Source organism: Phyllostomus discolor, chromosome 13 (genome assembly GCF_004126475.2).
Source record: "Phyllostomus discolor isolate MPI-MPIP mPhyDis1 chromosome 13, mPhyDis1.pri.v3, whole genome shotgun sequence".
Lineage (NCBI taxonomy): Eukaryota > Metazoa > Chordata > Mammalia > Chiroptera > Phyllostomidae > Phyllostomus > Phyllostomus discolor.
Window position 1 is genome coordinate 47,574,119 of NC_040915.2, and position 141,585 is coordinate 47,715,703.

Consider the following 141,585-nt stretch of genomic DNA (forward strand, 5'->3'; position numbering starts at 1 on the left):
GTTGGAACATTTAGTTGCCTTGCTGCCCACACCCTTTGATGTGGCTGGGATGGAAAAAAGGAAAATAAAATCGTTCATCTTCCAGCCTCTGGATCAACAGGCCATACAGTTTAAGGCCTACAGCCAGCTAGCCTCAGATGGCTGTGTGCGGAGTGCTGGTGCCCTCCCTGTTAGCGGGGTAGCCTTTGGCAAATCCATTCAACTTCTTTGAACCTCCGTTTCCTCCTCCGGAGAGTGCGGCCAACAAAGCACTCACCTCATGGAGCCGTCGGGAGAATGCCATGCGATCGTGCGTGTTAAACTCTTAGAAATGACAGTTCTGAATGTCATGTCGTAGAGCATCCCTCCTCCCCAGCAGGCATTTGTGTGGCTGGCAGGTGCCCAGCCCGAGAGCAGCAGGGAGAAGGAAGAGGGCTGCACATTGGCTAACGGGATGCTGAAAAGTCGGCAGCTGGTCCAGCCAGTAGGGGGTGGGAGGCTTCAGCCTCTATTTCTATGCTCTTCGTACACCCCATCAGACGAGTGATGGGAGATAACCAATTTTTGACCTGGAATGCTTCCCATCCTAAACACAAGGCCTTCGTGTTGCTATTCCCCAAAGTCATACTTCATGTTGCTCCATGTAAGTATGTGTTTATTACAGAAAAAGTTTCCAAGTTTACCTTTTTTTAACTATAGGACTTCTCAAAGCCTTTAATATGCGAATGTAGGGGTTATCACATACAGTGTGCCCCAAACATATTTGGCTAACAGCCCTTTTTTTCCCCAATAGTAATAATAATATCAATAACAGTAACTATTTATTGAGTACCTACCATGCATTAGACCTTGTGCCAAATGTTTTGCATTGTGTAATAGTCAGCTATTATTGCGATGATGTTGCATAACAAATAGGCCCAAATCTTAATGGCTCACATCAGTCATATTCTTTCTCATGCGTCGGCCTGTGATCAGCTGGTGTGCCTCTGCTTCAGGCTGCGGACTGCGTGCAGTGCTGCTCTGTGTGTCTGTAACTTTGGAGCCCAAGTTCAAGCTTCATCAACTGCCCAAGTCACGCTCTTCTCGTGGTTCAGGGCAGGACTACAAAAGAGCAAGCCAAAATGGTACACGCACATTGGAAGCCTCTGGTCAGATAAAGCGCATCTGCTCACATCCATTGGCCAGAGTAGGCCACAGGGGCAAGTCTTAAATCCACAGGATAAGGGAGTACACCCTTGACATAGTAAACCATGCCAAGGGTGGAGGGAAAAAATCTAAACGAGTGACATAATTCACAACTATTGTCCATATGCACTACGTCATTTAATCCCCATGATAGCTGTAGGTGATATCATTTGACAGGTTAAAAAAAAAAAGACAAAATCTAAAGTTCAGAGGTTAGGCAACGTCTTGGAGGTCACGCAGCTAGGTGTCAGACACAGGACTTGAACTATCCGAATCCTTTTAGGGTAGTTACACAAATCTCATTTGACCTTCATGTCCCTTAAGTTCACATTTCTTTTAGTTCTGCTGAGACTTTGTGCGAATTTATTTCCCACGCACTGAAGTGTTTTATGATGCTCTAACCCAGAGGCTCACCTGTAAGCCCACAGCATTTATGTAAATCCTTATGTCATTAATATTACATGAGCCCTGCTCCTAATTTACTGTGAAAAGCAAGGCTGTCATCTTGAAAGCCGTGTCTCCCAGAAGCAGGAATCGCACTCGGTGATGAAACAAGGAAACGTGAATTTATGGGCGTAGCGGATCCCGTGGGGAGTTCGCCGATATGCTCTCAGCACACACCCTCCCACGCATGCTGGGGGCTTCCCAGCATGAGCGTGTGCAGCCCCCGCCCCCCCTCCACCTCTGCACCTGACAGCTTCCCCTGGCCTTGGCTCACGGGGTAGACCAGCAGTCCGGGCAGTGAGGCCCCCTGTACTAGCCCTCAGATAATGGCAAACTGGAGTTGGGGGGTGGGTACTCCAGCTTCTCACCGCCCCCCCCCCCCACCGTGCAACACCTCAGAGGCCTGGTCTGTGTCTGTGTCTTGGAGGTCCCCGCAGGGCGGAGCTTCTGTTCCCCACAGCGGGCACCCCGCTCACTAACACAGCCTCTCCGGGCTGCTTTCCCTTCCCCTTTCTCTGCACCCTGATGGTGCTTCTGGGGCTCAGCTCCAGAAGCAAAGCAAAAGCAACTGAAAATCACCGGCGCTCAGATCCTTGTCTCAGGGTCAGCCTGGAGGAACTCCCCCTGAGAGATGAGCAGTATTAACAAAAACAGAGCTGGCAGCCCTGGCTGGCGTAGCTCAGTGGATTGAGCGCGGGCTGCGAACCAAAGTGTCGCAGGTTCGATTCCCAGTCAGGGCACATGCCTGGGTTGCAGGCCATGACCCCCAGCAACTGCACATTGATCTCTCTCTCTCTCTGTTTCTATCTATCTCCTCCCTTCCCTCTCTAAAAATAAATAAATAAAATCTTTAAAAAAACAACTATGTTACCTCATAACATTAAAAAAAAAAAGAGCTGGCATCCTCTACTTATTTGATAATGGCTGGCTTTTTTTTTTATTCGCTCATTCCAAAATGCTTTTTTTTTTTTTAACCCTTTTCAGAGGGGAAGTCACATAGCTTGTACGTGATACGAGCTATGGACACTCTCAAGAGACAAATGCGCACTCACACGAAATGCACCTGGCAGGGCGCTCTGGGCTCCCTGGTGGCTTGTTTCCCAACGTGGAGACCCAGAGAGAGGAAGCCGTGGGTCCCGCGGCGAGACAGCCCCCAGCTCTCACTCTGCGGAAAACCGAACCACTGCGGAGCTCACTGCTGGCTGAGCTGCCTCGGGGAACATCCTCCTTCACCGCTTTGCACACTGGACGGAGGAGGCCAACCCCGGGCAAGAACCCGCGGTCGGAAATGCCTCATCCTGCCACGACGCGGAGGGCGCTGGCCGGTGTTTGGGTTGCTTATCTGCTGGCCCCGCGTTCACCTCTTCCCGGTTCCCCGCCGCCTTCGCCTGCCACAGCGGCGTCACTGCTGACTTCAAAGCCTTCCCCACCCTTGGCAGTGATGTGCGTGGGTGTGTGGGTGGTGGGAGGAGGGAGCGGCAAGCCCAGACTCCAGCCTCTGGCCTCCTGGCGAAGGATGGCCATGGCAAATGCCAGAATTGCTCCCACGCGCGTTGGTCTCAGCTAGAAGGAGACCAATACTTCAGGGGAAGTTCAACGCACACCCCCACCCGCCCCCAAAGCCGGGCCTCCTTTCTTTCGGGGGTGTATCTCCGTGGTCCGCTTTCATTATCTGGGCTTGGCCATGGGATAGCAGCGTGGGGGGAGGGGGCGGGAATGGCCTTTGCAATCCGCCAGCCAGGCTGGAATTGGAACGCAGGGACCACTGGAGGATGACTTCATTTCCTTGGTCCTCACTTGGCTCACTGGTAACGTCGGAAATGTGTATCTTTCTTGCGGGATGATTTAAGGATCAAACGGGAAAACTAGAATCAAGTGCTGATCAGAACGGAGCACATAGTAGGAGCTCCATAACTGCCCACCGCTGTTGCCGTTACTGTTAGGCCTACTACGTCCCCCGAAGGTCCGTCCGGGTCTCCCTCTCTAAGCTTCATTCCGCTTCTATGGTTTTGTCTCCTTTCCTTGCGAACGGGAGTCGGCCGTTCATCTGGCTGCCTCCCCTCCCCCAAACCCTCCCCCATTGGAATATTCTCCGGGGGTTTCCCCAGAGCTGCCCAACCACCTGGAACTATCCTAGTGGCCCCTAGCAGGCAACAAGATCCTCCTGTATGAAAAAAGACAGGCCCAGCAAAAAAAAAAAAAAAAAAAAAAGCAGTGCGAGCATTTTAGATATGCCCTCTTGGTCCACCCCAAACAATATCCCCTCTATTGAGCCTGCGTCGGGAATATCTCGCTTGCCTATCCTAGCCCAGGAAGTTGTTTCCAGGGCTGAGGGGCTGCTTTCTTCCCGTTTATTTCTGGGGAAACGTGTACGGCTCCACTGGGTGGGCCTGCAAAGCCCACCACTGACCTGGAGAATAAAAAGGTTTGACTAAAGCAAGTTGCCTGTGGCTCTGTGCCTCAGTTTCCTCGTTCGGAAATAGGGCACGACCTACTATTACTAATTATGAGAACTACGAATACGGCTGTTACTACTGTGAGTAACAATGTTAGGAATAACCACACCTCACGGTTACAGAGGGTTTAGTAGGTTCCAGGCACTGTGCTGAGGGGGGCTTCGTTCATACCTCCAAAAACTCAATCACATGTAAGTCACCTCTGTCATCCCCATTTCACAGATGGAGAAACGGAGGCTCAGGCAGGTTGCATAAACCTCACCAAGGTAATAGAGCAGGAGGAGATGGAGCCAGGATTTGAACCCAGGGCAATGGAACTGAAAGCCTTCATCACCCTCAACAAACCACCACCCAGAGGCTGTTTCCATAGTGATCAAGGATCCAATCAGAAGAACCCATAGAGTGACACCGGGCAGGATGAGGTTTGTCTTTTCTTTCTCTTATTTTTATTATAAAATCAGATTACCCTAGTTACCGTCAGCCCCCGCAGCCCAAACAGGCGGTCACCCGGACTCGGCGTGCGTGATCGCCAGCCTTGCCCCAAGACCAATCATACGACATCTGTGCCTTCCCGTGATCTCCCTGTCCCTCGAGGCTGTGGGCAAGCTCGCTTCCATGTAAAAATCAGACAAGCCAAATAGGTTTTAGAGCAGCTGCCCCCATTATCTCGAGGCTAGGGAAGGCGGATTGCAGCCCTCTTGGGGTCTGGCCTGGTTTGGGGGTCCCTCTGTGAGAGATCCCGGGGCTGAGTGACTGGTGACTTAATTCTCTTAGCCCCAGTGGAGGGCGGGAATGGGCTGCCCACAGCCTTCGCTCCGGAGCTGAGATGTCCCCAGGGTCCTCCGGGAAGCTGCAAGCTGACCTCTGGAAGAGCTGGAGCTCAGCACCTCGAATGCCCAGCTGGAGAGGGCTCCCCAGGGCCCCTGCTGGGCAGACCCAGTGCCCCGTGCTCCTGGGTTGGTCGGTAAAGTCTCTGCCCTCGGCCTGCGCACGTTGAGGCTGTGAGCCTGATTCCTTCATCTTTCTCTCCCACGAGTTAGACCTGGCACCCGGGCGGCTCTACAGCCAGCAGACCTCCCTGCAGGCGCTTCTGTTCTCAGCCATCAAATCTCAACCCGATTGTCTCCTCCCCTGAGAAGCCCTCCCTGACCACCTGACCTAGAGTAGGCTCCGCCCAGGTATGCTGAAGGACGTCACCCAGCTTATTGCCTTTTCACTATGAGGCACTGCCGTCTTTGTTGGTTGTTGGATGACTTGTTGCTGGCGTCTTCTCCCTGGGATACAAGCCCAGTGAGAGGCAGATGCCTTGTCTGTCCGCATCTCCTATTCGTTCACTTCTGTGTTTCCAGAATCCAGCACGACGCTTGACCTTGACGTATAAACAAGGATTGCTGAATGAAGGAATTCAACAAATGAGTTAATGATTGGATGAGCGATGGATGGATGAGTACCTGTTTCCATTCAGCTGTTTGACGGGAGGGAGGGCTGGTGAGGGCAAAGCAAAATAGACCAGCCAGCAGCCCCGGGAGCTGCGCAGCGCCCCACCCAGCCCTTTCCTCTGCCTCTGCTGGGCAGTCAGCTCCCAGTCTGAGCTCCTGGAAAAAAAAAGAGAAACATTGTTTCACTTGGCTTTGATCTCTTCCTGGGGCAGAGCAGGGCGGGGGCTTCAGACTTCCTGGGTTTAAATCCCCCTTGCTCCCGTGTGATTTTTGACAATTTCCCCGTGCTCTCTGAAGCCCAGCTTCCTCATCAGTAAACGAGGAACGTCATAGAACTTTCCTCAGAGGACCCACGTGAGGATTAAATGAGACAGCTGTGTGGAGTCCAGGCCAAGCTCAGTCATTACGAGAATAATTATCATTGTCACTAAATGTGTTCCCGTTTTAAATGTATTGTTACTAAGTGTTTTAATATCTGTAACTATTGTACAAATGTTTTAAAGGTATTATGAAATGTTTCACATGTATTATTACTAATAGATATTTTACTACTTTAAAGATATCACTAAGAAATGTTTTAATGCTTACAATGGGTGATTTTTTCAGTGTTTTCGTTTTACATGTGTTATTTTTTAATATTTGCTGAACTAGTAATTTTTTTAAAAATGAAGGCGTCGGTCTGGGCCTGTCTTTGTCTCCCCTCACCCCCCTTCTCCTCTGGGAACGGGGCCCGCGGACTCTGAAACTTGGGCTGCTATCGCTCCGTCTCCCCGTCTCCGTCTCTGCTCTCACACCCTTATTCTCGGACACATGCTCCTCTCCTTGAGGAGGGGCTGTGACGAGCATTCATTCCCAGGACGGGGCAGCATGCACGTCAGCTTCGCAGCCACGCATACAGAGGGGTTCAAACCCTGACCCTGCCACTATCTCTGTGAGCTTTTCTTTTATTATTTGCAAAAAAGGGACCCCAGCAACCCCCTACCCCCGCCACACAGGTTCATTACGAGTGTTAAACGTGAGTCTGTGGAGGAGAGGGCTCAGTCAAGGATGCACATATTGGTTGAGCACCTACTGTGTGCCAGTTCCAGCGCTAGGGGCTCTATTGACCAGAGAAAGGGTTCTGCCCCGATGAGGCCGCTGTGCAGCTGTCATCTCTTTCTTGGGAATACCCCACCTTTCCTGGGGGCCAAGATTCTCAAGTCCTTGCCTGACACATAGGCTTTCTGCGTCCTCTGGGGTTCTTTCTCCTCCATCCAGCTGCATCCAGCTCACAGCGGCAGACATTTACAGGATGTGAGAGACCGAGAATGCAGGGTGGGAGAAAGTAAAAAGACCCCCCCACCCCGGGGACAGTGGGCGGCCCAGAGCAGGGTGCACGCTGTTGCACGTGCCGCGCTGTGCTGCCCGGGTCCCTCCTCAGGGTGGAGAGATGTGCTCCCTCACCTTCTGGGAATAAGGCCTTTGATGGCTCTTAGCTGACAGCCCTTCTGAAAATTGCCCTTGGCTGAGGAAGCCCTTCCTCCAAGGCCGCACCCCTCCTTGGCGCAGCCCACACCGAACAACTGGTCCATGCGGGCCTCCTTCTCCCAGCTCAGGACAACTCAGGGGGCTGCTGAGTTCCAGCATCCCGGAGGGGCTAGCTTCGGCCCGGTTGCAGCTTCCCTCCCAGCTGAGTAAGGAACAGGTTCCTCCCCCTGCCCAGTACTGTTTCCGTCCCCTTCTTCCCGCAGCTGTGGGTCCCAAGGGCCAATTAAAGGCCCTGTACCCTGATCTCCATCTCAGAGTCAGCCCCGCAGTGAACTCACCCTGCAGCCCTGTGGAACCCTCAGAGCCAAGCACGTGCGTGTAGGCAAACTCAGTATTTGCAGAGCAATTGGTGTGTGTGTGTGTGTGTGTGTGTTTTACAATTGCTGTGATCGCAAGCAACAGAAACTCAGTTCCAAGTGGCTTCAGCGACACGGGAGAAATGTAACTCAAGATCTAAAAAGCCAGAGCATTTGATGCCATCGGAACTTTGTCTCTCTTTTTTTCTCAGCTCCGGTCTCTTCCCTGTGAGCTCTGCGCCCATGGCAGCCTCGTGGCTTGCATCCACCCACCTGCAGGACCTGCAGAAAGGGAGAGCCTCTCTTTCCCAACGGTCTCAGCGGAAGTTCCAAGGCCGAGTCTCATTGGTCTGGTTTAAAGTCACGTGACCATCCCTAAACGAATCACTGCGAATTTCGCTAGGAAACGGAATTCTCTGATTGACAGCGTTGGGACGCTGGGAGCCAGAGAGAAGTACAGCCAACTCGACTTTCAGCCACAGCGGGAGCAGAGCACAGGTGGATCTCAAAGGGAAACTGAGGCAGCCTTGCCTGAAAGAGAGGAAATGAATGTGGGAGGGCAGACACCACAAGAGAACCACTACAAAGAGCTGGTGCACAGAAAGTCCAGCTCACAACACTGGTCACTCCACTGCTCCTGCTTGTCGCCCACACCTCCCAGCACGTAAGGCTTTCCGGGAGCCTGCAGTCCGCCCTGAAGGTACAAAGATGATGCCGTCAGCCGAGAAACGTCAGAGGCCTTCTGCCCATCCACTGACAGGAAACTTTCAGTGAGCACAAACCTTACAAAGCGCCTGCCAAACTACTATGACCCTCGCAAGCCTAGTGCTAATGTCACAGCCTCCCTCCCTGGATCCCTCCCGGAAGTGATTTTGTAATCACCCTTTTCAGGGTCCACCTCCATCCCCAACTGCATGGGCTCCATCGGGGGCCCTTCTCAGGCCGTGCTTTATCCAGTTTTTTTTTGTTCTTAAACATCTCCTCTACTGACCTGTGGGGATATACACAGTGGAGCTTGCCAGAGGAATATTCTCCAGACAATAGAAACTAAATGTGGATTTATTTATTCAGGCTCAGTTCTCCAACTGGTGGGCGGGCATTTGGCCAAGATGTGTGAAAAGCTGCTAAAGGAAGTGTTACAATGGTTTGTGAGGATTCTAGAACTCCTCTGCTTGACGGAGCTGGGCACGATCTTTGCCTGTGCAATCCGTGGTAACAGTCGCTTAGGTTTGCAAAAACTGTTGGGTGCATGCCCTTTATCCTTCCTTACTATTAGTACTACCCATAGTTATTATGTCTCATGTGTTGAGTCCATGCTATGTAGCTACCCCAGAGGTAAGCCTCTTACTGTATCATCATTTTAATTATGTACGACACTGAAAGGTAGCTATCCCTTAGTTCACTGTTGAGTAAGGTGAGACTCTCTCAGAGAGGTTAAGCAACTTGCCCAAGGCTGCACAGGGAGGTGGGAGTGAAGCCAGGGCTCAAACCCGTGTGTGTATTGGGCTTGATAGTAAACATTAAATTAGTGTTATGCTTGCCTCCTTATAAGGAGACAAGCAAAGCAGACTTACTCATCCCCACTTCACCGATGAGACCTTGAGGTACAGACAGGGAATCTGAAACTCACAAGAGGTCACCGCCATGTCCAAAAGGACACCCAGATGGGCTAAGCTCCTGGAAGAGAACGTTCTCGTGGATTCAGGGAAAGCGAGCGAGGTTCCGGGAGCGGCGGGCTGGAAGAACACTCCGTCCCCCAGAGACGCCTGCTCTCAGACACGTGTGTGAACTAAGCACTTGGCCCCAAGCGGATGCTGCATGGACGTGAGCTGAAGCTGAAGCGGCGGATGCCAGCCAGCGCGGAGGGCTCCTGGCAGACGGGAGACGCCACGCGGTGAGTGCGAGGGAGCGAGGCAGAGCCCCGGGTCCCGCTGAAACCAGCGCCCACCAGGAGAAGCTCTCCGCAGCCCCCAGCCCCTTCTGCAGCTGGATTTGGAGCTCTCTCTCTCCCCCCACACCGGCTGTCTGGCCCTTCCCCCGCCTCCCTCAGCCGCGAGCTCCACCACGGTGGAACCTTATCAAGTGTTTCCTGACCCAGAAGTGAGTACCTAACATTGCCTGTACTCACCCCGCCCGCCCCCCCCTGCCCCATGCACCTTGGCTACAATATCTCCTCCTCATAAATCACGCAGCCGTATTAACTGTCTCTCAATCAATCTCTTCCAGGTGTGGACTCAGACAGTGTCTCAAGACAAGTGTCTCTCCCCTCGAGGCTTAGGCGCTAAGAGCCCCCTCGTCTGGGAACAGTTTAAACCCAGATCGCTTCTCTCCCTTCTCGGGGTCTCTCGCGTCGGGCCCGAGACCCCCAGGGTCCAGACTGCGGAGAGCTCCAGGAAAGCCGGGAGAGGGTCCAGCGGACTCGGGAGGCGTGGGCCGGTGGTGCTCATCGGGGCCCTGAGGCTTGGGGAGTCCGGGCCGTTTGCCTCTTCTCCCAGCAAAACCTGCAGGAAGGTTTGCAACCCCAAAGCCCGGGCTTAGAGGGGAAAGCCTTGGGTCTTTTAAACCCAACTGTGCCTATTAGTTAGGGTTCAAGTGATCATTCCACTTCGTCTGCCCCGTTTGGGGTGCACCGGTGGGTGTGGCCGAGATATCGCTGTGTGTTCAAAACGTTCCCTTTCAATCATCCGTTTCCCAGAATCCCCTGAGGAGGCTGAGGACGCGGGAGCAGGTCCTGGCCCCTGGGAGGGGGTTGGTAGGTCCGCTGCTGCCACGTTCTGCCGGGAGACTCCGCGCACGCCACCTGTACCTGCCCGAGGCTCAGTGGGTTTAGGATGAAGGGAACCGGGAGCACTGAGGCGCCACCTGGAAGGGAGCAGCCAAGGATGCTGCCCAAACTCGCACGAGACTGTTGAAAGGAAGAGCGTGAGGTCGCTGCGTTTGGGGGGTTTGCTGCTGTGGCGTGGCCTAGCCCACCCTGACTGGTACGATTAGAACCAAAAAAGTTATCGGCTTATGAGATGCGGCTGCAACCCACTTTCGTGCCGCCTTCCACAGCCCGGCTTTACCCCGAAAGGCCACCGCGGCTGCGGTCGGCAGCACGCACGTCCGGCGGCAAGGCGCCACCCGCCGCTGGGAATACACTTAGTGTGTTGCAAACCAGGCCATCCGCCTGCCCTGCAGTTAGACTTTAAATTCCATCGGAGAAGCATCAAGCAATGGTTAAGCACGTGGGCTCTGGAGTCAGGCGGGCTTCGGTTAGGTTGAGGTTTAATTACCTACGAACAAGTGACTTTCACTTTCTCATCTGTAAATAGGGATCAGGCGTGTGCCCGATCGTGTCGCCTGCTCCTGTCGTGACGGTGGCCCCCAGCTCAGGACGGACTGATTGACTCCGTCCGCACTGGAAAGAGTGTCAGCAGATGGCCCTCAGAAACTGCCTCATCAGCAGAAAGCCCCGCCTCCGAGGCCACGCCCTTTCCTGGGACCGCCCCCATCCAGGGACAGGCCTCTGGGAGGGCGTAAAGGCTTCAGCCTCGTGACCCGGCTTGGGACCACACCGAATCCCCATCCCAGCTTCAGACTCTAAGACGGTCTCCCGTCGTCCCTGCCTCTCGGTTTGCACGTCCTTCTGTCATCCCGTCCCCATGAAAGTGGGGAGCACCTGTGCCTCGCTTCTAACAATTGAATGTGGCAAAGCTGACCGATGGCCACTTCTGGGATCGCATCCTGTAAGATCGTAATGTCTGTCTTGATAACAGGCTCTCTCTCCCTTGATGCCTCGGATGAAGCAAATGGCTGTGTTAGGGAGGCCCACCGGGCCCAGAACCACAAAGGTGGCCTCTTGCCAACAGCCAACAAGACACTGAGGCCATCAGTCCTACCACCTGCAAGAAACGGAATTCTGCCAACAGCCCCGTGGGCTTAGAGATAGGTCCTTCCCCGACTGGGCCTTGGGGTGAGACCCAGCCATGTTCAGCAGCTCGATCGCAGCCTGAGACCCTGAATCAGAGGACAGGGGATGGACTCCTGACCTGAAGAAAAGGTGACATTCTAAATCTGTGCTACTTCACGCAGCTGAGTTTGTAATTAATACAAGGCTTTGTGTGGGGTCAGCTAAAACTTTTCTTCCTTAAGGCTGCACCATAGCCCAGCTTCTTTCTCTGCCCAGCTTGCTTCCTTCTCGTCCCTTCCACCACTGTTGGCTCCGAGAGCACCCCACGTCAGGGTTTGCTGCTCAGAGAACCCACCTGTGAGTTGCTTGTTCCTTGTCTAATACCTGTCTGTTCCCTTTTCCATTTTGCTGAGAAAATCCTGAATCGCCTTCAAAGGGACCCCATGCTTCCAGACAGGCAGGCCCCAGCCCCTGGGCAGAGTCCTGGTTAGACTAAAGCTTAATATGAAGATCCCATTCTCCTTGCTGGTGATCCTTTTAGGAAAAAGTCCCTGAACCAAGTCTGCACAGTGGCCTTTGAGGAGGTGTGTATCGAGGGCTTCTAGGAAAAAGACACAGGAGAACAGCCCCTCCTGTGTCCCGGACACCGTTAGATCTTATTGGAGGAACTGCAACTGCTGAAGTCATGTGACACCCATGCAAAGAGCCAATCAGATGGCTCAAGACAGTAGAGCAAGAAGGTGGAAGGAGGCTGTGTCCTTGACTAGACGGCCTTCATGGCATTAATTAGCCAGCCCTGGTGCTGCTCTGCCTTTAAATGACAATGGGACCTAGTTTTCTTTAGGGCAGCCTTATGCATTCCAACCACGTTGATTTAAGCGGTTACTTCATAGGATGGTTTGGCCAATGAATGAAACGATGCTCTGCAGGCCATGAAGATGTGCCACCCAGACCCCCGACTGTGGGGGAGGAAGGGACAAGGGCACCAGCTGCTGCCCTTGAAACCCATCACCAGCTTGGCCCCGGGCCACACCCCCCTCGGGCTGCTTCTGACCGGGCACCAAGCACGGCAGGGACACTAAGGCAGGTGGGTTCCTGGGAGGTGCCGGATTCCACAGATGGATGACCTTGGCTCAGGGACACCCGTGGGCCTTGCCAAACTATCCTTAAATCCACACTTGCGGTCCGTGACTCTTCCTCCTCAAACTTCCTTCCTTCCCCCTCTCCTTCACGGGGCGCACACCGGCCGGCATCGTGATCGGACGGCTCCTCCGACTCCCTCCCCATTTGCCCTCCCAGACGGTTGCCCTCAGGAGACCACCTGAAGGTCCTGTCGCATTTTGGTGTCTACTTCTCCGAGGATCCGAGTGCAGCTGAGCTGAGCTGAGCTCAGAGTCAACACTCAGTCCGTGGGGAGTGTAGCGGTGACTGTGGTGCCCACTCACATCGACTTCCAGGGTCCAGCACAGTGCCCGGCACAAAGGGGCACTTGGTGAATGTTTTCTGAACGAATGATTGGATGAGTGGATAGATGGAAGGATGGATGGATGGACAGACAGACAGATGGGCAGGTGGGTGGATGAATGAATGACATTTTCCTTCTCAGTGCCTGATATCTTTACATCTAGGGCTGATGTTTCTCAAACCCTGGCCTGTAGGCCTAAGATAATGTACACGATCGTGTTGGGACTTTTTCTTTCCCCTTCGTCCATGGCAACAAGGAACCTGAGACTTCTGTGGCTTCTCCCATAAACGGGGTGAGGATGTGCATTTCCTGAGTGCTCCCGCCATCCCCTGAGACCGTCCCATAGAACCACAAGCATGAGCGCCAGGCCGGGGTAGGCGGGGTTCCTGTGTAGACCCGTGAGGCAGAAGGTCCTGCCTTTTGCTCTGCCAGTGACATGCTCTGGGACCTGGTCTCAGCCTCTGCCCCTCTGTGAGCCTTCATTTTCTCCTCTGTCCAGGGTGGGAATTGCATGAGGTGGCCTCTCAGCCTCCCACCCTCCCTGTCATGCTCTGTCATTCAGGATATGTTCCGGTGCAAGTAACAGACAAAACATAACAACACTAAAATATATGTTACAATGTCAATAAGAAATCCAAAGGTAAAAATTTCCAGAGCTGCTGCAGCTCCTTAGCAATTTCATCAAAGGTGCAGACTTTTGAAAAAACTTTCTCTTCACCATATTTAGCATGTTGGCTTCCAGTTGCATCCTTGTTGTCTCATGATGACATGATGGCTGCCAGAGCACCTTATATCACACTTTACTCCAGTGCCCAAATCAGAAAGGAAACGGCCAACAAAAAGGCATTTCCTTTTTAAAAGAAGGAAAAACTTTTCTTAAAAACCCCCCCAACAGATGTCCTCCATGATTCTTTAGCCAGAGCTGAATCACATGTTTCCTTCTTGCTGCAAGAGAATCTAGGAAAGCAAAAACTTGACCTAAAAAAGGCATGGGATTGCCATGGGCCTAACGCTGCCTTGATCAGAGAAAAAGGGAAGGAACTGACACTGTCTGCCCAAGAGGCCTCCAAGTTGGGTATCCAGTCCCCTGGACCCCAGTCTACTCAGAGGGACGTGGCGGTCATGCACGAAACAATTTGAGGCTACCAGTGGGCGCTGATATCAGGCAGCAGGGGGAGAACAGAGCACCTGAGTGCTGAGTGGGTGTGGCTATTCGGCTGTGGTGGGGGATGTGGCACTGCCCCTTTACTGCAGGGGTGAAGTCAGGGGTGTCCGGTGGAAAGGAAAAAGCAAGGAGAGAAAAGGAATTCTGGCCCCTTGCTCTCCCTGGCTCCGTTACGAGTCCTCTCCTCTGCCCCCACCTTCGCACTTACTTGTACTCAAATCCCCCATACTCCGCGCTGCAGCCAGAGTGAGCTGGCCACAGGGCTCCCTTGCGAGAAACCCTGCCTTGTGTGTTTCACGTTCTGAAGAGTAAAGACTAAGTTCCTTATCCCCGGTCTCCGGGGCCCCCTGTGGCCTGGGCCCTGCCCATCCCTCTGGCCTCCTCCACGCCCTGCCCCCACATCTCCTTCCTGTGCTCCCGCTACACGGACTCTTGCTGTTCCGAGAATTGGTGAAACCCAGCCCCACCTCAGGACCTTTGCACATACTCTTTCCTCTGCCTGAAGAACAGTTGCCCTATCATCTTTCCTAACTAACGCCTACTTATCTTTCAAATTGCAACTTAAAGAACACCTCCTCAGAGCAGCCTTCGCTACATCCCCAGGCTGTGACATAAATCAGCCTGGTTTAGAGATGCTTGAGCTAAGTCTGACTCCCCCACTTCCTGGAGCACATGGACTTGACTTCCAGCTCCAAGAGGAGCAAGTGCAAGGCCCAGGTTTCTCACCGACAGCATAACAGAGTGAGTAAAGGCAGAGGTTTGGGAGCTAAGCTAGCACGTGGGTTTAAATCTCCGCTATTGGACGTGCCAGCTGTGTGACCATGAGCAAGTTTCTTAACCTCTCTGTGCCTCAACTTCTTCCTGTGTTTATAAGGATAAAATCTACGTCATAAAATTGTTTTAAAGATTAAATGAGCTAATGTGTCTTCAAAGCTTAGCACAGTGCCTGCCTACAATGTATTTGATAAGCATTTAATATACTAGTAATGATGATGATGATAATATGCCTTGTTATTATTGTTACATTCCCATTTCCAGTATATATAGCCAATGCCAGCACATAGTAGGGGCACATAAATGAACATTTGTCTCACTGTAGGCAGAGGTAGCTATGTGCCTTTTCATTTCTTTATCTTCACCACTTGGGGCAGGACCTGGCGCTTAGTAGGTGTGCAGTAAAGGGGCAGCGGTTGAGTGCCCAGAGGTGGGAACGACTCCTTTGGGAGTCGTACCCACCCGACCCCCAACTCCCAGCCTTGCTGCTGCTTCAGGCCTGTCCCAGCCCCCTTCTCCAATCCAGGTGGCGGTCCTCAGCGCCCTGTGGTCGAATGGCCTTCCCAGCCCCCTCTGTCCTCCCCCGCTCTGCCCCAAGACACAGAACAGCTTCGACCCCTGACAGGAGCCTTCTTGGAAGACAGAGAGCGACGTCTGGCAATTGGCGCTGCCTGGACAAGACACTCCTTAATAAAATGAGCAGCTGTCAGCCTCTGCTCCAGCCAGATGTCCAGCGCTCGGACACAGGGGAGGCTTGGGGCCGCCACAAAGCTGGCAGGGGGTGGGGCGGTCGCTGCCTGCCGATAGTAAACACATAAGTAAGCCCAGGCTTCCGCTAGAAAGCCCCGGCGTACCTGTAGTGTCGGCCTCCTCGGATCTTGACACCGCTCAGTGGCTGTACCCTGGCTTTCTCCCCCGTTTTTCCATTGCTTCCTATGAAGTGTCACCCAATCAAGACCACGATCCCCTTGCCTATGAAAACTAGCCTTACAGAGAAGGCCACGGAAGCCCCACCCCCATTTCGGTCCCCTCAACGCCCCCGAGGGAGTCACCATTGACAACATTTGGGGGTGTGTCTTTCTCAGCCCCATTTTATGTTCAACATTCCCCACACATCACACAATAGGTTGTCTTGTTTTGCGTGTGAATATGCTATTGGTTCAAGACTTTTCTGGAGAGGTCGATTTGTTTGTTTGTTTGTTTTCTGAGTGGCTCCACCTTGAACGCACGCTTCCTGCAACTGGCTTCTTTCATTCAACAGCATGTCTGGGAACCTTGCCATCCAGGCGGGTCCAGATCGACCTCGTTCTTTTTCACTGCTGTCTAGTACTCCCAACGGGAACTAGAACCTGGTTCTTTCAACTCAGGCTGCACAGGAACCCGCCCCGGGGGTGGGAGGCAGACCTCTATAAAACACGGATGTCCGGGCCCCTCTGCAGACATGCTGAGGGGAAACTCTGAGAGCCGGGCCTGCGTGTGTGAAGGTTACAAATCCCAGTGATGTTACGCTTGGCGGCCAGGCCCCTATTAACCAGCCTCCTGTGAACGCATATTTAAGCTGTTTCCGCATCTCAGCCCTCCAAAGAAACCAAGCCTGCTGGGCTCTCCACCTTGGATGCTCTTCCTTGCACACCTGTGCCAGCGTGTCTCCACGGCAGGGTCTCTCCCCCTCGACACTGCTGACACTGGGGGCTGGACGAGTGCTTGCTGTGGGGGGTGTCCCGTGCACTGTATGGTGTTGAGTGGCATCCCACACACTCACACATCGCGACCATCCAAAATGCCTCCCGATGTTGTTGAGTTTCCCCGGGGAGCCCAATCGCCTGTGCTCCAGGGTAGGGACTCAGAAGGAAAGGGGGTGGATTCTGGGGGATGTTCTGGGGGGAGTGGGCAGCACCCCAAAGTGCCTGCCCTGATTCACAATCTCTAGTTCGCTAGCACGACGCCACCGACGGACAGTCTGTCCCTCGGTCTGGACTTAGAATCTGGGCACCTTCACCTTCACACCGACTGCTGCAGCCCCGGAGCCCAGAAGCACTGCCGTGCTCCGGGGTGCGGTTCCAGGGTCCGGAGTGTGGGCCCAGGGGCCCGGGGCGCAGGGCACTATCAAATAATGAGGGGGATCCGATTCCTTTCTTTCTTTCTTTCTTTCTTTTCTTTCTTTCTTTCTTTCTTTCTTTCTTTCTTTCTTTCTTTCTTTCTTCTTTCCTTTCCTTCCTTCCTTCCTTCTTCCTTCTTTCTTTCTTTCTTTTTTTTTTCTCTTTCTCTTTCTTCTTTCTTTTTTTCTTTCTCTCTCTTCTTTCTTCTTTCTTTCTTTTCTTCCTTCCTTGTTTTTTTCTTCTTTCTTCCCTCCTTCCTTCCTTCCTCCTTCCTCCCTTTCTCTCTTCTTTCTTTCTTTCTTTCTTTTCTTTCTTTCTTTTTCTTTCTCTTCTTTCCCTCCTCTCCTTCTTCCTTTCCTTTCCCTTCCTTCCTTCCTCCCTCCCTCCCTCCTTTCCTTCCTCCCTCCCTTCCTTCTAACACTGCTAGGGAGGAGATGATATTTCCCTCAGCCTCCCCCCGACCCTCACCACTCCCAGAATCTACTCTCAGTCTGTTTAAGGTCTCAATCTCGTGTCCCAGTTGCTCCCTGAGCTGTGTAAGTGGTGAGAATAGTGGGCAAGACGGAGGCAGACAGGTCCGCTTTGCTGAGAGGCAGAGAGAGACTTCCCGGGGTCTGGGTGCACGTATGCTTGTGTGTGTGTGTGTGTGTGTGTGTGTGTGTGTGTGTGTCTGAAAGAAACTTCAATTCCCGGGCTGGGAAGGAAGAGGAGGGGGAGAAGCCGCAGGCCCAGCCAGTCCTGTCTCTTTAAGCCAGATAAGCCGCCTGCCCATCCATCTCTTTGACACTATCGCCCTGTTGTCTAAAGTACTTACAGTTCCCTCCTCGAGAGAAGAGGGGGGAGGGGAGGGAGGGAGGCATTTAGGATGGGGCACCCTGGCTGGCTCGCCTCCCAGAGGAGCAGAGACACGGTTTGTGGAGTGAGGAGGTGACCCCCACCCGGGGCCTGGCCTGTTTTTAGTTCAGCTCTGAGTGCCAGAGAGATGGCCCCACCCAGCTCCCTACCTGGGGCCCCCAGCCCCGGGAGAACCACTTGAAACCAAGCCTTGTCATTCTCAGTGGCTGGGGGAGAGGTGTGAACCCGGGAAAGAGAGAGTGGGCAAAAGGGAAAGCCCTCCTGCAGCCGCTCAGCTGACCTCAGCTCTGCCCCGGGGCCCTTTAAAACCCCACACGCTCCCGCTGTGCTGCGTGCGGGACAGGTGCTGTAGTTCTGGAGGTCGCGAAAGCAGACCCAGAGAAGTCAGGCAACTCCCCAGGGGTCACACAGCTCCTCAGAGATCTCACGGGGGTTTTGAACCTGTATCTCTCCCGGTTCGAAAGCTGACTTCCAGCCCCGGTAACCAGGGTGTTTTGTGCCCTCCTCTGGTAGGGGAAGTCATGCCAGGGAAGGATTGGCTGAGCGGATGTTCGGCCATTTATTCTGTATTCGTTCAACACGTCCTTTCAGAGCCTGGCCTCTGTGCCAGCACCTGCTCCGGGCGCCAGTGATAAGGGCCTGGCTCAGGGCCTTCCTGCTTCCTGTAAACTAGCCCCCAGATGAACCAGGCCCGCAGAGACCTTGGAAACCAGACTGGATCCTTTCGGCCCCTGGGCCTCTTGGTGGTGGCCAGTGGTGACGTATGGGTTTGGTAGCACATCGAGGAAACCCATGGACAAGTGGACCCTGTAAGATGTGCTGGGGGTGCAATCTCCTCCAAAACATCACTAAATTAAAAAAAAAAATTACATAACACAGTATCTTTCCAAGAACCTCAGGGAAAATTCCCTCCTGGGTTTAAAACATCCCCACTTGTTTGTCTTTGGCGAATACTTTGGGCCCTTGTAACCCCAACTATAATGCTCTCCTTGTTTTGGCAGGGAGGACGCTCGCGGCAAGCACATTTCTGCTCGCTGCACAGGATGGTCCAGTTCGAAGGCGGAGGAGCCAAACATCCTAAAGCCCGTCCTTATGCCGCTGGGGTCGGTGGGGCGGGGGATTCCGACGGGGCCTGGAGGGGTCGACTGCTCTCCACGCCGCGGTGCCCAGAGCGGGGAGCACAACGCCCGGCAGGCTCTTCTCTGACACATCCAGGGTGGGGGCGGGCTTTCGGCGGGCGGGGGGGGGGGGGGGCTTCAGCCTCGTCCACATGGGCTCTCCTGGGGGCTTCCCTCACAGCGCGGCGGCTGATTTCAAGAGTGAGTGTCCGGTGCAAGGGAGAGTTAGTTACACGGAACTGGTATGACCTTGAGAGGTTTTCTGACGGAGAGGTCACACCACCTGTCCCCCAACCCGGGCCTGACCTGTTTTTAGCTGAGCCCTTAGTTCTGGGAACGTTAACCACACACACCCCCAATTGCACACACGCACACGCACACACACATTCTACTTGCCACAAGGGAGCCCCTAGGTCCAGCCCATGGTCAAGGGCGAGGATCAGACTCCGCCTCTTGATGGGAGAGGCAGCACGGTTCTGGACACAATACAGGACAACATCATCGCCACGGCCACTTGGAGAAAAGCAAGCTGCCACATAAGACCCACGGAATTCACTGACACGGCCTCGTCACTCTCGGCTTTGTTGTGCTGTCAATGGCATGTGGCTTGCACGTGCTTTGCCCGCCTGAGATTCTTTCTGGAACGCGACAGGAGGTGGACGACATCCGTGACCGATGCCGCGTCTGCTGAGTGTGTGTTGCCTGCCTGGTGCTGCGCACAGAGGTCCTTCCTCACGCCTTCCCCAGGCGAAGTCACAAATATCCCCTCTTAGCAGTGTGTCACAGGCCGGGGAACGCAGCGCAGGAGGTTGAAGACATTTACCAGACTTGGCACAGTGAAGGAAGAGTCAGAGGTGGGGTTCCCTTAGGCCAACTGACTAGGATCAGCCACCCATCAAGGCCCCCACCCCCGTTCTCCTCCTCGGAGCCTCACCTCCGCGCGGAACCCTGGCCTGGAGGCTTGTAAAGGAAGGCGATCCCAGATGTGACCCTCTCCTCCCCAAATATCTCCTCTGACCATGAGGGCATTCACAGCCCTCTCCGTGTCTATCAAAGTCAACATTCTCTCCCACGCTTAGGTCAGCCGGCCGGCCGGAATCGGGGAATTTGGCAGAAAAGTTTCGGAGCACCCACTTCTGCCAGGTCCGCGCTAGCACTCAGGAATCTGGACACAAGACGCAGAAGGTACATGGGCCTGAGATCTGCGTGAGGGCAGGGACTAGGCCGTGCTGGCCTTGTGGTTGGGCGCCCTCGAAGTGCCCAGCCCCGTGAATGGGGAAAGCGACAGGGTTTGTTATTGTGCAATGACACCTAGGGCCAGTGGGGACCCTGTGAGACTCCGCTTGCTCACCTGTAACACGGGGGTAGGCACGCTTCCCGCACACCCTCACGGGAATCTTGTCACTGGGTAGGTCCCCCTGTTTGCATTGACTCCAAAAGTTCAAAGTCAAGTGTTGGGGCCCTACCGCAGGGTAACATGGAAAGTGCTTAGCATGCCATCAGCCCTCAGGAAACAGGGTGACAAAAGCACGCTGGGTCTGGAACTCAAGTTCAACTGAAGTGTTGATAGCAAGGGGAGAAAAAGGAGAGAAAAAGCCACTGGTCTTCCCCCTTCCTTCTTTGCAGAAGGTAGCTTTGATGCCATGGGGTGGCCGTGTGAGGAGCTGGTGCCGCTGGTGTCTCCAGAACAAATGGAAATCTCCTAAAATCTTTTGTTTTGTTTTTTGGTAAACCCTTGACCTCCAAAACAAGGTTTCTGGCTAGACAGCTGAGTGTGGCGGCTCCAACCACATACAGGTAATGACCCTCAGAGGTGGCAGCTCCATCGGCGCACCCGGGAGAGTACAACGAGAACTTAGCCCAGTGGCCAGGTGAGGCGTCCTCCCTCTCGGCCCAATGAGTGCCACTCTGTTTCTGTTTTTGATGTAGGACGTGGCTGGTGAGTCGGGGAGAGAGGAGATTTGCATTATTTGCTCTTGGAAATAGCAAGAATAGTTGGCCCTCAAGACAAACCCCAGCCCTGGCCTAAAAGCTAAGTCCAGATATGTTATATATTTATTCAAGGCAGCAATTGGCCAGGAAACGACTATAAAACACACATTTTGAATAAAAGGGAGATTTATGGTGCATTTGCGAATCTGAGTCATATCTCTCTGGCTCCCCAGGCCGGGATCCCTGTAATCACTAACATACCCCCAGCTTGTACACTCGGTGGGCACGGAATTGCTTCCTTCTGGGCCCGTCCCCGTTAAAGATGTGATGGGGATTGCGCTACTTTATCTGACAGTCGGCAAATGAATTGCCGATTCATTCCGAGCGTAGACGGGGGCTGGTTTTTGCCTTGGGAAGAAAAAAAAAGTGGGGTCCTTTCATATGTATCTTTGATCAGTCGAGACTTGACAAATTATTTTCCCAGGAATTTCTCTATCCTTAATGCCATGGGGAAAAAATGGATTTACTCTAAAAGAATAGCTTTTATGTTTCAGAAATTAGAGCAATGTAAAAGTTTTCTTGGGTCTCTCTCTCTCTCTCTCTCTCTCTCTCTCTCTCTCTCTTCTCCCTCCCTCCCCCTTCTCCTTTCTTTCCCTTCAATTGTATTTTTTCCAGGAAAGGAGGCAGGTAGCTGAGAGAGTTGGGAAAGGCTGGACCTCTGTTTTAGGGACAAACTTCGACCTGAAGAATAGACGAATTGTGTTCTGGCGGGATTTAGCTACACACCACAGCTACCCACACCCATGGTTCCAGAGGTGTCCAACCTTTTGGCGTCTCTGGGTCACGCTGGAAGAAGAAGAGAGTTGTCTTAGGCCACACGTCAAATACAAACACTAACAAAAACTGATGAGCAAGAGAAGGTTTTAGGTACATGTACGATTTTTGTGTTGGGTCACATTCATAGCCAGCCTGGGCCGCAGGTGGCCTGCAGGCCGAGGGTGGGACACCCCTGGGACCTTCTGGAGGTCTGGGTCATGAGATCTCCAAGTGCTTCCCATGTCAAGGTTTCGATCAGCTGTGGGGCAGCCCCCAGGGAAAGGTGCCCTGGAAGTATCGATGGTCCGGGGCTGCCGTGGGCAGCGGGCAGGCTGTGTCCTGCTCAGCTCCATTCAGATAAACCATCCGCATAAGCGACGTGCTCTGGGGGTCGTGCCGCACGCAACCCACGCACCCGCGGCAGCTTTGAAAGGGAACTGGCAGAGGTGAAGGAAAGCTCAAGAGCCATGATTATAATAAAGGGACAATCTTGGGGATCTTGGTGGAAGGCACTAAAAAAAAAAGTTTGGTGACAGACTAGGCTCATGTGCACTAGCGGTTTCACTCTGGTTATTTTCGCGAGATTCTCTCTCTGGGGAGAAAGACCAGATACGGAGAGAGAGAGAAACAGAGACAGAGATTACAAACCTTTCTCAGGTCAAGCGCCCCTGCCCTGTAGTCTAAAGGGGAACAGCTCTGGGGTTCACAGTTTCACTCTCTCAGTTTAGGTTTTTCTCAAAGCACACCCTAACGCATATGGGTTTGGCTGCCGCGTCTCACCTGGGCAAGCAGGTGAGACGTGAGATGAGGAAGGGGAGAAACAACACTGTGGGTAGTAATCATAACGATAAATGCTAATTCGTCTCTTTCTCAGCCAGCAGCCCCCAAGCCCATCTTCTGTACCAGACAACGTGCTGGGGCTCGTTACCCTCATGGTCTCCCAGAACCCTGCTAGAGCGACTCCCCGGGGTGAGTACTCGCAGTGTCCTCATTCCATAGATGATTCGTGGAAGGTTAGAGAGGTTCAGTGGCTTGCCCACGGTCACAGAAGCGGTCAGTGGCACAGTGACCTGTATAAGCCGGGCCAGTGAGAGGACAAGGTCAGATCCTTACAACTGCCTGGCTCTGTGTGTGTGTGTGTGTGTGTGTGTGTGTGCGCGCGTGTGCATGTGCGTGTGTGATGCATTTGTTAACGGGGGAATAATAGTTTACCCCAGGACAGCAGCCTAACCCCACAGGCGGTGCAGGAGCGGAAGCAGCCGGCCCAGGGAGTGGGGACAGAGAGCAGCCTCAGGCATCCCCGGGCTGGGAGGTGGGACACCCAGCCATCAGCACTCGGCCGACTCGTCCTGGCACGCAGCTCTGTCGCTGACCGGGCCGATGCCACTCCTGGGCAGAGCACTGGCCCTTGACCCTCAAAGTAGAACAGGGTGCGCCCCCTTCCTCGGATGCTTGGTTGGACCAATGACCAAACAATGAACTGGATGTTATCCTAGTAATTAATCCTATTCTGAACCACCAAGATAATCCATCTTCACCATCACCCATACACAAAGGAGAAAGGCCCCATAAAACAAAGAAAACTTAAACATCACAGTCCCGGCCCTGACTGGTGTGGCTCAGTGGGTTGGGTGTCATCCCGCAGGCCAAAAGGTGGTCCGGTCGATTTCCGGTCAGGGCACACGCTGGGGTTGCAGGCCGGGTCCCTGGTTACAGGTTTGCTGGAGGCAACTGGTCAGTGTCTCTCTCCCTTTCTCCCTCCCTTCCCCTCTCTCTAAAAATAAATAAATAAATCTTTAAAAGCAAAAAGCCTCACAGTCCCACCACTGGTATTTGTAGTACATCCTGGTTTTCCCCCTGAGAATGCAGGTGCGTTTAGTAAAACTGAGGGACTGCATGTAACCACCTTCTTTACTTACAATGTATGTTAAATACGGTCTTTAAGTCATCTTCATGTGTTTTCCGAGGGCCCTGGGCTACGCCATCGTGTGAGTGTGCACCGCTCTTTAACCAACCCCACGTTATGGGATGAGAAGGCTGTCTCCGGTTTTTTACATTAAGAAAACTTCACAATGGACTTCACAGAAAAGAAATACTTGTGGGCATTCCTGATTACTTGAGTCCGTCTCGCACCAGCTGTGCCACGCTGGGGGTGCTCCCAGCGTCTCTGGGCCCAGGAGTACTGCTGATCTGAAACTCAAAGTGCTGGCGATCCTCCTGCCCGTAACTGTGAGTCCCACCCCACCCAAGTGCTCAGTCGGACCAGGGGGCGGGAAGGTGCCGTGACACTCTCCTCCCGAGTACCAAGCAGCCGACCCACTCGCAAATCCAGTCTGCGCTCTGCCACTGGGGGGACCGACACCATCAGTAGGTCTTCAGCAAGTACAGGTGTCTACCATACAAGTAGGACCTTAACACGTGCTTATGGAATAAATGAGCGATGCAGACTAGGTGAACACTACACATTCCTGAACCAGTACCCCATTTTCCCATCACCATTTCTGCCTCAGGACCTTTGCACAAGCTGTTCCCTCCGCCTAAAATGCTGTTACAATTTTTCACCTGGCTAATTCCTACGCATCATTTAGAGCTCAGCTCAAAAGTCCCCTCCTGCAAAGCAGGTCAGGACCCTCCTCTTATCCGATTACAGCATCGTGAGCTCACTCTGTCTTTGTGGTTCTTCCTGCACGTGTGGCCCCTGGATTATTCAATGACCTAAGAGCTGCTTTCTCTCGCTGAGCCATACGGGCCAGGAGGATACCACCTCTACCCCTCGTTCACCCCCGTGTCCCCAGTACTTAGGACGTGTCTGGTCCACAGCAAGCATCCACGGAACAGGCTACAGAAATAGAGCAATTTGTGTTCTGCCCCTGGGACACCCACACAATGGCAAAACTACGGGGACATTTGAGCACCACATCCTTACACCTTTATCTCCATTGTCTGGAGCCCAAAGAGGTCGCCCCGCCTGTGTTACGGAATGATGAGCGTGTCCCCCTGCTGATTTTTTGAAACTCGCCGAGAACGTTGTTTTGAATGATTTTCCAAGGGGGACAACTGTTTTGAGGGCTGGGGTGGGGGGGGGACGTTAATTCGGAATTCTTGTCCTGTTCTTATGAAAGAGTGAGACTGGTGGCCTTGTGTCGTTGGTAAGGGCATTTGGAAGGCGATCTTTTCAAGTCGCTTTTGTATCTGTGTGTGTGTGTGTGTGTGTGTGTGTGTGTGTATGCTCGCGCCCATCAAAATAAATACCTCTTAGAGGACCGTCAGAACTTGGTGGGTGAGACTGTACTAATTCATTCTCTGTGGGGACGAAAATGCCGTTGACCAAGGTTCTCCACCGCACATGAAAAAGGCGGAATTGTCCTGTCTTTATAACGAATCCACATTTCCTGGGAATTCTCCCCCTAGGAAACGTGCGGAAGGATCTGATTAAATGAAGAATTTGTCATCGACATGATGCCCGTTATTCCTGTTTCAATGGGATGTGACACTGCGGCCAACTGAGATGAAAAACATTCTGTGGGACTAATTTACTTACCAGTTTGCTGCTCTGCACAGCCTGCATATGTCATATAGGACCAATTCACAAACCTAAAATGTGTGTCTTAAATAAATTTTGTGACGGTCCGTCACGTTGCGTGCATTGGGACCTCCAAGATACTCAGCACCGGCAATGAATTCAAAGAGAGAGATCCTTCAGAAAACCAAGTAGTGGTGGGTGTGACCTACAGCACGGCGATACCATTTATTGATCAGTTGGAATTCCTGATGGTTTTTCTTTTCCAATGCTGACACAAATTCAATGAAAACGAATACCCCCATTCCAGGGATAGAAACCAGTGGATACATGGATTCAGTTCCATCACACTCAAGTTCAAGACCCTAAATACCTTGAAATGAGCGAGAGAGGGCAGGTGGGGTGACAACGTCACCTGGAAGACAGCAACTCCTTACTTCCTCTACCTGAGTTCGTTGCTATGCAGTCGGTAGAAAGAACAGGGGGAAAAAATGGGTGTTCAAGTCCCTTGTATTTTGAAGCACATAGTATTTATTAGGCATTACTTGGCACACAAAAATACGAAATGAGTACTTAATTCTCACCCTCCCCCGTAGCAACATAAAAAGACAAAATCGCCTGAAGCACACGCACATACAAACAAACTCACACACTCTCACGTACTGGGACATACTCGGCCTCTCATATTACCCTGTTCTTTTTATTAGGGTCAGTTAAAAAAAATTTTTTTTAATCAAGAAAGCAAAGCACATTCGAAAGGAGGAAAAAAAAAAAGAACGCAAACTTGGTTTTGAGTATCAATAAAATTAAAAGCTCTTGGCCAGCTCCCATGCTGGATTTCATGTTATTACTTAATTAGAACTCCTATTTATAAATAAATAGTACCAGTAAAATATTACATCTGAAGAACCCTGCAATAACGTTTTACTTACACACTTTCTTTTTTTTTTTTAATACCGTTTTCTGCTTTCCATAACCACAGTTTGGCGTCGGCATCTGGCGTGATCTCTGTGGCGAGAACTGGTCGGTGGGCACGTCTTGCCTCTTCGCGAGGAATTGTGGGTTTTGCTTTTGCATCCAGTTGGGTCGCCGAGAGGTTTGGAGGCTGGGGCTGGCTTTGTTTTTTCTTTTTTTTTTTTATCAGGACGAATATTTATTTTGGCTCTCTCGCCACTCTTGTCAGCACGGGGCTTGCCCCTTTTTTATCACAGTTCTGCCCGCATGTAAACCAGGGCTCCTTAAGTTTTTCAAAGCCAGCTTTCTGGCCCAGGAAGCTGGAAGCCACGCTTGGGCGACAGATGGCTTGGAAAGCCCCGGCGCTGGGAAGACGGGAGAACAGAGTAAGAGATGGCGCCGCGTGGAGTCCAAGGTCATCCTGCCTCCCCCAGAAATCAAACCGGGCTCCGTGACGATGGGGAAGGTAGGACACAATCAGAGAAGAGCTGGGCACGTAGGGGACCTTTTCAGAACAGTACACGGCGGAGGTAGGTCACTTCTTCGTCAAGGGGAAGGCGGCAAATTTAGATTTTAGGGGGTGGTTCACGGGAGGGGTCCCCACAAGTACAGACTTGGAAACGTACTTGCCGCGGACCTCCCCCAAAATAAGGGACTGGGTCCCGTTAAGAAAGTTGAAAGAAAAAAAATATATTATTATTTATTATATAACAATGTCAACATTAACACCAAGGCAGGAAAAGGACTCCAACTCCACGTTAGGGTGCGATGCTCGATGAGGCAAGACTTTCTGGGGACCAAATGAAGAAATCAGGGAGGACCCCTGGCGGCGGCATGGACACGGCCCAGGGTCAAGTGTGTGGTGGCTGCGGCGGGGGCGGGCCTCATCCTGTTTCGTGTTTGGTTTTGAAGTTTTGAGATGAAACAACAAAGTCACACTTTTTGAACTGTGGTTTCGGGGATACTGATTAGATCAGTGTCTGGGGGGGTCTCGAGTGCAGGCGTGAACATGGGGTACAATGGAGAGTCTTGTCCGTGGGGTTTCTCTGCTGCTGCCTCTCTCCTCTCTCCCGCACGCTCTCCCTCTCTCTCTCCCTCTCTCCTTCTCTCTCTCTAGCAAACATCTGTGAGGACGCGGGCCGCCCTTAGCTATTCTCGCTCCACTCCGGCACCATGCCGACCCCGTGCACAGAGTGGTACTGGTGTGGGGACAGGGTCCTCGGCACACCGTGGGAGTAGAGGAACTCCGACGGCTGCAGGCTGCCGGGGGACTGCAGGCCAGTCTGAGGCCCACACTGCCTGACCACAGGCTGGTGGGCCACGGAGGTCTGGTGCTGGAACATGCCCTCTCCGAGCTGCGGGGAGCCGTGGTTGGCGATGCCGGCCAGCCGGGGGACCAGGGGCCCCGAGGTGAAGTGGGCGGAGAAGTGCTGGTAGGGCAGCCTGTCCATGGGTTGCACGGTGGTCACCGTGCAGCTGCTGTAGGAGGGCATGCTGGGCCACGTGTTGCAGCTGATGTCCTCCAGGCTGGGCACCGGCTCGCTGGGCGGCGCGGAGCTGGCGTACATGCAGGCCTGCCGCTGGGCCGACTCTGTCCGGTAGGAGGCGCTCAGGCCCTGCTGCTGGGGGTAGCTGGGGCGGTAGAACGGGTCCTCTTCGCTGGGCGAGGTGTCCATGTAGGGCTTCTTGTAGGGGTGGTCTGCGGTGGAGCACTCTTCATCTGCTGAGACAGGGGGAGAGAGGGCCGTGAGGCCAGGGCCGGCCGCCTGGCCCTACAGGCAGGGACACCGGAAGTCACGTGTCCTAGGACTGGCAGCCCAGGCTCCATTCTGCTGCAAAGGGGGGGACTGCCATGGTGAGGACCTTGGCCATGGAGTTCTAAGCAAACACTCTGACCTTTCTGGGCTCGGTCTCTTGGTTGCAAAACGGAAAGGGTCCTAACAGCATTTTGCTACCCGGGGAACGTTGAGACCGAAACGAGAGAACATGGATTCATCCAGAGCTTGGCACAATGGAACACTCAAGACATAAGAGTTATCATTATTTAAATTATCCCCCTTCAGCCCTGGCTGGCGTAGCTCAGTGGGTTGAGCGCAGGCTGGGAACCAAAGTGTCCAGGTTCGATTCCCAGCCAGGGTACATTCCTGGGTTGCAGGCCATAACCCCCAGCAACTGCACATTGATGTTTCTTTCTCTCTCTCTCTCTCTCCCCTTCCCTCTCTAAAAATAAATAAATAAAATTTTAAAATAAATAAATAAATTATCCCCCTTCCCCCCAGCCTAAATTTGCATACATTCCACAAAGGCAGGGCACTTCCAGAGCCTGATTCATCCCTAGTAACAAAAATATAATAATAAACCAACAATAGCAGTAAAAACAACGCACAGTGTTTTAAGCACTCCCCGTGAGGTGACACGGTTAATCTTCACAACCCCTATGAGATGAGTCCTATCATTATCCCCATTCTACTGCCGAGGACAGAAGGGAGACCAGAGAGGTTAACAAGCTTGCCCCAGCCTTACAGAGCGGAGTAGTAACAGTGGGTTTAGGCAGGATCGGGATCCAAAGTCTCTGCTCTCCGATACCACGCAACACGGAGAGGGCGTGCCGTGCCTGTCTGTGCAAAGGGCGGAAGGAGGGATGGGCAAACGCACGGGAGCTCGAATGAATGCGTGTCCACACCCTGTCCTGATGCCTCGCGCCAGCAAGCGCCTGGTGCGGATCTGCTGAGTCAGCACAAACGGCCGAGACCCCATGTGGCGGCTGAGCCAGCCCCTTGGGTGCTCTGGGGCAGGCATTCCCTAGCGTGGGGCAGCGGATGCGGTCCGACCCCTCTGTGCTCACCGACCACTTTGGGAACTCACAAGAGGGCTGGGCTCTCTGCTAGAAAAATGCATTGTCATGCAAAGTTCAGGGGGTGGTGCATGCACACCACTTCCGGGGGCTCGAGGACCCCCTCCTATCCAGACTCCGGGTTCAGACGTCTGGACCTGTCTGGGGCGGAACCTGGCTTTTCCACCTCCTTCTGCGCGTGTCAGCACCTGCCCCGAGAGAAACTCGGACGTTCCCTGTGTCCGAGTCAGAGTCGGTCATCCTTACTCCACGGGGGGCTGAGGATGCAGTGAGCTGGAGCATGAAAGTCTCCTGACAGGGTGTTTCCAAGGGCGGCTCCTGAGCCAGGGTGACCCCATCAATCGGCCCCGTGGCAGGTCCCGTCTGTAAAGACGCACCTCCAGGTGTTTCCCTCGGGGAAACCGTACTTGGGGCTTCCTACCGAGGTGCAAACCTCAACTCGAGATTCATTCTGAGCTGCGGCTCTACCCCGAAACCGTAGATTTTTCTTTCCTCATCTTCCAATTGCTTTCTAATCAACAGATGTTAAGAACTGCATCTGTGGTTAGGGGGCGTGAAGAAAAACGAAATGCCGGGACATCCCTGCCACTCCTGGTGGGGTGGGGGCATGAGGGAGGAACACAGGACTCGGCGATGAGGGGACACAGGAGCTGTCACTGAGGGGGCAGCTACTGAGGGACCTTCCTCTCCTCTCCCAGCCACTCCTCCAGGTGCCTGCTCTCACTCCTGTCTCACAGGCAGAAAGGGAGCCTCCGGAAGTGACTGACCCGAGGTCCCGCACTGGGAAGGACACAGGCTGGAGTCAAAGCCAGGTCGGACCGGCTCTCCCTACCGCACCTTGCCGCTTGCTCTCTGGATCTCTACTAGCCCAACGCCACTCGCCCCGTCATTCCACAGGCGTTCCTGTGGCCCTACCAAGGGCTCAGGTCCTGTGCCAGGTGCTGCAGACAGACCGGTAACAGGTAGTGACGGTCCTGCTCTTGGCACACATCCGTGGCCCCTCTGCACTCTTCCCTGGGCACTGAGGGCGGGAGGCTGACCTCTGTGACCAGAGGGGGTCCTCACATATAAAGTCCCAGCCAGTCATTCCCCCCGACACTAGATCCTCAGACTTCCGACTGCATTACCAAACAGCTCCCCAGCTGGGGCGAGGGAGCCTGGGCGTGGCTTCCACCCCACATCTCCTCCTGCCTCCTTCTCCCAGCGCCTCCCACAGAGGGTCAAACATCTCCCAGACAAAACACAGCTACGCTGGGGTTGTACCCACGGAGCAGCCAGCAAACTTATTTCAGCCAGACTCTCTCTCTGGGACACATCTGGGGCCCATAGGACGCCCAAAGATTTGTCCAGAAAAAAATGAAGAGGGCAGCCACCCTCCCAGGTGCTCTGTCTACATCACGCCAGATGTGTGGAGACGTCCACATTTTTCACTTTTCAGCTGGGCGTTCTTTTGGCATCTTGAAGACACGGCTACACTCAACTTTTTTTTTTTTTGTCTTGGTCGCTTCCTCCCTTGATTTCTTCCCTCCATTCTTGCTTCCACCCCCAGATCCATAAATCGGAATGTTTCCATTGTCGCTGGATTCAGAACCCTCGGGTTTTCCGTTTAACCAGGGCGTTCCCCTTCGCAATAATAAAAAGTGCAGCTGCTACAGGGTACCCTTGGCAAAGGAGAGAAAAAAAAAAAACAACAAAAAAAAAACCCAAGGCAAAACTAACCGTTCCCAAGTTTCTGATCCCCTTCCAGATTTGTTACAAGTAAAAAAAAAAAAAAAAGGAAGAATAATATGAAAAAGGCTGGAGCTCATTTTGGAAAATCATAAAATTACACATTCCAGGCTTTAATACCCCAAAGGTCTGGTGCAGAGACCTAAGGAAAGTTCGGGGCTGGCTCATCGATGAAAGCGGGTCCGGAGTGCTCTCAAATTCCTCCTGAGCCTCACCACATTGCAAAGACGCTCCAAAGCAAGCATCCAAATTTCAGGTTGTGATAAATGCTTTGGATGTAATCTCGCCTTTATTTTGGTTATGGGTTGCTTTCTGTGTTTTTTGGGGGGAGGGGGAGCCTGGTAACCGATCAACAGCAAAGACCCCTCTTGCCAGCCAAGTCATGTTTCGCTTCTACAGCGAGGGGAGGGGGCTGCCGTCGAGGGTCCAGTCCTGGGCGAGTCAGGCCCCAGCTCGGCTTCGGACAGCCGTGTGAAAAGAGCGGTCCCGAGCCCGACAGTGGATCTCGGAAGAGCAATAAAGCTCTTCCCGGTTCTGACCGCCGATCGCTGCAGAGCCCTGGGGGAAACCCCGGTCCCTTGCATTTTTTCTCTGGATGCTATTGCTTCTGGGGAAAAGTGGCTTTAATGATGAATCCAGAACAGAGGTTTTAGGGCACGGAGTTATGTCTTTGGCTCTCACTGGCTCTGTGACCTTGGATGAACCACTAGGACGACTCCAATCTCAGCTCTTGACTGTACATGATGATAGTACAGAAATTTCATGTAGGAACTGAGATAATCAGAAGTGCGGTCTAGTTTCTGTCCATCTTCCTTGCACGTAAGGCAAGTGTGTAAGTCTTATCTGTCTGAATAATGGGGGGCTACTCTCTTTCACCTCTTTTCTCTCTTAGAAGAGTGGACAGATGGCTTGTGAAGGTCATCCAGTACTGGAAGGTATTTGGGCGGATTCCAGAGCCAGGAAACACACAGCTGCTTTCAACTCACTTTCAAATCACTAATCCCATTGAACAAATATCACCGCCATTCCCACATGGGTCATTTCCCTTGGCAGCTGAGTTCATCTGGGCTGAGACCAGAGCGGTAGAGTGGGGAGCAGCCACTGTTGCTGAGTGACCTTCAGCAACACAGAAGTGGAACTATCATCCAGGCCTCTGACTCACTGCACAGTGCTCTTTAGGCTACAGAGTCTTAGCCTCTCGGCTTTCATGATGCTCACGTTCAAAGAAGATGAAAGGTGGTAACCTTGGACCAGATGGATGGACAGATGGATGGATGGGTAGAAGGAAGGAAGGAAGGAAGGAAGGAAGGGAGGGAGGGAGGGAGGGATGGAGGAATATAGATGAGTGGATGGATGGATGAATGTGGGGTAGATGTAAGGATGGATGGAGGATGGATGGACCGATGGATTGGTGGGTATATGGATAGATAGATGGATACATGGATGAATGGATGGATGGATGAATGGATGGATGAATGGGTGAGTAGATGGAAGGATGGGCAGATGGAAGGATGGATGGATGAATGGATGGGTGGGTGGGTGGGCAGTTGGGTAGATGGAAGGAAGGAAGGATAGATGGACCGATGGACTGGTGGGTAGATGGATGAATGGGTGGATTTTAGTTCTTAGCTTAAAGTAGAAAGGACTGCAATGGTCTTGTAAGAACGTCCTTGATTAGGAATCAAAAGACTCCAGTTCAGATCTCAGCCACTAGCCGAAGCCACTGAATTTATTCACTTGCTTACTGTCTGTCTCCCCCAGTGAGACACAAGTCCCACGAGAGCAGGAAGCTCTGTCATCTTGCTCTCATCCCGAGCACCCGGCACAGTGTGCAGTACGAAGGAAAGGCTTGATCACATATATCTGACGAATGCATCCCTGGTCTGCCCTCGCCAGTCACGTAACGTTGGCAGTTTAACCCAACCCCTTCGTCCTCCGCTCGCCCCTGCAGAACGGGGAAGAAGGGCAGCCCCCTGGCTCAGAGACCTCGGTGAGGCTCCAGGGAGGGAAGCCACGTGAAATTGCTCTAGAAGGCACACAGCGCTGAGAAAATGCACCGTGCAAAGCCCTTTACTGTATGCACTTCCCCTTTCCCTCCCGCCTCTGACCCCCCCGCCCTTCGAATATCCAGTGCCATTAAAGGGCTTGCCTAAAACTTTTATTTGGGTTGCCTTCGGTTTCTAAAGGGGTGGGGGCTTGCCAGGGTGGGATGGGGGAAGGAAGACAGACAAGCGTGCTCCCAGGCCCCGGGGTCCCAGCTGCGGTCGAGTGGCATTGATAAAAGACCTTCCCGGCTCCATCCATCGGGATAGATAGTTTGGAGACAGCTGGGCCCAAACACAGGGAGCCCTCTGGCCTGCCTGGCCCTTTGACATTTCATTCCGGCCTCCTGGGCTCATTGGAAAGGAGACAGACAATGGGGGGAAGTCAGATAGTGAGCGGGGCGGCCAGGGGCCAGGGGAAAGCCACCCATGGAGTTATCACTTAACGGGAATCCCGAACTGGAAGGAAACCTCCGCTGATTCCTTATCACTTTACAATGGGAGGCTGATGATGAATTGCTTTCTCTGTCTCGTGGGTGTCTCGCAGGCAGGCAGGACAGACAGCACTTGGCTGGAATGTTCCCTGCCCTGGGAGCTTTCTTTTGGGGGTGGAGGGAGGTGAGAAGGGCAGAGGTTTCTGGAAGGGTGAAGGGACGGCGGCGGGGTGCCCGTCCCAGGCGCTCCCGGGGCACGGATCACGGGGTGGGTATCGGGCGGGGGCACTCACTAGGTGGGTGACGCTGGGCCGGTTACTCAACCTCCTGGCCTCAGTTTCCGCATCCGTGAAAAAGGGGCAATTCTTCACCTCGTTATCTCTGCCCGTCACCGAGTCCTGATGCCACCCACATCTCCGGCTCTGCTCCCACACCCCGGTCTGAGTGACCATCAGCTCATGCCCCCAGGCTCCCGACAGCCTCTCCCAGAGCTCTGAACATCAACTCTCATCCCCTCCTGTCATAGCCAAGGGACTGCTCCAAGACAAAATCCAAATCCTGTCACTCACGGGTTTAAACCCTCTGAGGCCTGCCTGCCGTGTTAGGATGAAATCTAAAGTCCTTAGGACAGCTCACAAGGGCTGACTTCGCGCTGTACCCCGGCTTCCCCTACCCTGGCCTTCTGTTCACTACCCAAGGTGGGGGGCAGAGTCCCCACCTTCCCAGGGGCTATGCACCTGTGCCTAGATGCCCACTATCTCCCCCTTCCCCTCTCCCACGACAACTCCAAGCTTAAATTCCTTCCCGATCCCCTCCCCGAGTCTGATACCCACTTTCACGTGTATCTCCTTCACGGCATTCGATCACCATTCGCACCAGACAGTCGTATAGTTATAGTGTCTGATCTGCTTGTGACAACGTGAGCTGCGCGAGGGCTGGGCGGTGCCCAGGTAACGTTCACCAAGCACTTATGAGCCAGGCCCTGCTCTGGGCCCTTCACACGGATGCTCTCATGTCATCCCCTAACCAGCCCACAGGGGCAGGACCACCGTTACCCCCAGTTTGCAGAAAAGACAGCTGAGGCTCAGAAAGTCAAAGCAACAACTTGCCTGGGGCCACACAACTGGAGAATGTCTACTATGGGGGTATCTTGCCGTGGACCAGCCATCAACTCCAGCCTCCCCAGCGGCCACCTGGAGTTGACCTCCGGTTCACGCAAAGATCCCACGAAGTTCCCCCTCAAAGTCAATGGCTCCCACAATGGAAAGCGGTTCACCGGCCTCCCGTTCAAAGCCTCCCCACTGCATCCTCCAGGAATGCACGTATAAGATGCTGCTATAAATATTGAACCTAAAAAAGCGCCTTGATTCTTTTTAACTTCTTCCTCCTCTTCTTTTGGTCTGGCATTAATTTAATAGACAGAGCTCCTAATTCAAACCTGGTGAGCTCTTAATCAGCCCGCTTGACCCAGTCTCGAGAGCAAGTCTCCCGTGGAGGACGAAATTTGGAGACTGTAGCTGATAAGCAAAGGGGACAGGACAGAGTGGTGGTTCGGGGCCCAGGAGGAGTCTGCAGACCAGGCGAGGGATCAAATTCCAGCTTCAAGAACTGCCAGCATGTGAGTTTGCCTTTCTGAGCCTCAGTTTCCCCATGGGTAAAGTTGGTTCATCGAAGCACCTTCTTAATAGTGTTCTTGAAAAGGCTGCGGTCTGGAACCCAGGCAGGGCACCCCTACATATAATAGGAAACAGAATTGCCAGGCAGGGACCTGTGCTCCGTGAGACATTCATAATCCCCGCTCGTGCCTGAGGAGGCAGACATGTTTGCAGGCATCTGGTCCCCAGCCCATCCGGCAGCGGGCTTGCTGGGAGTCGGGCCAGGGGGCCTGGTGGGGTGATGCTGCTCAGGCCTTTGAGATCCAGGGAGCTTGGACGGGCTTCAGGTAAGTCTGGAGAACTCAGCCTCCCCCAGGTCAGCTCCCCAGCCCAGGCTTGGACCAAAGACAGGTCTCCCCTCCTTCAAAATGCAAGACGAGTAAATGTCAGACAGTCAAACTGCGAGTTTCCTCGCGTAACCCCAGCTCCAGAGAAAGCCACCAGAGCTCCGTGTCCATTGGTTCTTATTACTGAGTTTGCTTGTGAGGGCCGGACACTGGGCACTGGACTTCCCAAGGTGCGGTGTTGGCTACTGAGGCTTTGAGACACAACGGGCCGCTCTAAAGACCCAGATGCTGGCCTGTCCGAGCGAAGCACTGAGTCCACCCTGTGCCCAGTACAATCATAATTTCACAACATCTTCACGCCAAGCCTGCGGGACAGGTCCAATCATAAGCCCCAGTGCACAGATTTTTTTTTTAAAAAATTGAGGCACAGAGGCCCTGATTGATGTGGCTCAGTGGGTTGGAGCATCATCTCATAAACCTAAGGGTCGCAGGTTCGATTCCCAGTCAGGGTGCATGCAAGAGGCAACCGATTGATGTTTTTCTCTCACAGGAATGTTTCGGTCCCTCTCTCTCTCCTTCCCTTTTCCTCTCTCTAAGATCAACAAGCATGTCCTTGGGTGAGTTTTTTTTAAAAATGAGTAGAGGAGTTAAGTAACTGATTCTTAATCATAAAAATTTGCAAACGGCAAAGACAGGATTCAACCCAATGATCTGATTCTGAAGACCATGAGCATAACCACTAGGCTACATGGTCCCTCCCCCTGTATCTGATTCCCAAGCCTTCACCAGGTGAGCAGAGTTTCTCTTTGCTTCCTTCAGGGACCTGCTTTCTGGAGCAATGTGTGCCACTTACACCATCACAGCTGCCACCAAGCTCTGTGCTTATAGGTATCTGGTGCTCTACAAAACTTAGCGCCATTTACAGAGCAGGAAACTAAGGCACAGAGGGGCTAGGATACCCTGCCTGAGGTCACACAAGAAGCTGGTGGCAGAGGTGAGACTCGAACCAGCGTTTCTGGGCCCCATTACTCTTACCATGCCTGTCTGCAGCTCACACCTCGCCATGGTTCTAGTAAAGCTGAACTCAGCCACACTGCCCATGCCACCTGCGTCAATTCTGGTTCAGGAAACGGGCCACCAGGAATGTCCTCCCTTCATCTAGTCCCTTTGGACTCAAATGACCAAGGAAAAGTCATCCATTTGTTATTTGGCAAAGGAAACTATGAATATCTTAGACACCAGCTTAGTAGATTGGAAAAAAAAAAAGGATGCACAGAAGAGAAAATCAGTTGTGACCCTCCCTCCTTCCCCTCCCCTCCCCTCTCTTCTTGTTTTAATGCTGGAAAGGAAAGAAGAGCTAAGAACCCACCCGGGAGAAACTCTGGCGCGTGAGCTAAAGAGACGCAGCCAATTAGAAGGACACTCTCCACAGCACAGCTCGTGATACAGCCAGCAACGCTGGAAGCGACCTTCCAGTCTGCTAGCGAGAGTGACAGCATGCACTCACTTCATCTTTTTGAGGCAATACTTCCTCTTCATCAGTTAAAAAAAAAAAAAAAAAAAAGAAGAAGCAGCTCCAGGTTCAGATATCTACAACAGACTCTGAAGTTTAAAAAAAAACCCTGCAAGTTGCAAAACACACAGTTTGATGCCTGGCTGGCATAGCTCAGTGGATTGAGCGCAGGCTGGGAACCAAAGTGTCCCAGGTTCAATTCCCAGTCAGGGTACGTGCCTGGGTTGCAGGCCACGGCCCCCAGCAACCGCACATTGATGTTTCTCTCTCTCTCTCTCTCTCTCCCTCCTTTCCCTCTAAAAATAAATAAATAAAATATTTTTTTTAAAAAAGAATATAAAAAAAAAACATAAAAGCAACACTTCTTGTGTGTGTGTGTGTGTGTGAGTGTGTGTCAGTGAAGAAGACAGATCTGGACCTTTCACGTGAGTTTTCCCCACGGAAGGGGCTGGCACTGGGGGAGGAGTGTGTGACTGGTATGGTTTGAATTCTCACCGTCTTTCTGTACTTTTGGATCGTTTACATTTTTTAATGAATAAATGTAGTCCTGTGCCCGTTTTCCCCCCACAAGGAAAGAAAAGAGGTAGAGAAAGAGGCACGTTGGGTGCGGGCTGTCACACTCACCTTTCCTCTTGGTGCAGTGGTAGATCTGGCCGTGCTCCTGGGGCAGCGGGTACGGGTTGGGCGGGGGCAGGAGGTCCTGGGAGGGTCCGGACACACCATTCTCACACTGGTACTGGGACCCCAAGTTGGATGAGGTGGAGAGAGCTCGAGGCTCACTGCTGAAAGGGCTGTGGTTGGAAGCCACTTTTTGTCTCACCGTGCTCCTAGGAACCACCGGATACTCTTTACTGAAAGAGAAAAGGTGGGAAACAACATCAATCGGTGCCCTCCTATAGATCCCCCTCCCCACTGGCTGAGCCACGGGGTCAAAGAATCCACCAGAAAAGTCGCAGAGAAGGAAACAAAGGGGTCTTTGATGAGCAGAGTGATCCGATTATACTCAAGTGCACCATATGCCTTGGATGTACACATTCGGGCACTCACTTTTCGTGCCTTATGCATTAGGCAAGTAGGTGTATCAATAGTCCAATATGTATGGAGAAAGGTAAATGAGTCAAGAATGGCAGCTGACCACTGGGTTAGTCAGGGAGGATCCACACAGGTGGCTGCTGGCGCATTAGAAGTTCCTTTGGAGCTGCTCTAAAAGGAAATTCTGAGATTTTGTTACCACTGACAAAGAATAACAAAGACTCCCAGTTCAAAGGGGTGTTGAGAGAAGCCGTGAGCAAATACATGTGAAAAACCGAATGAGAATGAGCACTCAACAAATGGCAACTGTCATCATTATGTCACTGTTAATATACTTGGTTTCCTTTGCTATCTGCGCATTTTATTTTGTGCATTCCATCGGGTTATTCTAAGCATTAATCCACGGTTGTCACTGGACTTGCAGTGAGCTCCATGGTAGGGAATGGGTTCCGAATCCCTGCCCCGAAGAAACTCGTATCAGTAAATCCCAAACATGGTTGTGATTTTTGCCATGACCCAGAACCAACTTTCTTTAACTTACTGCATTTCCTAAATTAGCTTCTTAAAAGATTTTACTTATTTATTTTTAGAGGAAAGGGAGGGAAAAAGAGAGGGAGAGAAATATCAATGTGTGGTTGTCTCTCACATGGCTCCCACTGGGGACCTGGCCTGCAACCCGGGCATGTGCCCTGACTGGGAATCGAACCAGCGACCCTTTGGTTCACAGCCTGAGCTCAATCCATTGAGCTATACCAGCCAGGGCCTAATTCAGTTTTTATCCAAATAGTTTAGCCTGACTCTGAGCAATAATATCTGTGAAATTATGGGCTTGTGATGCTAATTATAGCTTCTCTAATGCTATTAAAATAAATCCTTATCTATTAAAATCGAAGAGGACACCTGAAATCATCTCCTGTAAAAACAAACACTACACCTCACCCATTTTGAAGGATGCTGCAATGGCCCATTTTATCCTCTCCATAACCACAGGAAGTGGGCATGTTCTTGTCTGCATCTTACAGCTTAGGGAACTGAGGCCCAGAGAGATGAAGCAACTTGCCCATGGTCACAGGGCTGGGCAGAGACACACTGGGAATCTGACCCAACAGCCCCTGCTGACTTCTGGGCAATCACCTAATGACTTCTGTCACTATTTAGAACACAATGTGCTTTCAGGGGAACGGGGGTTTGGGGTGCACGATTTCCACCCCTCAGAGGTGTGACAGCCTTCCCTCTGGGCCACTGCCTCTGTTTGTCACGCGGAGCGTGTCAGAGCAGCCAGGCAGGGGATGCCAAGTGTCTGCCAAGTTTCCGTGAGGCTCCAGACACGCTGAGGACACCCAGGGGTCCCCCAGCCGAGTGTTCCCGTGGCATGCGCCATCTCAGAACCGAAGCTGGGGCCATCCTGAGCAGCCACGCCGCCACTCAGCACCTCCCCCCTGGGGCCGGGAGGCTGCAAGGAATGGAGCTAGCTTCAGAATCCTCGCTCTGCGGCTCCAGCGACGTCATGGAAAATGAAGAAGAATTAGAGTCATAATAAAAGCTGTCAGACCTCGCCGGCAATCCCGTTTGGGTCTGCTGAGTGGAAGCGCTGGGCTGCCTGAGCTCCCACAAAAGGGGGAGGATCTCTTTTCTAGCTTTTATACTCTTAACGGAGACGGCGATTCTGTTTTAATTAAAGAAAACTCCCAAAAATGTTGGCTGCGGGAGTTTACAAGAGAACATATCGATGGGCTCCAAGGAATTCTCCGTGCCAGTGTTGCCAAATTGCACAATCCCTCTCTGGAAAGGGCGAGCCCTGCCTTTGATGACTGGCACTCAGAGAAACGGGAAAGCCGCCTCACCCCCATAACCGCTTGTCCCTCGCGGCTGGCTGCTCTCCAAGGAGCCGGAAACAGCCCCACCGCCAGCCATGCGCATCTCCTCTGGTGCCTGAAATACGACGTCGGCAAGCTCATCTGACAGGTGTCGAAACAGGGTATGAACGGGTGAGGCGGCTTCCCAGTCAGTAGGAGATGAGAGAGGCAGTGAGGAAAGATGCTACAATCCAATGGCATGTGGGTGACTTTCACAAAGCTCTTCAGAGAGCCAAGCGAAAGGGCCGGATTAGGAGCAACAGAGCAATGATCTCTCACGTCCTCGGATGAGCAGATCAACTGCAGAATCCAGAGCATGAAAGAATTAAAGTGGAAGCTGAAAAGCTCTTGTGTGTCTGGAAAGAAAGGCGGCAACAGAGGGCTGGTGTCTTATCACCCTCATCACTACACCACCACCACAACACCATCATCGCTATCATCACCATCACTATCACCACCATCAACAGCAGCGTCATCACTGTCACCATCCTCATCCTCATCTTCCTCTCCATCATCCACATTGTTCTGTAAGTGTCTCCTCACGTCCCAGCCACTGTATTGGTTGGCTTCTACACTTTCTCTCGCTTGATCCTGGCAACAACTCTATTTTAGGGTATGATCGGATGTACTTTAGCAGTGAAGAAATGAAGTCTCAGAGATGTTCAGCAACTGGCCCCAGACCACACAGCTCAGAAGAGGTAACAGTGGAGCTTCCGCCCAGGTCAGCGATATTCCAAAGCTCTTGCCAACTCACCCTTTTTTTTTAAAGATTTTATTTATTTATTTTTAGACAGGGAAGGGAGAGAGAAAGAGAGAGAGAAACATCAATGTGCGGTTGCTGGGAGCCATGGCCTGCAACCCAGGCACGTGCCCTGACTGGGAATCGAACCTGCGATGCCTGGTTCGCAGCCGGAGCTCAATCCACTGAGCTACGCCAGCCAGGGCCTAACTCACCCTTGATAGTAGGAAATTGCTGCCTTCGCACTAACTGCTTGGGCAACACAACTGTCCTGTGATCAAAAGCTTCCTGGTGGTAACAGCGCTGGGCATTGGCTACACCCAGGCAATGTCAAGTTCCACCGGCCAATCTGCTGAGCCTACCGTTTGAAGAACCTTTGGTTTACCATGAAATCCCACTGTTCTCGGCCATGTCAACAGCCGTACGCATGTCCTGCCGACTCGCTCTGCACAGTCTGGGCTCACAGGACACCCACGGGGGGTCCCGAGCACCTCGTTTCGCCCTGGGTGTCGGAGCTCGGGGCCCGCAGACCGGCCTCTCGCGGGCTCTCACATTCTGTTCCACGTGAGCGAGTGCCATGAATGACGCCATTGTCGCCGGGCCTGGGTTGTAAAACGTTACAAGGGAATATTGAAACCCGTGGCCAAGCTGCACCCACAGCATGCCGCCAGCTAACGAACGCCCCTGAGAACCTTTTTCCACTGCAGCGGTCTGAATTGGCCTTTTCACGGCGGCAGGTGGCCGGGCCGCTGGCGCGCTGGGAGACGGTGTTGCTGTTGTGCCCTGCGATGCTTACTCAGTTTCTGGCAGCCTCTCCCAAACAACCAGAGCAGCACAGCGGGGCAAGGCCAGGGACTGTAGCATTCCTGTTCTCCGGGAGCAGATTCCCTCTGGCTAGCACCCCGATCTGCGATTAAAATTCACGAGGGGCCCCACCATCCGGAGGCAGCGTTCGCCGTTTGTTAACCCTCCGATACGCTGGGGGGGCGGGGGTTATTCTGATGTAACGTGTGTGGACACGCAAAGAACCGGGGACGGTGCACCCCAGGTGGGATTTAGCTCAGTGCTAATAATAACCGCCCTCTCCTTCACATCTACAACCGCTTTATTACTCTGTTCGCACCACGCCCGCGAGCTGGGGAAGGGATGCTGAGCTCTGGCCGCTCCTGCAGGCTGGGGAGGGCAGGGGGACACAAGAAGTTACCTGGATTTCCCACCACTGACTCAACCAGGGCCCTGTGTTTGGAGGGGCACCGAGAAATGCACCGAGAAATGCAAAGACAGCTCCCTCTCTGTCCCTGAGCGGCCAAAGCTTAGCTTCAGTTTGAGATTGTGGGGCTCCCTTCTTAAACCTCTAGCTGTCAGGGTGGGCGTTTCAGGCTGGGGCTCTGAAGTCAGGCTGGGTGGCTACGGCTTACTTCAGCCCCCAGGAACCTTGGCCATGTGGGACTGGCTAGATTCGTCCTCTCGCTGAGCCTCAGTGTTCTGTCTATAAAATGGGGATAACGAGAAACAGCACCTCTTGGGGTTGTAAAATAATACGGTACAGAGGCAACTTAGCATATATTTGGGTCACACCGCTCAATAAACACCAGCTTATAGATCACACATTGTTATATTTTGTTTTTAATGTGATTACGTTTTGAAGCAGAAGTTCTTATCTTACAAGGGATGTCCAGTGGTCTATGAACATCCCCCCACCCCCCACACCATCAATTATCACCAATTATCAGATACTTAGAGCTTGTCAGTTTGCTAGGGAGTGGTCCATAATTGCATCAGCTACTCAGAAGGGGTCTTGGATTTAAAAAAAAGTGTGGGGTGATACTATGGAGCTGGCTCTGACGTCACAAGGGAAGTCACGGACCAGCTCTGTGGATGACAATTCATCACATGTCCCTTTGCCTCAGTTTCTCCCCTTGCAGAACGGAGCGATCAGACCCACGTCCCATATCAACAGTTGAGATCCCCCGAAGTAAAAGGTAGATGTGAAGCCACAGATAGAAAGGTCAATGCCAACTACACCTCCGATGGGCTCACGGTGTTGCCAGGCACCTCGCATTGCATCAAGAAGCTCACTATTTTAGTCCCGTCCCATACAACAAACAGCTTTAACAACTTGAACCGTGTTCAGCAGTAATAGTTTTTCTCAGCGATTTGGGGGGGGAAGCTGGAAAGGAGTGGTTGGTTGGAGGCTAAGCCTTGGTCCTTCCGGAAGCCGGAAGGCCAGAGGGGCCAAGTCTAACCGACCTTCATCGAACGGCTTCCTGTACCCAAGGGCAGCGTGGGGAGGCCTGCTCTGCTCTGACAGGAATCACATGCAGAGGTAAGGCAAGGACTTCTCGGTGACCTTCAGGGCAAATGGTGACCTTGGCAACGTCCCCCCAAAGCAACAACCCTGCAGGAATGCTACATGTCCTGTGTGCCGATCCAAAAGTCTGCCTGCCCTCATAGGAAAGAAAAAAGAAGAACACCTAGAAGGGAATGGGTCTCTAAAAAAAAGTTGTCCAATGTGGGTACATTCATGATTGGGATGGGGTGGCTGAGACACAGGCCTGTGAGTGGGGAGGAGCAGGGCTGGGGAAATCTCCTGGGGAGTGGGTTTCCAACTGGACTGCATGCTGTGATGGCCTGGGAACTCTTCTTCTAAACCGTGACTCCTGATCCCACCCCCCATGCCCCCATCCGCATCCAGAGACTCTGATCTTTCCACACTGCCTGGACGTCAGGAGTCCTTAAAGTTCCCCAGGGGGCCTTATGCAACAGAGCACACTGAATGAGTCAAGGTACACTAAGTCCTGAGACAGGCAAAACCAACCTGCCATGAAAGAAAACCAGAACACTGGCCACTGGGGGCGGTGCAGGTGGGGATTCCCCGGGCAGGGCGAGTGTGGGGTAAGGACGTCCCAGGGGATGGAGGCTGGGGTCCTTCCAGGACGTGCATTTGTCGGAAAGGGAACGGTGCCCTTGAAATGTGTCTTTCACTGCATGTCAGTTTTACCTGAGGCATCATAAACAATCAATCCTAGTTCATGACCAGCATGCTGAATGAAGTACGTAAGGGTGGAATGTACTCAGGTCTGCAACTTCGACTGAAATGTATCAGAAAAAAGGTGGACAGATGGACTGGTGGGTGGGTGGATGGATAATGGATGGATGGTGGATGGATGATGGATGGATGGGTGGGTGGATGATGGGTGGATGGGGGGTGGATGATGGGTGGATGGGTGGGTGGGTGGATGGACTGGTGAACGGATGTCTGACAGACCAAACGCATGGCCAGATATTACCTGAAGAACCTAAACAGGGGTTCACGTGTGCTCACTGTGCAGTTCTTCCATGTTTCCTGTAAGTCTTACATGTTTCGTAACAAAACCGTGGTGCACACTCCAGGTGCTACTAATGTTCCACCAGAGTGGAGCACCGAGTAGAGAAAAGGGTCCTTTCACATGAACAGCACGGGGGGCTCTATTTCCAGAAAATAAGGTCACATGTTACCTGGGTGTGTCCTTGCTCATTCGGACAGGGCCCCGGGATTACCCTGGTGTGGCCAGGGGACACCTCCACCCGAGACCTAGTCCAAGGGCAGTGTCTGGCCCCTCCCTTGGGCCACTGATTCTGACCCCTGAGGGCGAGCCCCAGAGACATGCTTTTTAAAATAAGCCCCCCACCTCCCAACCCCAGGCAATTGCGACATCTGCCTGAAGTGTGAGAGACACTGTTCCCACGGGGACGAGTGAGTGATCTGCCCACAGCCGGTGTCCCCGAAGAGCAGGCACATCCGGGCAGGGGGCGGGAAGAAGACAGTGGGGACGAGGGTGGATGAACAGGGAAAGGGGAGGCGGACCACTCTGAGCATCCATCCCCTCGGGACAGCCGTGAGCCCATGGGGCCCCTTGGGACAAGCCTGTTTCACAACGGGGCCAGCTCTGCTTCCCTAACACAAGGCCCCCCTGTTTTGTATAAACCGACGCTTCCCTGGGGGAAGCCATGTGGCTAGCCAAAAATACAGCGGGAAGCGAGGAGGCAGGGCCCTCTCCAGAACCTTGCTGGAATCACTCCTCATCCACTGGGCCCTGTACAGGAGGAAGGGCTGGAGAAGCAGGGAAGGCTCCCTTGGACGAACTGTCATGTTTTAGGGGTCCCATGAAGCCTACGAAGTTGTTGGATATTTTTTTGTACTTGTCTACTGAGGCTGTCATAGAGTGCCTTGCTTGACTTGAATGTTCAGAAGGGGTCTGAGACCCCCGAGGGCGGAGGTGAGTGTAAGCATCACAGAGGCCGGGGAGAACGACCCATTCCAATGCAGGTGAGCAGAGGTGTCCCTGGACCCAGGGTGACCAAGCAGCCTATTCGGTCCAGCTGGGGCATCGTGGGCTGCACGTTCTCCTACCTGAGGCCCCCGTCCCCCCCCATGCACAGGTGCCCACACAAAGACGAAGGAACAGAGGCAACCTCAGCTCTTCCGTGAGGACCCCCGAAGCCACCACCCGCTCCTGAGGGACACGGCCCCACCTGCTAGCCCCGGGAACCTTCCACAAAGACGGCCTGGGGCAGAAAGGCCAGGCATTGCTCACGGCCACGCCGTGTGGGGCAGAGCACGAAGCGCCTGCTGCCTGTTCCTGTTCTGGCCTTTGTTACAAGCGGACCAAGGGCGGAAGGGGGATTCGCTCCACTGGAGGAAGCCAGGCCCGTCGCCAGGCCTCTCTCCGCACCTTGACTGACCGTGTGATCCTGGGCAAGCCAACCTGGCCTCTGGCTTTGCAAGGCCACAGACCCTATCTCACACTTGACATTGGTCCGGCATTGCTCTGGGCAGACACCACGCCGAGGGCTCCCGTGCCTACTGGGACAGTGTCATGACTCTCCTTCCAGCTAGAGCAGGGCTCGCTACACCTCCCCCTTGAATCCGGGCCCATCAAGTGAGTCCCTGGGACCGCTCTATGAGCAGGATGCAGCGGAAGTGACTGCACACGTGAGCAAAGGCCACGCGGCTCCTGCCTGCCTCTTAGGGGCGGCCAGCCAGCCACGAAGGAGCCCAGCTCCCTTAAGTCCACCATGCTGGACGGGCCACGTGCATGCGCTCCAGGTGGCAGCCCAGCTGAGGTCCCGGCTGGAAGCCAGCCTCACCGGTGGGCCATGGGACCGTGCCATCCCGGATGCCCAGCTTTGTCATGCTTCCGGACACCTGGCAGCCCTGCCGACATCTGGCTGCGAGCAAGAGCCTCCCAGGTGAGTCCCTGCCAAGTCCCCAACCCATAAATCATGAATGAAACAGAAATGCGTCCCTGTTATGTCGTGCTTCACCTCCACACGAGCCACACCTGGTCTTCTCACCGTGAGTAGCGTTTACAGGACACTCCCGGAGGCTGGCGGATTGGCGGAAGTCGGCAGTGCTGTGATGGCCTCTGAGCTCTTCCCGCTGCACTGGGGTAGCCTATACTCCCTTGTCCCCTTAGCGGCCATAAATGCATGGCAGGGGTGTGGTCTCTGGAGCTTTGGCTGTCCGGGGGCACAGCTTAGAGCCCAGGCCTTGCCAGCCAGCCCAACGGAAGCTTGGGAGTATTTCCTTAGGTAGCAATAGTGGTCAGAACACATACAGCATCTCATTTCACCCGTGCCACAGCCCTGCGGGTAGGTTCCATCCCTACCCCCAGTTTACAGAGAGGAATCAGAGGCTCAGTGGATTCAGGGAGCCTGGAGCTACTCCGAGTGGTCACCTGGACCCCAAGTCCAAAGCCTGCTTCTCATCTATGGAGCCTGTTCCCTGGCATGTTGATTCACCTTTGCACCCCAGTGTCTGGCATGCAGTAGGAGTTTAATAAATGCATGTTAGCTGAACAACAAATCAACGGAACAAAAACTAACTAAATGAATGAATCCCCAGGCCTCAGTTTACCTTTCTGCAAAAGGGTTTGGAAGGCTAGACCAGACGCGCTCTCCTGTGGTCCCTTCTACTTCTAGAATGCCAGGGTCACCCTGTCACAGTGCCAGTCCAGGTGGCCTTCAGAGAGCTTCAGAATCCCACCCCTACTTCACACGCCAAGGCCACTATCTCCCTGCCCACATCCTCTCTGCTCGAACCCAGAAAACCCTTCTTCCCAACAGATTCAAACCCCCTTCTTCCCACAAAGCCTAGGGCCCCCTCTCCACAATGGCGTCTCTCTGTCCACCCCCACCTCCCCCCCCCGCCCTCCCTGGCATCGGTGACTCTCCGGAAGTTCAGAACCTGTCGGAGCACATCTTAGAGACTGCAGCCAAGCGCACAGGAAGCAGAGCTCTGTGCAAACTCAGGGTCTAGATCATTTCCAACGTGAGTGAAGCCCACACACCGTTCCGATGAGGGTGAGCCATTGGGTGCATTTCCCAAATGTCCGCCAGTTTGCATAGCACCCTGACAAGGTCCGCCACACCTCGACACCAGCTCCGCTGCCATGCAGCTAGTATTTTTCCTGAAATAATCAGCCTTTCAGTTAGTTCCTCTCTCTCCTTCCTTCCTACCCTTCCTCTGAACGTACTCTCATCCTAAGCGATGATGTCTACGAACCCAGTGTATGTGCCTCTCTGTGCGCCCGATACCATCCAGCTACCTCGTCACGGTGGTAGAGGCACTGCCTGTTTGGGATTATCTGGTTCTAGGAGTAGACGTTTTTTTAAGTCACAGATAACTCGCAAAATCACCTTGGTGCCTATTTTCATTCAGCCGTAGAGGCAGGATTTTTCAACAATTTCAGATCCTTTAACATGATTCTGTGCCCTCGATTTTTATCATCAGCGGTTGTAACTAGAAACTCTAAATGAGTGCTGGACGCTCACTGAGACACACCTGTAACTTTCCAACACGGAGAGGCAGGTGAGGAGGAGAGAGTGGGCGAGTGCCCAGAACGCGGGCCAAGCCGATCCAAAAGTGACTCCCGTGGGATGACTTCGCGTGGCACGCGCCGGCCCCTCACTTCCAGTGGCCGGGCTGAGAGGAAACATCACCCCTCCTGCTTTTCTCCCCAGCAGCTGTCACAGGGTGTGAGGCGAACAGGAAACAGGATTAGAAGATTAAACAGGGAGCCTGCCGTTCCAAGCCCAGCTGTTATCGCGCGCGACTCTGGACAGCCACCTTCTCGGGACACCTTGTCACTACCTGCTGCACCTGAGAGTGGGACCACAGCCCAGAATAAATTCAGAACGAGAGTGCAACTGGGAGTACGGGGGGTCTCGCCCCAAATCGGATACATTGTATTGAGCCTGGACTAGGCACCACGCTCTCTCTGGGCAAGTCCTCACATCATCTTGTAAGAACCCGGGAATTGGGAAGCTACGTTATTTATGCCCATTGTACAGACGAGGAATCTGAGGCTCTGTGAGGGTCAAATCACTGGCCTAAGGTCACAGGCAGAGGTAAGGGCTGCACCCCAGGTGTGTCTGACTCCCAGGTTTTCTCTTGGAGCCACCTCGGCTTGGTTTTCTGTCCTCCCACCCCTGGGGCCATCTCCAGGGAACTGGGCACAGGACCCTGCCCACCCCACGGCCCCAACCCGGCCCTGGCTAGCCCTCTTGCTCCTCAGTGCAGCTCCTGACACAGCCACGAAGGACACACGTGGCCTCGGGCTGGGAGGTTTGATCCTGCATGTCCATGACTGAACTCCCTAATTACCGGAGAGTAATCACCAGCTGCCCTCTCCGCCCTCCACTGCAGCGCCTACCCGGGAAAGTCACCTGATCAAACGCCCCCCAAGCTACAACCACGAGGGGGTGGTTAGGACGGCCAATTCTGCGGACGGCGCAGAAACAGCTGCCTAAAGACCTAACCACCGTGTCTAGAACTTTAGGAGAGAGGCCCGGGATCACTGACACCTGAGCTCTTAGGCTCCTTACCTCCCACCTGGGTCTCCTCCCACGTCTACCCGTCTGTCCAATCAGCTTCCGAGGTGCTGGGCCCTGGCCTGACCCCGGGGAGCAGCTACGGGTCCTGGGAGCAGACAAGACTATGTGCGCGGTGTGTGGCCAACGGAAGCTTCTTGGAGGAAAGAAAAGCTACAAGGTGACCCTCGCGATGGGCAGGGAATGGCCCAGTGCAGTGACGAGAGGACAAAGCCTGAGGCAGACCAATCGTATTCACAGGGCCAAAACTGCGGAAAGAATTACGATAAGTTTGGAACCCTGTCGACGCAGGTGGGCGGCACCAAAGAGGGGCAGAACTAGGGGGCGTGGCCCATGACGTGTTGGCGTCTGGGCTTGATATTGAAAGCCACGGGCTCAGAGTGTTCTAGGTGTGGAGTAAGCTTGTCTGATTTGTGGTTTACACAAGTGTCTTTAGCGGCTGCCTGGAGAATGTCCTGGAAGGGAACTGGACCGAAGTCAGGCGGGGATGGTGGTGACTAGAACAGACTGGCTGACCCTGGCTGGTGTGGCTCAGTGGATTGAGCGCCAGCCTGCAAACTGAAAGGTCGCTGGTTTGAGTCCCGGTCTGGGCACAAGCCTGGGTTGCAGGCCAGGTTCCCCACTTAGGGGCATGCAAGAGGCAACACACACTGATGTTTCTCTCTCCCTCTCCCTTCCTCTCTCTCTCTTCCTCTCTCTCTCTCTCTCTCCTCTTTCTCTCTCTCCCCCTGCTTTCCCCTCTCCCTAAAATAAATTTAAAAATATATTTTTTAAAAAGAGAATAGACGGGCTGGAAGGAGAAAGGGAGGTTGAATTCTGAGATACATTAAGAAAGCAGAATCGGCAGGCCCTGGTAACTGATTAAGTCTGAGGGGGTGATTCTCAACACCTTAAATCCATGACCCTGTTTGCTCCTGGCTGTGTGGGAAGGAGGGGAGAAGTGGGGGCTGGGAGAAGCCCTTCATCTGAGAGCTGGAACTGGTGGCTTCATCCAGCCCCCACCTGCGCAACCTGGACCTTCACCTGCGGGAGCGGAGACCCTGTGGATGGCTAAGCTGCCCGAATGGCAGGTAATAGTCCGGACTGGAAGTATGAACACGACAGAAATACGAACTTGGCACTTGAGCCCAGGGCCACGGAGAGTTTGACCCCTCTCCGCTATCTGTCGTCAGCGTTGTCACTGGCCACAGAACGAAATCCAACTCCAATTTCAAAATGCAGACTTAACGCCAAAACTTTTTAAAATAATAATTTAAGAATGTGGCTATTTTAGCCACAAAAACATCTTACTATCCACAGTTACGAAGAAACCCAGTTATGACCGAAGAAATGTATATGAGCGTGGTATATGTGTGTACACCTGAGGATCATGACACTTATTTTTATTAAGATATAGTTCCCATACAATATTATATTAGTTTCAGGTGTGCAATAGTTAGTTGACACTAACACACCTGATGAAGGGATCCCCACACTAAATCTGGTCACCATCACACAAGGTATTACTGACAACATCCCCTACGGTGAACCTTACACCCCCCTGCCCCCCCGACTTACTGCTTTTGTAACTGGACATTTGTGCCTCTCATTCCCTTTCACCTTTTTGCCCTTGAGTTTTTAAAGTGTGCCAAATTAGAAGTGGTACGCCCGCTATCTAAAGACAGTTTCCATGGCATGCATTTCTTCCCAGAGCTGATGTTAAAGCCACAAAGCTGGGACACCTTTTCTCTCTCTCTCCTCTCCCCTCTCTCTCCCCCTCCCCCTCTCCCTCTCTCATCTTCCTTTGAACAAGCATGTCTGTCCCGTCTTCCCGACTGTCCCTTTCTGTGCCTTCCAGAAAGGATAAGGAAAAGCTTCCTAAGTGACCTCATTTTATTTTGAAACACGAAACCCACCCAGAGGGGAAGAAGAAAAAAACCAACTTTCTTGGTCAAAGGGATCAAGATGCATTTCTAATTCTCTCGCCATATGGTAACTTATTTTGGAAGCATAGCAAGAGGTAGAGAGAGTGTTTGACGAAATTGGCAATGCTCGTGCAATCCCTTGAAATCAGACCAAATTCCCACTGTAGACATTTGCCACGGCCCCTGCCATTCATCATATCAGCGACTGTGACCACAGGATATGTAAAAATATGGAGCAATTTTTATCACCATCTCCCAGTCCCCCGGTGCCCTGGACACCGCGTGGTGGCAAATTTGTCTGTATTTCATCCTCAGAACATGGAGTCATTAACTTCCCTTCGCATGCACCGAGAGAGCTATTACCAGTCAAGGAGTCACTCGGCGGCAGTGACCGTATGGGGAGAAAGAGCGAGGACTTCCCTAGAGGGAGAGGGGCAGGCAGCAAAGGAAGAGGAGACGAGGGATGTCAAAGTCTCGTGGACCTCTCTTCCCACGCCTGTGGGACACACGCTCCAGCTCGCCCAAGAGAGGGAACCACACGGGGGGACGAGAGACAGTGGGGCTCAAGGAGGCTCTCACTCTGGTTTCTTGTTTGCTCATGGGGGCCCCGTCTCTCTGTACCTGGTTGGCTGGGGGAGGCTCGGCTTGCCTGGGCTTTTGGGGGTGTCCACGGTGAGGAGGGAGCCCACGAACCCCTCTTTCTTACCTTTGCATCCTTGACATTCTGTGGAGTTCCATGTCATCGCTGCCCCGGAATCCTTTGGCAAACGGGTTATTCTCAATCTTCAACTGGGTGATCTAAAAGAAGGAGAAAGTTGGTTTACAGGACCTCAGGACACGAGCTGAGCCTGTGCTGCAGAAATGCAGCCTTCAGCAGCCAGAAAAAAAGGGGGGGGGGACGTGCACATTAAGACAATGCTGTCAAGGAGACCCATCACCTGAGTCAGGCCAAAGCTTTGAAAAAAAAAAAGTCCTAGCCCTGGCTGGCGTAGCTCAGTGGATTGAGCGCGGGCTGGGAACCAAAGTGTCCCAGGTTCCATTCCCAGCCAGGGTACATTCCTGGGTTGCAGGCCATAACCCCCAGCAACCGCACATTGATGTTTCTCTCTCTCTCTCTCTCCCTCCCTAAAAATAAATAAATAAAATCTTAAAAAGAGAGAGAAAAAAGAAAAAAAAAAGTCCTAGATCAGACTGCTTAGGAACAAAGAAAAAAAACTGGGTTTGATTTGCCCATTAATTAAAGTCATATTCTGCATCATTCTAGCTGGTCTGTTATTGCTGTTGACTTTAATCATAGCATTTTGGGTGCCAAACGCCAACCAGGCCTCATCCGTGGGTCCCCACCTCCCCTCTGAAAAGTCATGCATGGGGACAGACGGCATCACACTCCCCAGTGGCGTCATAACCTCCATCTGGGAGGCACTGACGACGGCTTCCCAAGTCCTGGTGCCTCGTGTCAGGTTCCCGTCCCAGTTTCACAGACAGCCTGTGCTGGCTCAGGTGGAACACGGTGTCTGATTAAATAAATACCAACCGATAGAGGTCTAACATAGATAATGGCTGTCCAACAGCTTCCCGACCGCTTTCATTTTTTCTTGGATATCTTTGTTGCCATGCACAAAATCTAGCAATGGAACAGGGTCTCTGGTGCAAGGCCTGGAACTTTCATCTACACCATTAATACATATTCTATTGGCGTGCGTGAACAGCAACAGACACGGACGAGAGAGGGCTTCTATAGAGCATATGCCAGCACGACTTCCCAAGAGCTGTGTGGAATTACACTTTTCTGTACCGCATCACTCTGCAGACTGCCAAGGCAGCACCCAGCAAGGCTCGGCGGGTCAGGGCTCGCCTTCGCCAGCACTGTCACATCTCGACAGCACCTGCACGCTGGTCTGCTGCATCTTCCCGCTTAAACTGAATCCCCTTTCACTTACATGCATTCCACCAGAGACATTCTATCACTTCTCTCTATGTCAAGCCAGACTATCCCCTGCTATTCAGCACAAAGGGAACAAGGGTGTCAAGTTCTCTCCCCTGGTGCCCACAGAGAGCGCGGACCCCCAGGCCTGCCTTCCCTTTGTCGCAAGGGGCGGGGGGTGTCCCACACTTTCAGAACAGCACGTGACACAGCGGCACCGACTGCACGGAGCCCGTCTCCCTGATCGTCCGATGGAAAGATCAGTCCAGAGAGAACAAGATGCTGGGGTCTATCACAGTTAAGGAACCGCCCCCCCATCATCCCATCCACCCCCAGGAGGACAGGTCTGGACCTTCAGGGACTCCGTACTGGGGGTGATTAACGAAGCTGCCCTCTAATTTGTCCGTTCGGGGGCAGGCATTCCGGTATGTTCTGTCTTCTAACAGAGATGGCTTATTCAGGTCTTCTACCTGCAACGCTCTAGAATGAGCATAAAACTACTCCATGTGTACACGCAGGTGGGTGTGTTCCTGATGAAAAATCGTGTCAATTTACCACTCACAAACCGTGATCCACGACTCCGATCACGGGACGCTTCAGAAAGGACCAGACTGTGGGGACAGTGGGGAGAGGAGTGGTGGGCGGGACGGGGCGGGAGGCGGGAAGGATGGAGCAGAGGAGTTTCAGGGCAGAGACGCTGTTCCGTGTGCCACCGGAATGTCCTTAAACCTTCGTCCAAACCCACAGGACGGACGCCACCGAGGGTGAGCCCTTGGGCAGACTGGACTTTGGGCGACTGTGGACGTGTCAGTGTCGGTTCACCGATCGTAACCAAGGGTCCCACTCGGGCGCGGGTGTCGATCGTGGGGGAGGTGGGGGAGGGTGAGGGAGGGTGGGGGTGGGGCAGGGGGTACGTAGCACATGTGTGTACCTTCCCGCTCACCTCTCCTGGGAACCTGACGCTGCTGTAAAAAGAAATATCTACTGAAAGTTTTTCTAATACAGGATGGGGCAAAAGTAGGTTTACAGTTGTTTGTAATGGAAAACAACACAATAGTTAATAAATCATAATACAAGTATAAACTCTGTGCTTTGCGTACTCACAATTATAAACTACTTTTGCCCTGCCCTGTATGTATGGGTGTTCATGTGTACACACATTCACTCCTCCCTCCCTTTTTAAAAAATTGTACCCTTTCCTGCGGCTTTCTGATTTCGACTGGACTCTTCAGAATGAGTCAAAAAGTCTACAACCCCCCCTTTAAAAATGGTCTTTAGCCCTGGCTGGTGTAGCTCAGTGGATTGAGCGCGGGCTGTGAACCAAAGCATCGCAGGTTCGATTCCCAGTCAGGGCACATGCCTGGGTTGCAGGCCATGGCCCCCAGCAACCACACAATGATGTTTCTCTCTCTCTCTCTTTCTCCCTCCCTTCCCTCTCTAAAAAATAAATAAATAAAATCATTAAAAAAGAGAGAAGTGTATTCTCCACATTTTAAAAAAATGGTCTTTAAAACGTGCACCCCAGAGTCCAGTTCTATGGTGAGTATAAAAGCCGGTCACCTAATGGGGCTTTCTGTCCCACACAAGTTTTCTCCCATAAAATGCAACCGACCTGACCATCAACCATTTCTTTTAAAAGGGTGGGGGGTGGGTTCTCAAAGTTCAGTACAAATTAGATCACGAAGATCAAATCAGAAAATGAGGTCTCGCCCCACTCCCCCGACCCCGTCCCCTGCAGTCCCTGAAGCCAGACCCTGAGAAATACTGCAGATAAACCGGACTGCTGCGTTGGGTCTGAATTAACACCCAGCCCATGAGGTTGTTCTTCCACCAAGAGCTCAGGACGGAAATGTTACCCGAGGAAGAAAAGAACAGAGTGGATTTTTGATACTTGATCAGATGAAAGCGCAAACCCATTTCTTGCTCCTCAGTCTACTTCTACCTCATTCTTCCCCTTACCACCGTAGCTTCCAGAAACATGACAGCACAGAATAAGCGTGACCTGCCATACAGGCACTTAGGTGTATTGACCAGACATATGTCTTGCTTTGGAAACTGTGTATAGATGCCGATCAGGCGTAAGAATTACCCTTGAGAAATGTGACCATACCAGCTTAGCTGTAGGTGAAAATGTCTATCTTATTTCTTAATAAAAATGCCTTCTTGCCCTGGCTGGCATAGCTCAGTGGATTGAGCGTGGGCTGGGAACCAAAGTGTCCCAGGTTCGATTCCCAGCCACGGTACATTCCTGGGTTGCAGGCCATAACCCCCAGCAACCGCACATTGATGTTTCTCTCTCTCTCTCTCCCTCCCCCACCCACCCTCCCTTCCCTCTCTAAAAATAAATAAATAAATAAAAATGCCTTCTTTATTTCAGTCCATGCAATAATCCTGTCCTTGAACTTCCCTTCTGATGCGCTGCATGTCAGCTCACTCATAGACACACAGACACACCAGCCGACACACGGTGATGTCTGAGTTCTAGCCAAAGGCCCCCCTGAAACAGACTCCCACCCGTCCTACCAGCGGACTCTCTCTGCCCAGAGCATAAAACCGGATATCCGGGGGAGGGGTGGGGGGGGGGGGAAAAATACGAATATAAATGCCAGCGCCAACCAGTGAGACAGAGGTTGTAAAAATTAATGAGAATAATTGTTGTGAATTCTTGCTTTTGAAAAAAAAAAAGAAAAAACCCTCACGAGGGCCAAAAATCTTAATTATGTCTCTCTATTAGGGGTTCATTTCCTGGTCCCAACCAGAAAGCTCATACCTCATAAATACAGGCTCCTTACACAATGATTTAAGCAGGAGGAAAATGCCTTTTAATGGCAGAGTAAGTTAATATCGGGGGATAGACATGCTCGCATACACAGCCATTGTTGCAAGAGCTGGGAAATGAAATGCCCACGTGACCTTTTTTTAACACCTAAATATTTCTAGGGATCGCTCCCGGAGCTGCTGACAACTCCAGCGAAAACCTCACAAAAACCTGTTTCACGGAGTGAACGTCGCTGGGGAAGATTCGTGTTTTTAAATATCTTTTTCAAGCTGTCGGCCATCTGGGGAAATAACTCCCAAATCCAGCCCGGGATCGCAGCTGGGCTGAGGAAACACGCTGTGCCATTAGCAGCCTGGGGCTCCCCGGTGAGTGGCTGCAGCGTCAGACGGGAACTCGGCCACGTCCCTGCCTCCCCCTGGTCCCGGCACCCACGCGGAGGTCACGGTCATCCACCAAGCCCCTTGCACCCCCAAATGGGTGGCTCCTCTTCTCCCAAACTGCCCTGGCAACCAAATCACACGGACGGCTGTTCTTTCCCTGCTCCCTTAACCATAGCAACGCGGGGCAAATAGTCCTGGAACTGGGACTCATGGACATGATCAGTGAACAAACTGAGTCCCGGAGGCTAACCTTTTGTGGCTTTGCAACCACGGGAATAAGAGCAGATTGAAAATCTCGGTCTTTCAGATTCTAAAACAGGGTAGCAAAGGGTTTTCCAGAGCCCACGTTTGGGATGGAGTTGCCCTGTTCATACACTGATCGGTCACCGAGTCAGCCAATGGAATCGTCACCAACATCCTGTGCCTGCTCCGTGCCAGGGTCCGCCAGACACCCGTCCACGGGTTATCTCATGGGATCTTCACCCCAGCAATAGCCAATGAGTCTTTTACTGCCCTCATCGTGCGGATGGGGGAAGCTGAGTGAAGCCGCTTCTTCAAGGTCCAATGGATTTGAGCCCAGGCAGGCAGCCTCCGCAGCCCCGACCTTACCCCTGCACTCAGGTGGCTCCTACCTGTACAGTCAGGGGTCTCCACGCCAGGTCCAGGCGGGACAATAAAGTAACACGGCAGAGTAAATCGCACCCCGGCTGGCCCACTGATTGAAGTCACACGTCATATATCCATGCGGGGAACGTGGGCAGCGCGGCCCTGAACTTGAACTGGCTTGAGACTTCCTCCTGACAAAGCCACTAGGTGTCTTGCGTGCTCACCACTGGAAAGTGGGGGAAACCTCACGGGGTGGGGGTTGGGGGGGAGAGTGATGGAAAGCCGTCTGCCCTGAAATCCCTCCTCCAGAAGGCAGGCTGGCTAGGGAGACCCGCACGTAGGTCTAGCTCAATGGGGTTCCCTGGACTGGCCAAGAAAGAAAAAAAGCGATTGCTGTGTGTGGTTATCAACCACGCAAAAACCCAAATGCATGTCTGGAGAGGCACATGTTCTAGACCCGGGAGCATTAAGACATGCGACGCTCCCCCCAAGACTCTGCTCAAAATTCACACGCCTGTGCCCCCCTGGGCGAGCATGCCTTTGTGCAGGGAGATTGCTAGACACACCCACTGGGGAGGACATTCTTTTCTTAAAGTAGAAATTTGATAGACTGAAATTCATATAATGTTAGTAACCAATGTTAGCCCAACGAATTAAAAAAAATTTTTTTAAGTGAGAAGGACTACTAGAAACGTGGGAGGGTGCTGGGTCCAGTCTCAAGCGGTGGGGGTGCTGGTTCCCTGGGTGAGTACGTGTTGAGCTAATCAAATCGGGCGCTTCCAAGCTGTAGTTTATTGTCTGACAATTATGACTCAATAAAGCTGTAAACAGAGCGGGAGAGGAACGCCCCCTGATCTACCCGTGCCCGAGGGACCCGAACACAGTAAACTACACAGAGCTGAGGAATTTCCCCCCAAGGATCTGACCCTCCCCACGTTTCTCGAGCAGGTCACTGGCCAGGGTCCACCGCTTCCTGTCCTTTCTGCAGGAACCTGGGCTTTCCTGGGGCGGAGGGAGGACTCAGCTTATTTTTGGAGCCTCCCTCTCTGGGCTGGGAATACATGTATGTATATATATATATATGGAAAGTAGCATCTTCGTTGCTATTTTTCCATGCTTCATCCTTCGCCACCACCACAAAGTTAAACATGGGTTTACAGCAGTGACAGGGAAGCAGGTTCCTAGCTGCCAGCCTCAAATGAGCCTGAAATGGTTTTGCAACTTGCGGGGCATTCGGTCTTCCTGGTTTTAGCTCTTGTCGGTTCAGCAAGGGCGGGTGGTGGGGGGGAACTCAGAAAAATCCTCTTGGCCCTTGAAAGAGTCACTGCGTTGGTGGGGGGTGTGGGGGAGCAGGTTTTCTTCTGGAGAGAAGCTTTCTCTCAGGACCTGGGTTCCCAGACAGGCCTTGTGGCCTAGAAGGGACCATCCATCACAGCGCGGCCTGGCCGCTGACAATCTGAATTTGGAGATGACTCCACAGCCTTTTGTAGCCACCCTGGCTTCACGGGGTGGGGTGGGGGCGCTTATCTGACACCCAGTCTGTACTGGAATGAGCTGCACTAGGTAAAACTGGAGGCTGCGGGGTGCTCTCACCCGGCCTGGCTCCACAGCCCTGCAACTTCCCTTATCTTGTAGGTGGTGATAGGCCCTGTGGAGGGGGAGGGGCGTCGCCATTCCCACATCCATCTCCCGGAGTTGTCCACGTGACCCGCCTTCCTCGATCCCATATGGAGTGCCCTACTTCCCTCTAGAACAGCCCTCTAACCCCAAATCACTGCTTAATACTCTTAACAGTCTACGACCCCACCGTGGCCGCGGCCCCTTCCCGGCGCCCATATCCTGCCTTTTCAGATTCCAGATCTTTTCATTACAAGCCTTAGAAACCCTTCCGCCCCTCCCTGCCCCCACCACAACGGATCCACGTGCCCTCGGGTTCCTCAAGAACAGACATCAACCGGGACAAGTCAAGACAAGCCCTGGCCTCCTGAGGACGAATAGGTGATGCTCCTCTAACCTGTGGTTATGGGGTGCTCTGTTCCAGTAGCATTGTCAGGCTTTGAAATGCTCAAACCAGAGGCTGGATCTCCAACAGGGTGGGATCTGACATTGACGCTATCGGCCTGGCAACGTCCCGCCCGCCTCTACCCCAAACTGCAGCCGCCTTCTCCCAAATGAAGCGTTGACCACATGCATGACCCCCGCCCCACCCCACCCCCACCTCACCAAGCTGTGGTTTTGCAGGATCCTATCTAAGTCCTGGCAGTGGTGGTCTAGGCTGCTGGTGGCCACGCTTGCTTCATTTTGTTTTTGTTTTTCTTTTCACAATGCAAAGCTCGCTTTAGCATGTGGTCTGGGGGCAGGCGAGGGGGAGGTCAGAAGTTGCTGAAACCAATTATAGACGCATCTGGAAAATCCAAGCCCAAGGTTTCCGGCGACTTTGCCACCTGCCCTGATGGGGGTGGAAATGCATCCAAAAGGCAGAGTGGAGGAGGAGAGAAGGAGCCACATCCCAAGAGGAAAGCCGCCCCAGGACGCTTAGCCCCAGGCTCCCACCCAAGAGCACGGAGTCAGGCGACGAAGCGACCTTTCTTCTCACGGACCATTTCCTGAGTGGAGTGGGACGCCTCCTGTTGTGTTTGAGTGTGCGGACACCTACAGTTGGATAAGCTTGTTCCTAACTGGAGTGCGTGCGTGTGAGTGCATGGGGTGAGGGTCTGCCAAGCTGGTGAATGTAGTTCAAAACAGCTACAATCCTTAGGCTGCAGCTCTGTCCCAGCTACGCGCGCAGCCCCATGGGGTGGGAGTCGGTTGTCCGTTGTGCAGACTGAAGCTGCCCTTAGCTTGAAGTCTCGGCGGGAGACTTCAAAGTCCTGCAAAAGAGCAGGCAGCCCCCGGCGCTCCGGTTCCTGGGTCCCGGCCTTACCTTGTGATTCTGGTAGGAAGTCACCGCGATAAAGGCCGTCTCAGGAAAGACGTGGGTGCAGAAGGCAGTGTTTTTTGAGCCAAATCCATTATTTTCGTCCGCTTTCACGATGTGTAATCTGGGCTGGTATTTGTGCATGGAATTTAGAATAATCTAAAAATAACAAAGAAAATGAGATTGTCAGAAAAAATGAAAAATCCCTTTGTTTCCAGATAAAACCTCACTCTCCACCCCCAAAATCAGCCTCTTCGTATAGGCTCTTGGAAAAAAAAAAATAGTCCGATTTTTTTCCCTCCTGTTTTGAAAAGGGTCCAGTGATTTCATTAAAAAGAAACATTTCAAAAATGACAATTTCCAACCGAAAAAGCCAGGGTAATATTCCAGGAATCTACCCAAAGCACACACGGCAGTAAATCAGAATTCTTAATAAAGTTTGCTTAATAAATTAACTCCCTACGCAGGGTACTTGCCGCCCCCAACGGGAGCGAGGCGAGTCAGGAGCAAGACAGTGGCGCCCCTGGGAAGCCTGGGTGACCGTGTGTGGAATCGAAGGGGAGAAGAAACAAACAAATAAACAATCAAACATACAGATGCCCCCCCCCCCGCAAAAGGAAAAAAATAAAAACCTCTGAGAGATGCAAACAAAGAGACCAAGCTGTGGCAGAACTGGAATAAAACTCACAGGCTCGGCCCTTTGTTTGGAAAATGTGTGCAAGTGAATGAGAAAAGAAAATAATGGGGTGTGGGGGGCACTAGGGATGGGGAGCTGATGAAGGAAGTGCCCCACCCCACCCCCTTCACCCCCAAACAAGGGCCTGGGGGGCCCTGAGATTCTTTCTCCAACTGCATCAACATGTCAGGACCCACAGCTTGGAATCATCTGCAGGCCTGGCCCCAGAGACCACTGCTGCCCCTGCTTTCTTGGGAATATTCTCTGCCTCCCGCATCTCTATCTTCTCCGTGTCCGGGGTGCTCCCAGGGGCAGGCGGGGTCCGAGGGGTGTGGCTGGGTGGCTATGATTACAACCACCAGAACCAGTCCCTGGCAGGGGTCTCCAGGCCCGTTCACAGGAGAGGAGCACCCTCACTAATACACTGGGGGTGTTGCTCTGAGGACGCCTGGGTGTGACATCTCCCCGAGCCTGCTGGCGCTAATACTTGTCAGCCCGATCTGATCTGTGCCCACCGAATGGGCGAATCGCCGCGTTTAAGGGGCTGAATATCTGGCCTGCGTTTTCCCTGGGACCACAGGCTGCAGCAGGGGAAGCTGTCTGGGTGTCTTTGATTGTTTGCATTGATGACCCTGGGGCAGGGTTCTTGGGCCAACCCCAGAGACCCGCCTGGAGGAGAGGGGGGAGGGCCCGCTGACTCCTCGGGATCCCGGCCTTGCGGCTCTAATCTCCGGCCTACGCAGCGCGCGGCCGCCTGCCCGGCCGATAGCCACGCCGGCTCTGGCGGCGTGGCGACAGAGAGACGCAGCGGGGCCCCCGCGGGCCGCCGCAGCCCCCAGGTCGGCGCGGCCATCGTCCCGGCTTAGCCAAATTGCTTTGACGGCCGGGGACAGTGTGGAGACGTCAGCGGAGGGCGATCTAATGGTTCCTAATTTCATTAGGACGGCTGGGGACTCCAAGTCTGGAGTTTGGTGTGGGATTGCGTGGCAGCTGCGGAGTCGGGAGCAGCTCTGAGCGCGCGCTCTCTTCCCGCGGCTCTAAGAGCCTGAAACCCGCCAGGGTGCCGGGATATCGGTGGTAGGACTGTGTGCCTCCCCCTCCCCCTCCCAGCGCGACCCCAACGGCGCGCCCAGAGCCCTACAGGGAAAGCTAGGAGCCCAGCTGGAGCTGGAGGGCGGTCCCGCTTGCTGCCATCAAGACCCCAAGCAGGACCCCACCATAGGGTCCCAGCCTCCAGGAGGACGCCAGCCAGCCGGAAGACGAATGAACGCCGGACCTTCGCAAAATAGTCCTCTCTCCCCCCAGCGCTTAACCTCAATGATCAGTTCAGTATCCGCAGGGACGACGCCCAGGCCACCCCGAAATCATTGATTCTGGGTGCACCAGCGCAAAGGGCTCTGCAGACAACACCTTGCTTTCAACGGAAAGGAGACTCGAGTTTTTTTTTTCCTGTAGAAACGGCCCCCTCTGCACCCTTCTGGGGACTCCTGACCCCACGGAAAGGGAACCCGCCTTCTCTCCGTCCTGCGACCAGGAGTTCAGCCTCCCCACCGCCCCCGTGTAGAGAGCAGCTTTAAACGCATCCGGTGGATGGCTCCGGGGTCCGCTTCCCACTGCAGCCCCTGCCCCTAAGGCCCCACAGCGGCAGATTTCTCATTTGGGCCTTCACAGACGGACCTCCGTGACCGTAAATCCACTCGCACCCAGTCCCCTCCTGTCCCCAAAGTGGGGACCATGTTTCTGTCCATTCTCTCTCTAAAGAGGCCATAGCAGGATAGAGAACACTTTTGGAATGGGAGACCTAGCCTCAAGTCCTGTTCCCAAACACAAGCTGTTTGACCTTGGGCAAGTCCCCTCCCCTGCCCTGGACGCCCATGTCCAAAGGCTGTGTGTTTCTGTCCCCCAGGCACCTCCCACCCCCACCCTAGGCTGCTGTGAGGGTCAGGGTGGCAGTGCCAATCCGAGCATTCCAAACACAGAGTTCAGAGACCGTGTTCCGGCCTGGTGATGAATTCTTTCCACCCAAGGGTTTGAGGGACACTCTCCTAAAAGTCAGTGTGCTGCTCTTCGTTTGTTGTTCTTTGGGGAAGAGAGGGTGACGCCCTCTGGAACACTTGCTAAACGCTGCACATCTCTGGGAGGGTGGGGGCTGCCCGCTCCACACCCCGTGTGTGGGTTCGGAGGCTTCCCCGGGCCCCTCTCTCTGGGGGCCGCTGGGACGCCAGGTTTAGGACCCTGGTCTAGATTTGCCAGCTCTGGGCATTGCTGGGAGAGAGGGAAAGATGGAAACTGGGAACAACAGGTCTGAGAGTATCAAGCTAAAAGGAGCAGGGTTCCAGAGGTCGCCTCCAGTGTGCTGGCATGCCCATCTGTAGAAGGGGCCAGGCGGCCCGGGGTCTTCCTCTCTGCGGGAACACCCCAGTCCCAAGGCAGGTTTTGGAAGTGGGTGGGGAAGGTGTACCGGCCCCCACCATGGTCTGGCCCCTGTGCTATGCCCACTGGGGGTGACAGTGTTTTTATATAGCAGGACTGAAACACATCCCCCCTCCGAGCCCTAACCACAGACGGGACAGCGGCACAGACCCGGTTCCCAGTCCCCAGGTCCACCTGGGACAGTGCAGCTGCAGTCACACCAGGATCCCTGCCCCAGGGCCACAGTGTGAGCCCCAGGTCGGGAGAACTGGGGCCCCACCTCCATCCACCCGGGGACATACAGTCCAGAGCGTGGGACAGTGGACCACAGGGAAGACTGCAGAGGGGCAAACCTCTCCGTGGGACAGAGCTGGACATGGAGAGGAAGGAGAGGAACCCAACAGCTGAATTAGAGGGGAGAGAAATAAGGGACAGGAGAGAGAAGAGAAAGGAAGGCCTGATCCAGAAAGAAGGGGGAGGGAAAGACCAAGGGCTGAAATAAATGGGGTAAGGAAAGGAGAAGTGTGGGTTCAAGGAGCAAGGAGAGGAGCTGGGAGGGAAGGAGGGAGGGAGGGAAGGAGGGAACCGGATGAACCTGAGGACCCAGGCTGGGCCGCTCCAGGTACTTACATGCCCGAACGGGTCCAGGTGGTTGTTGGTGAGCTTGAGTTTCTGGAAGGACACGAGCTGCCGCATCCAGTGCGCCCCCGTGGCCGGCGAGTCCGGGTGCACGTACAGCCGGCCCGGCATGGCCGGCTCCGCTTTCCCCGTCACGGACCTAGACCAAGGAGAGGCGGAAGGCCCAGCCAGCCTCAGCACCCCGTGGTGCGGCCGGTGCACAAGCCGGGCCTGGGCTGCTGAATGCGAGAATGCTCTGCCAATGGCCTGACCCTCAGGTCTCCCCGGCCCAGTGCTGGTATCAGGCAAGCTCCCCCCCCCCCACCCCAGCTCTTTTTTCTTCTATCTCATCCCTCACCTCCCCCCCCTGCCCCCACCAGCACCAGGGGCGTCCACAGGGCCTCGCAGCCCCTCACTGCCCACAATCAGCGGGTTCTGGGAGCCCGGGTGTGCAAAAAAAAGTCTCGGAAAACTCCTTGAGGGCTTTCGAAGGGGGCTTCCTCTTCAAGCCTCTGTAGTCTTGGCAGCGGGGGAAGCCACCTACCCAAGGAATGGGCCTCGCCTCTCCACTCTTTGCCTGTTTTACTCAAATACCACGGGCCGATTTTGCAATTTCATAAAAAGGCAGGTTCAAAGCGGGTAACTCATAAAAAGTAACTGTAAATCGTTTTATACCCCCAAATACCTCCAGTGCTTGGTAACAATACCCTTTTTAAGAAATCGACAACCCACGGGGGCAGCGGCAGACACCGGCCCTTCACGTCTTTGGAGCCTCAGTTTATGCACCTCTAAAATGGGGGCTAACAGCTGCTCTTTCTTCCTTTCAGGGCAAGGTCAAAGGGACGCAAGGAGACAGGCCAGGAAAAGCCTCTCCCTGAAGGGTAGGAACTCAAAAAAAAAAAAAACAAACATGGACTGGGTCTGTGAGGGGAGTCCCCGCCCCACCTGACACGCTGAGGCCTACCATTTATTATCTGCAAACTTGTATCTGTGGTCGTCGGCGGGGACGATGTCCATGAGGAGAATGTACTTCGTTTTGGGATTGAGGCCCGTCACCTTCACTTTGTAGCTGGGGAACATCCGCCTAGGAAGGTGCAGGAGGAAGGCATGAGGAGGAGGAGGAGGAGGGAGAGAGGGAGGCTTGAAGCTAATACTCTGAAGCTCACACCCACAGGTTCTATGGAGGGAGCCATTCCTGCGGAGACGGGGAAGACCACAGTGGCCCCCACTCCGCTCTGGCTAAGATCCATCCCGGGTTTCCCTTGAAGTTCTGGGGAGGAGAAAGGCCGAGAAACGAGGCAGGCCACTGAGTCCAGCTAGGAGGAAAATAGAAACCAGGAGGGAGGGCTCCTGGGGAGCCGGTTTTGAAGACAGCCTGCACGGGGACCCTCGTTTCGATTCCTGCTTAATGCTCTTTTCAGGGGCCAGACACCTACTTGTTTAAACTGGGGACAGAAGGAGGCTCCTTAGGTCAAAAGCTGGCCTCCCCCCCTCTGCCCGGCCAGCTGCTTGGGCGGATATGGGCAGCGCTGCCGGGTGCTGTGGACACCAAAGTGTGTGTGCCCCTAGGGACTGAGCACATGCGGGTGCCCACGCAGTCCCGGTCCTGGCTTCAGTCCTCACCCCCCCCCCTCCAGAGCATAGCGCGGTTGGTGACCTCCAACACAAATCTCTTGCAGGAAGTTACTCCTCAACGCCCCACGACTTCTCCAAGGCACTCTTCTTTGCGAAGTCTAAACTCTCTGGCCCTTAGCAAAGAAATTTCACAACCAACCACAGTTGGTTTCAGAGAGGGTCGGGGGTTTGCACAAGAATGGATGATCAGCTGGTTAGGAAACCAGTGCCCCCAAAACCGGGTGCACCGTGCCCACTCCCTCTGGGCACACAGCTGCACCCCACATTCCCATCCTGCCTCGGGAAGAGTGCGCCCTGAAAAACAAGGATATTCAAGGGGGGCCTGGGGTGGGAGGCCCAGCTGCTGGATCCCGGCTGGCTCCGGGGTGGCGGGAAGGGGTGAGCGCGGAGGCCTCTCCCTTCGAGCCCTGGAGTCGCTGGAAGCCTCGGTGTTTATCTGCCCGACTGAGCGCGCCCGGAGGCGGAGGCCCGGCACGCCGCGCGCAGGCCTTTTATAGTTAAATCCTCTCCGCTCAGGCGCGGGGAAAGGAGGCCCGGCCGCGGCTTTCCCTCCGCGGCGGAGTGGGAAGAAAACCTTCGTTCTTGGGTATAAACAGAACGCGCCTCCTGGTTCAGCCAGGCCGAGCGGGGGAGCAGACATTGTTTAATTTCAAATAATAATAAATGTCACTGTTGTCAGTTTATTGCGGGAGGCTTCGGGCCGGAGAGCCGGGAGCGTCTGGGGAAGCGGCTCCGCCCTCCCCCTTCACACACTCGGTGGCTCGGGCCTGTGGGCCTCTCCGGCTTCACACGCCCGCTCTGGGTCCACGCGGGGCTTTCTGCACCCCCGGCACGCAGGGGGACAGTCAATACGGGTAGCGACGTGGCCGGGATGTCTCCAGGCCTGGGCCCCCGTGAGCACACTCCTATACCGAGATACAGACTTGCACGGCTCTCCCGCCCCGTTCCCCAGAAGTCTAGCATTTCTAGCTAAAACTCGGCGAACTTGAGAAAGGAACCGCGGGGTGAGTGTCTTGGCGAAACTGCCGTGTTTATCGCTGTCTGTATATAGAGCCCGGACGAGCCCCGAGTCAGTTTCAAAGGCTTCGCCTGCTTTCTATAAACAATGAAAGAGGTAGCGCATACATTCAACGATTCAGACCTGGGCAATCGGGCGGAACTCTGGAACCACTCCAAGGTCAGGCAGGGTGGGAAGGAGGACGGGGGCGAGGGATCGAGTCTGAAACCCGGCTCATCTCTGGGTCCTCTCTGCTGCACCTCTCGGTTCTCCTCATTCTCTCTCCCCACCCCCTCCTCTCTCTTTTCTGGTTACGAATCTGTCCACATAGCACAGCTTCCCCAGCTCTGGATTCTCCTTATATAAGAGGGAGAAGAAATGCCCCGTAGGAAGAAGTGCCTGTTTCTGCAGTTGACCCTTCCAGGTATTTATTCCCCCGACCCTGATGGAGATCACAGGAGGAATTCTCTGGGCCTCTATAACCAGAATCTGGTCAAACAAAATATCATCTCATCTCCCTCTCTCTCTCTCTCTCCCTCTCTCTCTGTCTCCTCTCTCTCCTCTCCCCCACAATTTCTTCATCACCCCTGCACAGGGGCAACCAGCTCACCTTCCAGCCTTAGTTATGATCATTTCCGTGCCCACTTCATGGAATTTCAGCCACAGTTCTCGTTCATGAAGAAACACCTTGATCCCTTCCATGCCCTAGAAGAAAGAGAGGGAAGTCACACAGACAAGCCTGGGGACGCTGAACCTTCCGTCCCCAAACTCCCTCCTCCCCTAACCCCCAAACACACAGCCTTCTCCTCCTTCCCTCTGGGGCCAGTGGGTGGAGAAGCTGAAAACGGCGCTGGGCCCACCGCAGAGGACTCTGGGCTCTGGACCGCTGGACAGCCAGCCCCTGCCCAGGAACCCCCCTATGTGCTCCATAACGGGAGGGGGTCCTCTCTCTAGTGTCACCTACACAACACTAGAGAAAAAAAAAACACCCAACAGTTTAGAGTGCTCCAGAATGTCCCATGGTGGGGACAGGGCTGAGAAAAACCAAGTCCAGTCTCAATTCGCTTTAGCCAAGATGACGCTAAAAAGAAATGAATCCTCGGTCTCGAAGACCCACTCAGTGTATTCTTCTGGAGCCTCAGAGAGCCACAGGCAAACATTCATTATGTGCAAATACCGTATATGTGCATGTGTATCCTCACCATGGAAATGCAAATGTAGACCGAGGGGAGATTTCAAATTTGAAAAGTATGCATTATAATAGGTTCCCGCAGCCCAAAACAAAAGGGAATTCTCAAATGTCCGCATGAATACGCCTTCCAGGCTCTCCACGCACCCAGCGTCCTTCACTCTGGCTGTTTTAACGGCGAGCACAGCCTAAGTAAGCCATTTAACGTTTCCGCTTTCGACTAAGAGTTACTTTACAAAAGCGATGCAAAAGAAGTATACACAAAGTCTTCGTTTTGCAACAATCCACAACCATCTAATGAGGGGATGTGCTTTTCTGTAAAAAGGAAAAAAAATCTAAGCTTCCACAACTGCGCGCCCACTGCTTTCTGCTGCTCTACAAATAGACGTGTTTTCCCGAGACCCGTGAAGGGCAAAGCAGAGAGGCGAGGAACTAGCCAGGAAGGACTCTGAAATCCCCAAGAACGGTTTTAGCTATATCCACGCATCTCTTCTGGTGGTCACCCTGCGTCTCGCCATCTGACAGCTTTTTAAAACTCATCCGGGCCTTCTGGGGGCCGCCCCGCGCCCAGGGAGTGCACCGCGCCCAGCTCCCAGCCTGGCGAGCCCGCGGCTGCCTGCACCCTCTCCCTCTCCGCACAGCCCTGCGCGCCAGCCGGCCAGGGCCGGCGCATGACAAATGGTGCGCCGCGCGGGTCCGGCCGCGGGCGCGGAGGAGGCGGGCGGAGGCGAAGGCTACGCAAGATCTGAAGAGGGGTCAAGCCATCGCTCACGCCGGCCTGAACCGGCCGCTGACCTGGCCCTTAATGAGACGCGCGGGGCCCAGTCTACACCTAGCGCATCAGGAAAGGAAAGATCTGGATTCTTGTTAGCTGGCCCCAACTAGCCGGATAATGAAGGCTTCCTAACAACTTAAATGCATTTTTTAAAAAATCCTCTGGCCATAAAGATAATCTTCGAAATAAAGTGGATCAGAGTACACTGGAGTCCGGGGAGGCAGGGCAGAGAAGGTGTGACTGAGTGGGGACAAGGAGAGAGCGCACCCAGGGGCAGTGGGCGGCCCGGCCCTCCTCCCCTGCAAGAGGGTTTCTGCAGAGGGCCCCTGGGCGCGGGTCTTCTTACCTGCTGGGTGAAGGCGGCCTGCGGGGACGAAGGGGACTTGCTGGGGGCCCCTAGCGCGCTCTCGGGCTTCGAGTCGCAGGGTAGATCCTTCGAGTCAGGTTCCAGGGGAGTGTGCGCTAGGCCAAAGCCCTCCTCTGCGTCCGCCATGGTGTGCCCGGGGCCCTGTGACCGCGCGGGGTCCTGCACTGCGGACGGGAAGCAGAGAGAGAGAGAGAGAGAGAAAGAGAGGGAGGGAGAGAGAGAAAGTTGGAAGCCTAGTTCAAGTGATAAGAGGGAGCAGTTGGGGCCCCATTTCCCAGCTACCAGCACCTCCGTTCCCAGACGAAGGACGCTGCAGAAGGTCCCGTTATTATGATCATTGCTGTTACTTTAGGATCACGCACAACCTCTTGAGAAAGACCCGCGTCAGCCCGGGAGGAGGCAAGGCCCGCATCTCCCCTGCGCAGGCTCCCCCCCTGATAAGCCAGCTGCCCATCAAATTTGTCTGGACTTCTGGAAGAGCCAATAAAGATAAGGCCTGGGTATTTTTGGAAGCCATTGGGTACGAACCAAAAACAAAACAAAAACCGAGTGTCCTTTTGAGAATTTTTTTTTTTTTTTTTTGGTCTTCGTCGAATTGCAGGAGACCCTCGGAACTCTGTTTGTGAAAACTCGCGGGCGGAAGAGTTTGGTGCAGCCGGCAAAATGTCGGAAACCACCCGCCTCTTGCAAAACCAAAAGCTCAAAAGGAGCGAGAGTTGCAGACCCAGAGACCTGTCCCAGAGAAAATTCATGTCCATTGTTTATCAACTACAGGTCTTAAAATTAAAAGTCCTTTAGCATTCAGGGTCCTCCCCTGCCCCCCCCCCCTCCTGCAACCTGAACTAACGTTAAAAACAAAAAGGAGCCAGAAAGACAGCCCGGCAGGAAGCCGCTGCTCGGCAGTTCGTAGGGAGGCGCGCTTCTGGGTGCCCATGGCCGGCTCTGCGCCGGCCGCCCGGGGCGCGCGTTCTCCGGCTTGCTCCGCTCTCCAGCCCGGGTCAGGAATTTCTGTCGAGCAGCCAGGCCTAGGGGAGCGTCTCCGAGCTTCGGCTGGGCCTGGCTCGCTGCAAGTGCAGGCCCGAGCTCTGCCCCGGCGAGAACAAAATGGGTCCCTGCGAAATGCTGGGCTTCGGCCGTGGATTCCGCCGCCGAGGTCCGGCTCAATGCGCTGAACGGCCCGGGTGTGCGGGCACAGGAGGTCCGGACACGGAGAATGGCAGCTGCGGAGCCGCTCCAGCCCCGGGGAGCCTGTCTCCCGCTCTGATCTCCTTCGGATCTCCCGTACGTTCCCGGGCGGGCGGGGATTTCCTCCCTCCAACCCCAGGAAGACAGAAGGAGGCGCAAGGGATGGCCCCCCAAAATCTCAGCCGCCTCTCCACCAAAGAAGCCAGATCCCACCCTGGTCTGCAGTGGCCGGAGCCCCAGAAACGGTGCTGAGGCCCAACTCCCAAGAGCTTCCCTCACCACGCCCTTGGGGTTTTCGGGAGGCGGTGATGGGAGTCCCGCAGCCGGCTCACAACAAAAGATATTGGGGCGGCGCCCCCCACGTGCGCTCCGGTGCACCGCGGCCTCGGCAATAATCCCACCCCCCGCCGTAGCCAGGGTCCGGGGGAGCTAGGGGCTGGCGAAGGAGAACAAGATGCGGTTTGACAGAACCAGGCCGCGCGTCCTGGAAACCACGCCGTTCCCCGGCCGCGGCTGCCTACTCCGCTCCACGCGCCCAGGGCTCCGGGCCGCGCGAAATCTCTGCGAGCCGGGCTCTGCAGAATCCAAGGCGAAGCTGCAGTACCGCCAAGCGCGCCTCCCGGAGCCCGCTCGGCCGGGGGGCTCCCTCCCGAGCCTCCCGGGCCATCTGCGGGCAAGGTTACCTCGCTGGGTGAAGCCGGTGCATTCACCACATCCCTGGTGCTCCTAGCAGGGAAGCCGGCGGCGAGGCGGGGGCGCCGGCATGGTGGCTCCGGGTTTATGCGCGGTACTGCGTGCCCGGACTAGCGGCTACTGCTGCCTACAAAGAGCACCCACCGCTGGAGCCTCAGCAGCCACGGCCCACCTCCAACACACACCTCCTCCGCTCTGCGCTGCTCTCTCCCTAAAGACTTCAAGTTGTCAGGCACCAGAAGGGCTCCACAGAATGCAAACCAGCAGCCTCGGGGGGACACCTTCAATAGGAAGCGCTCAGTGCCCTGCTCCTCCCTGGAACCCCCAGGGAGGGAGCGTCGGGAGACCAGAGGAAGCCGTGGGAATGGTCCAAGTCCTCTCTGAGTGCCGCTTTCAGGGTTAAAGTTCCGGAATCCGAGGTAAGATTTCTCTCTCTCTCTCTCACTCTCTCTCTCTCTCTCTCTCTCAGAAATACAAGCCGACTCAGCTGAGCTCAGTGACGTTGGGCTGCCTAGATGCTTACAAAGTACTGGAATTGCCTATCCAACTAGCTCTCACTGCACGCTGCCTCTCTCTCTCTCCCTCTCTCTCTCTCTCTCTCTCTCTCTGTCTCTCTCTTCCTCCCTCCCTTCCTCCCTCCCTGTCCCTTCCCACTCCCTCCCCCAACCACATTTTCCATTAGATTTCCCGAACACTCACATCACAACACGACTCTCAAACTCAGACCTCCAGATCACCCCCTCCCCTCCAACCCCTTCCCAGAGTCCATCCATCTTTGCTGCTCTGAGTGCGGCTCGGTGGCTGCAAAAAATCCTGCACAAATCATCGCAGAAAGCGGTCGGCTTCTGCCCCGGGAAGCAATCTCGGCGGGCGACGCGGGCTGTGCAGAGAGCGGAGTCTGAACGCAGGACACCCCCTCTGCAGCCTGGCCCGGGCTCTGTCTCCAACGCTGACCTCAAGAGGGAGAGCTACATGACCCCGCCTGGCCCAGCCGGCCGCCGCTAGCCGCCCTGACATCTCTCCCCCTCCCCACTCATCACCCAGACTCCCAGTGACTGCGGGGTGAAGGCAGGGTGAAGGTGGGTTGGGATGGGGGCCTGAGATCAAAGATGCCGAGAACTCGCCATTGGCCCCCACCCCACCCCCAGGGCCACCAGACCTCCCTGGCTGGATGTGTATACAGGCAATGCTCAGTTTTATTAAAATAATCAAACAGTCATTGGGGGCTGGCTGGGGTTTTCATCTCCTTTCGGCTCCTCTCCCTGCTCCCCCCCCCAACAATGTAGTATTTTGAGGGCTGAATTGAAGAGGCCAATAGAAGCGTAAACACAGTCAGTAGGTCTTAGCCTGAGCAGACCCAGCTTGGAGCCCCGAGTGCGTGGAATAAATGTCAGGGTTCCTGTTATCATCTCCTGCACCCCCTCACCCTGTTCTTTTCTGGGGCTCAGATTAGGGACTTGGACCTGGAGGCCGAGGTCTGGGTGGAGGGCAGAAGGCAGAGAAATACCCTGGAGACCAGCAGCCCCGATGGAGCCATCTGCGGCCGCCGGGTCAAAGTCCTGGGGCAGGCCCGGCACATCGCTGCAGAATCCCGAAGCGAATTGTCCGACCCCCAAAAGTGGGGCAGCCGCGGAGAAACCAACCCGGGGCGTTTGATACAGTTCCCACTCCACCTTGCAGGGTTGTTTGCAAACAGCCTTCCACGGAGGCTGTTTGTTTATTGGCGAAAACACCCTCGCCCTCCCAGGGTGTCCGCTCAGAGGACTCTGGGCTTGCTGAGGGGGCGACCCCCGGGGCCAAAGGCGGAAAACAAACATGGCTCCGGGGTGAGGCGGGCTGTCTGCTTCTCTGGCAGAAGGAAAGGGAAATCCAGAAAGACCTCCTCAATCCCTGCAAATTCTCAGAGATTTGCGGATAAAATAAATTCCCATAAATAACCTGCAGGCCCCTCTCCGGAGGGAGAATCTCCACTCCCCCAGGTCACTGCCTGGCTAGATTCACTCAAGTTCGCGGAGCCCGGACAGGGTGGGCCACCAAGCAAAATCGGGATTTTGAAACCTCCAGGGGGGATCTATGCGTGCCAGGTGACACCGGAAGGCGACATGCAGGAGGAGGCACCCCCATTCTGCCGGGGAGAAGGACCAGCACTGCGAGGGGGGCCTCAGCAGGGCCGCGCTGGGGCGGGAGGCCAGGGGGCCGGAGGCAGGCGAAGAGTTGAGACCAACCTATTCCTCCTCCTCCCCAAAGCTCTCCAGGGCAACACTCACCTCCAAAAATCCCACCTCTTCTATCCAGCGCAGAAGCCAGGAGTGACGCCTTGCTGGGGTTGGGGGGGGGCTCAGGTGAAGAGTTTGGAAAAGACCCCCAAAAGAGACCCCTTTTAGGCCAAACCTTCTTCCAGCTTCTGTCAAGGGCAGCATGTACCTCCCAGCTCGAAGTTGGTTTGTGGTCTTCGACAAATTAAATATTACTGTTTATTACCAGGCATACCCCAATAAAATAAAGAGGCAACCAGGCGATACCGGCTATCTCACCAGCCGCTGCACCTATAGGACTCGGAGACGTCACGAGTCACGCAACTGGTCCGCGCGCTGTCACGCTCGACTGGGGGGCAGTGGCGGGAGGTTAATTTCTCTCCGTCTTCGCCTATCAGTCCCCGGGGTCTGCGTAGCCACAAGTCCGGGACGCGTCGGCCGCGGGAATAAATAAAGAAATAAACAAACCCAGCGCCCTCTGGGGAAATGGGGGTGGCAAACTTCAGACACAAATTGAGCCAAGATCGATTTCCTTAGGGAGGGGGAGGGGGGCCTTTTTGCGAAGGGCGGTGGGAGCCCACCTCAGCCCACGGTTGGAAAGCAATCAAGTTTCAATGGGAGCTAGGAGGCAAGAGAGTCCTCTTGTTATTTAAAAGTTATTATTTTTTTCCGAGGAGGAGTTCTTGACAAAAGTGAATGTTGCGGCGCCTCTCTCGCTGGTCCTGTTTGGGTCGCGATAACTCAGGGTCCCCTCGCAGACCTTCAGAGAAGTAATTACTGGGTTATCATGGAGGGGAAATGACACAGAGACTCTGGGAGGAAGAGAGGGAGTCGGCTGTAGTGTCTCTTGCTGAGAAAAAGTCCATTCTGCGAATGGTCCTTTAGCTACCTCCGGGGATGCAGAGCGGCTGGGCGGGGGCGGGGTGCCAGTGGGTGGTGGGGTGGGGATGGAGAGGAGCGGTTTCTGCAGAGAAAAATTACAGCGCCAGGGCCTGCAGAGAAACGAGCAGCTCTATTTTTGTTTCGTCATAACGTTTATTATTATTATTTTTGTTTTCATCTCTGGGCATAACTTCTACGCGGCCCCGTGAAGGACGCGCGCGAGCTTTCGCGCGCAGCTGGAAACGCGCTGGGGTCAGTTGGGAATCGCGCGTGCAGCGTAGACGCCCACGGCGGCGCGGAGGAGAGAGCTAGGCCTGCCCGGCACCGAGCGAGCCAGCGAGCGAGCGATGGGCTTCCAGGAACGGTAAGTGTTGCGCCCAGGGCCCCCCACCCCCGCCCAAGGGAGCCGGACTTCGGAATCTGGACTTGCCCCCAGCTTCGGTGTTCGATCCCGGCTTTCGCGCGACCCCAGTCCCCAGGGCTTTCCGAAGCCTGGCCTGGCTCCAGGCCTGGTTCTTCTAGAGGGGCTGGAGCGGCGGCAAAAAGTGCAGCAACGCGGTCGACTAAGCCCCCCAAGGAGCGGAGGTCAGGCCCGCGGGGAGAGAGCACGCAGTTTCGGCGCGCCGGATGCGGGCGCCCAGGCCAGCCGGGCCTCACACCCCTCTGCTTCCAGCAGGGCAGAACCCGCGTCCCCACTCGGGTCCAGGCCACAGCGGCTTCCGTGAGCTTCGCTTTCGTTTCCCAAGTTACTCATCATTATCTTTTCCTCAACCCGAGGCCCGTGGGTGTAGAGTTTGCTCCCAAAGGCCAAGGGAGCAACACAAAATAACTTCGCCCAAAGCCTGGAGAGCAGTTGCTATTTGACCTGCGGGCCGAGGTGGGCTAGAAACCAGGCCTCAGCCCCCTTGGGGCGGCAAGGGGAAAGGCAAAACCCTGAGCGGGACTCCCTTCTCTCTAATCCCGGTGCGGGCCCCCAAACCACCCAGGCGACTCCCAGAAGGGACTCCACAGGCTCAGCTTTCCAGGCCCGAGGTCCCACCGGCTCCGGAGGCCGCGCCAGGGAAGGGAAAAATAAAGACTTCAGCTAGATGTGAGAATCTCCATTCTCTTCCCCAGTCATTGGGCAGCAAACTGGAAAAGGGGGTTGCAACACGCACAGTCCCTTCTTCCTTTCGTGGGACTGATGTTCTCCCTGACCCGCTCCCAGCTCGATTTTCTCTCAAAAATCTATTTTCCTCATGGAGCCAAATGTCTGCGGATTTGCATACTGCAACAGATGGGAAGACCGGGGTTCCTGATTTTAAAAAAGTCAAAAACGAAAACAAAAACAAAAGCAAAGACCGACCACTGTTGGGTTGTTTTTTTTTTTTTCTTTACTCCTGCCCGGTTTTTAAGAAAGACACCGTCTTTCTTTCCTCTTAAAAGAGAACTCACTTAAGAATCCATCCCCTTTCTGTTTCTCTCCCGATGTGTCCCGCCTGACTTGCGTCTCTGTTGAAGCGGGGGAAAAAGAAGGAGGGAGAAGTGCGGAGGGGCTGAGAAAATTAATAAGAATTATAACAACAATCGAAATGATGACAAAACTAAGCTTTGACCAACTGGTTTTCCGAAAGAGAGGGTCAGACGGAGGGTGGGAATTTCCCTGGTTTCTCAGGGGGTCGCCTTCCCCGAGCTGCCTGGTGAAATCTGGCTGTAGGATTTTTTTTTTTTTTCCCCAGGACCGAAGTCTCTAACGTCCCAATGTCTCACTCGATCCCTAGCTTCCCCTTTCTGACCGGATGCATTTGGGCAGAGCACCGGCGGCCGCTGTTATTGGAACATCCACGATTCTCCAATATTTCCACCGAGTACTATTGCTCCTTATTTCAGTTATCATTTGTTCGTGTGGGTTGTTTCCTGTGCTGCAGAAATATTCCTCCCCACGCACCCAAGTTGGGTGCAGGAGATTGTTACCCCCCGCCCAGGGCCATGAAATGAGAAATGGGCATGGAACGTGGTCCTGGAGGCCCAGCGAAGACGGCCAGGCTGGAGGTTTGCAAGCTCCAGAAGAAGGTGGTGGCAGGCCATGCTTGGGAGGCACACGAGCACTTTTCTCGTCCCCCTCCAATTTGGGTGGGTCCCCAGGGGAGGCGAAAGGTGAGGGTCTTGAGCTGAGAGACACTGGAGCTGCCACCTCCTATCCTGTGGGCTGTGCTGGGCCTGAGACCTCCAGCCGTACCTGCCACCCAGAACCTGTAGAAGGGCCCCTGAGCGCAGTCACCACGTCTGCTGGGTCAGCATATCCCGCAGCCTCAGAAGACGTGGGGGCAACTCGACTGAATTCCAGGGCTGTGACCCGGTGAGATAGAGACTCCGGCTAATACCTCCAGGTCTGGGAGGCGGGCGGGGGGCCCTGTCTGGAGACCCCCTCCCTCAACTGGAGGGTGCAGTGGAAACTTGGGAGCCCGCGGCTCTCCGGGGCTCTGGGAAGACAAATTTTCTTTGGCAAAGGGAACGGTGTCGCGCTGTCGACACGGCAGACTATTTTTCTTGTTCCCTCGTAAGGAGGGGTGGGGGGGGGGGGAGAAAAGAGAGCAAGAAAGAGAGGGAAATTAAATCCACACGTGTTAAGCTTGCTCAAAGGGCCGGATTCAAAACCAGAGACGAAACTGCGACTGCAGTTCTGGCGGCTCGCCGGCCTCTTTCCAGCCAGCCCCGGCCTCCCTGGGCAAGGCGTCCCCACCGGACAGAATCCGATCCGACGTTTCATAAAGCGCTTCAGTGAAGGGGGCTCGGGGCGATGGTTCCTGTCCGTCTGCACCGCAGAGTCCGAAGTCGGGGCAGCAAAGAAAACAAAGGGGGTGGGCACGGCCAGACCCATCACCCCCTGTAGCACACAGCTCAGCTCCCTGCCTCCCAGCCAACCCAGGGATTCGGGTAGCACTCCTGGCCAGAGTGAGCCAGACCAGTAGTTTTGGAAATTTCACAAAATCCGACCAGGCTTTTCGGACGTGGACCCCCTGGGTCAAGAGAACCTAGAAAGCTGGTTTGTTGACGCTGAAGTAGCCAGCTCAACCCGCATGGCCAGCACCTGCATCCCTTACCCCTCTCTTTGGGGAGAAACGCGCCGAGAGAGAAGGCTGCAGGCCCCGGCGGGCGGCGGGAGGAGCCCTGCGCGAGCAGGGAAAGGGGGGCGGATGGAGGCGGCCAAGCCTCCTGGAGCTGCGAGTGAAAACTCTAGTAATGACGTTAAGGAGGTGAAGGGAGGTGGGTGGGGGTGCCGGTGAGGAGGGCGGCCAAACCCCAAACTGGAGGGATCCGTCACCAAAACGATTGCTTGGTCGAGACCTCTAATTTTTCTTCCCTTTCAGCCCGGGGCCGCGAGCACCGCATCGGGTCTCCCCTGGCCTCCCCCGGTGCTGGGTTTCCGGCTTTTGGGGGCAACCGCGACAGAAGGGTCCGGAAGCGGGGGGACCCGAGACACCTCGCTCCCCGGCCACACCACAGTCACACCCGGAAAACACTGGGGTGCGACTGGCAGAGGTTAGTGGTGGAAAAGCCCCTGGCGATGGTTTCCGCCAGGGCCCTGGGTTTCCTGGTCACCATGGCAACCCCGGAGTTCCCGTCGAACAACCTCGGCGCGCCCCGGGGACAGGCGCGCACGTTTGCAGCGCGCCCTGAGGCCTGCAAGGCGCTTCCGCCCGTGGCTCTTGGCTTTCCGGAGCCCGCGTAGTGGGTTCGACAAGGCAGGGATTGCCAAACCCGTCGTTTTTGCAACGGAGGAGAAAGTCGAGATTTAGGACAATCTCTGACGGGGAGATTCGGGCCCTGAGCAAAAAGCCCCCACTCAGAGCTCAGAGCGATGGCCTTGGAGACCCGCGCACAGGCAGCGGGCCGGCTGCTCCCATCAAAGCCGAACCTCGAACGTCTCAGCCGGGGACCTGGGACTCCAGGAGTCCTCCGGGGATCTCTTCCCATCTACCACCCACTCCCATCCACGCCCGAGGCTCCCCACATCCCTCCAAGCAACCCTTTCCAAGCTCACTTGGAATAACTTCTCCTAAAGGGAAGGAGAAAAGTCGGGAACTACACTTGGGGCATTAATACCTGCGAGGTCTTATCGAGGGCAAGGATAAACGACCCTCCTTTTTCTTTTAGAGGAAACGTTTACGATTGTGGATGCAATATAAACAACATTAAACGAATACTTTTGGGTTGCGCTTCTTTCTTCTTGAACCTGCAGGGGGAAGAGGCCCCTTTCTTTGGGGGATGGACAGTGAGCAACACAACCGGAGTTTTCTGCTGGCATTTCGGAAGCTGGGAACTCTGAGCAAGAACCAGGGCGCTGACCAGCTCAGACTGGCCACGCTCCAGGGACTGAGGGAGCCAGAGGAGAGAGGGGCCGCAGGAAGGAGTTCAGGCCTGGGTGCCTGCAGTGGCCTTTGGCCCTGGGATGGAAGGGACTTTTCATTTGGGGTACTGCCCCCTGTTTCACTCTACTGTGGACCCCATTTGTCTCCAGGCTGATCAGGAAAGACAAAACTTAGTTTCTCTTCTCCTACTGTCCATGGGCCAGCTAAATTCCCCCAAAGCTCTGGGCTGGCCTGCGGTGTCTCCACCGGCTCCTTCCTCCTTCCTCCTTTCCAGTAGGAATTTCAAGACAGCCTACAGACATTCCCTTAACCTTACTCAAGACCCTGTCTCTTTAGCTCCCCAGGATTTTGCATTAATGTTCTCAGTAGAGACCTGTCTGCATCTACACAGCCACTAAAAGAGAGAACTGTGGGCATTTGAGGCTCAAAAATCTGTTGGAGCCCTGGCTGACATAGCTCAGTGGATTGAGCACGGGCTGCGAACCAAAGCATCGCAGGTTTGATTCCCAGTCAGGGCACATGCCTGGGTTGCAGGCCACGGCCCCCAGCAACCGCACATTGATGTTTCTCTCTCTCTCTTTCTTCCTCCCTTCCCTCTCTAAAAATAAATAAATAAAATCATTTTTTAAAAAGTGCACATTGTTAGAGCATTGTCTGGGTCCATGTAAGTCAACAGGATTTTTTCTTCCAAGAAAAAAAAAATCTGTTGGCATTTGAGGTCCAGCAACAGCCAACATTTAGGCCGGGAGCTGTTACGGCACAGTTTTACTCGCTCACGTAGCTCTCAAATAATTGGGCTCAGAGAGGGTGGGGATTTGACCATCACACAGCCTCTGCTGGAAGCCCACCCACCTTCTCACCATTCCCCAGGTTTTGTGTCTCCAGGTAGAGGCCGAAAGGGAACCCCAGCCGCCTCCCCCGTGGAGTGCAGTGCACAGGCGGCTGTTGGCTCGGCCTGCGGAGGCCAAACCTGGGAGGCGTGGAGGCACCAGTCAGACGGACCTGGCTGCCCAGCCTGCTGGACCCTGGCGCTTCTTTCCCAGACACGCTGTTCCCTCGGTGGAGGGAGCATGACGGTGTGTCCCTTCTGTCTTTGCATGACTCAAGACATGATGAGCTTCCTGGGGCCAGTAGAGTCCCCCCCTTGCCTCAAGTTCCCAGGGGCAGGTCTCAGGAAAGCCCCAGAGCTCTTAGGGGCCCCACGCTCAGGCCCCAGAGGGATCTGCACCAGGCGCTGGTCCTGAGGACTCTCAGTCATGCCCTTCTTGTTGTCCCTCTTCTAGACTCTTCTTCCTGCTGCTTGTCTATCATGACAATGTGGGTCCCGGAGCAGCACTGGCTGCCACAAGTCCAAGTTGAGAAGGGAAGGTGGGGGACTCTGAGATCCCAATGCCAGGAGTAGCACCCCAAAGGGAGGTGCCGGCAGTCCAACTTCCTCTCTTCAGTTTTCTCTACCAGGGGAGGATTCTCCCCACCCCCCACACAAATATGCGCTTCCTTTGAGGCTGCCCCATCTCCAGGGCCCCCCGGAACTCCGCATCCTTCTCCCCCAAGATGCTGGCAAGGATACCAGGCTCTTTGGGGAGGCTTTCTCCCTGACCTCTCCCACCAGCTGCTCACCGACAACAGCTCCTCCAGGGACCTGTCCGAGTGGGGCGTGGAGAGAGCCCAGGACCCAGGAGGCAGTGCCTGACCCCAGAGCACCCGAATCCGATCTCGGGCAGGACCACCTCGGACCCCAGCCTCCATCCCCAGTCTCCATCTTGCAACACAGCTCCAGGGTCTGCTGCCCACCCGGAGACGTGGGCTGTGCGCCTCCTTCCGTGTGGCTGAAAACAACTTTATCCCCAAGTCTCTATGGATGACGGTGTGTCATTCGAGGAGGGACTTTTGGGGACCTTTCTGCTGTTGTGTTGAGCCTGCAATGTGCGTACGGGCCCGAGTGGGTGTGGTTCAGGCTCGTGTGGGTCTGTGCCTTTTTAATTCATTGATTTTAGAGAGAGAGGAAGGAAGGGAGACAAAGAAATACCCATTTTTTGTTGCTCCGCTTCGTCCTGCCTTCATGGGCTGACTCTCCGCGGGCCCTGACCAGGCTCGAACCAGAAACCCCGGAGTACCAGAATGACACTGTAAGCAAACGCACCACCCGGCCGGGGCTGTCTCCGTGTCTCGCCGTGGAACGCCTGTGTGCGCACCACCCGCAGGGCGGCTACTGCCACAACCACACCGAGGGTCCAATGCCGCCCTGGGCTCCTAACCCAGTGTTCAACTCCCTTCCCTTTTTATGGGCCACTTTTATGATTATTATATTTCACTGACAGCTCCACACAGGAACCAGCCGGCCGGGGCCTCCTGAAAGGCGTTTGAAATTGTGCGGCACAGACGGGAGGCCAGAGGGCTGTCTGCAGGCACCGGGGCCATCAGAGTCTATATTTGGAAACAAATTCCACAGCCACTTCCTGGGAGCGGGGCGGAAGGTGCCGGGCGTGGAGGAGGGAGTGCCGTGAAGGAGCCCCCCTCCCCCCACCCCGGTGCTCAGGGGGAGCCCCTGCTCTCCTAGCAGGTTGGAAGTGTGAGCAACACATAGGAAATATAGTCGATCATATTGAGGTGACCGCGGATGGTGCCAGTTGGGATACTGTGTTGGAAATACCGAGGGGCTCGCTGTGCAAGTATCTGATTGCCTCACCGCTAAGCTGTACATCTGAAACCAATACAAAGTAGCATTGAAAGAAGAAGAAACGTGCCCGTGGCACACCTGGACAGGAGCAGAGCACGGTCCTTCCTGTCAGGCCGAGTGGAGGAGCAGGGGTAGTGAACACACGAGCACCCCCCAACCCCGTCCCAGGGCCCCTGCAACGGTGCTCCTGCTCCCAGGGTGCAGGGTGGAGGAGTTGACTCTGAGTCCTAACCATGTTTACTTTTGGACGTTGGTCCCGAGGAATCAGGCACTGCAGCCCGGCTGCGCCAAATGCCTGGCCCCCAGGCGGCCTTTGAGCTTGTCCCCAGCATCTGCCAGCCCGGTGGGCTCTGCAGACACCAGGGCAAGACCTGGTGAGGAGACGGCCACTGAGCCCACCCCTCCACCAGCCCTGTGCTGGGGGCAGCGAGGCTTCTGGCTTCTGCCACATCTGCCCCAGAGGGCTTCCCTGAGCCCTGTGTCCCAGGTCCTAGCTGACGCCCCTGTCACAGCCCTTCTGTCCCCAAGGGGTGGAGCAGCTCCCTGGGAGTCGCTTAGAGCACACGCAGCCACCCAGAGTCACCGCTGCATGTGCCGGTGGGGAGTTCTGTCCCCGCACAATCACATTGGAGTCCCCCACCACATGTGCAGGGGTGACACACCTACACATGGACCTATGACACACACAAATATATGGACCCACTCGCACACTCAGTCTCACATGAGCTTGCACAGAGAAATACCCACAAATATGTGTCTCACACTCACATTTTCCTACTCATTGCCACACAAAGACACATGCACTGAGTCACACACACACACACACACACACACACCATCGAGGTCGCACACAACCTCACGCCTGCACACACGCAGATGTGAACTCACTCACACACATCATCACAAGCAGTCTCCCTTGCCACAGTCACGCGCAAAAAGCCTCACACGCGATTAAAGCCCCTCACCCTGAAGCACACGCCCTAGCCATGTGTACCTGAATGCACATACATGCTCCTATACAGGTTCAAGTTCACACCCATTCCTTCATGGTTCTCCTTCAGTCATTGGGTCCACGGGCTCCTCCAGACCCTCCCTGTCCCCTCTCCTGCAGTGTGGCACACGGGTGCACCTGGTTGGGGGTTCCTCACCCACGGCATGGCGAGGTCCCCCTGGGGAGAACCCCGGCCTTCAACAGCCCCGTCCAGGCCGGGACTCACCAGTTCAGGAGGGGGAGGGACATGTGGGTTCCTGGAGCCGGCCGGGGAGAAGCCAGTCTCCAGATACCAGTGCCCTAACGGCCTGTCCCCGCCCCCTGTCTCCTGCAAAGGCCCCTGGGCTTTGACACAGGCCAACCCCAGAGGACAGGACCTGAGGAATCCCTTAGCAACAACTAGTCCAGCCCCTTAATTTTACACATGGGGAAACTGAGGTGTAGAGGTACAGAGATAGGGAAGGAACGGTCGGAGTCCCCCAAGACTCTGGAACAGGGCTGGGACCGGAACCCCGTCTTTTGCGCCCATGCAGACCACCCTGCAAGGTTACTGGGTACCCACCACCACCTCCATAGCCACCACCACACTTCTGCCTGCTAGTCAAGTCCAGCCCCCCAAAATGCTTGAGCTAGCTGCCCTTAAGCAAAAACGAGGTCTCAGGTCATGCCCAGTGCCTACACACAGCCTTCCACGGGGCATCTCAAAACTTCTAGAAAAAAATCCCAACTCCTTCCTGTATCTTTAAGGCCTTGCAGAAGCTGGGTCTTGCCCTGCTTTCTGCCTCCACATTTCACCCCCCTCCTTCCTTCTGTTCCTCATTCGCACCAACCTCCGTGCCCACCTCAGGGCCTTGGCACGTTCCACCCTCTCTGCTCCCAGCTCTCCTTGCGGCTGGCCGCTGCCTCCTGTCACTTTTGCTGCGTGCTTGTTTATTGAACAAGAACAGAGCATCTCAACATGGCATCTGTCCCTGTCACACAGTCAGAACTAGATGTGTATTTGTGGAATAAACCACATAAAGGTATTATAACAGATGGACTCAGAGCCAAGGGTCTGGAGGCACAGACAAAGCATCTCTCAGGAGCCAATGAAATGCACGAGGCTGTAGAACGCACCCCTCTCCGTGCAGCAAACAAGAATAAAAGCTGGACGGGTGGTACGCGTGGAGGAGACCAAACCCTACGGCAGACTTTTGGTCCTCTGAGCCCTCAAAACCTGCACTGCTTCCTCCCTCCCTGCCCCACGTGTCCCCCACCCCCCCAGCCACCCCACCCTCGTCCTCTGGGCCTTTCCTTTGTCCACCCTTCCATCTGTTCCCAGGAGCCTGGAGAAGCAGCCGGCAGATAAGTGAAAGTGGTATTTTTATAGGCTGATAAAAAACCACGCTTATCTAGAAAGCTCGGTCCCATCCCCCCAAGTGCCCCTAATTGGTCATTTGCCCAGTGCCCTCTCCCCCAGGGCTGCAGACCCCCTGGGAAAGGTATGTCCTGCGTGGCCTTCCTCCTGCTGTCCCATGGCCCCCGGCCCTCCCCGCTCAGGGAGGACGGGCCTGCAGGAGACCTCTGCCAGGAGGACCGGGGATGGGGGGGAAGTGAGAGGGTGAGGAAGAGGGGCGGTGGTGAGGGAGGGTCCGGATTTCCCCGAGCGGGTTCACTGTGCCACTATTTAATGGTGCCAACTATATTAAATTCTATACTCCAGCAGCCTCTTAAATCCATTTACGGCCCAAGCTAGACCCTGAGCTGTAATAATAATAAAAATAAAAGAAAGAATTTATGCACCCAGGGTGTGGACCCGTCCCCGGCAGAAAAGAAAGAGCTGTTTCTAGCTGATCTTGCTGGCCCGTCGCCCGCCCCCTGGCCTCCTGTTTCCCCTGGGTGGAGGCTCCCAGGGACAGGGAGGGGACCTGGGCTTCTGGTGGGAGGGGCGCTTTCGGGAGCTCAGAGCCGAGTCAGCTTAAAGGAGCCCTTGCTGTATGGAGCCTCTCCCTTTCTCTCTGGGACTCACAGAGACCGACTTTCTTTCTTTCTTTTTTTTTTTAAAGATTTTATTTATTTATTTTTAGAGAGGGAAGGGAGGGAGAAAGAGAGAGAGAGAAACATCAATGTGCGGTTGCTGGGGGCCGTGGCCTGCACCCCAGGCATGTCCCCTGACTGGGAATCAAACCTGCAATGCTTTGGTTCGCAGCCCGCGCTCAATCCACTGAGCTACGCCAGCCAGGGCTGAGACCGACTTTCTTGTATTATATTTCTCACATGATGTTACCTTTAGAGCAGATCTAGGTCCAACCCATGGCCAGGGACTGTGGAGAGAACACAGAACTGGGGTGAAGAGGGCTGAGAGAGGAAGCCGGGTGTGGGGGTTCAGATCCTAGACGTCTCCCCGGGTTTAAACCCAGACCCCGCTGCTTCCTGGTGGTGTAAACTGAGCAGATCTCTTCACCCCCTCGGCCTCCGTGTCTCAGTCTGTGTGATGGGTCTCAGAATACCAGCCTCACCCTGGCTGGCGTAGCTCAGTGGATTGAGCTTGGGCTGTGAACCAAAACATCGCAAGTTCGATTCCTAGTCAGGGCACATGCCTGGGTTGCAGGCCACAGCCCCCAGCAACCGCACAATGATGTTTCTCTCTCTCTCTCTTTCTCCCTCCCTTCCCTCTCTAAAAATAAATAAATAATTTTTTTTAAAAAAAGGTGGTGCTGTGAGGGGACAAGAAATGAGGTACTACATGTGTCAAACCTGGGGCACAGCTCAGAGCAGGCCTTCATGAGAGCATCATTCTGAAGAAGGCCAGTCCTTCCAGGACCATAGAGACTGGCTTCATGGAAGACACGGCCTGTGGCAGGAAGGAGGAGGCAGGAGAGGAAGGCAGGAACTGAACTTGGCAGTCACATGTGCAACCGGCCCGTTGAAGAGCGTTAGCACAAACCTACGGGATCTGCAAGGAGGAGCTGGGCCCCCACTGACCATGGCTTCTGGGGAAAGGGAGGTGGGGCGAGGACGGAAAAAGGAGACCTAGTCTGGACAGTCCAGAGACACCCCCCGACCTACCTCACCCCCAAATCTCAATGAGGCCCTTCAGAACTGAGGATGGAACCACTGATTTCCGGCCTGGCTCCCCTAGGAGACAGCCGCCTGGGTCATTGCTGCCCCCTAGGTCCCAGACCATCAAGAGATGCTCGAGCAAATGGCTGAAGACCTGAATAAAGATGGGGACTTCCAGAGGTTTGCTGTCCAGGCCTCCTGTGTCAATGAGGCCAAAGTCAAGGTTACTGGCAGTGAGTATCCTTTTTCTTGGCTTCCTGTGGCACGACCCTCACTTCCTGATCACCCTGCTATAGGGAGACTAAAAGGACAGATTTGGAGCCTTTGGAAGATTGATTGCATTTAACCACCTGAGTTCACACACCGCTTTAAGCCCACGTCCTTGGGGAGCCCCCTCCCACACTGATTCTGAACTTGGCCTCTGTGTCTTGCTTTGGCCACGGGACAGTGACCAACTTGATGCATTGTGCATTTCTACTCTTGGGCCCTTCTGCCTTCTCCATTTATAGCCGGGCCGGCCTGCTGGGGGACGAGACACACAGCTGAGTCAGCCCAGTTGTCCCCGCCAAGGCCTTAGATAAGTAAGAAAGCCCAGCCCAGATCAGTAAAGCCACCCAGATGGCTGCAGCTGACCTGCAGGTGACCACAAACACCTGAGGAAGCCCTGCTTGGCAGACCCATCCAGCTAACCCGTAGTCACATAAGCAAAAATAAATAAATGTTATTGCTGTAGCCGCTGGTGTTGGTGGTTGTTTGTTACGCAGCATTACTGTGGCAGTAGATGACTGGTACAGACCCTTGAGCCGAATCCAGCCCTGGCTATCCCCACAGGCCAGGTTGGCCAAGGAAAGGGGTTTTAAGGTTTCTGTTGCAAAATGTCAACTCTTGACTTTGAAACGTTGGTTATTTAAAGCATCCACAATAGATTGGTGCTTGCTACTTCCAACCGTGGCAACTGAGAGAAGACAAGGAATGAGTGAGAGTTCTTATAAGGCCAGGTCTGTACTGAAGCAATTTCCTGGTTAATCTTAAAACACACAGACCGCCCTGGCTGGTGTAGCTCAGTGGATTGAGCGCGGGCTATGAACCAAAGTGTCGCAGGTTCGATTCCCAGTCAGAGCACGTGCCTGGGTTGCAGGCCACAGCCCCCAGCAACCGCACATTGATGTTTCTCTCTCTCTCTCTCCCTCCCTTCCCTCTCTAAAAATAAATAAATAAAATCTATTTAAAAACACACACACACAGACCTGGGTTTTATAAAGCAGGAGGAGTGGTCCTTCTGAGAAACACTATGGTGGGTTTTTCCAGAGCACAAGTGGTCATGCCACAGTGGACATGGTGGTACAAACTGAGCAAGTCTCTTCACGCTGTCAGCCTTAGTGTCTCGGTCTGCAAAATGGGACAGCGTCCATTTCCTCCTCTGGTTACAGCACCCTGATTTTCCCCGGGAATCAACCCCTTCCTCACTCTCATTACCCAGCAGATGGCCGATTAGCATAGCCCACCCCCAGCCACCATGATTGGCTCAGCAGTAGGCCCCTGTTCCAATTCTATCCAATCAGAAGTTATCGTGGGACTTTGGACAGACAGAATGGGAAGAGAAGACCCCTTTCTACTGGACTTTGAGTTTCAAGGATGGAAAGTCAAGTGTTGTTGCTCGCCATTGTATCACACCGGGGAGATCCTGCCCAAATGGCCAAGTGCCTGACATTCCTGGGAGTCCGTTTTCTCATTGCAAAAAAAAGGGGCTAATAATTGTGTCCACTCGTAGACTTGTGAGGGTTTGAATGAGATAATACAGGGAAAGTACCAGGCGCGTGATCCATAAATGTTAGCCATTGTGCGTGCGTGATTCATTTGGTGCACCCATTGGCCTGGGTCTGTAATTGATATTTAACCTGTAACTAGAAATGAGCAAATATACATGCACGTCTCGATGATGCTTTCCATATGCACGTGGACAGCGGTGAACATGCCGTATGGCGTGTGCTCCCAGATGCGCTAGTAAAAACTCAAGCCAGTCTTTTCAAGTAGAGAGGATCCTGGCTCTAATCAGTCATGTCCTTGGGCTTGCTCTAGTGAGGGGAGGTTTGCAGTGAGCCACCCTGCCACCCGAGGCACAGATGCGGCCGCTGCAGAAGTTCCTGCCTGCAGTGAGGACCAGTTGAGTTCGGAAGGAGTCTGTTCTCAGGGCCCTTCACGGTCTCCCTGCCTTCCCAGGCTGTGTTAACATCTTGGTGCTGCTGCAACTAACTGCCACGGACCGCATGACTCAAACAACAGAAATGTACTATCTCACTGTTTTTGGAGGCCGGTCTGAAACCAAGGTGTCAGCAAGGTTAGTTCCTTCCTAGATACCTGAGAGTCTGTTTCACGTGTCCCTCCTGCACCCTGGAGGTTTGCTGAGATCTTTGGCGTTCTTTGTCTTGTAGACACATCACCCTGATCTCTGCCTTTGTGGGCACATGGCGTTCTCCCTGTGTGCGTGCCTGTGTCTAAATGCCCCCTTTTTATAAGGACACCATTCCTAGTGTATTAGGGCTACTCTATCGGCCTCATTTTCACTTCATTACTGCTGTAAAAACCTGTCTCCAAATAAGGTCACATTCTGAAGTCCTGGGGGTTAGAACTCCAGCATGTGGATTCGGGGAGACAAAATTCAACCGGTGACGAGGTCCCCACCCACAGAGCATGCCTAGACCTGTCGGCACGTTTCCAGCATCCAGACAGCTGAAATCCACGTCCACGGGCCAGAGGGACATCACGAAGCAATGCCTTCCTGGCATTGCATCCTGGACCACTACATGGAAGGCATCCTGCAGACCACCACAACAAAGAATCCCATGCCTTGAATCTGGGTCTGCCTCTTGCTACGTGACCCTGATGATTCCCCTATTCTCTCCACTCTGAGCTTCTGCTTCCTTGGCTGTCACATGGACTTGATGGGAGAGGAAAGGAGTTACAAGAATTAAATAAAGTCACACAGGGGAAATGAAGGTGACGGGCATGTCACTGATAAAACAATGTCACGCGGTTTCTGCCCCATCGATCTGGGTTCCATTCCTGGCACTGACAATTCCAGGCTGCGTGGCTTTGGTATGTTAACAAACTCTCTGAGCCTCCGTTTCTTCACATCTACAATCAAGATAATTTCAGGACTCACCTCGATGGGTTCGGGAGATGGGTAAATGACTATAATACGTGTCAGGTACTTGCAGCCTATGGAGTGCTCAGTCACTAGTAGCTATGGCCCCCTCCCCCCGCTCTGGTCCTTGACACTTCCTTAAATCTCAATCTTGACAAAGAAATTCAGTACACATGGTGGTCTTCAGCCTTAGAGCTGAGACTTGAGCAGGACGGATCACCCAAAATCTCTGCTGCAGATCAACCGACTCAAGTCTCTGGGGAGAGGTGGGACTCATCTCTTTGGAAAGAGGAAACTTCCAGATGAGATGTCTGCCCGTGTTGTATTCCCAAGGAAGGGTCGGTCAAGGGGCGGGGAATGAAGCCGAGATTGTAAAATGTCTTCGGCAGCTCCAAGCCCAAAAGCGAGGGTGTCGGTTCAAACACCTGGAGATATCTGGGCACTGTTTTTATGACAGCACAGCTGTAGGCTGTCCCAGCTCAGTTTTCCGCCGCCCCCACCTAGTCCCGTACCCGCCCCCACTCCAGCTCCCAAATGAACCCTGCCTCGATTTATATGAAGAGACAGTGAGGGAGGGGGGTGTCGACCCATCATCTCCTACGAGGCCTCAGTAATTTACCTGCAACAATTTACGTTTCAATGATGAAAGATATTGGCGCAGCCCACTTGGTTGCAGTAACAACATCCTCTTTTCCCAGGAATATTAGTCTCTGTTTATTTATATCAAAGCCTTGTTTCCCTTTTCACACCCCTAAAAAGAAAGCAAACAGTGAGGGGATGCAATATACCAAGAGACCCCCAGGAGGTTATTAAGCATTAATGGAGGGCAGTCTTACTTCGAGCTGACTTATAGTTCCTCTCCTGCTGGATTATGAAGGCAGTTCAAAGGGTGGCCCTAAAGTCAAGGTGGCTTGCTTAAGGGTTGGGAAATCTTAAATAGAGCCTTTCATCTCCGTGGCCACATTCTGGCTGAGAAAGTCATTACCATCTGCTTGGAGGTGGGTGGCCGGAGGGTCGAACTGGTGGGCATCAGCTACAGCCCACTTTCCACGTCTCGGTAGCCCCAGAAAGTTACCTGGAAGAATGCATTCACGTGGGCACTCAGTGACTATTTCTTTAGATGCCCATGTCTCAGTATCTCCTGAGACTGAGCACTATCTAACACCTCATTTCATTGACTCGGAGGAAAAGGGACAGTGACGCTTTTAGTAGGCTCTCGTGCGATGTAAAAACCACCCAATACCTCTTGGCCAAGGCTTGTCGGAGGGTGTCGGGATTCTCAATGCCAAAGCACATTTTCCACGGAGCTCAGTAGCTGGACTCCCTGTGAAAGGCATTAGGATGTTCAGAGCCAAGAAGGGCAGACCTGGGGGGCCAGGAGCAAGTTCCTAAAGTTTCCCGAGCCTCAGTTTCCTCTTCTAACAAAATGGATGTCCCGGAACCCCCCACCTAAAACTGCTGAGAGGATTAAAGAATTAAGTAAGACGTTCGTGTTGAACACTTAGCACAGCCCTGACAGAGGGCGGCCAGATGGAGGGGAATCACCGCCCTTCCTCTCTGTGGCCCACGTGTAAAGCTGAGAAAACTTGCTTCTCTCAACCCACAACAAAGCGCTCGGGCCTTTTAATGGGAAGAAAAGTCAGTCCCGAAGAGGTTGTTCCTCAGCCTTGATGACTTTATCTGAAAAGATGAAACTGTGAACACCCACCTTGCGGGGGTTACTTCGAGGATGACAGATAAGGCTCCAGGCGTGCCTGGCACAGGGGGGAACGCCATCGCCAGAGAACAGGGATAATTAGAATCATAAGCGGTGGATCCGACCAGGAGCCCCTTGGACTCCGTCGACGCAGCCTCCGTGCGCTGCTGTTCCCTGACCGCCCCTGGCGGCTCCAACAGTGGCAGTTCCCTGATGCCCCACCGGCCTGAGGCTGACAGCGTCTTTTCCACCCGTCGCTCTGGACCAACGAAAAGAGCTTTCACAGACGTCGATCCGAGCTCTACCTGGAATTCACTTCCCACTCTAACCCCACCCTATTCCAAAATCGACGTCCAAGCAGGGGCTTATAATTTAAATAAACATTGCCTGAGCATCCGCTGTGTGCCCAGAACAACTCTCGGAGCTGAAATCACAGCCGTGACCAAAATCAATAAAGATCTTTGTCCCCAGTAAGCTCATATTCTCCTGTCCTCCTGGTCAACCACAAGTGGCAAAAGGGGCTCACCCAACTCAATGTCAGCTGCCCCATCCCCAGCTTTCTCTCAAATGCTGCTCTGAAAAGGGTCAGGCAGGTCTCCGTTTGCAAAGTAAAGGATGAACCCGACCCACAGAGAGAGAGGTACGTAGAGGTGCCCAGGCACAGACAAGCACAGCCGGAGATCTGGAAGACAATTTGAGCCATGACGCCGTGTCAGGCACTCCACCAAACAGTGACTGACTTTCATGCAAATCGAACCCTTCCAACAGCCCAGGAAAGTGGCCATGTTATTGCCTCCTGTTTGCGGAGAGAACACTGGGGACTCGGGGAATAAAAGCGATTTGATTTAACAGAAAAGCACTTCAGAACTCCACCATGGTTGGCGTGAACTCGGCCTGGGAGTAAAACCTCAGTTCCAGGAGTGGGCCTAAGGGCGTGAAGGCCGCTCAGCCAGGTCGGAGCGTGGAGCCCTAGTCACAGTTTGAGTGCAAATGGTTAAATTAGGGGAACCGAAGACTTTTATGTTTTTTACAGGAAGGCTGCCTTCCTGAACAACTCTTAAGAGGGACTCACATCTGCACGCGGATTTATGGAAGCACACCTAGCTGAAGATGACCTAGGATGGCCCGTGGGCTTGAGGTGGCTCTAAAAAGCCACCCGGCCTTTGAAAACCCAGCACCCGTAAAAGCGTGGCCAACGAGCATCATGAAACCGTGAGCCGGCAGCACAGGAAGCTTGGATGGGCCTCCTTCAAAGCCCGCTTGCACGAGTTCGCAGAAACCAGAGGCTCGGAGCGATGTTATATTAGGTGTCTAATGAAAAAGCCGTCACCTTCCAAAGGATTGAAATGATGCTCGCAAAACAGCACATGGAGACATCAGACCAGCCCAAACAGAGGCACGTTTTCCAAAACAATGGGGCCGTACATTTCAGAAATGTCACGGTCAAGGAAGATGAAGAAAAGCTAAGACATTCTTCCAGATTTAAAGGAGAGCTATGTGTTGACCAAACGCCATTTGTGATCCTGGATCGGATTCTGAATGAGGAGGGGCCGGAAGGCGGGACGACTTCGAAGATTCCTTATTGGGCCAATTGCAGGAAATGAAATGTGGATTTAGTGTGTGGGAATAGTATGGGCTCGACATTGTATTTATTTTATTTTTTTAAGAGTTTATTTATTTACTTTTAGAGAGAGGGAAAGGGAGGGAGAAAGAGAGGGAGAGACACATCAGTGTGTGGTTGCCCCTCACGGGGCCACCACTGGAGACCTGGCCGGCAACCCAGGCATGTGCCCTGACTGGGAATTGAACCGGCAACCCACCAGTTTGCAGCCCATACTCAATGCACTGAACCACACCAGCCAGAGCTCCACATTGTATTTTTTTTATTTGATCATCGTGCTATGATTACATAAGAGAACATCTTCTTTTTTAGTAAATACTTGCCGGTGTGTTCAGAGTAAAGATGGGACCATGTCTCTAACTTACTCAGATGGTTCATTAGACATTATTTGTGCTTGTATGTGCATGTATGTACACACAGACATACACAGAAGAGAGTACACTGAGTGCCCTATAGGCCTGGCTGGCTCCGAGTGCCGAGCACGCAGTGACTACTAACTGGAAGCATCTATTCTGAGGATGTATCCAGCAGAGAGGGAATCCGAGCCAAAAGAGGAAGAGTTATCGTTGAGGCCCTTGATCCAAATATGCCTGAAGCCAACATGCCCTCAGCTTTCCCAATTTAATAAGCCAATAAACTCCTCCCCTTTCAGATTGTTTCTGCTCAAGCCAGTTTGAGTTGTGTTTCTGCCGGCGGAGGGTTGTCAGCTGAGCACTGCCCGGGCGCCGGCGGTTATCACGATGTTGTGGTACAGGACCGCTCTGCAGGCGGCAGTGTGCGAGCCAACGGCGGGGGGGGGGGGGGGGGGAATCCAAGGATGCCTGAGACCTCGTCCCCGCTCTGAATGCTCTCCTTGTGGTCTCATCAGGAGATGGACATATAATGAACTCTTGCAATACAATGTTATTGGATTTTTCTCAACCTCTGCTTGCTTGAAATAGCCTCTCCTCTTTTGCCCACCTATCCGAATTCTCATTTCCTTCTGGCCTGGAGGGGTCAGCCCAAGTTCCCCCTCCTTTATGAGCCTCCATTGACTGTGGTTTCCACGGGGACCAACCAGCAACCACCCACTTGTGTGGAGGGACACACTGCGGACCCTCCCTCGCCAGCTGCACCCACCGCTGGTGAGGAATGAAGTGTACCGGGACTGGTGTGTACTAATAATTAAGAAATGTCATTGGAATTCATTAAATCGCATACATAGCCAAGTTGGTGATTGCAAGAGCATGTGGTTGTGAGGTGGAGGGTTAACAAACAGTGTTTGCCAAGGGAAAAGAGCTGAAAACAGATTCTTAGATGAACATTAATTCCCCGGGCCTGAGGGCGCGGCAGAGACATCTGACAACTGCACTGCTCCGGGCCCGGAGCTCTTCAGAACCCTTCCCCCCGATTAAAAATGGCTGCCTTTCTCAGAATCCGAGAATCTTGACCGAAAAAGTACGATGGGTTGGAATCCCTGGGGATTAGTCACCCTTCCTGTGTGATAAACACATTCCCGGATGACAATATTTCTGGGAATTTGCCAGGAAGGGCAACGAGAAGGCACGGGCTCAACCAGTTTCTGCTCGTGTGTGTGTGACTGTGTGTGGCTTACGTCATCATCTTGGAGCGGAGGAGGACCCAAGTCCATGGCCGCACGTGTCCTGGATCACCCGGACTGTGAACTTGGGCCTCCCGCGCACGTGGACGACGTTTTGTATTAATGCATCAGAGCTGCCATCACAGAGCACTGCAGGCCGGGGGCTCAAACACCAGAAATGTGTTTTCTCAGGATTCTGGAGGCCAGAAGTCCAAGATCAAGGCGTTGGCAGGGCTGGTTTCTTCTGGGGCCTCTCTCCTCGGCTGGCAGACGGCCACGCCTTCTCCCTGTGTCTTCACGTGGCCTTTCCTCCGTGTTTTGTGTGTATCCTGGTATCCTTTTCTAGGAGGACACCAGCCAGAGTGAGTGAGGGTCCACCTGGGTGACCTCATTTTACCTTAATTACCTCTTTGAAACATTTACCTCCAAACACAGGCGCATGATGAGGCACCAGGCATTAGAAATTTAACACACGACTTTTTTGGAGGACACAATCCAGGCCATCCCATGCTTTCATTCACTTGTCAAAACCCTCACTCTGTCCGGGACATTCTGCAAACACTTTCCGTGCCTTGATCTATTGAATCCTCACACTAACTCCATAAATGCAGCGCTACAACCCCCATTTTCCGGGTGGGGAAAGCTGAGCTCCGAGTGGGGGAGGAGTGCGAACACAATCACACAGCTGCTAAATATTGGGGCTGAGATTTACGTCGGGTCTAACTAACAGTGAGCCCTATATTCTTAACCCTCACCCAAAGTGGTCCATACCCTGGCCATTCACAAGGTGATTGTAGGGGCAACCGGATGAACGCCAGAGAACAAATTAATATTTATATATTCATTGTGATGTATATTGTGTTTCTCAAAAAGACTAACCCACCAACCTCATGGTTGCTTAGAATGAGCCCACGGTGGATATACTTAGAGTTGTGAATGGAAAGGAACACAGAGGAGCTAGTGTTCGAACCCGGGAAAGATGACCAAGTGAGTCCAGCAACGACTGAATTGCGGGAGGCGACGAGTTCTATATGACACAGACTCACACACGCACATTGCGAGGCCACTCCGTGTCAGCCCGACACCTGTGTGCACCTCCTGAAACCGCGTTTGTATCCCCAGCTCATGAGAATAAGGAAGTCGGATTTCTGCCAACTGTGACACCAACACTGCACGTCCTAGGGGTCGAGTGACCGTGCTAACCCTTCCCCCACTGGAAGGACAAGCTCTCTTTTCTTTTTTTTTTTAAGATTTTATTTATTTATTTATTTTTAGAGAGGGAAGGGAGGGAGATAGAGAGAGAGAGAGAAACATAGAGAGAGTGAGAGAAACATCAATGTGAGGTTGCTGGGGGTTATGGCCTGCAACCCAGGCATGTACCCTGACTGGGAATCGAACCTGCGACACTTTGGTTCGCAGCCTGCACTCAATCCACTGAGCTACGCCAGGCAGGGCTACAAGCTTTCTTTTCTGTCTTTGAGCAATGCCCACTCTCAATTCTTCTCCCAGCTGACTTATACAAATAAAAAACATCCATTTCATTGTCCATCTACCACCTCTCTCTCTCCCTCTCCCCCCCCCCATCTTTCTCTCTTTCTCTCTCCCCCCTCCCTCTCTTTCCAGCCCATTTATTCCCATATCATCAGCCTTTGGAAAACTAAACCAGCCATTGTACCACCAGCACTTGGCTGAAAAAGCAGGTTGGGACCACGGGTGAAGTTCATGTCTGATTCTCTCCCTCCCCCGCAAGGATCGGGTGCACTGTCTCTCTGCCACCCGCAGCCGCCAGCACCTCTCATCGGTTCCTCGCCGTGGACTCTGCGGCTTTATTAGCAAATGAAAATGGCCCGACTCCAAGCGACATCAATGGGGTCTTGGCTACAGCAGGTCCACAGCGTCTCCTGCGGCCCCAAGCCTCAGACAAACCAGTTTGAAGAGAAGCCAGTTGGCTTCACTCAGGCTACCAGTGAGCTATTTTCGACATAAAAAGAAGCTGAATTCAGCTGATAACTGATTGAAGAAAACTTAAACACAACTGTGCCGTTGGGGGCTTCAACATCTTGGCGATTGGGGGCTTTAAGATCTCGGCAGCAGTGGCAGAGAGACGGGGGAGAGAGAGTGAACTGGGTCAGGCACGCTGTTTTGAAAACAACTCATGAAGAGACATCAAGTGACCAGTTGTTTGCAAAACAACCGTTTGATGGCAGCTGCGTGGTTTTCTCTCCTTCCCATCTTCCTACTGTATACAATGGTTTATCTGGGAAATCAAAGCCTTGATATTTTCACGGACCAGCATTTGGCACAGCCACGGGGAACATGCTGGAAGAGTCATATAATGTGTTCCCCTTATCTCCCAATTTCAGAAGTCGAGATAAAAATTTCCTGAAATGTTTGGGATGTGTAGGCAACAGAAAAAAACAGTCTCTGAATGTCCAGCCAAATCTAAGAGACAGGAGATAATATCTTTAAATAAACCTCAGATCTTCTATGCTCAATCATTCGAAAAGGGTTGGGCCAGCTCACACCCCCACTGCCCACGTCACCACCTGCCTGTCTCTGTCCCTTCATAGCAGCCTTACGTCGCGTGGCAAGAAAACGTCATCGCTCTGCCATGAGATGGGGAGGACTGGACCCCCAGAGAGGTCAGGGGAGCTGCCTGGAGTCACACCGTGGTCGTCAGCGGGCCCAGAACGGCCCCATCCCATTTGCCGTCTCTGCTTCATTTTGCTCACTCTGGCCTGTTTGATGTGGTTTGATATAAAACTTTAACAGAAGTCCCTGTTGCTTATTTTCAAGCCTGTAAAATCATAACAACTAAGAAGCATCGTTAGCCCAGTCCTAAAGATCATTTTTCAGCTTTGGAATGTGTGTCCTTGATAAGAGTCTGGCCGGCCCGGCCACAGCACAAGGCAACAGTAATATTCTTATTACTAACTCTAACAGCCGCGAGTTATGGAGTGTTTGCCACGTCGAACTCCTTTAATCTCCACCTCGGCCTTTACAAGCCAGCCCTCCTGTCTCCATCGCACAAAGGAAAAAACCGAGGATCGGCAAGGTGAAGGCTGCCCGACATGCCACGTGCCAGCGTGACGTGGAAAATGTTCGGGGAAGTCAGCGCAGTAAGCACTCCAAGTCCCAGAGGTTCTTTGGAGCACCCACTCGGGGTGCAGCCCTTGCACACAGAGTAACGGCTGCCAGAAGGAAGGAGCGGATGGATACAAAGATGTTCACTGTGTCATTGTTTATCGTGGCGGAGGAACACAGGAAACAATCTAAATACCCATCGACAGAGAATGACCCGGGCCAGTCACTGGGCACTGTAGGCCTCAGTGTTCTCGTCCCGGGGATGAGAACCACAGCAGTAACTTTCTCACAGGCTGGAGAAGTAAGGGAATTCGTTACACACACCACGGAGAACAGTGCTTGGCACACAGAGGTGTCAGCAGCCACTGCTTTTGTATAACAAATCGCTATGTAGCAATTAAAATGGATAAACTATATTTGTGTAATATTTGCAGTCAGACATTATGTCTGTTTACCAAGATAAGTGCAACTCACAAATATAAGGCTGAGTGACAAAAGCAACTAGTTGAGCTATGTATGCAGTATGGGGTTTGTGCAAATGAAGAAATACAAGTCAAATTGGGGTATCCCTTGGGAAGAAGGGCGTATTCTCATTAAAGCATAAAAATGTGGACTGCAGATATTTACCAAAATTATGATAGTAGCTATCATATCATATCATAATACCGATTATGATAGTAGCTCCCGCTGAGAAGAGGAAGAGATGGGGGAGGGGGGGTGTGAGTCTTGAAAAGAGAAAAGTACTTCAAGTTTATAATGTTTTGCTTCTGTTATTAAAGAAATTGTTCTTGAAGTGAACATGGGCACGTTAGTAGGTGTTTTTTCCTGGGCATAGTGCACAGGTATTAGAGATATTAATCTACATACTTTTCTGTATTTAAAGAATTTTTCCCAGCCTAAAGAAAAAGCCCACAGAAATTTTTGTTTATGTGGCTGAAAAGCTACACTCAGCATATTTTCATTCTTACTGTTCTCCTACATTTTTTTTTTTTTTTTTTGCTTCTTTCCTGTCAGGGAGAAGGGACAGCTTTTATTTACTCATGACCAAAACCAAACCAAAACAAAACAAAAAAGCATCATTGACCACCCAAGTGTATGATGATCTTTGCAAAGAACCACCAAGCCGCTCCCCAGACACACCTCCAGGGAAGAAGCCGGCACTGGCTGCCCTCTCCGTGAGATCCCGAGACCCTGGCCCACACGCCTGCGACTCAGACCCCGGCTCGGGAGCTCCGGAGCCAACCCGCACGCCCCGCCCCACCAGAGAACGCAGGGCAGCACCTCCGGCTGAGGGCGGGATGTCCGGTGCCGAGAGGGCCGTCAGTGGGATTGAGCAACGCTCAGCACCCTTGTAAAAGGGAATGCATTTTTATCCAGACGGATTCCTTGCGAAAGCCCACAGATAGTTTATAACGTGTGCAGCAGCCTTAAATTTGTAAACACCACCTAACTTTTTAATGTGACCACAGACATTTTCAAATTTAACACAAATTTCCTTCCTTGTTGAGGTCTGCCCACGTGCCAAGTAGCCAGATTCTGGGGTCAGGCTTTTGCTTCAACTGCTGATGACACACAAGTGCGCGCACACACACACACACGCACACGCACACGCACACACACAGGAGTAACAGAAATATCAATTCTACATTGCATAATCCTCATCGCTCTATTTGGAAGAAGAAGCCGGGCTTAGAGAATTTCAGCATCTTCGCCCTTTTTCACATGTTGCAAGTTTTAAGATACTTTCTCTGACGGTAGAAACTTAATTCCTCAGTTATTTTTCTAATGGTCTGAGAAACTATGACCTGTGTCAGAAGTGAACATAGAAGAAAGAGAAGGAGGCAGTTAAGACAGAGAGAACAGAGTATGATGATTTATTACTCACTCTAATATTAACAGCGAACATTCATTGCGTGTTTTCTTTGTGCCTGGCACCATTCTAGATGCTTTGCACGTTTGGTCACATGTAAGCCTCCTAGGAGTCATGTAAGGCAGGTATTGGTGTGAACCCCATTTTACAGATGAGAAAACCAAGGCAGAGACATCGAGGGACCTGCCCAAGGTCACAGAGCTACAAAGTCATGGCCCGGTAGGTGGATCCAGGCACCTGAGCTCTCACACACTGGACTGCATGTTGCGTCTCAGAGGTTACCATTCAAATAAGAAGACATTAGCCATGCATAGATTAAACCCCGAAAATAAACAAGAAAGGACCCCCAGCGGAAATTGCTGAGGGAGAAGGAAATTGGCACATTGTGGAAAGGGCAAGAGGCGGAGACATTCTCACTGTGTAATGTGAAGATGGGGTTCGGATTTAACTTCTGCACTACACAGGCAGATAGGAAGCTAACATATATTTTAGCATCTTGGATGTGCAGGGCGCTGGACGCCAGAGATACTCAAAGGCCATTTGCTGACTTGGCCATGAATGAGTTAGTGCCTTTCACCAAAAAGGAGGCTCCTGGCACCTCCCTGGCAGGAGAGCGCTGCATTCACATCTCAGAGGCGGCATGCACACAAGCCCCACCCTCGGATAAGAGGACATTTGGTGACCCCCAGCTCCCACGTCCAAGGACTCCCCACAGGAGTCGGAGCGCCGCCTCCGGATGTGAACCGAGGAATTTTCCGAAGCCGTATCCTCACACCCCATTAGCGTTCGGGGCATACAGCTGGCCCCGGGAATGAAGCGCCGCTAGGATTTATGGCGACTGGGGTAGGAGCTGGGGAGCAGGACAGGACTGGGGACCAGATCCTCCCGAAGCACCGAGGGCACGGCTGGGTCTCCTGTGAGCGGCCGAGACGTGCCTGCCTTACTTCTGTCTCTGACTCTGAGGCCACCGCCCAGTGCCTTCTGCCACCGTGTCCCTGACAAGCTGCCTTCGCGTTAACATGATGACCAGCGGGCCTGCTTTGGTCTGGGCTTAGCTGTCCTCTTTCGAGCATTTTCCTTTCACATATTTAGCTATGAGTGATGGGGTGACGGGGTGGGAATTACAGGACGGGAGAGGGGGCTGGAGGAGTTGGAAAAAGAGGAAAACTGTGGACAGTAATAAGACGCTGAGACCGCAGGCCAGAGGTTGGCCTCTGAGAGCCTCAGTTTATACACCTGTGAAATGGGGCCACGGTGCCTCTTGGCAGAACCAATGTAAGGATGAAATGACAGGTTATTTTAAGTGGTCGGCTGGATCCCTGCGCACAGTGGGGGCGCATCAGATGGCGAGAGTTCTGGCAGGCAGAAGAGGAGAGGAGTGGGCGGTCTGGGGGCTGCCGGGAAGAGGGCCGCCAAGACAGCGACCGTTTTCTACGGTCTGTTCATTCATTTACAACGTGCCTTGGGCAGAAGCCAGCCGTGCAAAAGGCAGAACCAACACCACAGGGACAAAGGAGTGCACGGGGAAAAGCAGAATTTTCCCCTTCGACTATTCAGTTCGCTGTCTGGAACTCACTGTGGCGACAGGGGGACTGTGTCTTTTCGCTCACCCTTCTGTGCACGAACACCCGCCCGCCCCTTGCCTTTCATGGTTCTGTTTCCACCTGTATCCCAGAGACCTTTTCTTATCTGCACACAGAGAAACACTTCCATCTTTTTCACCGCTGCATAATATTCCACCACTCCTTCTACTGCTGCTCCAGATTCTCCGGATCCCCCTTCCCATCTCCATCAAACTGTTTTCCAACATTTGCTATTACAACAGTGCACTGACTATCCTTGTACAAAAATTACCGTGTGTGTGTGTGTGCACATACACACGCACATACACAACTGCAGGATCAACATCGCGGACGAAATTCACCGAGCCCTGTATACCTGATGCATATCCCAAATCGCCCCTCCCCCCACTTGTAACCATTCACCCTCGCCTGGCCCGTGTTGGAGAGGGCCTCGCTCCCACACCCTCACCAGAGCTAATGAAATATGTTCACCTTTACCCGTCTTCTTACTGGTTCCTCAGCTTCAAGGGAGCTCGGCAATCAGTGGCTTAAAGCACAAGGCAGCAGCTGCTGGGATCATTCCAGAAGCGCCAGACACGAAGAGCCTGTGGTCAGGGAAATGACGTGTGACACTGCTACCAGTATTTCTTTCCTCAAGTCCCCTCCTTGATCCCCACACAGGAGCGCCTGTTTCTGCTCTGTCCCTAGAAGCACAAGTCCCCAGCCCCAGTCCCCCGAGGAGCCTGTGGCTGCACGAGAGGCTATGATGACCCTGGCGCTGCCTGCCCCTGGCTCAGAGATCTCAGCATTTTCTCCCTGTCTGCTCTGAATTGCACGCTGAGGTTTCGTGCCTGGGAGGAAATGACCTCTTATTAATAAGGAAGCTTGGGGAGGGTAGTGGGGGGTGGGGGCTCCTTCTAGGGGCAGGCTGGTCAGATGTTAATATTCTCATCACTTAGGAAAGGGGGCAAGGGGGTAGGATTCTTACACTCGTTGTCAAAGCAAAGAAGGGAACCGGGCGGAAGATGGATGTTGACCGCCCTGAGCAGCATATTAGGGAACAAGAAGCTTTTCATCCAGGTGTATTTATGTGGTTGATATTTACCTCATAACTACAACAATGGGAGAGCAGCTGTGGGGAAGGGGGGACCTGGGCTCGGAGGGGAGGGGAAGAAAAGAAATCTGTCATCTGGGACGGGAGCAAGGTGGCCTCCGCAGGATCCTAGCCTCCGGGGGCGGTTGGTCTGTCTTCCGGAAACTCTTGCTGACTCTTGGCAAGGTGTCCTGCTGGGTGCTCGGGCCGGGCGCTCGCTCGGGGACAGAGATGGGGATCAAGTAGCCGGCAGGCACGCACAAACCCTGGTAACGTACGTACACAGGGGCGATGACCATGCACAGGGCACACTGCGGGGGGCTGGGTGTTTCGCCCAGTCTGCACAGACCGCCCTGCTGACTCGGGAACCTTTGTATTTTTAGTAACATTTCAGCCCCTTCTTCTCTCCAGGACCCCTTGCGCACCCAGGGCAGCCAGGACCCCCGGACACCCAGTCCTGGAGCGGCGGGGGGCTAACCCAGTGCAGGACGTCTAGGTGCCGGTGTGAAACGTCTCCCTTCCCTTTCTGATTTTCTGCACGCCAGCGCGACTCGTTGGGGTTGGATTTCCCATGACCGAGAGAGCTGGCGTTCATTTTGAGCCAAGAAGTGGAAAACTCAAGGAGACAGGAAAGAGGAAGGAGGGACAAATAATAAAAGGAGAGGAGGGCGTGAGGGGGCAAAGGTAAATACACAACAGTGTAAGTAGGAGAAAAGACACCAGAAGGAATGGACGAGGGGGAGGCTTGAAATACTGCACACGCGAGGAGAAAACGAAGGAAAAAGAAGAAAGAAAATTGAGCACCTAAGGGGCAGGAGGGGATCCGGGTGGGAAGGGGGGAGAGAGGGAAGAAGGAAGGAGAGAGAAGGGGAAGGAGGAGAGAAGGGGGGAGGATGATGAAAAGGTGGGGGGAGGTACGCAGTGGGAGAGAAAATACCAGAAGGGGCCCGAGAAAGGTGAATGATGGGAAATGGTCAAGACAGCTTCCGATTGGCGATGTTTCGGAAACTCCTGCTACTCGCTTTGGCGGCAGCACATACATCTAACCTCTGAAACAAGCTTTCGCTCATGGCCAGGCGTATAAAGGCATTTTTCGATTAAACCTAATTAGCGAGCAGAACTAAAAGGCGTCCCCGGCGGGAGCTGGAAGGGGGAAGCTGGGCCCCAACTCCTGTGACCGGGCTATGAGGACATCGGGGGCCTCCCGCGAGCGCTCTCGGGAGGCCCGGGACTTGGGCCTGGTCGCTTTTCTCCGGTGGGAAGGCCCCCGGGTCTGGGACTAGCCCTTCCCAGCGCGGGGGCTCCCCGGCGCGGGGATGGAGCCCACCAACGGCCGGGGAGCGCATCGGCGTGCGCTACTCGGGCTCCGATCGCCGTAGAACCCACAACCCGCCTTCCTCGAGCCGCCGCGCTTAGGCCTCTTTACAACGCAAACCTATAATTTACACATTTTGATTCCGCCTGTAATTTCGCCCTCCGAGCTCCGATGCCATAAAACTCGTGGGGCCTGGCAAAGGGACCCCCACCCCACCCCCCAAGGCCCCAGCTCTCCCAGAAGTTCCCTTCGCCGCTACAAATAATCGTGTGGAAGGCAGCCAAGAATAACTAGAAAATAAACACAGCTCCCCCGGCCCTCGGAGCGCAGGCCCTGGGTCCCTCCCGGCCCCACCTGGTTCTCGGCCCCGGGGAGGCGGAGAGGCCGGGCGGAGAGCTCCGTCCATGCTGGTCGCGCTGCCTGGAACCCCTGGAGCTGCGCCTGGACCTCTATTCAAAACTGGTGACCCGAGGGCTGGCCTTTGTCCCCTCGCCCGGTCTTTCCTAGCGGGAACATTGCCTGGCTTCTGACCTCGGCCCGAAAAATGAACAACGAGAACAAAGAACCAACGAGGTCTCGGGAGAGTTTTCTCATCTAAACTCCGGGACTTCCCGAGAAGATAAGAGACCCGGCCCTTCTGCCCCCACGGCCTGGGCCTGTAGGTGTGCGCCCAGGGCTGCGCCCCGGCTGCGGGAGTGACCCAACGTGCATTTATACAAGGACATGTAGGCGCACTTATGCGCGTGCAAAGAACTGTGCGCGCACCACGATGATGATTCTGTCTACGGTTAATTTTGCGTAGATTTCCGAGGCTCGGGGAAAGTGCAAACAACATGTGTGAACGATTATTGCAGTGTGAAAAATTCGGAACCCACGTGCCGGGCGATTTGGGGTGTGCAAGCATCTCTGTGTGCACATAATTCTCGGGGAAGCTGTTTCGCGTGCAAGCGGTCTGGTGTTCGCACCAGTGTTCCTAAGCTGCAAACAACTGTGCGTGGATGTCTGATGCCTTTACGGAGACGGAGAAAGGGCTCCCAAAAACCGTGTCTCTCTCGTTGGCCAGGGCGCACACCCACGGGACTGGCGAAGTCCCGAGAAACAGCGCGGAGAAGAAAAACCGTACTGCTTCCAACGGAGCCGTCACCAGGCCGGCTGTGCCTGGCTCCCGGCGCCCCAGGGAAAGCGGAGGGTGGAAAGGCGGATAGGTGTGGTAGGGTCCTTGGTGTGCTCCCCCCAATCGTCCTGCCCCCCGAGGTGGGGCACCTTTGCAAGGCACAGCTGCGCTCCGCCCGGGGGGGGGGGGTCCTGACGCCCCTTGACACCAGTCTCTTCGCTGCTGCCCCGAGCTCTGGGGCTCTGCTAAGGTCTCCCGGTCCCTGGAGCCGTTTAAACCCTCCTGAGCCAGGGGCCACCGATCCCGACCAGCGCCACGGGGAGAAAGGGAAAGTTCTTGCATTTTACCCAGCGCCTGCATGCGCCAGGACACCCCAAAGGACAAACGCTGGGGGAAAGGCTGGCCGGCGAGTTCCCGTGTCCCCCACGGGCGCTGCGGCGGCCAAACCTGTCCTGGCTGAAGCAGTCGGTCCCTCCCAGCGTGCACACGTGTGCCCAGAATTATAATACAATATAACACATCGTAATATCGGGTATTATGTCGCGTTTACCTTCCATTAGGACGTGTATATTGTGTTAGGCTGTGCTTATGTGTTTGTTACGACGTGCCGTGATACTGTATCTCCCCGTCTCACTACCATGCGCCACCACGCACCTACGCGCCTGCTTGACCCGCACAGTGACCCCGGGGGCAGGGCTCAATGCTCCCACCGCCGCTCGCAGGAGGCCCAGAGAGGGCAAGACACTTGCCCGAGGTTACCCAGCTAGAAAGAGGCAGTGCTTGGGCTGGAACCCACAGCTACGGGACTGGTAGTAAAGCAGACGTCCAAGCTCCCATTCAGGTAGAAGAGAGCCTAACCACACCACACACTGCTTTTTCTGGAATAACTCAACTATACATATATATATATAGTTTATATATATTTTTTATTAAGTGTGCGCCACCTGGCTGAGATGGGTCGCTGCCAGCCTGCGCTGGGCCACCCCCTGGCTGGGCACTCAGCGGGGACAGGCCGCTGGCTCTGCCAGAAAAGCTCAGACCCCGGTCTCGGCCCGGCCATCGCCTCCCCTGCCCGCCTCACCGGACAGCCCTTTGGAGGAAGTGTTGTTATCGCCCAGTCCACACAGGGTCCTGGCTCCAGAGAGGTGAGGTCACTTGCCTAAGGTCACTCAGCGGATGACGGGAGAGACACCGTTCAGGCAGGGGGGCTCCGGCACCCTCGGTTTTGATCGTTAGGTTCTCAACCCCACCCCAGGTGTCAGGTGTAACTGAGGTCTGGAGGTGAGTGGGGGGCTGCGCTGGTGGGGATCAGGTGGTAGTGACAGTCTTCGGGGTAAGAAGCATCCCCGGGACGCAAGACAAGTTCGGGATCTCCCTTCCAAGGGGGAGGCGATCCGTGAACCCAGATTCAAGTCTCTGGGAGCACAGCTGTGGTCCAGGCCCTGGCCTGTGGCTGCACTGGTGCCACACAGCTCTCGTGGGGACAGTAGAAGGGGCGTCCTTCACATAGCCTAACCTCCCTCTTCTCGTGCGCAGCTAGAGGGGACAGCGGTGGGGACACCCTCGGACCCAACCACAGGGCGCCGTTTTATCCCTCCTCCCCAGCTGCATATCTCAAGGGGCCACCGTGTCGGCAAAAAGTGCCCCCCACAACTGGAAGACAAGTACCAACCCCAACACCCAAGGAGCTCCGGGGCAGGGGGTTTCTCCACCCGCGTCCTGGCTTCCGCCCAGAGACCTGCACTGGCAGGAAGCAGGGCAAGGGGAAGGAGTCCAGACCCAGCACGTCTGGGCGATGCCCACCCCCGGCCTGCTGGCCCCAGCTGGCCACGCATTTTCCCTCCCAGATATCCAAACTGTTGGGGAGCCCTCAGGGTGCCGCTGTGCGGAGCCTGCCTCTGTCTGGGGGCGCAGGGCCAGGGAGAAGCCCTCTCCCCTGCAGGGGCCCTGCAGGAAACGGAACGGTCAGAAGTTGGCGCCTCCGGCAAATCCACATCCGCTCCCGGTGCGACCTGACAGCCGTTTCCGAAGCGGCAGAGGTCGGTGGGACCGTCCCAGACCCCGGCCCGGCCGGGCCCGCAGTCCCGCCCCTGCCCAGTGCACCCCGCCGGCTGTGAGGAGCCCTGGCTGGCTGCGAGGGGGCTGTTTACAACGAGGGAACAGATCCGGGGGGGGGGGGGGGGCGTGTTCTGTTCTGTTGTGTTCGCCTTTGGAGATAAATAAAACCTGTGTATCCACACCTCCCTCAGGAGAATGGAGATGAAAGAGAAAATTAGAAAGTTCCCCGGGAATGCTGGGCTCAGCTTTCCCTCTCCCCTACACACTTCATGATCCGGACATTTGGGGACCGTTTAGAGATTTCATGTCTCAATGACTAGAAGTGCTTGAATTTTCTATTTCTCTGTGCATGTTGGGGAGTTGTGTGGGGGGAGGAGGGAGGGGAGGGAGCCAGCTTTGAGGCTCTTCCTTAGAAGGAGCCTTGAAACCAACAAAATCTGAAAAAGGCGGAGGGGACAGCCCTCAGCACCTTCCTTGTGGCCCTGGTCTCTCCGTCCCAGGCCCTCTGGCATCGGGATATTTGAAAAAGGGAAAAAACTCCAGAAGTATCTGGAAAACTCAGGAGCCCGTGCACCCTTCGGAGCAGTAGCTGGAGGATGGAACATTCCACTCTTGCTAATACAGCCTGGACCGTTGTCCCTCACAAGGAGCAAATGTGGACCGCCTGGCAAAATCCAGGAGATTCTGGATGAGGCAGTACCACATCTGGATAACTGGCCATTTCTCTTGGATAATCCAGGAGACATGCGATGGGGGGATTTGTAAGTAGGCGGCGATTTCGAGCCAAGGTAAAAAAAGAAAAAAAAGCGTAGCTGAGTTTTTCGTTTTGTTTTAATTCAAAATGCGCGGTTTTGGCTACAATTTCCGCCTCCGCCACACTCCCCCAGGCACTGAGAACTGCAGCGTGGTGGACACTTTCATCGCTGGCCAAGCGCTCCCCCACCCCGCCCCCGCCCGGAGCAAATCCCTAGCTCGGCGGGGCCGAAGTGGGGGCCACTCAGGGGGAAGGGGCGCTGGGCGCGCACAGAGCACGTTTGCCCGCGCGCACCCAGAAAAGATTACATAAGCGACGCTGACGAACGCTGCCCGGCTTGAAACGCGCTTAAATAAAGGGTCCGCCGGCGGCGTGGGCCGGAGGGATTGCCTCACACTCCGAAATCGGGCCCAGACACGTTTAGAAATGTTATGCTGGACGCCTGCCCCGCGAGGGCGACAGCCGGAGCCGGGCGGCCTGCGCAAAGCTGCGCTGCTGGTTGCAGGCTGGCGCGTTGAGCGGCGGCCGGGGGTGGCGTCCTCGGCCGGAACAGAATGTCTCCCGCCTTTGCCTCTGTGTGTGCCGTCTTCCACGTTTGTGTCCCCCTTGGGGGCTGGGCTCTGTCCACTGCTCCCCGACTTAAACCGGGAAGAAGCGAGGGAAGGGCACCGGCGAGCGTTTGGCACCCAACGAGGCACCCGTCGGTTGGAAAAGCCCTCTCTCTCTCTCTCTCTCTCTCTCTCTCTCTCAGGGGTGGGGGGAGGGAGCTGGCCGAGGACCGTCCTGGTCACAGCCGAGTCCCCGGGGCCCAGAACGGAGCCTGAAACTAATGGGATATTTATTGAATCCATGAATGAATCCAGAAATCAGCCTTTCAAAAAACCTCAGTTTATCCTAATCCCCTCTGGGACACTGAATGTCTCTCCCTGGCCCGCGTCCCCTCTGTAAAAAGCACAGGGCCGGCCTGCGGTCTCTGCCAGGCGCCCGCGAGTCCCTATAATAAGTGATAACCGCAACAACATCTGACACTCACTGGCCACCTACGCTTTTCATCAAGCTTTACATTTAATTCCCCAAGAACCAGGAGGGCTAGGGACGATTATATCCCCATTTTACAGATAAGCACACCGGAGCTCCAAACAGCTAATTAACTCAAGACACCTGGTTCACTCGGGGACTTGATGACTGTAAGTCCGCGCCAGCGCGCTCCTGCGCGCTGAGCCCGCGGCCCCCAATTCCTCCAGGCTTACAACAGTTCTGTGCAAGTCCTTCCCAAAGCGCCGAGGGTCTGTTTGTCCCCCCAGCGGCATAGCTGGGGCCCAGCAGTCCAGCCAGGCTAAGCCCAGACCTTTGGCGGAGGCTATAACCCGCTCTAAACTTATAGAGCAGGGCTGGGACCCATAACTGCTTGGGTAGCTGTGTTCACACGCCCTTCCTCTCCAGGCGAGAAGGGATCCTACCCAAGGCCCTGCTTAAAAGTACTGCTTAGAATCCCTAACGCCCCTAAGAACTTGGATTGTCCCCTGGTTAGGGCAGAAAGGTACCCGAGAAAGGTCAGCCCAGGGGCGGATGTGGCCGATTTAAGCCCCTGCGCCTGCGTGCGGCGCATCTCACCCTGGTCTTTACGCACAGGAGCCGTCGTGCTCCGCGCCGTTGGCGCAAAGCAGGACCCTGCCCCCTGGTCTCCAGTCCCTGCAGGCTTCGGCCACTGCACACCAGTCAACGTAATGAATGGAGAGAGAAAAGAAGGGGCGGGGAGGGAGGGGGCATGGCGAAGGGGGTGAAATATCTTGGAAATAATACACGGAGAGAAGGAAATATGGACAACAGTTTATCAGCACCCCCGCCCCCATTGCCCGCATGTTTAAACCCCCTAAGTAATTTTAGATCGTGTCTTCAGTTAATATATCTCTCTCCCTTTCCCGCGGGCTGACAGGGAAGCGCCGTTGCTGCAGAAAAGGGTCTTTAAGAGTTTCCACATTGTTTAGCTACACAAACGTGTTTGTGGTTCCCGAGGTCCTCCCCCTCCCCCACCCGCCTCCGAATCTCATTTCACTTTATGAGTCCAATTGTTTGAGGATGCCCGCGCCACATAAATCCTGCTTCGAGATTAATCTTTCTGCTCGCTCGCGCTGGGCGCAGTGATTTTTTTTTTTTTTTTGGAGTTCTTTAAAAGAGGGCGCCGGGCGGAGATTTATTAACAAGGAAAAATAGTTTATTTTTATAGTCGACCTCGGAAAAGTGGGGGTGGGAGCGGGCCGGGGAAGGGGAGCCTTCAGATGGATAAACAATGAGGCTGGAGGGGCCGGGGCGCTAGAGACCGCTTCGGCTGAGAGAGTGCTGGCAACTTGAACTCCTCTCCTGGCCTGGCTGTGCGTGCCTAGCCTCGGGTCTGGGGGACCGCTGTGTGTGTGTGTGTGTGTGTGTGTGTGTACATGTGCATGCATGAGGATCCCACACACTCCCGGGAACAGCGTCTTCTGAGACCCAGTGACCACCAGAGGGGCTGCCCCAAGCCGGCCTCTCCTCATCTTCTTCGGGTCACTGGAACCATGACAGCACACAGGGCCGTCAGTGGTCTGCAGAGCATGGCGGATTCTGCCAAACTATATACACTGGTGTGGGGTTTTTTTCTAGAGAAAAATCCATAGTTTTCACCAGCTTTCCCCATGGATATGTTGTCATCCAAAAAGTTAAAAAACCCTCTAATTAAGGAAGGAGCTAAGCTGGGCCTTTCCCCTTCCCAGGCCGAGGGAGTCAAATGGGTGTCCTTCAAACCCGGTCGGCAGGAGCTACTGAAGAGCAGCAATGATCGGAAGCCACATCGAGCTGGGGCATTTTGGAGGTTGAACTGGCCACGTTTTGGACTCAGGACACCCTCAGGATTCTTAGGAGCCTGAGGTTCGGAGCCCTGGGGCCCCACCGCTGGTTCCAGGCTCCAGTGAGCTGCTCGGTCTGACCTGGAGGCCGTGCCCACTCCTCTCCGGGCCTCAGTTTCCCTTTAAACTTTCGGAAAGGACATTTCTGAGATGGGTGTGCGTGTGCACGAGTTTTCTCTCTTGCAGCCAGCTAGCTACCTTGAGGGTACGTGTTGGAGAAGAACACACAATCTGGAATGTTCCATTGGGCATGAAGGATAAGACCTTGAGCTTCTAGATGGGGAAGGGTGGTTCTTGACCTTTGGGGGAATGTAGACCCTATTGGGAAGTGGATTTAAAAATGTACCTACTCCACACCAGAAAAGAAAAAGAAAGCACTTAAATAGTCAGTTTTGCATACAATTTGCAGAGGCCCCCGGACAGGTGAAGGGCCCTTGCTTAAAGTGAAGAGGTGGATGACAAGCCCTGACCATTGTTCTAGCGAAGGGTCTCAGCAAGACTCAGGACTCGAGGCCACGTGAGCCTACTGGTCGGAAGCCCGTTCAGCGCTCCCAGCGAGGAGAGAAGGGTTAGAGGGTGAGAGGAGTACGCCCCTCCTTTGATTCCCAGGCCCGGGCGCAACCGGAGACCGCCCGGCACCGCGGCGTCTGTCTGTCTGCGCGCCTGCCCGCGGGACCCTGGCTGTCCCCAGTGAACTCGATGCGCGCCGGCGCGCGCGGTTGGACCAGTGCGAGGGCGCGCGGCGAGCCAGGCGCGCCCCAGAGAGGACGCGCTAGGGGCCAGGCTCTGACCGCGGGCCCCCGGGGGCCCCGACCCGAGCCTCGGAGTCGCCCTTGGCTGATGTCTGCAACCCTTGTGGGGGAGGATCCCCACTCCCCGCCGCCTCCCGCAACCACTCTTCCTCAACCTCTTCCCTGAGGCGGGGGGCACCTGCTCAGAGCAGAAGCGGGCGGTGGTTTGGCGCGTTTGACCCGGGCCCCCTTCTGGGGGAAAACCCATCTCAGCCTGCTGGGCTGCCCATTGGCTCTCCCTAGCAGTGCCAAATTTTTCCTATAATCATAAACCACTTAAAATAAAGTTCTTTCTGTTTCCTAATGATCTTCCAAGCCATCGTCTTACTAACCTCCAACGACTCACTTAATTGTTACTAGAATCCGCTCCCCTCCCCAAGGTGAGGAGGAGGCTGGGCCCAGAGAGGGGGAGCAGCCAGCTGGAGCGTGCACAGTGAAAAGTGGAGAGCCCGGACTCAGCCTTGGGGCTTCATACTCCAAGCCCCTGTCCTTGTCGAACGCACCACAATCGGTTTCTATGACGGGTCCTCCTACCCCAGCACACAGGTACCCCAATGCGCACGCTGGCTTCTCGGTGGAGCAGAGCGCAGCGCACCGCGCTATCGCCGGAGCCCAGGAACCTGAGGCCCAGCTGTGGGAAGGTGGCCAGGTGCATCGGAAGCTAGGCACACCTTGCGGGGTGCACCTTTGCCGACAAGTTGGGGTGCACAGCTTGAGTCCCAGCGTCTCCCGCCCTCCCCTTACCCTCGTGCGTTCCCACCCTAAAGCCCTCCGGCGACGTTGCGCGGACCCAGGCGCCTCCGCCTTGGCTCCCGCCTCCACACCCAGTCCCCAACCTCCCCGCTCCCTCGCCCATAAAATGCCATCCTTTTACCAGCCCAGAGCCAACAGTTCCCTGGGGGTGGAGGCGCGTCAGTCGCTCCCCAGCCACCTGATGCCGTACCTGGTCGCGGGGGGCGGACGGAGGAAGACCCGCAACCGGAGCCTAAGCGCTGGCGGGCGCGCACCAGGACGCAGACCGCTCCATGGAGGATCCACTGGCCTCCAGCCGCGTTTCCGGTTGTAGCACCGGGCGCCCCCGGAGTGGGCCCGATAAGCTATCGGCCTGCCTGGCCCAGGAGGGGCAGTCCGCAGCGAGCCAGGGCACCTCGGGCCCGCTCCCCGCTCCGGGGCCCGGCTGCCTGCCAGCAGCCGCTCAGGACAGCAGCGAGATGCCTGCCGAGGTGTTTCTGGTTACAATCACCTCACACACAGGCCTGCATTCCGCCCCCCCCACCCCCCATCCTTACCATTATGTCTGAAGTCACACCTTCTGCCGGGCCCGGGGAGCTTGGCCCGGGTGGGGGCAGCGTGCGCCTGAGCCCTGGGCCAAAGCTGTTAATCTACAGAGTTCTAGCGGGTCCGTAAACAGGAGTATTTTTGGTGGTCAGAAAACCAATATTGGGTAGATAGATCGCCTCCGTCTCCTCTCCGCCGGGACTTAATTTTCTACCAATTTATCCAGGGCCGCTGTGTGTTCCTGATTATTTTCTGGAAGGGCCCAGGCATGCCGTGTAATGGATGGATTTGTTTTCTCCTTCGGAAGATGGAGGGTTTAAGAGATAGGGCAGGATTCTCAGGAGAAAGCTAATATTGGCCCTTATGCAGTCTGAGTAAGAATAATCACATAGTAGCTACCCCTTATTGAGCCCGTATGTGTCTGAACCCTTCAAAAAAGGCTGCGCGTTTGGTGGGAACTATTCCTTCCCCCATTTTTCAGATGAATAACCGGAGGCTTGAAAAGGGGGAGCGGTGTCCCCAGACACACGCAGCAGTGGGAAGTGCAGCCCCAAACGGCCCTCTGTCCACCTCCTCCGGGCACACAGTAGGTCTATGACAAAGGCACGTGGCAAGTCTGAACCTCGATGATGGAGGGGAGGGATGCCCTCACTGGCTTTTCTTGGGCTGCAGCCTGCCGCTCGAAGGACAAGCAGTCAGACCCCCAAAGGGCCCAGACCACTTGTTCCCGGCCCCAGACCCGGGTTCGTGCCTGAGAGCTTCACACAGAGATGGCCCCAGGCGGGCCCTGGCAGCAGGCCCTGGAGGAGGGGAGCCTGCTCGCTCCGGGCAGGGGCCAGTCTGGTGCTTTCGCAAGCTTTGGGAAAACTGCAGCCGAACCCTTCCGGTGCCCGGCTAGCCCAGGGTGCCAGGGCCGAGAGCGCAGACCGAAGCCTGCAGCCACCCCTCTCCGGGCGGACGGACAGTCTGCCTCCTCCGTTTGGTCAGGCCCCGGGGCCGGGCCCTGGCTGGAGCTCTGGGATCACTCCAGGCTGTGTCGGACCTCCCCCCATCTGGAGAACAGGGCCGCCCGGGATCCGCAGCGCAATTAACCTCACCCACCCTCTCCCGACCAGCTTCCTCAAAATAAATGTGACAAACGTGGGCCTAATGATCTGCGGGGGAAGATCTATATGCTCCAGGACCGTAACACATGGCTCCCGCCCTCCCCGGTGCGGCGGGCGGCCCCACTTCAAAGAGCAGCCGGTTGGCGAGATTGCAGGGGTTTCCTGGCTTTCGGGAAGACTGACAAACAACCGGCCGAGTCCTCGGGGGGCGGGATGACAGCCACGGACACTGAGGACGATGATGATGATGGCGATGATGATGGGGCCAATAGGTCTCGGCCACGCGTGCCGGTTCCGTGCTCAGAGCTGCGCAGGCTTTGCCTCGTCTGCTCCTCGCAGCAACAACCCGCAGGGGCCGACGAGGCAGCCGGCCCATTTCACAGCCAAGGGCGACTGAAGTCACGAGCTCACCCCCCCATAGCTACTAGGTGGTAAAGCAAGATTCAAATCAGACCTGCCAAGCTTTAAATAATAATAATAATAATAATAATAATAATAATAATAATAATAAAACAACCCTGGCTGGCGTAGCTCAGTGGATTGAGCGGGGGCTTCGAACCAAAGGGTCGCAGGTTCGATTCCCAGTCAGGGCACATGCCTGGGTTGCTGGCCATGACCTCCAGCAACCGCACACTGATGTTTCTCTCTCTTTCTCCCTCCCTTCCCTCTCTAAAAATAAATAAATAAAATCTTAAAAATAATAATAGTAATGGATTTTTAAAATAATAAAAGCACACGATAAAAAATTATCAAACAAGGAAAAGTGGGAGCCATGACCCCTGGCAGATACGTCCCTGGATTCCCCTCCCCACCGCAGCAGCTGATATCCAAGCCTGTGTCCTGTGTATCCTTTCACCTTCTGCAAATGCACCTCACCCTGGAAACGGCTCCGCACTCGGGATTTTTATTATTGGGTTCACTGCTGATGTGTGTTTAGAGTATGGGCGTTTAATCACTAATCCCTGTGGGTAAAATATTTTGCCGGATAAACAAGCAAACACACACACACACACACAGAATGGGAGGGGCCGGTTTGCTGGGGAGCCGTGAGGGATCCGGTCCTGCTGGGGCCGCTGGAGCAGCTTAGGGACAGGAGTGGGGGAGGGCGGGAGGGAGGGAGGGAGGGAAGGGATGAGAGGGGAGAGCAGGAGAGGGAAGGCTCAGACGTGTCTCACATTCCAACCAGAGATAGCAGATGCCCCAGGGACACAACATGCTCATCCGCTCTCGGCACGGGGGTGTCACCGGACCTGATTTCAGGGCAGGAGGTTTTCAAAGCCTTAAATGGTCTCTCAGAGACACGGCGGAGTCTCATCCACTCTCTGTCGTGTCGTGCGGAGGGGCAGGCTTTCAGGACGGAGGGCTGGCGACACCAGCCCCACTGGTCCCCAGGAGCGGTGGGGTGGCCGGGCGGGGGCGGGGGGCGCTGGACTATTTCGGTCCTGCCTTCCCATGTGGCTTTTCCTGCCAGGGCGTACTGACGTTTAAGGATCCTCCTTCCTGTTCATTCACCCCTCGTGCCCAGCGCCCCCCACCCCCTGCCACCACATCACCGCTTAATGTTTTATAGATTGCCCTTTTATATGTGCTGGCTCAAACCATTAGGCAATGCAATTTTCCCCGAATGGTAATTGTGTGTTTTTGTTCCTATCGTTTTTAACACAGAGAGCCTTCTGGACAAACCTGGGAAGCCCCGAGTGAAGGCTTCCAGGCTGTCTCCCAGGTGACAGGTGGGAAGGGCCCGGCAGGGGTCAGTGCGGGGGGGGGGGGGGGGGGGGGGGGTACGGTTTCAGAGAGGGTGGGGCAGGCAGAATGCAAGGCAAAGGGGAACCCCTTGACGGACAGCCCCTGGACTCACAGTGGCTTGTCCTTCGTTCAGAAGAGTGACGGCCCACAGTTTTGCCTGCCCCTCTGTCTCCTGCTCCCACCGGCTCCAGCTCTCCGACGAAAGATAACGGTCCGCCCCGTTTGCCTTGATCTCCTCTATTTCCATTTTCTCTCACTCCTGTGCTCTCTTTCTCTGCCCTTGTGTGGTCCTCTCTCCCTCCCTGACCTCATCCTTCCCTCCCTCCTTCCTTCCTTCCTTCCTTCCCTCCTTCCTTCCTTCCTTCCTTCCTTCCTTCCTCCCTCCCTCCCTCTCTTCCCTCCCTCCTTCCTTCCCTCCTTCCTTCCTTCCTTCCTTTCCTCCTTCCTTCCCTCCTTCCTTCCTTCCTTCCTTTCCTCCTTCCTTCCCTCCTTCCTTTCCTCCTTCCTTCCTTCCCTCCTTCCTTCCTTTCTGTGTTCAACCATCCTCCCGTCCACCGCCCCTTTTCTTTCCTTCATCAATCTACCCATGCATGCATGCACCCATCCATCCATTCTTCCCTCCCTCCCTCTCTCTCTCCTTCCTTCCCTCCTTCCGTCCTTCCTTCCTTCACCTGTCATTCCCTCATTCCCACTACAGTCGCGTCTTCTCCTTCCTCATCCTCTCTGTCCCGCTCTCCTCGGGCCTCTCTTATTTGCAGAAGGAGACTTATCATGAGAAGTACATGCTGAGCCTCTGGGGCCTTCTGCCCCAGGACTCTGGGGAACCGACCTTAACCGGGACAGCGAGGCTCGTTCCCAGCACCGGGGAGGGAACAACCTGACGGAAGGTGCCTTGGTGGTGGGCAGCGTGTGTGACTACTTCCCTTCCAGAAGGGTTTTCTAAAGAAATAACCAGAAATGTGGACAAGGATCGGCCTGTAACAATGTCCGTAGCAGTGAAATATACAATAACGAAAAGGGGAGAGCTCAGATGTGCCAAAATAGGAGACTGATAGAATTCTGCTACATCCACAGATGGATACTATGTGGCCACTAAAAATTCAAGTTTAAGTGAGAAAAGCAGATGTAAAGTAGCATATATTTTTATGATCCCATAATCTTTATTTATGATTTATTTTTTTAAGATTTTATTTATTTTTGGAGAGAGGGGAAAGGAGAGAGAAAGAGAAGGAGGGAAACATCAGTGTGTGGTTGCCTCTCGAACACCCCCAACTGGGGACCTGGCCTGCAATCCAGGCATGTGCCCTGACTGGGAATCGAACCAGTGACCCTTTGCCTCGAAGTCTGGTGCTCACACACCAGCCTGGGTTGATCCCATATTTTTAATATGTGTGCATCTCTCTGTGCGTATTGCATGCCCATTAAAAAGATGGTGTGACTGCAGCAAGATATGAACACTGGGAGGGCAAGATTACAGAATTTTGGAGGGTTTGTGTCTTTCTACCTCCTTTGCCCAAGGGTCTATGTTTGAGGCTGGTGATGAAATTATGGTGGTTTATTATAGTGCCTTTTCTACTTCCATATATATGTTTGAAACTCTTCCATAAGATTTTGTCCATGTTTACAATGTCACACAGTTCTTTTGCAAGTGTGCAAAAGACATAGTTCAAGTTCATTTCCCCCTTGGGGTTTTTGTTATAGAGCTTTCTGAAGCTTCCTCTGCCATTGCAGCCTGGCGTCTGGATTCTAGGGGTTCATAAACCTGCTAACCTCAGCAGGGCCACGGTGTGGGGGTGCTGCTCACTGACTTCTACTACCGTGCAACAGTGAGCCGGCCAGGACGGCCCAGCGGCGAGGGCTGGAAAGGGGGCGAAGGCAATTAGGTGGGTTTGCAAGAAGAGGTTATTCTGAGAGGCCGGGAGTTAGCGTGGGGAGGCTTGTCATTGCCGGGGGGCGGGGGGGGGGCCGAGAGAGAGGGCCTGTGAGGCCTGGGGGACATTTGGTTGCTATTATGAGTGAACGAGCCCAGTGAAACGGCAACAGGAAAATGGCAACGTTGGGCATCTCGGTGGGCCGGGGGGAGGCCCAGTGACCCTGGGGCTAAGTAATTCCAAATGGCCTTTGAAACCCCGGACAGTGGGGGCCCCAGGGGCAGCGGGGACGCGGAGCAGAGGTCCCGTTACAAAGGGGCTGAGGTTCTAGGCACTGAGCCATTTTCGAGAAGGGTAACAGTTGCCCTCCCTGGCCGAAACCCTCAAAGGAACCACCTCGAGTCGCAGTCCTTCCCGTCCAGCCTGCAGGAAACCTGCACGCTGGCTTGGGAGAAAAGGGAGATAAAGGGGAAAGATTTCACGGTTGGAAACAGAGCGTGTCAGCTCAGCCACCGAAATGCCAGGCTGTGAGCGCCTGCTGCTGGGTCTGGGCGGTCAGCCCGTCTGCAGCGCCCAGCCCCTGCGAGGCACCGGGAACTAACTGGCCTGTGAGCCGGCCGATCGATTCATTAGCATGTTGTGGCTTCGTGCAAAAGGGCCCCACCTTGATCCCCGTATTGCATGAAGTGTGTGTCTAGGACCACCTGTCACCCCCTCACCAGGCAGATGGGCTGTGAGTGCTGGTCCCTGAGCCCAGCCCCGGCCTCACCAGTCAGACTCCGGGCTGCAGAAACCACTGGGTTAGTGCTCGCCGCCTCACAGCCCAGTGCTGCCCGAGTCCTGCTCTGTCTGGGCATCGTTGCCACTCCCAGGAGAAGGAGACACGTGTGACAAGGCATGCAGTTGCCAGTGGCATTTCTGTTGTGTTTGTTAGCGGTAAATGCCAGAGGTAAATATTATCCTTGCCACTTATTTCGGGTGTATCATGTGACAGAGTATGATGATTAATTCTATAAATTCAACTAATCTCTAAATGATCACTTCAAGTAAACAGTACGCCTGTTTTACAGGAGAGGGATTGTCACATAGAGAGGTGACGTGACTTGCCCAGACTCATGCGCCTTCTGACGGCAATGACAGTGGCAGCAACAATGACAAAAACAGGTACCATTTACTGAGGGTGGCTCGGGGGGCCAGGCACTGTTCTAAAGCATAGATTTTTTTTAAAGATTTTATTTATTTATTTTTAGAGAGGGAAGGGAGGGAGAAAGAAAGAAAGAGAGAGAAAAACATCAATGTGCGGTTGCTGAGGGTCATGGCCTGCAACCCAGGCATGTGCCCTGACTGGGAATCGAACCTGTGACACTTTGGTTCGCAGCCTGAGCTCAATCCACTGAGCTACGCCAGCCAGGGTTAAAGCATAGACTTTTAACCACTGTTGTTTAATCCATGTCATTTAACCTTGCATGGATTATTGTATTTCATTGTCACAACTGTATAAGGTAGGTACTGTTCTCATCCCCATTGTATAGATGAGCACACCGAGGCCTGGGGGGACCCACTAGCCAGGGTCCCAGAGTGGTGATGGCAGGGTTTGGGTCTAAAAACTCCAGCGTGTGGTGTGGCGGTGGCTCGGGCTGCTTTTCAGAGGTAACTCGGAACATTCTGACCATTCCTTTATGTAGCCAGTTGCATTTAAGCCTTAAACCAGTGTTAGTCTGGAAGAACACGAAAATAGGCCCCGGGGAGCAGAGATCGGGTAGAATAAACATGAGGCATTCTAGAAGCCTTGAATTTCTCTTACTCAGTTTGTCTACCTGTTAAATGGGCAGATGGGCCTCCCCTGAGAGTGCTCCAGCAAGGAACCCTCAAAAAAAAAAAAAGAAGCCCAGGTCCTGAGCCCAGAGGCACCCCCACTCATCACGTGCCTTAGCGAGATGGGCCCCCGTCTCTGGGACTCAGCTCCAGGGTCCTCCCATCAGCTTGAGACCCTATGTTCCCGGACCCTGACCTTCCAGTTCAAGCTCTCCCTGCGGCCCTTCTGCTCGCTCAGAAGCTCAGGTTTTACAGGAAAAACCAATGCTAATAATACTACGTAAAATGTATGGTTTTGGAAGTAAAAAAAAAAAATGCCCCCAACTTGAATGTAAACTTGGGGAGTTTTCCCAGCCCATAAAAAGGGAAAAGCAGCCTCCCTAAGCAAACAAATTCTCCTCTCACTGTAAGTGCGGGTTATCAATTGGAATTCTGAATGACTTCGGGGCTGACAATTTTAACAACCACTTAAGTCTCACCCGCGGCTTTTATCTGAGCGCTACACAAACATCGTTAAACACACAAGCCACAGGCCAGGGAAAACGGTGTCGTCCCTGAGGGGAGAAGACCCAGGGAACCAAGGTGCGCAAAGGCCAGTCCCTCCCGCCCTTCCCTCCGCGCAGCTAATCAATGGCCTGGCCAGGCTTAGAATTAATACGTCTGGACTCTTGCACTTTTGACCTAACTGTTAGATAACAATTCCTTTAGCTAGACCATGGGTTATTAGGCATGAAGAGTCCATTTGATAAATAGATGTCATTTGATTTATCTAAATTTCTGGAGGAAGGGTGTTTATTTTAAGAGAGAGGAATGTAATTTATACATAATTTATTTGTGCAGTATGAGTTAAAACACTGAATTCTTATTGGAGAAGAAAATAAGCCCAAAGGATCTCATACTTTATTGATTAAAAAGGAAAACCTGACTCTTTATACCAAGGTTTTCCTCATCCTTTTCGGTCTCCTTGATGCCCGAGGGGCAGTTTGAATTGTCATTCTGATTTTTTGCACTGAATCTCATGGCTGGAAATGGCTTTCTCGTTTGCCATGAAGCGGGTGGAATTCTACAATGACTCTTTTAAAAAATATTTTATTTCTTTATTTTTAGAGAGAGGGGAAGAGGAGGGAGAAAGAGAGAGACAGAAACATCAATGTGTGGTTGCCTCTCACGCAAGCCCCTACTAGGGACCTGGCCCGCAACCCAGGCATGTGCCCTAGACTGGGAATCGAACCGGCGACCCTTTGGTTTGCAGGCCCGAGCTCAACCCACTGAGCTATATCAGCCAGGTACAATGACTTTTAATTCTGAAAAGGCAGAAATGGTCTGACCATTCCCAAACGGACAATGGGTTAAATGAACAACGGAACATCTACAAAATGGAATGTTTGCCTGGCACCCCTAAGGTTCTAGAACTTTACTCAGGCACGCTCTCTCACACAACACTCCATCCATCCATCTCTCTCTCATCACTAAGGAAAGTAAAAAAACCCAACCAGGTTACAAAGTAGTTTGATTGCATTTTCTTCAACAGATCCAAACGCCCTGTCAAAATAACAAGAGCACACGCCCTCGGACATGCCAGCAATTCCGTCTCTAGACACACTTGCAGATTTGCACAATGATGCATCTACAAAGACAGCCATTGCAACATTGGTTGGGATAACATAAGATTGGAAACATTAAAAATGCCCAGCAGGAGGGGTCTGGTTAAAAGAAACCACAATGTCATTCCCATGGTGGAATACTATACAGCCCCGAAAAGGAGCGAGAGGACACCCAGCTCTGAGATACATGGCTAAAGAAAAAGCTAAGACCAATAGCAGTGGGTTAAGTAGGGGCCAGTGTCTGTAAGAAAGGAGAAAGGGACCCAGGGAAGTAGCCGACGCCAAGGTGGGAGGCAGAGTTTTCAGTCTTTCTATCTTTGGAGTTTTGCAAATGGCAACCATATGAATGTTTCCCTACTAAAAATAGACAGAGTCAAAGGATACTTGTGAGTCTGCGCAAACAAGAATGTTTCAAAGACACACACAGAAGTTGGTTATCTCTGGGTGCCTTGGTCTGTTGATACTTTTATACTTTTCTCTTGTGCTTGCCCACATTTTCCAGTACTTATGAAGTGCACATAAAAAGAGTTCTTTTGTAGATTAACAAGAAAGGAAGGAAGAAAATAACTTTCCCTCCTTCATCCTCAATGATATGGATTTCTTAATGTGTGTATTAAAATCTCTGTAAAGTAACAGGAGGTGGCAGGGAAAACAGACGAATAAAAAGAGGTTTATGGGTATTTGGCTGGAATGAGAAGGACTTCCAGATGCATGCGAGCCAGGATTGGAGAAGAGGGAGAGGAGCGTTCTGTGCCAGCATGGAGTGAGGTGCACGTTTACAGTCTGTGGCTGCCCCGGACCTTCCTGCTAAGGGACCCCAAATGTCCAGCATGCACCATCCTCCCGCTGAAAAATGGACAGAGGGAAGAAGCAAGCAGGACCCCCTTTCAAGGCTGAAGAAAGTCAGATATTGACTGAGTGAGTCCCTGGCTGGTGTGGCTCAGTGGACTGCGCAGCCGCCTGCAAGCCTGAGGGTCACCGGTTCAATTCCTGGTCAGGACACAAGCCTGGGTTGCGGGCCAGGTCCCCGGTTGGGGGCACGAATGAGAGGCAGCCAGTCGATGTATCTCTAGTGCATCAGCATTTCTCTCCCTCTCTTTCTCCCTCACTTCCTATCTTTCCAAAACTAATTAAATAAAAATCTTTATTTTTTAAAAAAAAATCACTCAAGAAGAGATTCTGAGTTTCCCTTTTCGGTGAGAGTCCTTTTCTTTATTGGGAGAATAACAGCAGAGACAATGCCTAGTTGCCGTCAAGAGCTGACTCCACGCCAGACGCAGAGCAAAACACTCCGTGCGCATTGTGTTGTTTAACCTCAGATGCTGAGGTTAGGGTTAAACGGGCTGATGCCCCGTGTGCAGAACACAGCCCTCGCAACCGACCGGGGCTACGCTCCCTGTACGGCCTTGTCAGCAGGTAGATCTAAGAGGTAACCGCGGGCATTGCTTATGGAGGCGCTGATGTGCCTGCATGTATCTGTCCATGTTTTCATCTTCGGGAAGCCGCTTTATCCTCTAACCGCCAGCACCTGGAATTCTTCGCCTGAGGACTTTCTCTAACTGCTGGAGGCCCCCAGGGCAGCCTTCGGAACATTGTAGGTAAATATTACAGCTTTCTTGCCCCTAGGGGGGAGTCCTCCTGGGCGTTGGTCTACACCGATTCCCACAATCCCCCGGGGGAACTGAGCTCACAGGGGCCACTTGCCTGATCCCGTCCCCTGTACTGACTCCCTCCCTTCCCTGCCCCACCTCCCCACTCCCTTGGTTTTTTGGGGGACCACCTCCCAAATCAACTATTTGTGTTTGAAACCTTGTCTCAGGATTTGCTCCTGGGGACACAGACATCTCCTGTAACCTCATCCTTGAAAAGGGAAGGGAAGGGAAGGAAAGGGAAGGGAAGGGAAGGGAAGGGAAGGGAAGGGAAGGGAAGGGAAGGGAAGGGAAGGGAAGGGAAGGGAAGGGAAGGGAAGGGAAGGGAAGGGAAGGGAAGGGAAGGGAAGGAAAAACTCCGCTTCTCTCTTTTGTCCCCTCTTTCATAACAGTCAACAGAGCATTTGATGGGTTTCAGACCTCACTCACATCTCTTACCTCGACTGAACTTCCCCCCATTCTGTGAGTCAGGCAGACAGACCGCCCCCATCCCTTTCCAGATAAGGAGGATGAGACTGAGGGAGGCTGGATCGTTTCCCCAAAACCAGCACAGCTGGAAGGGGCGGAGCCAAGCCCCTGGCTTCCCACTCTCCGCTGGCCAGGGCCCATGACACTGTCCGCCTTCCCCTCCTCTCCTAAGAGTGGGGTTCCATCTATTCTAGGTTAATTTATGACTGTGTTGTTTAGAGTGTTTGGTCTCCAAATACTTCAGGATTTTCTAGCTGCTTTCCAGGTTAAGTCCATCGGTTTCCAGTTTAGTTTCCCTGGGACCTAAGGGCATGCATTGCACGGTTTCTGTTCTTTTATGCACGTCAAGGCATGCTCTGTGGCCACAGCGGGGTCTGTCGTGGGGAGTGTCCCACGCGAGCTCCGGAGGGCTGCGTGTGTCTCTGTTGCTGGGTGACCCGTCTGTAGGTGTGGATGGTATCCCACGGATGGATGATGTTGCTGAGTTCAGTGACGTGCTATTTATCTGTTACTGTGCGTTGTTTTTCCAGCATAAAATCTCATTGAAACTTCTCAACAACTCTGCATTTCATTGTTATTGTCACGGATGGGTGAAACATCCAGAACTCACAGCGGTGAAGTAAGCCATTTGTCTCAGACCCACTGGCACGTGGGTCTTTGGACTTCTGGCCCAGTTCTCACTCCGTGACCCCGGGCCGCCTCCTGCCCTACTCAGCTCGTGCAAAGGTCACTGAGGACACCCGAGACCTTCACAGGAGTCCAGGACCAAATACAGTATTGGGCCCTGGCTGGTATGGCTCAGTGGACTGAGTGCCAGCCTGCAAACCAAAGGATCACCAGTTCGATTCCCAGTCAGGGCACATGACTGGGTTGCAGGCCAGGTCCCCAGCAAGAGGCAACCACACATCAATGTTTCTCTCCCTCTCTTTCTCCCTCCCTTCCCCCCCTCTGAAAATAAATAAATAAAATCTTTAAATAAATACACTATTGGGATAGTCCTCGACACCAAGTTGGTCAATGCCACTTGGAAATCGACTTGAACTTTAAAAACTCTAAGAGAACCGTGTTCTACCATTGTGTATTTCACAGCGGGGGACTGGCAACGGTTCCAAAATGGGCTAAGTCTTCAGTTCTTGAGTCTCTGGTCTGTCTTGGGGGTGGTTGATAAGGAGGTGTCTGGACTTTGGGGGAAGGGGTCCTGGTAAGAAGCAACCACAATAAATTCATGGCAGGTGGGGGAGGCGAGGGCCAGCCTGCCCTGGTGACTTCCCGCAGCTCCACGATGTTGAGTCCTTGCTGTGGTACATTCCCCGATGGGATGGCCACTCCTACCGACCCAACACCCTTGCCGATGACTGGGAGGAACGGACTGGTGACCCCACTCTGGCCAGGGATGTAGAAGGAGAAGTTTGCCGGGAGGAAGGGGCCTATGGTAAACCAGTTCTCCCAGTATCAATGCCTTGGTGGGTGCCTCCACCCCTTGAATCCAAGCTGGCCCCGAGACCGACTTTTGATGTGGTTACAGTGACCCTGTGTGACTTCTGAGGCGAGGCCATAGGACACCTCACAGCTCCCAACCAGACTTCTTACTTGGGGGGAAGCCAGCTGCCACCTAAGTCCGATTAGCCTGTGAGTGCCATGCCGTGAGGAAGCCGGGGTTCCCCCGCTGCAGGGGCTACATGGGGAGAGGTGTCCGGCTACTCCCCATCTGTTCAGTGACCCCAGATGGAGTTCGAGTGGGACCCTGGGCTCAGTGGACACTCAAGTGGCCGCAGCCCCAGCTGTCGTCTGACTGTCGTCTCAGGACAGACCCCAGGCGAGAACTGGCGGCTGAGCCCAGCCAACCCAGAGCACCATGCAAGAGACTTCTGGGGAAAGTTTCCTTGCTTCTGAGAAAGAGATACAGACAAAGTGCCCCCTCCCCTCCACTCCACTTTTTTTTTCTGGACACATCAGGTCTAGCTCGATGCAGCCAGCTCGGGAGCACGAGAGGTCTAGTGGTTGGAGGCAAGTTCCCCATGCCGAGGACGGCTGGGCAAGGAGAAGGGAGGCACCCGGGGCCTTGAAGGCACTGCCGAGTCAACCGGCCCCACCTGCACCTGACCCTGTGGTCCTGTCGGATGAAGTGATGCCTTCAGTGTCAACGGCAGCTTGAACTTCCCAGTTCATCCCTCGATCTGGGCTGGAAGGCGGTGGAACAGAGGGGGTGGGTAAAGCCACTGCGGGTCTCAGCAGGGGCTCTGCTCCTTCCTAGCTGCGTGACCTGGACCTCTGTCTGAGCTCCAGCTTCCTCCTCTGTCGAACGGGGAGGGGCGGGGAGGAGAATTCTGCCTGCCTCAGGGGGTCCCTGTGAGGAGTCCGTGCGTGGCTGTGTGTAAAAACTTCGTGCCAATGCGTGGCCTGCAGCAGACACACGGGTTCTTCAGCCCCCTGGACCTCCGAGGCCCCTTCCAGAAGGGAGTAGCTTTGGGAACTGCCCCAGGGATCACCAGCTACAAGGTCTCGCCGGAGCGCAATGTGTTCCCATCATCACCCCGGGGCTGCCGGGAGCCGAGGGGCCGCCGCCGCGGCACATCAGGGCCCCAGATGCCTCCCTCCACACACCTGGTTCTTCATCAGCTCAGGGGCAACCTTCCCTTTGAAGTTGGCCCATCACGCCACCTGCTCCCAACTGGTTTGAAATTGAAGTTTAAAACCGGACCCGGGTTTCTTTCCTCTTCCCCGCTCTGTTCTCTTTAACTTTCCTCTATAAACAGAAGCTCGTGTGTGCGGCGTCCAGCTGGCCGAGGGGCAGGGGAGAAAGGAGACTCATAGACGCTCACCGGGCTTCGTGTACTCAGAAGCCACGGCAGCTTTCCCGTGTGCACAGCGTCCACGGCTCCTTTTAGTAAAGTGGATGCATTGTCCACACAGAGGTGGACATGACCGGCCACAGCTCACCCACTGCCGTTTGCCTCAGCGGGGCAATCGAAAGCAAAGTAATCATTGGAGAATGTCTCAGGTGTTTCACGTTTGAAAGCAGGAGCTCCAGATGCAACTCCAGATTAAACAACAGTGAGTAGATGGCCACGGAAAGAATGAGGTCTTGCCCTGTACCCTGGCTGGGAATCGAACCTGGGACACTTTGGTTCCCAGCCCGCGCTCAATCCACTGAGCTACGCCAGCCAGGGCTTGCATCTGTTTTTATAGGCAGGACTTGGAGATGCCCCTGATCCATCTGCTGTTGACTATACAGAGTTGGGAGAAGGATGAACTCCCTCACCTCTGCTCACCCACCCTGTGACCTACGCAAAGAGACGTTATCTTGGGAGGGCTCATCTATGGCACAGCCACTTCAAGACAGAGGACATCGACCAAGGGAAGAGAGTTATGTACCGTTTGGTGTATATAGAAAATATACCGGTTTGTGAGCACATGTGAATTTCCTTTTTTGGTGCCCCCAGGAACACTTGGAGACTTTTGTATTAGTCAAGGGCTTGTACGGTTGCAAATGATAGAAACTGAACTCCAATTGGCTTTGCCAAAAGGAATTTATTGGCTTATGAAACTGGGAAGTCCAGGAATAGAGACAGCTTCAGGAATGGCTTGACCCAAGCTTGATGCAGCTGGTGGTCACCTATGGATGAGATTGTTAGACAAAAGGCTGATGAGAAAATTTTCAAAGGAGGGATCAGGCTGTTGTCCCCTGAAATCCCCGATCAGCATGTACCTAAAAATGGGACCACCAGGCAATGCAAAGCCCCTACAAAAAGGCTGAATCTAAACCTACTTAAGCCTTGCTTAATTTGAGTTCCCCCAACGCAGCCCTAAGATGAGAACTCAAGGGTATGCTAGGTATTTGTTTCCTTTTTTAACTTTTATTTTTCAATGACAGTTTCAATTTTATTCTGTATTGGTTTCAGGTGCACAGCCTTGTGGTTAGGCACTTAAACCCTTCACAGAATCATCTCCCTGACATTTCTAGTACCCACCTGGCACCATGCACAGGTATCACAACATGATTGACTGTGTTCCCCACGCTGCCCTTGACACCCCTGCGACTATTTTATGTCACGACCAGTGTGGACGTCTTAATCCCTTCACCTCTTTAAAACCTGGTCCCCTAGCCCCTAGGCACGTCACGTGTTGGGGAGGTATTTTCAGGAAGCGCTGGTGAGGGGGAGAGACGGGGAAAGGGAGGCAGCCAGTCAGTAGAGGGGGAGTTGCCACTGTAGATAATTACAGCTCAACCCAGAGCAGGAACTCTGGGAGCCCATGGAAGTCATGCCCCTCAGAGGCAACCCACCCGAGGGACGGGACGGAGAGAGTATCTATATAGCAGTTCCCATAAGCCATTGGTTTTGAGCTATTCCTGAGGCAGGGGGTTAAACCCCTAGCCCACCTCAGCCCTCGTAGCCGAGAGAGTCTCCAGGCACAGAAAAGCAGGCGCTGCCCGTGGACCGTGGGCTGGTGCACCATAGAGCGACACAGGCACTATGACAGGTGTGGGGCCCAGACGCTGTCCACTCCAAGTCTCTGGGGCTCACCGGCATTTCCTGGAAACACAAGGGATTTGGAAACAAGTTAAGTGACCTCCTAGGGGTATTACATAATGAGAAAAGGGTCAGTCCCCCTCGGAGATTTAATAATCCTCAACCTATATGCGCCTAACAACAGAGAGTGAAAATACAGAAGGCAAAAACTGATGGGCCAGCGAGGAGAAAGAGACAAACCTACTGTGACAATTGGAGAACTGGGCACCCTCCCATCAGTCATGGGCGGACTCAGCAGGCAGTAAATCAGGAAGGACATCATCGAACTCAACGATACCATCAATCAAGTAGACATAATCAACATCTTTAGACTGTTTACCCAACAACAGTGACATACACATTCTTTTCAAGCTCACATGGAACATTCACTAAGACAGATCACATTCTGGCCTTAACATATGTAGAAGAATAGAAATCATACAACATAGATCCCTGGATCACAATGCAATTAAACTAGAAATTAATGGAATTAAACTAGAAAGCTAGCTAGAAAACCCCCAAGATATTTGGAGACCAAACAACATACTCCAAATAAATTTATGTAGTAATAGATTAAACACACATTAATAAATGGATGTAGTAATAGATTAAACACAACTACTAAATAACACGCAGGTCAAGGAAGTCTCAAGAGAAATGTGAGAAGTATGTCAACAAATAGAAAATTAAAATGCAATTTATCAAAATGGGTGGAATGTAGTGAAAGCCCCGCTTAGAAGGAAATTTATAACATTGAATGTATACGTGAGAGAAGAAAAAAAAGTGTAAAATCGATCATCTAAACTTCCACCTTTCTGGTAAACTAGAAACAGCAGAAAAAAATAAATCTAAATTAAGCAGAGGAAAAGAAATAATACAAATTAAAGAAATAATGAATGACATTAAAAACAGGAAACCAATAGAAAAAACGAATGAAGCTAAATGACATGCAGGAAGCAAACGGGAAAATCCAGAATGTGGGCTATTGTCTCCGATTTATTCCGCCCCAAGTCAATGGCATAGAAAAGAAGGGGGTGGGGCCCTCACAGAAAAGAGGCCCACGCAGTGTACCAATCAAATGTGAGTGTGCACTTTGTTTGGACTCCAGTTAGAAAAAAAAATGACAGAATTTTTTTCTTTTCATCCATCAGGAAAATTTGATTCTAAACTGATTGTTAGATGGTAGCAGAGCATTATCGTCAAGTTTGTTAACGTGCTAATAACCTTGAGGGGATGTTAAAAAAAATTATGTGTTATTTAGAGGAGCTGACAGAAATGTGTAAGGAGGGCGGGGGCGGGGGAGGCCTGGCTGGTGTGGTTCAGTGGACTGAGCACCGGCCTGCAAAACAAAGTATCGTCGGTTCGATTCCCAGTCAGGGCACAGGCCTGGGTTGCAGGCCAGACCCCCAGTAGGGGGTGCACAAGAGGCAACCACACACTGATGTTTCTCTCCCTCTCTTTCTCTTTCCCTTCCCCTGTCTCTAAAAATATATTTTTTAAAATGTGTAAGGATGAAATAGCACAATGGGTGGGATTTCTTTTAAAATTTTCAGCAATGATTTTTAATAAAAGTGATGTCTGACCTCTCCCACCCTCACTTCTCCCCACCTGAATCCCGGACCTGTCAGATCTTGTGTTTATTTAAAATTTAAATGAAATGGAAGATCATAGATCATTTTGCATTCATTTTGGTTTTTTTTAAAAAAAGAGTGCATTAAAATACCATGGATCTTGGTGGCTGAGCGTGCTGGCACCCCCCGAGATTCTGTGGCCGTGAAGTCATCATCCTGGCACCGTGTGGAGTTCCAGTCACCCTACTCTCCGCCGTGGGGTGGCCCCGCCTGGGGGTGACCAGAGTCGGTCACGGCATTCTAGGTACTAACCCACTGACGTTTTCACCGCCATCCACTCTCACCGCACCTAAATATTTCACACCCTCTTCCACCCTCCGAGGAGCCACAATGGAAGACACAGTCCGAAGTCAGGACTTGGTGGCTTGTGGTTAATTAGGCGTCTCGCCAGCGCACTATTTACAGCCCTCGCCTTGAGCGGCAGGTCCGCCCTCCGAGGCTGCCCTGAGTTTTTGCTGGGGTTTCTAAAAGCAGCTTCAGGAACACCCGTTGCCGCGTCCACCGCTGCCTCTGTGCTTTCCGCTTTGGGTCCCGATGTCCACCCCCTTCTAATCTGACGGAAGCCGCTCTCTCCTGCCACCAGCCCCTCCCCAGGTGGGCACTTTGCGGGTGCCCTGGACTGACTCTCCGCCCCGTTTCCAGCAGAAAACCGAGTCTTCCCCAGGCAGCACACACACGGGCGGTACAACGGCCCTTGTTCAATGCATGGAGTTCTATTTCACATGCTCCTAAAACCCTCTTTGAAAAGGATTAAATGCCACCTTCGGAAGGGTCCTAAGGAATAACCGAATCCCATGCCTCTTACCTCTTTTTAGGAGGTAAATGACTGTAGCCCTAAGAAGCAGCTGGACCCGGGTTCAAATTCTGTCTCTGGTGCTGGGGGTCTGCAGGCAAGTGACTTAACCTCTCTGAGCCTCTGTCTCTTCTCTGTGGAACAGGGATAAACATAGTCTTGGTGTCATAGGGTTCCTGAGACGGCAAGGGAGACGATTCTTGTGACCTGCTTAGCATAATTCTTAGAATAAAGTAAGTGCTTAATACCTGCCGATTTCGTTGATTATTTGGGGGTCTGCTTTGAGAATCTGTAAATGGCTCTGAAAGACTCCCCAAAAAACACATCAAATGTTCTCACGCTTGTACATGAAATAGAATTAAATATGTCTTAGAGCGGACCCACACAGGCATTGTATGCTGTTATTGTAAACATACTTTATGAAATATGAAAAGTAATAAAAAGACTATAGGAGTGGACAATAAAATCATGGAACAGTCGATGCGTAAAACAGAGGGGGTGCGCTCACTTGCGACCCCGGACCAGAGGTGTAGTCCCGGCGCCCGGCGTTTCCTCCGCCAAGTGGCTCGGCTGGCGGCGGAGGCTTCTGTTCCTGCAAACTCAAGAGCAGCCACGGCAGACACACGCCGTCATCCGTTTGTTTTGCTTCTTAGAATCTACTACATTCTTCCCCACATTGCTACACAGGCTTCGTACATATTGTTTTTAAACACCCCTGTTTTCTTCTGATGGTGGGACTGCTACATGTCCCGTGTGTGAACAGAGCATGCCAGAAAGCCTGTGTATCGTGACAGATGGATGCGCATCCTTCCGGAACTTGCCTGGGGGATACGGTAGGTACGCGAGCTCCCATGCTTGCATCCACGGAGGGGTGGTTTGTTGCGTGGCTGGAGGCAGGGCCCTCCGCATCCCACGCACCTGGCCTTGCATCCCAGCTCCAAGTCCTTGAGTGACCTTGAACAACCCTCTTAGTGTCTTCGAACTTCCTTTTCTCCTCTGCAAAGCGGAATGCTAAGAACATGCCACCTGAAGAATTGTTGCAACTACGAGACGAGTCGGTGCATGTAAAGCCGGGGGTTTCTCCGCGTCACGCCACCGACACTGGGACTGCACAGTTCTCTGCTGTGGGGGCTGCCGTGGGCATTGCAGGGCCCTTAGCAGCATACCCGCTCCCCCCGGACGCCAGAAGCGCGCCCCTGTCTCTCCAGTTGTAACATTCAGGCCTCCAGATACCGTCACACGTCTCCTCGGGGGACACGGTCTCTTCTGCCCCCCACTGAGGGCCACGGTGCAGAAACACAGCCAGCGCTCAGGAAGGCCTTCTGATCGTCACCATCGTCACAGGAGCGCCGTTACCGGAACCAAACATTCCTGCCATTGCTCGATTCATGCACATCAACCACTATTTTAACTGTCCACGAAAAAGCCCCTTTTGCTCTGCGCACAGACTGTTCATACCAAATCCTCAGTTTAACCTCAGACGCAGACTTCTCCTTATAAGAGCTTTTCATCTGTGTAACATTAAAGCACCGGTGGGATACTCCACAGTGATAGGCCTCCCGAATCCCTCCTTTCCCTTCCCCTCCCCCCACGCAGGGGAGAGACAGGACTGAGCCCACAACAAATAAGCTGCTTTTCCCACTGAATATACCCGATTTCTCGTCTCTCGTTTTGCATCCACTGAGGTGTTTTTTTCCACGGAGCCGAAGGAAGATGGGATTTGCGAGCGCATGCGCTCCTTCGCCGGGCTGCTTAGGATCGAAAACCCCGGGGGATAAATTTGGAAAACGACCAAATTAATCACTTATGATCTGCATTCGGTGCACATTATCATAATATTGATATAATACACACACTGTTCTTTGCTTATTTCTATATTGAGTGAGGCCCTGCAGCAATTTTGAGGAAATCTGAGACCCGCACACCTGGCTAAACGCTCTTTCTCTCTAAATAACCCCAGGTCTCCTGGTTTGCAAGGATTGGCCTACAATGAGTTACAGTTGCCAGAACATTTTTAAGTAGGGAAATAAATTAGAGTGGTAATAATCATAACAATTATATAATAAATGTTAAAAATTGTAAGTTCCCCAGTGTCCTTAATAACTTTATTTTGGTGTGCGTGGGGGGGGCGGGGGCGGGGGAGATGTGGAAATTCCGTCTCTGGCTTCTGGTGACATCATCAGGCCGAAGTGAGAGGACAGGCTTCTAAATTCCGAATGTCACCAAGGCGCCGAATGAGGTGGCACTCGGCCTTTCTCGGCTGAGTCTGCTGGGCTTGAGTTATTAAAGTCGTCGTTTGGGAAATAAATCTGGGACTTCGTGAAAGTCTCTGGATTGACCATCTCCCCCCACACCCCGACACTGCCCCCAACCCCTTTCTCTCTCTCTCTCTCTCTCTCTGGCCCCCTCATTTTCTCTCTCCATCCGGCACCCAAGGCGGCAGCGGCAGCTGCATGAAGTGCCTGGGTTGCCCCCAGTCCCAGCCATCTCCCCGTCTCCCACTGCAGATGGAAGGACAGCAAGGCTGAGGAGAGGAATGCCGACATGACCCCCAATAAAGAGACGCTTCCAGGAAGACCTGGTGGCCAGAACACACGTAAAAATGCCCCAAATGCCCAAACCTGTGTACTGGGCTGGGTGTGAGACCCGTCCACGCTACACAGATGGACGCCGAGGATTCAACCACGTGAAAGTCGTACACGCTTCACAGCCACGCTGGCCAACGTTTATAAGCCAGGCGTTGTGCTGAACACTCGCCTCTCCCATTGGAGTGACAGTTATGATCCCATTTTACAGATGTGGCCACTGAGGCCCAGAGGACACAGACCACTCGCTCCAGGTCACAACAGCTGCAAGCAGGAGAGCTGGGAGGTCAAATGCAAATCTGGGTGACTCTAAAGCCCTTATTCTTTTTTTTTTAAATAAAGCTTAACATTTTAACCATTTTTTAAGATTTTATTTATTTATTTTTAGAGCGGGGAAGGGAAGGAGAAAGAGAGAGAGAGAAACATCAATGTGCGGTTGCTGGGGGTCATGGCTTGTAACCCAGGCATGTGCCCTGACTGGGAATCGAACCTGCGACACTGGTTCACAGCCCACGCTCAATCCACTGAGCAACGCCAGCCAGGGCTCAGAGCCCTTATTCTTATTAGTCGGCCGCAGTAAAGCACGATGTGACTAGGGGTGCGATGGGACTCAGCCCAGACGAGCGTCTAAGCGAGTCCTCTCCAGGGCGATTTGGAAGACCCGTTATGTCCAACGTCAGTGCTGTGTCTGCGATCGGGAGTAAACACCCAAAGCAGAGTCTGCACTCTGATGGGGTTCTGCTCCTCTCCGGAACACCACCGATAGGCCATCACGCGCAGTAATCTCTCCCGAGCTGTTCCTCATCTTCCTGGGTCATGTGGTTTGCAACCCGGAGGATCCCTAATGCGGCAGTGGGCTGGAAGCCCAGGGTGCCCTTGGACCGTCCTGGGTTAGGAAGCTGGCTTCCTCTCTAACCCGCACTGCAGCCCTGAGGCGGGGACTCCACCTGTCTGAGCCTCAGTGTGCCCGCCTGTGAGCGACAGGGTTGGTCACAGCCACTGCGAGGCCGTACTCTGCCTTTACAAAATTAGAAGGAGGCTCACCCTCCCCCGGTCACCTTACTTCCATGTTGGAAATTTGTCATACTAGACGGCTGTCATTAAAACAAGACACTCTCCTGCCATCTGCTGGAAATCTGTGGTAATGCAGCGTGCAAAGGCCCGGCTGTGAATGGCATCCCCTTCGTGCAGTGCCAGACCTGCCCAACTGTGCGTGGCTGCCCGGTGATGCCTCCCGGGATTGCTGGTGAGAGGGGATTTGATATCGCTGCCAACTGTTTATTTGACGCTTTGGTGGACCTGGCTCACAGGTCCTCGGCAAATGGTGGCTGTTCTTTTGGCTCCAACAAGCTGGATGGGAGTGTCTCATCTGGCCACATCTAGTCAATGAGAAATCTCGAGTAGCATCTTTTTTTTTTCGGGGGGAGGGAGGGTCTCAGATGACAGAGATGGTCATCTCAGTCTGTCTCTCCTGGATGGCAACCTTCTGCTCTCGAATGAGCCCTTTGGCCGGGAGACCAGACTAAAGGAAATTTCTGAGCCTTGCTCCTAAAACTCAGGCTGGCATTTCTTTGATACCTTGAATCTCTGGAGCCCCCCAAAGAGCCTCGCCAAATGGTTAGTATGTTCCAGAAGCTTTGCCCCTCAGCCAGGAGGTTCTCAGCATGGGTGAAGAACCTGGTGTCTGGAGTTCCACAGAAACTGGGTTTGAATCCCGGCTTTTCCATCTCCTTGCTGTGCGGCTCTGGGTGAGTCACTGAACCTTGCTGTGCTCCGGTTTCTGCACAGGTGAAAAGGCCAGAGTTCCCAATCTATCTATCACACAGAAGTGTGGAGTGAAGACAAAAGGAGAAAATGTGTTTAAAGCACTTAAGAGTAAGCACTCTATGCATCAAAGATATTATTATTATTGGCTACAGGGGAAAATATTTCAGACTTCTCTTTACAGGCCGCTCATTTCCAGCCGCCCGCCCGCTCTCCGATGACTGTGTTTTTGCGAGCCTGAAAGTAGAATCCCCAGTTTCGCCGGCCTCCAAAAAAATTGTCTTCCTTGAGAGGTTTTTCCGGAAAGGCTCAAAGTCTCATGATGTTTACTTCTGCCTTTGAGGCATCCCACAAAATCAGATGGCCCTGGCTTCTATGGGGCACGGAGTTGCCTCACTCAGGAAGCGTTTGAACTTCACAGCTGTTTCCTCTTCAGCAACAAATACTCCAGAGATAGGAATGGCCGAGGATGGTGACCGACCGGCAGCGTCTCCTCTCAGCCGTCCTCCTGCCGCTCTAACCAACCCCGACCGTGCCACTGGTTGCTGCCTCCCTTTTTCCTGGAATTTCGGGCAGGATCAGGACACGCTCTGTTCCCAGTTGCTCCTCTTAGGTTTTCTGTCTGCTCCACCCCCCCATCCCTGGCTCCAGACTTCCAGCGCCTGCTCCCTCCGCCTGAGGATCTGTGGCTTATTGAAAGCCTCTGGTACACAGAGTACATGCCTAGGTTGTTACTGGCTAAAAAACAGCTGTTTTTGGATGGCGGTTTAGTTCATTCTGGGGGACAGGGGCGGGGCAAGGAAGGCCAGGCTGCAAGCCGACGGCCCCGCAATGCAGATGCACAGGCTCCCTCTGTAGCCTCCCCTGGCTGTGTGCCTCCAGCAAGTGGCTCCCCCGCTCTGACTTCCCCTCCGCGCGTCCATTGTGTTTAAAGGGCCTTAAGTGCCGGTGAAACAAATGCTCACAAACGAGTTCTACTCTCAAGAACCGGCTTTCCAGCGGGAACCCACACCTGGCCTCCGCCAGGCTCCCTTTCCGCCGCCGGGTGACCTGAATCACCCCCCTCTCCGGGCCTCGGTGTCTTCGCGTGCAGAAGGGGCAGAAGAGGCGGTTGCCATCTCCGAGGCTGGTCGGGAGGGCTAAGCGAGACGATGCTTCGAAAGGGCTTGCTAACGCGTCTGACCTGGGGTGAAGGCTCCATAAATCGTAGCCATTATTATAGGCCTTTTCATAAAACAGAGGCTTTTGGGGAATTTAAAAAAAGAAAAAAGAAAAAGAAGAAAAACACTAATGAGCTTAAACGGCATTCTGGAAAACGGCTTTATTGAATGTGTTCTCGATGTATCTGGCTGGTCTATCCCATTAAAAAAAGATTTTTTTTTCCCCTAAGGAGGCCATAGTCCCGGCCCAGCGAGGCCTGCTCCAGGCCACACAGCGAGTGTGACCCTCCTACCAGGGACGAAATCCAGGCCTCTGACCCCTCGTCGGATGGCCAAGGCTCCTGGCTCTCCTTCCGGGGCCAGAGATGTCACACGGCAGATGAACGGTGCCACATCCTAGGGGAGGAACGTGACATCTCTCCCTTGCCTTGATCTGGCGGGTGGTACCAGTCAGGAAACCACGTCAGTCCCCTGGCCATCTCCCCTGTCCCCTCTCTCCCTTCAGTCCCTAAGTGCCCAGGCTTCTCCACCGTGACCCAGCCCCCAGATGTTCTCCCAGCAAGGCCCAGAGTGAGGCTTCAGGGACAAGGGGTACGGTGGGGGCCCCAACACTCAGCAGTGCAGGTGAATCGTGTTTTAACGTAATATATTTTAAAAAGTCAAATGCAAAAAAAAATCCACGATGGACAAAATGTCAACATTTTAAAGAAGGAGAGAGGCGGTGGCCAGGGTGGTCCCCTCTCACCTGCAGCTGGGCATGGAACCAAGGGGTGCAGATTGGCTTCCGCCCCCTTGAATGTCCTGGAAGGGCCACAGCCATGCATTTCCACCTTCCCGCCCTGGGCGCCCCCCTTCCCCTCGGGGGTGAGCTGGGGTGAAGCGCACAGAGGCTGTTTGGAAGGCTGAGAGGACTTGGGTTGAACAGGACCCGGGTGGGACCTTCCAACTTTCCGTCTTGTCTTTGAACTCCATCTCGGCTCCTCTCCTTCATCAATAAAACAGGAATTAGGTCTCCGCTCCAAGAGTCGCTTTCTGTCTTCCCGTTTACGACCCTGGCCACCTCCGCGGCCCTCTTAAAGCTGCCGGGCTGCCTTCTCCAAATACCTGAGGTCGCAGAAGCAGGTAGAAAACATTTGGGAACTTCCTGCGGCAAAGCGAGAGGGCAAGTTCAACGGCCGGCTCCCCGCACCTCAGGCGTTTCCGCGGGAGCGCGCGCGCGCGCGCACGAGCGCGCCAAGACCTTCAAACCTTTCTCTTTGATGCCCCCTCTTTTGGGGGGGCGAAAACGCCAGGGGAGGGGGGGAGCCGCGGGAAATGAGGTGCCGAAGCAAAGTGTTTCTGCCCTCCTGCTTCTGGCCCCAGCCCCGCCCCCGTCCGAGGGGGAGGACTTTGAATTCCAGACCCGGAATCCTTTCCGTTTTGAAATTGATCGATTTTATCCGGGAGCTTCAAATCGAAACCAGGAGAGGGGGCTTTGAAATGTCAAAGAAAAGTTGCAAAAGGAAAAAAGGAGGTGGGGGGAGGAGGGGGCAGAAGGGAGAGATAAAAAAAAAAATAAGAGGTGGGCAGACGGAGGCGTGTCTTTTTTTTTTTTCTCCTGAAAACCTACCTTTGTGACGGTTCGTAACCTTTTCACCCTTTCCGCGGCGGCGGCGGCGGTGGGGTCCTTGGAGCTCTTTGAAAACCGGGTGGGAGCTGCGGACCCCCTCCTCGCGAAAATGCCCTTTCGGACCGTGCGTGCGTGCATGCGACGTTCGCTTTCAACTTCGGGAGGCCGGGCGGAACCGATTTTGCGCAACTCGGGGACATTTTTGCAAAACCCTCTGCTCGGCCATTTGCATTGGAATTGAACCGTCCCCAACTTCAGTTTTGGACGGGTAATGTGTCTGCAGTAATCTTGACCTATTTTTTAAAAAAAATTATTCGGAATGGGTAAAAAAAAAAAAAAAGGAATCCAGCCACGTTGGGGAGGGAGAAGGCAAGCGCTGGCAGGCGCGACTTCCAGCGGGGGACGCGGGCGTGGCCCTGGGCGCCAAGCAGGAAAACCTGGGCGCCTTGGAAAGTTCCCCCCACCCCCACCCCGCCGCGCCCGTTTCCAGCGCCGCCACCTCCCCACACTGGAGACTCCCACAGCCCCAGACCTTTTCTTCTGGTCCCCAAGACCCACGCTCCTGCCGCTGGGTGCTGGGGCAGGGGCGAGGTGCCCCCCTCTGCCCAGGGAACACCTCTGGATGGCGCCCAAAGGCGGCCCTTTAGGTGACTGGCTCGGCCGGAGACCCCGGAAAATGCAGGCTGGGTTCGTGGCAGAGAGCTTCCGGTCTCCGTCTCTGCCAGGTGGGCTCCGGGGCCGCTAGAAGTGAAATGCATACCTTAGAAATCATGGCAAACCTAATTCTGATTGTTTTATTTTTTAATTGTCGTTTTGAAGACCCCCTGCTGGCGAGGCACCTTGGGGTTCTGGCAGAAAGTGGGGGCCTGGCCCAGCTCAGTCTGTCTGCCCACCCACTCTCCAGCAGCCCAGGGCTGGGGGTCCAAGAAGGAGGGAGGCAAAAGGGGCCCAGAGGGTCCTGGGACCCCTGAGGGCAGCTGCCCCCAAAGGCCAGTTTGAGGGGAAAGGCACTGAGGGATTTATCCGTTTAGGACAGAGGGAAGGTGAGTCAGAGACGGATGTACAGAGATAAGCAGAGAGACAGAGGAAGAGATGCGGGAGGACAGGCAGGTTGTGAAACTGGCACAGAAAGATGGAGAGAGAGAGAGAGGGAGAGAGATTGGCAGTCACAGCATCCAGGGCAGCCAAGCCGCCATGCGGAGCCCGGCCCAACAGGACAGTGGCAACGCCTGAGCTAGGACTGGATCCCACGGACACCACCTCCCACGTCCCTCCCAGGCCTTTGGAGACGGGAGCACTGGCACCTGCGCCAACCCCCCACCCCAGGAGAGCTGCAAGGGTGATGGGGTGGGATCGCTTGTTCCCTGCAAGCTGCTTTAGGGGCTGGACTTTGGTCTTCCAGCTCTTGACCCCAAACACCCTCCTCTGCCTCTGAGCTGCACCCCCTCCCCCCCCCCCGGGTGGAGAGGAAACACGACCTTCCGGGTTTTATCACCTGGGCAGGCGCATCGTTAATTTAACACTGCGGCTCCGGCGGCTCCGGCGGCTCCGCCGGGCAGGGCACAGATCAAGGTCCCCACGCTCGGGATGAGAACTTCCGAGTTGTAAAGGAAGCTGGCAAAGTGTTGATAAATCGGGTCCCATTGTCTGACCAGTTGACAAGTGCATCTCTCTAATCCCCTGGGAGGCCACAGGGGCCTTGGGTCCTGTCCCCGGAGCTCAGGGGGAGCCCACACTCGGCCTTCTCCGTGTGTCCGCCCCAGCCTGTCTCCACCACAACAGGCTCCGAAAACACGTGGACTCACCCTCGCGTGCAAACACAGGCTTCGTCCACCTCCCCTCTGACTCATACCCACCCCTCGGCCATCCCTCAGGCCTAAGCACGGGGGTGTTCGTGCTCCAGAGACGGATCCGGGGACCAGGGCCATGCGGGGTCTGGACTCGGGCTGACACCCGTGTGGACAGAAGCTTCCCTTTCCGGGTGCCCTGGACATGGGGGTGCGGTGATGGGGATGTGTGGCCTCTGTCCTGCAAGCCCCCTGCCCCCGTGAGGGGGTGCACTCAGAAGGGAGGTGGAGCGGAGGCCCCCCCCCCACCCGGGACTAAGAGCAGCACCTCCCTGGCACGGCCGGACCCCACTGCAAGTACCCCCCAGAGCCCTGAGTGTCTGCAGACCCCGTGTGGGTGCTTTGACACACACAGCTTACCCAGTCTCCGAGGCCCCAGCCGCCGCGCTCGGCTCCGGCCATGGCAGACGCTTCCTCTGGGAGCAAACTCTCCAAGAAACTCAATCTGCTGTGTACAGAATTATGGGTTGTTCTTGGCTCCGGCCTCGCCTCGCCCTCGGTGCGCACACAGACGTCCACCCAGAGCGAGCGGGCCGTGCCGCGTGCGGTGGGGCTTGGGGCTGCGCCGGGGAGACCGGCCTCTTGTTTCTCCCTCTCTGGGCTGGAGCCCTCTCGGCACCGAGGGGGAAACCCCGTAGGCATTCCGAAGCAGGCTTAGAGGGAAACCCGCCTTCCCTGCTCTGCCCCCCACCCAAAGATGCAGCCCGACCCACACTGCAGATGAGGCCTCTCTGCCTCCCTTCCCGGATCCTGGAGGTGGTCCCCGCGTGCCCGTGGGCCTCCGTGAGGCCTCCCGAACACGGCGTGCGACACAGTTATGTCGGCACCCCTCTGCATTTCTGGGTCTGCGCGTGTCTGTGCCCTTTGGGGAGGGGGCCCAGCTTTCGTCAGATTGCCCAAGATGTCCATGACCCCAAAAGGGTTTTGGACTGGGGCTAAGGACTGAAGGGTTTTCCAGGGCAAGCAGCGCCTTTGTTCACCAGAACATGGATAAGAACCTCCGTGACACATTGTTGCTAATAGCCCTACCGCGGACACAAGTACCTAAATATCCATCAGCCGTGCAGCGGCGGATGGATACATGGTAGTAAGCTCCCCACTGGCAATGTTATCCTGCAGTGAAAACAAAATGAACTGCCACGTGGCGCAGAAATGTGGATGACGCTCCAGCGTAGCGCTGAGCAGAAGAAGCCGCCCCATTTACCGGTCTGAGGAGGCCGGTTGAACTTGAACCGCGGTTTGTCTCACCCTCTCAAACTCCTAAAGGCCAAACTCTAAATTGCTCTGCTAATGCGGGTCTTGGAATGATCCCCAGGAGTTTATAATACAGAACCTGCCCCCTTCGTCACGTTGCGGGGGTGGGGGGAATGGCAGGAGCAGGGAACAGTTAAGGGGGCGGCATGCCCCGTGCGTGGAGACTTAACTAGACGGGGACGGTGCAGACAGAGGGGCAAAGGGGCTCTGGAGCTTGGAAAATAATTATTTTCCAGCCATCATTACGGTCCCTTGGAGCACATTAAGGTCTGAAACTCAATTCGGACCATTCCAAGAAGGATATTTAAAAGTTTGGCTTTACCGTCACTGTACTCTTCCTTTGAACACTAATTTAAGAAAAACAAAAACAAAAATCTTACAATCCCCCACCCGCCTCCAAATCCTCTAAAAAGCCCACGATACGGCGATCCGGGCAGCCTAGCCAATCACAATGTGCCCAGAGAGGTTACCCTAATAACCCTTTGAAGTACAACTCTGCTTTCAACCCTTCCAAATATACTGAATAGCTACGTATATATTTCCCTCTCTTTTCTCCCTCATTAAATTCCTCAGATGCAGGAGCCAAAGGAAGCCTCCTGCAGAACCCAATTATCTGTGTTCCACATGTTTAGTTTTTAATAATAAAATAAAATGAAATGAAACCCAAAGGGCGCAAGCCTCTGACCAAACTTTTTATTACCTGATTGCAACATATGCCGAAGCCGCGCTGGGGTGGGGGGAGCCTTCTTCTTGCACCCGCGCTGTCCCGGCAAAGCCCGTATCGGGTCCCCTGACCCCCAGGCCCCTCCTGAGGCCTCGGCACCGATGCCCGGCTCGTCCGAAGGGGCTGCCCTGGCAGACGGTGGGCTCTGACTGGGAAGCCGCCGCCGCCCAGCCCAGACGTAACTCGGTGCGCGATTCCACCGCGGGTATTCATCCAGCTTGAGTCACGCCATCTGTTTCCCCCGAGCGCCTTTGTTTTCCTGTTGATTAACTCAAGAAATCTTCATTTTGACTATTGCGTGCACTCAGGTGCTAGCGCTAGGGAGAAAAGCGTGAATCGGGTGGGTAGAATTCCTGCATTGGGAGGGGGTAGCCGTTTGCGGGGAGGAACCACACAGTTGTACATATGCAAGGTGAATGCCTGCTTGTTTGTAACTTTCTGCACAGCACACACCGGTTTCTAGAATTATACATAATACATATGTAACTACATATACAACTTTGAAGTTCGAGTGCAGAAAATGACATCCACACACACACACACACAAACACCCTCCCCCACCATCAATCTGTCACACGTGATTTTACGTGATTTTCCACATAGCACTTCATGATGTCCCAAATTATATATATATAAATATATAGTTTTGTATTTTATATGCAATTGTATTTAATTATTAATGGCTTTATAAATATTTTTACATGCAATTACACGTAGCACCCTACGTCCTTTCAGAAAGCGGGAGCCCCATGCAGGAGGCAGGAGGCGCTCGTGGGAGAGGGTGACGGGGGGGGGGGGGGGGGCGGCGCGGGGGGGAGGAAGACGTCCGTCCTCTGGATGAGGGGGCCTGAGGAAGACCTCTCTGAAGAAGTACGTTTCCTCAAGGCAGGTTTCTTGAGTTAAATTGACGTGCATTAAACTTAACCCTGGAGAGTCCCCGCAGCCCGGTGAGATCTGACAAGTACGTAACGCGGACGTGTGGCTCCCGCCCCAGTGGAGGCAGGGGGCGCATCCCTCGCCCCCCAAAGTCCCTTTGCCCTGACCCCTCCCTGGCAACCGCCGACGTCTCTTCTGTCCTCCCGCTTTGCTTTGCTTTCTCTTGGATGTCAGAGCAGTGGGGCTGCGGAGTCCGCAGCCCTTCGGGCCTGGCTTTCTTCCGCTCGGCTCCGTGTGCTCGGGGTTGCCCGGTGCTCTTGTGCGTCTCCCCCTCCCCCACCCCGTTCCATCCCGTTCCATCACTGACTCGCTCTCCGGGGCGCGAGGTGCCGCAGCGTGTCCATCCGCGCAGCGGTGGGTGGGTGGGTGGACGCAGGATGGGGTTCCCATGTCCGGGCTGCTGAGAATGCAATGGCTCCCAGCATGGGCACCCGTGTCCCCGTGTGGAGACGCGCTTTCCTTTCTGTCGGGGGGCCCCGGAGGCGTGTTGCTGCCGGCGCACCGGGGAACTCAAGGTCTGCCTGGACAAGGGCCTGCCACACTGCGTCCCGGAGTGGCCAGGCCACTGTGGGGGTCCACCAGGGGCCTCGGAGCATTCCGGTCGCTTTAGACCTTTGTCAGCACTTGCTGTGGTCAACCTTTCCCTTTTGGCCATGTCAGCGTCTCTGTTGCAGCTCCTAGATCATCGATGATATCGGGCATCTTTTCAGGAGCTCATTGGCCATTATTATTTGAGACATTTAATGTTACGTGCCTGTCCTATATTGTCATTTGTATGTCATTTATATGTTTGCAACTATAGAACACACGTGGTATATAGAAAGTGTTTGGATGCATTCAATGCTGATAAGAAGGCAGCCGTGGGCAGAGGCCGCCGCGGGGGACTGTTCCAGGCAGAGGGAACAGCAAGGACGGAGGCCCTGAGGTGGGAACCAGTCGGGATGGTTGAGGAGCAGGGAGGCCCCGTGCACAGTTGTGTATCTCACAAAAAGGAACAAACAGAGTCCTTCAGATACCATTGCTGCATAACATTATTCCGAGACGTCACGGCTTTAAGTAACAGCTTGTATATTAAGCTCATAGACTCCAAGAGTCCGGAATTTAGGCCCCGGCCTAGAAAAGATGGTTAACCGTTCTTCCACGATGCCCGACGTCTGGCGCCGGAGCTGGGGAGACTCCAATGGGCAGCGGTGACTCGATGGCCGTGGCTGGAGTCTGCTGGGAGGTCCTTCACTCACACCTGTCTGGTGCCCGGATGGGGAGGCTCAGCTCAGCTGGGACTGCGTACAGAATGCCTAACCTTGGCCTCCTCGCACAGCCTGACTTCCTCAGGACACGGCAGCCTCAGGGGTCGGAGCAGAAGTATTGCAGGGAGCAACGCCGAGGCGGCCTCGACGCCTCTGTCCCAGCTTCGGAAGTCACACGGCACCACTTCTGCCTCGTCTCACGGAAGGAGCAGTCGCGGACCTGCCCAGAGTCAAGGGAAGGAAAACGGGCCGGCGGACGGCACGCGCAAGGCCGTGCCGGAGGAGGCGGGAGGCGGAGGCTGCGGCTGCGGCTGCAGCAGCCTTTGGGAAGCCGAACGCACCGCAGAGTCAGAGCTGGTGGTGATACAGCTTGTTCTGCTCAGCAAATGCTTCTCGGGGTGATGAATAAGCATGTGGAGGAATAAGACCCAGTCCTTGAACTTGAGGAATTCCCAAGGCAAACGGAGGAGATGGCTACGTAAATGAAAACCATACCGTACCGACTCGGACAGCGTGTGCCACAGCAGGCTGCACAGTCCCCGGGAAGCAATCCGTATTGCCCGGGAGGTGGATGGGGCTGCAGCTCTGAGGGTTGGGGAGGTGGGTATGCAGTGTCCCAGGTAGGCCAGGGCGGAGAGGGCATTCGGAAGGAGGGCCGGTCAAACAGAGTCGGTTCAGGCAGGAGCGGAGCACGAAGATCAGAAAGGCAGGCCACGAGGCCCAGGTAGGAAGGGGTTCTAAGTGAAGGCTGGGCACTTGGACTTGATCGTGTGGATAATAAGAAACCACTGCGGGGATTAAGTACTGTAATCAGATGCCGGCTATGAGAGGAGGCCTTGCAGGGCTAGGAAGGTGGGTGACCCTTGACCAGGGTCCCACGGAATGTCCAGAAGCCGGTAGGAAGTCCGTGCGGCCGTCTGGGGAGAAGGGAGGTGCGGGCAGACCGGGGCCAAGGATGGAGCAAATGGGGGCAGAGCATGTGGAGTCTGGGCAGAGGGGTGAACAGGGTCCCCGAGAACGGGGAGGAGCGGGGGGGGGGGGTAGTGTGTTCCACACCTGGGTGGCTGTGCACCTCATCACTCCTCAGCCCTGACCGTGCACTTGAACCATCCAGGGGAGCTTTCCCAGCTGGAACGGTTTGATCTCCACACCCGCTCAGCTCAACCACAGCCTTCAGGTCGGGCCCCGGGCATGGGCGCTTTTACAAACCTCCCCTGCCAGTGCCCCTGTGTGCCTGGGGTTGGAGGCTGCTGGAGTAACGATGCCTTCCCAGGGACTCTGGGGAGGATTTCCAGAACCCTGGCTGGAGCGGAGCAAGGAGAGAGAGAGGAGTGATTTTGATTTGGGACATGTTGGCTTTCATGACAGCAAGGATGCTGGATCTTTGTCCAGGAGGCGTGACAGAGTTTAATAAAACTTAGTTAATCCATAAAAAGAAATTCAGCGGCTTCTCCTGCAGCAGAGTGAAGCCACAGAAAGCATCGGCTACTGTCCTAAGCGTGCCGGCACAGAACTATGGGCTTTCTATAACCCGCTGTGATTATCACGCCCATTTTGCAGAAGAGGAAACCGAGGCCCAGATGGACCGAGGAACCAGCCTCAGGTGACACAGGGAGGAGGTCCGTGGGGGTGCTCACGGAGTCCGTATCTCAGAGGCGGAGCCCACAGAACAGCTCACTCTCAGTCCACCCTCGGGGCCACGTATCATCAACTCTGTTAGCATTGCTGTTGGCCTTGACCCCAGCCCTGGGATCGCCATCCCCTCTGTGTCACCAGGACTCCTATCACCAGTGACCCTCCTTGACCATCGCTGGTGCCTTTCCGCTTGCACGGCCCTGCCGGCCCGAAGGCCTCTGAGAAGTTAACGCGGCCTCCACGGCATATCATAAAACAAAACCAAATGCTTTCTCCCCACCCCCCACCCCCCGCCTCCCACACCCCTTTCCCTGAGTATCTGTCAAAGCCAGAGGAGAAATAAAAACCAGAATCTCCAAACAATACACTGCCCGGCAGATAATAAATAAAACCTCCAAAGAGCGGGGAATGAAAAAGAGCAAGGAGTCCCACAAAGGCAGGGGCCTTGGGGGCGCTGGCCCGCGGCAGCTACCAGCAGACCCCGGGTAAGGAAGCAATTGAGATAAAAAATGGACGTCCCCCCGACACATGTGGGTGCGGGGAAGCTCTCGACGCTGGCCGGAGTGCAGGCCACGCCAGGCCTCGCTCGCTGGCGCACAAG

General features: G+C 54.0%; 1 protein-coding gene and 1 long non-coding RNA gene across 6 annotated transcripts; one reads left to right on the forward strand and one right to left on the reverse strand.

Moving 5' to 3' along the window:
* Positions 1-26,813: 26,813 nt before the first annotated feature.
* TBX5 (T-box transcription factor 5) lies at positions 26,814-71,776 on the reverse strand. 5 transcript variants are annotated; one of them, XM_036013800.1, is made up of 10 exons: positions 69,688-70,229; positions 68,979-69,115; positions 67,090-67,274; positions 65,390-65,484; positions 63,112-63,231; positions 62,160-62,307; positions 58,448-58,600; positions 50,542-50,633; positions 37,054-37,280; positions 26,814-27,639 (listed from the first exon to the last, which is right to left on the reverse strand). In XM_036013800.1, exons 3-10 carry the CDS (start codon positions 67,234-67,236, stop codon positions 27,062-27,064), a joined length of 1,560 nt encoding a protein of 519 aa, XP_035869693.1. In that variant the 5' UTR covers positions 67,237-67,274; positions 68,979-69,115; positions 69,688-70,229; the 3' UTR covers positions 26,814-27,061. The 5 variants fall into 5 exon arrangements, with proteins under 5 accessions (XP_035869693.1, XP_035869694.1, XP_035869695.1 ...); XM_036013801.1 differs by lacking the exons at positions 68,979-69,115; positions 69,688-70,229 and adding an exon at positions 71,256-71,776; XM_036013802.1 differs by lacking the exons at positions 68,979-69,115; positions 69,688-70,229 and adding an exon at positions 69,174-69,574.
* A 41-nt stretch (positions 71,777-71,817) lies between these two features.
* On the forward strand, positions 71,818-76,311 carry LOC118497858. The gene is made up of 2 exons (XR_004900367.1): positions 71,818-73,972; positions 75,476-76,311. It is a non-coding gene; the product is annotated as an uncharacterized LOC118497858 (long non-coding RNA).
* Positions 76,312-141,585: the final 65,274 nt, after the last annotated feature.

Bases quoted from the DNA above. Each gene is read 5' to 3' on its own strand.
- TBX5 (XM_036013801.1), bottom strand. From the start codon at position 67,236: ATGGCGGACGCAGAGGAGGGCTTTGGCCTAGCGCACACTCCCCTGGAA. The intron at 65,485-67,089 runs GTAAGAAGACCC...TCTTTCTTCTAG, and splicing joins AGGCCGCCTTCACCCAGCAG to GGCATGGAAGGGATCAAGGT. The intron at 63,232-65,389 runs GTGAGCTGGTTG...GCACCTTCCTAG, and splicing joins ATCATAACTAAGGCTGGAAG to GCGGATGTTCCCCAGCTACA.